This window comes from Numenius arquata, chromosome 7 (assembly GCF_964106895.1).
Source record: "Numenius arquata chromosome 7, bNumArq3.hap1.1, whole genome shotgun sequence".
Taxonomy (NCBI): domain Eukaryota; kingdom Metazoa; phylum Chordata; class Aves; order Charadriiformes; family Scolopacidae; genus Numenius; species Numenius arquata.
In genome coordinates, this window is record NC_133582.1 from 31,984,403 (window position 1) to 32,087,810 (window position 103,408).

Genomic DNA, 103,408 nt, shown 5'->3' on the forward strand with positions numbered 1-103,408 from the left:
ATCCCTGCTCCCCTTTCTGTAAAAACACTGGCAAAACTCATCTATTTTTAATTGTAGCTCTCAGCTTTAACATAAGGGCTGTGATCCTGCTGGAAATGCAGCTTCTAAGGCTCTGTCGTTGGCTGTAGGAGATCACTTCTACACGTGCTGTTGTGTGTCCTGTGAAAAAGACCTTGGGAAGCGTCTCTGCGGGGAGCGGTGATGGTTCCCGTGACTTGTGTCGGGGGTTCTCGGTGAGCGGTGGCCTCTGCGGGGGGCAGCAGCCAGCCTGCCCCTTCCCAGGTGCTGCTTCCAGGGAAACAGCGAGAGCGCGGGACCCTGCTTTGCTGGTGGCGAAGGGTGCTGTGTCCAACAGGCGTTGGATGCGGTATCCCATGGTAACGTACCCGGTGACACAGCCGAGCCAGGGAAACACCAAGGTTCTGCTGTTGCACAAGAAACAGCTGGTGGTGGCTTCTCCATCTTGTCCTGTCTCCCTCCTGAAAGCAAAAGGGTGATGGATTTAAAGGGCGGAACAAAAAGTTGCTTTTATTCCCCCTGACCAAAGGCACCCCTGGGGAGAGCGGCCAGCCCAAGCGCCGTCTGGTGGGACTGCAGAGCAGCCCAGCCACCAGCACGACTGGTGGCTTTGGACACGTCTGAGGCTCTGCATCGGTGCAGCGTTAGGGGACAGCATTAACCCCCAGCGCCTGAATCTTGACGTTTCTGCCTTGGTTCCCTTGCGAGCTGCTGTCCATCCTCCTCCTCCTCCATCCAGCCCTGGCAGAAATGTCCTTCCTGTAGCTGCAGCCAGCAGGTGGCTTTGCAGAAGCTGGACCAGTTTTCCTTGCCTGGCACTGGCTTGTGTGCGATCAGGTTTGGCATCGGCTGGAGCCACTTCGGGAGAAGATCACAGACTGGCAGGGATTGGAAAGGACATCTGGAGATCATCTAGTCCAACGCTCTGTTCAACTAGAGCAGGCTGGACAGGATGGTGTCCAGGCAGGGTTTGCATGTCTCCAGAGACAGACTCCACCACCTCTCTGGGCAGCCTGTTCCAGGGCTCTCGCACCCTCAAGGGAAAGGAGTTGCTCCTCATGTTCAAGTTTGTGTCCGTTGCCTCTTGTCCTGTCACTGGGCACCACTGAAAAATGCCTGGCCTCATCCTCCTGACATCCACCCTTGAAGTATTTATAGGTGTTCATCAGATCCCCCCTCAGCCTTATCTTCTCCAGACTAAAAAGACCCAAGTCCCTCAGCCTTTCCTCAGCAGAGAGATGCTCCAGGCCCCTCAGCATCTTTGTAGTCCTCTGATGGACCCTCTCCAGCTGTTCCCTATCCTTGAACTGGGGAGCCCAGAACTGGACCCAGATGTGGCCTCACCAGGGCAGAGCAGAGGGGGAGGATGACCTCCCTCCACCTGCTGGCCATGTTCTTCTTGATGCCCCCCAGAAGACCATTGGTGGTCTTGGCAACAAGGGCACATTGCTGGCTCATGGTCATCCTGTTGTCCACCAGGACAAGAGGAGTAACTGGAGGCAAAATGAGGCCTGTCCCTGCCCGCTCCCTGCTCCAGCCCTCCCTCAGGATCTCGGAGCATCTCTGCTGCTGCTATGTGGAGTAACAGGGGCATAGCAAACCAGGTGGATGGTGCCAGGTCCTGGGGTGGAAAAGGTGGGTGGACCCTCGGTGTGGTGTTGGATATGTAGAGCAGGAGGTGGTCCTCCAGATCTTCTTGCACGGAACCCATTTGGATCCAGAGTAATGGCTCTGTTATCCAGCAAGGTCCATCCAGCCCTGCTGTCTGGTGTCCAGTGGCGGATGGAAGTGTGTGCCTGGGGGAAGAAGAACAGGACAAGCGATATGACGCTGCCCACGCCTCAGGCAAGTTGTGGCTCAGAGACTTTCCGAGTAAGAGGTGGCATCCTTGGATTTTTCTGCCTTTAACATAACTTCACTTGAGCTCAAACAGGCTTCCAGCACCTGAAATCCTTGGGATGAGGACACCACCTGCTACAAAGTGCCTCTTGTGCGTTTGGAGCTTGTTGCCTGATGACTTTGCTTTATACTTAACTTCTCGTGGTACGAGAGGCAGCGAACAACCATTGCCCGTTCCCCTTCTACCCGCCGCTCTCGATGTGGCTGCTGGCGTGCCTGCATGTCCGTGTCCTTCTGCCCCTCCTCTGGAGCTGTGACTCACACCAGCATCGTCTGGTTTTCCTCTTCCTGGTGGAAAGGCCTCGCTGAAAGGCTTCCCCCTTCACTGCATGTCCCCGGCTCACCGCTCTAAAGGATTCCCCGTCAAGCACGAGCGGCGCGGAAGAGGGTAGGTAGGAAATGGTAATTCCCATTTCCTGACAGTAGGCAAAAGCGCAGCACGCTGTTATATCACTTGGGGGGTGTGGAGGTGTGGAGCTTCCCTATGTGTGTTCTTTAATAACTCCCAAGATCATCCTCTTGTCTTATTTATAGCTCATTGTCTTTGTCCTTGTGTTTGCTTCTGCTTTAAAAAAAAAAAAAAAGAAAAAAAAAAAAAGAAAAAAAAAAAAAGAAAAAAAAAAAGAAGAAAAATCACATTCACTGTTCTTCCGTGGTGGTTTTATCTGACAGTTTCTCAGTTCAGGGTTATGATTTATTTTTTTTTTTAAGTATTTCTATTGAAATATGTGATTTTTAATTCATAAAACCATGTTGGTTGGAGTCAGTCCCTGCAAAATGTGTTTTGGGAGGGTTTGGGGGTCATCTGCTCTTCAGCCTGGATGGGGTGTCCCTTCAGCATCTCCAGGGAAAGGCTGGAAATGTGAGCTGGTCCTTAACGGGTAAGGGAAGAGCGATGGCTTTGCCGGGAAGCAGTCCCACGGAGGATGGCTGAGGAGATCCCCCTCCTTCCCCTGGCTGTGACGCTCGGATCTCTCCGCGTGCCCAGCACCTCCCGGCGCTCCCATACCTGTAAAATAACTTAGGAATACGACCACCTTCCCTTCGCTTGGCCACAACGCAGGAACAGAGCGAGCACAAAGCCCTTAGTGCTTCCCTACCCTCTTCTCTCCCGAACAACGCTGATTTTTATTTTTTGTTTGGTTTTTTTTTTTTTAAGCTGATCCCAGAAGACTTGAAGCAGAACAAATCCATGCCGCGATATTCTCAACTTGCCTGGATGCAAAGCTAAAAACTGCAGCTCGCTGTCATGCGCTGTAGGGACGGAATTGAGTCAACTCATCCTTTCCAAAAAAACCCATGCTTTTTCCCTTTTTTTTTTTATAATTTTTTCTTTTTTTCCTTCTGTTGTGTGGGAGGAGGAGAAAATTAGTTATTCAGCAGAACGAGGACAATTAAAAGCAAATGCAGCTCCCAGCGATGCCATCATCTGTTCTGTTAGCCCTGGGCAACACGGAGACAACCTGCCATCCTTTCACTTGGCCTCTTTATTTTTGTATTTCATTTTTTTTGGCTTGTGCTTGCAGTTCTGCACAATGGCTGGCGTTTTCAAAAGTCACCGAAGGACTGAGATGCAGGCATGTGTCCCCTTCCCTTTTGCCTGAACAATCGCCTAAAATGGGACTCTAAAGGGGAGGAGGGGCTCCAAAGGGCCGTGGGTTTGAGAGGTGGTGGTCTTGCCTTTCTGGGGAGCGTTGCTCTCTAATGGGGACGTGGTATGGAGAATCAGTTTGGTTGGAAGAGACCTTTAAGATCATCGAGTCCAACCATTAACCCAACACTGCCATGTCTACCACTAAACCATATCCCTCAGCACCACATCTACACGTCTTTTCAATATCTCCAGGGATGGTGACTCCACCACTTCCCTGGGCAGCCTCTTCCAATGCCTGACAACCCTTTTGGTGAAGAAATTTCTCCTAAGATCCATCCTCAACCTCCCCTGGGGCAACTCGAGGCCGTTTCCTCTTGTCCTATCGCCAGTTCCTTGGGAGAAAAGACTGACACGCACCCCACCCCCCCTCCCCCGGCTACACCCTCCTTTCAGGGAGCTGTAGAGAGCAAGAAGGTCTCCCCTCAGCTGCTCCTCACAAGACTTGTTGCCCAGACCCCTCACCAGCTCCATTGCCCTTCTCTGGGCACGATCCAGCACCTCAGTGTCTTTCCTGTCGTGAGGGGTCCAAAAGTGGACACAGCCCTCTAGGTGGGGCCTCACCGGTGTCCGTGGGTCCCACCAGGGGATGAACCTGTGGTGCCACTCTCCACCATTGCCGCAGGAGAAGCGTTGCCCAAGGTGGGTCAGGGGGAGGTGGGCCCCTCTCCCATCTGCTCCCCCTTCTCCACAGCTGGGGGTCACAGTGGCCAGCTGGGTAAAGAGTCTCAGGCTCTGCAGAGCAAAGGTGCCAGGGCCTCCATTCACTTCATGAGCTTTCTTTGCTTCTAAAGGGGAGCTAAATCCATCATAAGGTCTTTTAAATGCCACGCAACAGCATGGAGCATGGATATTTAATGCTTTTTTCACTTATTCACATGAAAAGTGGATTCAGAGCAGCTTCCCTGAGAGGCAGGGTAAGCCATGCCAAAGACCGTGGCTCCACCACCGCTCTGGGTGGTTTTCGTTGTTACTCAGCGTTTCTGCCGGCATCCCTCTTTATCGCTTGGAAATCTCGCTCCGCCTGTTGTGGAGCAGGAGGAGCAGAAGGTGGGTGCGAGCGCCTTGGGGCCTCGGGTGAATCAGTTCCTCACGTCTGTCGCGTTCCTCGGCAGCTCCTGGAGCCGGGGGCAAGTGCCTTTGCCAAAGGGGGAGCTTGACTAGAGACCATGCCAGCCCTAAAGGGGAAAAAAAACCAAAACAAAACCAAAAAACCAACCCAAAACATAACACCCCTGTCACTAAAATAATATTGTCAAACGCGCAGTATTTCTATGGCAGAGTATTTTCCATACCGTGGAGGCCTGGTGTTAGCGTATGCCTGCATTCTGTTACATTTTTATCTTTACAGGCTAATGGTTAATAAAACCAGGCTGTATTTGTGTTTCTGCAGTGAAAAATATATTGAATGGTGTCATGCAAAGAGGCTCAGGCCCTGCTGGCCCCAAACAATTTAATGTAGGGGCTAATTCCCACCACAGGAGTCGGGATGTCAGAGGTTGGGCTTCCCTGGGACACAGCAGAGGGAGAGAAGAACGGCTGTCGGAGTCCCCAGGGCTGGGGTTGTTTAACCCATCTTTACTCCTAGAATCATAGAATGGTTTGGGTTGGAAGGGACCTTGAAGAGCATCTCGTTCCATCCCCCTGCCCTTGGCAGGGACACCTCTCACCAGACCAGGTTGATCCAAGCCCCCTCCAACCTGGCCTTGAACCCCTCCAGGGATGGGGCAGCCACAGCTTCTCTGGGCAACCTGGGCCAGGCTCTCACCACCCTCACAGCAAAGAAGTTCTTCCCCACATCTCATCTCAATCTCCCCCCTTTCAGTTTAAAACCATCACCCCTCATCCTATGGCTCCCCTCCCTGATCAAGAGTCCCTCCCCAGCTTTCCTGGAGCCCCTTTAGGGACTGGAAGGGGCTCTAAGGTCACCCCGGAGCCTTCTCTTCTCCAGGCTGAACCCCCCCCATCTCTCTCAGCCTGTCTTCATGGGAGAGGTGCTCTTGGTATTCAAAAAAACAAGGTAGCACATCCAGAACATTCTGCGTAGCAGCGGTTTGTAGATGCCACCAGGCTGATCCTGCCATCCCGTGTGCCAGAGACCACCTTGGGTTTGCTCCCAGATCACGAGCAGAAGCAGTGTCAGGTTCTGGGCTCTTCTGTCCTGCCGGTGGCAGGGTCTCCATCGGCTAGATGTCAGCTGATGTGTTTAACGTGGGCTTTTCTGATAGTGGTAATCTTTCAATCACAAGGTCACTCCGGGCTGAGTCAAATGTCTTACAAAACTCCATTATGCCTGCCTTTTATCTGCCAAACTTATCTCAAAGGAGGAAAGCAGGTTTGTCGGATGTGAGGTTTTTCTTCCAAAAAAACCCATGTTGTTTGGCATTGTGTTACTGTCCTTGATGTGTGAGCTCTGATCAGCTTCCTCTTTATTTCGCTCAGTACGGATGTCAGATGGAGGTAGTCTAAAATTGGGAGTTCTGCCTCTCTTTCCAGTACCAGATTTTAGCGTCTCTGCAATTTCTCTACTGTTTCAAGGAAAGAAACCAGTAAGAGTTCCCGGATTGCATCAAACAACTCTGTCATGAGTTTCAGATGCGAGCTTCTTGGCATCAGCTGTTTTTAAAATGTATTGTTCATAATTCACTGCGGCGATAGGACGAGAGGGAAGGGTTTTAAACTGAAAGAGGGGAGATTGAGATGAGATCTGGGGAAGAAATTCTTTGCTGTGAGGGTGGTGAGAGCCTGGCCCAGGTTGCCCAGAGAAGCTGTGGCTGCCCCATCCCTGGAGGGGTTCAAGGCCAGGTTGGAGGGGGCTTGGATCAACCTGGTCTGGTAGGAGGTGTCCCTGCCCAGGGCAGGGGGGTTGGAACTGGATGATCTTCAAGGTTTCTTGCAACCCAAACCGTTCTGTGATTCTATGATAATGTAACCATGGATCCATGTAAGGTCCTCTCCTGCGTTCGTCTGCCCCGTGGCAGGGTCAGCTCTACCCAAATCCTGCTTGTGAGCGTTTCAAAATCTGCAGATGAATGGAGACTCCACAGCCTCTCCAGGCAGCCTGTTCCTCAGCTCAGTCATCCTCCTAGGGAGAAATTTCTCCTCAGCTTGAACTTAAAGTCCCCCAGAACGAAAGCTTTAGCAAACAACTTCTTTGTATTGCCTCCACAACCCAGAGGATGTGGAGGCAATGGGTTTTTTTCTTCCTCCTACCGGGTTTTTCCCTCTGTGAAGGCTGTGAGCATGTCTCTCCTCGGCCTTTTCTTCTCTACGCTGAAGAGGTCCTTTTGATCTTTCTTTGTAGGTTGTGCTTGCCAGACCGAAGGGGTTCTTACTTCAGTTTCCTGAGCTCTGTCTTCAAATTTGCCACATCCTCCCTGAGACCCTCCACTCAATGAGTGATGTGAGAAGGTCACTGCCCACGTCTGGCATATGCTGTGTGTCCCTCCGAGGAGTCTTACCCACCTCTTCCAGAGGGAAAAAATATCCCGATGGTTCTTTGTTTGAGAATGTTTCTGGCCATTGAGAAGCATTTCGGTTTTGGGTGCCTGAGCTTCCATGGCTGAGCAATTCAGATCTTTCTCCTCCTTTCAGGTTCTGACTGCGAGGTTAGGGGGATCATCCGCACCAAAACAACCCTACGCAAGCAGATATTAGTGCTGCTACATCCGAGAGCGGGGCTGTGCACCCCTGGGATGGGGGTAGAGCACACCCTGAAAAACAGAGATGCACCCTCCCTGCCACGGCTTTCTCCTGGAGCATCCCAAATTCATCGCTCCTTGGGGGATAGATCCTGCGTTAGGATCGCTCTTACACAGCCAGGCAACCCCTGTCTCCCCCAGGAAACCAGCTCATTAACAAACTGAGCTACAACTCCTCAACTCCAACAACTGAAGAGCAAGTTGAGACCAAAGCCTTACCTACTGTTTGGGCAGGATTTTTGTTTTCTTAAAGGAAACAAAGGCTGCCCAGGGAGGTGGTGGAGTCTCCTTCTCTGGAGACATTCAAAACCCACCTGGACATGTTCCTGTGCAACCTGCTCTGGGTGGACCTGCTTTGGCAGGGGGGTTGGACTAGATGATCTCTAGATGATCCCTTCCAACCCCATGTGATTCTGAAAAAGCAACCCAAAGCCAAAGATTTTTGTATTCTGAGCACTCATGCAGATTTTAGAAATAGAGACGTTACGACTTTCTGCAAAAGTTCTCAATTGACGGCTTCCCCTGCCTGACACTGAACGACCTCATCCAACCTAGATGGAAAAAAAAAAAGGGAGGAAAGGTGCCTAACAAGCCTTAAACCGCTGATATTCAATTTATTAAAATTTAATGACGAGATATTAATAATGAATGCAGCCAGGAAGACGGGAGAACTGCAGTATAATGGCCTCGAGATTTCTAGTTAGCCGGATTTCTCTACCGAGCTGGGAAAGAAGAGGGCAGCTTTCAAAAGGATGAAAAGCCTCCTTGGAGGGACAGATGTAAGCAGCACCAGTCTCTGCGGGCCGGCTGGGCTGGGAAAAGAGTATTTTAAGTGTTTCTTTCATTAAAAGCTGAGCTGGGGGTGGGCGGTGCGCATGTCGTGTAAGGAAAAGATGATCAGGAATGCCAGGACCTTGAGCATAAAGTAGGGAATCAGGGTCATTTCCTTGCTGACAGGGGTTTCCTGTGTGAAATCAACTCTTCCTCCCCGCGTCTCCTGTTGCCGGTGGTGGGCACGCAAAAAAACCCCAAAAACGGCCTCCCGCCTCTTCAGCCGGATTTCGGGGGCCAATCTTCCCTCTCCATCAGGGACACAACAAGCCGGGGGCGTGATAAACGTTACGCCCTGAGCATGAACGTCTCTTCTCTCCTGCCCACCTCGCAGTAACGTTGTCCAGGCTTTGGTGGCCGCCATGAGCCAGCATCATCCAAGTAAAGACCCGGAGCGTCTGTGGCTTCCCTCATCACAGAGAGAAGTGGCCCTGGTTAGACACTGCTTGTTTTTGTGAGCCCGTAGCGGTTGCTTCAGGATCACGTGCGTCTTTAAAATTAATTAGTGCTCTATTCGGGTGTCCCCCTAGATGTCGATAATAGGTTCTCTGGTCCTGTGGGACCTCTCCTGTCCCCCAGAGTTTATAAAGATGTTCACTGACAACCATTTGATTAGTTTCTTGAAGGCTCCAGAGTAAATTTTACTTGGCCCTGCTGACTCTGAATTCCTCTCATCTCTCTTAACTATTGTTTAAGCAGTTCTTTTCCTCATCTGGCCTGTATTTCCTGTCTCTGGTTGTTAGTGCGAGACGTGTTAATAAGCATCTGGATGCTATTAACATATTTTGTGAGAACAGAAGTGGGATAAAGAATAGAAATTGAAGGCAGAAGTAAATCTGCGTTCTTTTGTGTCGCATGAGGAACAACCTCCTAGAAGAAGACGACATCTTTGCACCTCTTGCGCTTGCGAAGCTGACCACTAGCACCACCTTTACACCAGGTAGGTGTAAAAACACAGTATGGACAAGGGAGTTGCCACGTGGTTGTAAGAAATGCTTTCCGGGGGGCGCCTAGAGGGTATTAGAAAGAGCGTGGCGTGCCTTCGGTCATCTCAAACGGATGCTGTCCCAATAAGCGTTCCTGTTCCGGCTCCACAAGCAGGGAATAACAAGTTTTATATCCTATAGGGGCAGGATAGAAGAGTGCCGATGGCTTCTCTCCTTGCTCTCCAGGGCTCGGCGAATCCACAGAGCGTATCTGAGGCTCTTTGGAACAGTCAGCAGCAGACGAAGCAACGCGAGGCCTCGCCCCCGCTGCAGTTTATTCAGCCGCCCGCCGTAGGTCGTGTAAGAGGAGGTGCTTTTTAATACGGCACCTACCTCTTGTTAAACCCAGCGCTGAAAAAGTCGCTTTGATTTTGACACACCGCCCGCCGAGCGTGATGTATTTTCTGTCCTGTGGCATTGTCAAGGTGAAGAAACGAATTAGCGAAACGTCGTGGATTTTCAACGACTTTGATCTTGAACTCCGATAGGTGTTGTTGGGAGGGAAGCTCGGTCCTGGGTGAATAGAAGAGGTGGTGCAACAGCTGATCAGCCCTCTGGTAAGTAGCCAAGCCCTGCAAATGCGAGGAGGTGATTTCAGTCCCATTTCTATCTCCGGTTTCTTCCACCCAGTTGCTCAGTTCCCACTAAGGTTTCTTCTGACACCAGAAGACAAGACATGTATTATCCGAAATTCAGGTTCTCTTGGTTTCTGGAAAGTTGGGGAAAGGCTGCCATCTGCTGTAATACAAAGTGGTTGCTGGAAATTAAATGTGACCTAAATCAACTCATAATGGTCATGTTGAATATGTGATGAGCTTAGGATGGAAGCAAGGTAAGACAAGCAAAGATGAACCGCGGGCTGAAAGGCGTATTGATGCATTCCGCACAGATCCCTCTCCTCATAACGGCTAATCCCTACAAAATCATGCCCTGAGAGGAAAAGAACTGGCCGCCTGGTCCCCATCGGCTTTAACCCCAGGGGTTTCCAGTCGAGGGTGGAGATGGGCAGAGGAGGGGGACAGGCAGCCGTGCAGGTAGCACTGTCCAGGCTGGGGGGACACAGGGTGCTGCTTCCTCCTCCGCGGGATCCAGGTGCTCACGCTACTTCTCCAGCCTCTCCGCTGGAGGATTTTAAAACACACAAAGGCGTGTGGTTTTCCTCTCAGCGGTGTGTGAGCGATACCTAAGACAGCCAGGAGTCAGCTCGGCTGCTTCGATTCCTGCGGCTGTACCTTCTAGCGGTGGACCTTGCAATGTAGAGCACAGCAAAGTCTATAAACACCCATAATTCAGGGCCTTTATCTCCGATCTTTAAAATAAAACCTGTACTGAACCCTGTGGTAAAACTAGAATCCAATTCCTACCTCTGGAAGTCCCTAAGATCCCAGCCTCACTTGCTTGGTACCTTCTTTAGATATCACCAACTTGGCCTGCTGTTTCTCTACTTTTTTCCTCACTCCACATCATCACTTGCTTCGAACCTGCACATTTTGGCTCACAAGTGAGCTCAGAAACAAGAGCTCTTAGTTTGCCTGAGTAAAGACAGACTGAGAGGCTGCCAAAGAATTGTCGCAGATAGAGTTAGCATGGAGAAAAGGTAGGAATAAAGGACAGGAGCTGCTGACACCCTGCTTGTTTTGTAAAACAAAATTTTCTGCGTGGCTGTGCGGTGGCAACTCTGGGGGACGCTGTTCCTGGAGTCCCTCAAGAGTCAAACAGCTCTTCTCATGCATGCTCTGGTGAAAAAGACGTGCTGAGGAGCTGTGGGTTTTAAAACATTTGGGTTGCGCATTGTCTGCCTGCTTGTAGGCACGCACCTCTGCCTGATGGTGACCAACACACTGAAATCCAGTAAAGATGTTTCGCTGCTTCTGGGATACCAGGATGGCTGGAAACATTGAGGTCTGGGAAGGAAAATACTTGATTTTTGGCTGTATTTTGTTACAATGGTCAGGAGGTGTAACATCAAATATTGCCAGTCAGCTGAAGATGGTGGGTACCCCAGCCTAAATGGTGGAAGGGGACAGAGAGAGAGGCCAATAAAAGAGAGGGAACTGTTTGTCAGCAGTACAAAGGTGTGGGTCATACTGGTGAAAACACCCAGGATGTGACGTAGACAGGAAAAAGAAATGAGAGAGAGAGAGAGGAACTTCTTCGGGAGCCTCTCAAAGAGCAGCAGGATTAGAGAAAGAGTCTAGAGGCTGCAAAAGTCTTACCTAGACCCAGCAAAGCTGGAGGGCTTGGTAAGGAAGGCATCTTAATCCCTGGGGATGATTTAAGTACATGCTATAGGTGAATTCAGACATGCATGGTCTTTATGCAGTGATTCCTTGTTGCCAAACAGGAGACTCTCCCATTGTGTTTTTCAATAACTTCCCACGTGGCCATTTAATTTAAAAGCAAAGCCCTGAGTCCGTGATGGACGATACCGGAGATGCCGCTCAGAGCAGACTGTTTCCCATTACACTTCCCTGAAATCATCCCACCAGAATCCCTCCTTTTGTGGTGTTGGAGTGGCCATGGCTGCATTCAAAGGGAGCACTGCATGTAACAAAGCTGGCCTGGAAAGCTGGCGTTAAAAAAAACAAGCCAGAGCCCCTGATGACTCAGGTATTAATGTCCTCCACTTCATCAGAATAAGCTGCTATCTGATAAAATGCGCTCACTCCAGATACAGAAGCGAGAGCTTTTAATTTAACGCAGCCTCTTGACTGGAGACTTGACAGTACCAAGAAGAAACTGGGTTAAACGCAGACACGTCTTTGCAACACGTCTAACGTGCCAAGGAATGACTTGGAGCCAGGAGGAGCTGCGCTACTACTCCAGACATGGAGGAATAAATGCCGTATCATTTAGGAGCAAGGGGAGAGATGTGGCATCCCTGGCCTTATGTTGTGACAGTGACTTGATGGAGTCTATTAAGAAACTGTCCTAGACAGAGCTGCTCACCTCTGCTATCCTGATCCAGCAGCTTCTCCTTCCTGCAGACCCCTTCTTCTCACGCTTCGTGCACTCAGACAGGCGGGAATGGCCCAGCTCGTTCTCACCTCTGAAGGGAGCTGTGGGTCTTGTCCTCTGGGGTCAGGCCAGGCACACATCCCGCCTCGTATCGTGCCTCGAGCAAGGGCACAGCATGGCAGGCGGTGGCCCATGAGCACGGAGGTGGGCCAGTCATCTGTCTCCTCTACATGGGTGGGATCCTGAGCTCCCATAGTTAGCCTTTGGTTGACACGATATAAATGATCTTCAGAGTTGTGGGATGTGTTCATTTGAAAAGTCACTAATGTTGTCCTATAAAACCGCCATCATCCCGTTTGGCATCTTTCTAAGCTCCTGTCTTGGAAGGTTTCTTGCAGCATCGAGCACTACGCTCCACTTACTTACACTCACACAAGGCACGGAAATGTTTTCCCTGCTCTGGGCATGAAAAATTCAGTCTTCATATCCCTTCACATCACTGAAGACAAGAGGAGCAGAAACTCTCCGTCTGATTTCTCTGCAGCGCTCGTCATTTTACATATTTCTTTTATATCCCTTGCTTCCTCCGTGGAGAGCTTTTCCTCGATGTTTGCTTGTTCCTATCATTGTTTAATGCTGCTCTTTTAGAGACAAGATTGCCCACTACACTCAGGGCTCCTGGGGGACCTGCCCCTCTAATTACATTTCATCGTTATTTTCTGTCGTATTCCTTATGGATCCCAATACCTTTTTCATATTTTTTTTTTTACTTGCAGTACAAGGTGAGCAAAGGTTTTCTGTGGAAGTTTCTGAAAGCCAGCAGTACTAGCACCCTGCAAGCAGGGGCCTTCTAAAACCTTACAGCATCCCAAGGAAAGAGCCCAGATATTACTAGAGACAGCCCAGCTTTTACAATAGTTGGCCACTAATTCTGCCACCGAGCAGAAATATGCATTTCCTTACTTTTTATTGTCTCTTGCACTCTCTCGTATCTGGGAAAACGTCGAGTTACTTTGTTCTTTTCACTGTTTATTTTCCGCATCACAAAACTGGCTGTTTCCCTGCTTCTTTTCCAGGAAGACTCTGCAGAAGACTCCTGATCCAGAGCAAGTGTAGGAAAAAAAACCCTGTCATATTTCTGTTGTGGGTTTTGTTGTTTTTTTTTTCCCCAAGAATGCCAATTTAACTCGTGTATCTGAAAAAGCAGCAGTAGAAAAAAATTCCTGGCTAAAAGGACTTGGGGGTGGGAGTTGTTTACCTGGGAGACTCTTTGTAAGACCAGGTCCCGCATGCAGGGGAACAAGGATGTTGGTTGTTTGCTGTCACCAGGGCACGGTAACACCCTGGCAGGGCTGAGTCACGCTCTCCTGCAAAGCTGACATGGCCCTTGGCCATCGGTAGGGAGCAGAGATAACAGAAGACTTACTGTAAAAGCACACTTAACTTTACAGACATGAGCTGTACTCGGAGAGGTGGACGGACAACACGTCAAGCGAACTATGGTTGACTGGCTCACCGTTTCCTCGCCAAACCCTGCTGGTAAAGCAATGGCCCTTCTTATCTGCAGAGAACCATCAGCACGTTCAGGCTGCAAACAGCAGAGTTGACAAGACCAGCCACACTGCTGCGTTGCCCTGGGGAAGTCTGTGATGGTTTAAACCAGCTTTTCTTCTGCCAAGTCACAAGAAATCACCCACAGTCCCGGTGGGGAGGAGGTATCTCAGGCTGGACCGGCATCATCACCACCACCATGATGCTCAGCCAGAAGGTGACAGTCAGAAAAGCCAGCAGCAGGAGGTAACTGCGTGTCTGTCACCCTTTCCTGCTGGGCCACAAATACTACGCAGCATTAGTTTATTTTTCCCAAGGGGAACAGAGAGCTTTGCTGCTAATACAAAATGCAGCAGAGCGGTCACAACATTTAACTCGGAGATAACATCAATGAAGCATCAGGTAGAAAATCAAACAATTAAAGTAGAAAATCAAACAATCTGTTACTTTTCCTGCGTAAGCAGATAACAAGACTGTCTTCGTTGCAGCTGAAAAATATTAAAGGTCGTGGGAGGGTGCATGGCTAAAAGGTCACTTTGTGGGTATGGCTTTCCCCTGTGTCTCCGGCACAATTAATCATTGTGGATTTGAACGTGCCTCTCTGGCGAAAGAGAAACACAGACCTGAGGTTTTTCAGCCAGATCGGTACTTCCTGGGCAAATGTCAACGGAGGGGTAAGTCTGGCTCTACATAAAGGTCATTTCATGCTAAACGAGTGATGCCAAATTTCTTTTTAAAGCTGTTCTGAGCAATTGATTGAGATTAACCTGGCAGGACATCTCCCTGATTCGGGTGAAGATGCTTCAGGATCAGAGATCTGAACCTCAAAGGAAGGGCTTTCGTCTCAAAAACAGCCGCTTGCAGTTAATAACCACCCACAGCTGCTCCTCTGCTGGGGCTTCCCTTTCTTTTTGCTTTTCCCCTCCCTTCCCATCCCCTCCTGTCTGTCTCTCTGCCTGTGGAAAACGGTCAGTACTCCCAGCTCCCTTTCCAGAATGTCAGACGACTGAAAGCAAATGATAAAAATGATTTGGGCGAACCCCAAACTTTCCATCTGGCTTGGAGCCATGCGGACACCCCCAGCCCACCGGCAGCAATGCTGGGGCAGGGAGGCAGGAATGGATCTACAGACAACAATCGGTTTTAGGTTATGCTCGTGATCTCTATTGCAACTGTGTCACGTTTTAAGGATCAGAAGACAGACAAACTCCAACTAATGTGATCCCCAAGGCAAAAAACCCAACAAACCCCAAACACCACTTTTTCCCCAGGAGGAGCGTGTCAAATGCGTGCCTGCAGTCTGAATACGGCTGAGGCTGTTAGGGACGGAGAGATTTCTGCCAGGTAGCAGAAAAGACACTGTGAAGATATTGTGAGTGACATTTGCAGGTTGCTGGAGGGATATTCCCATTGGCTTCCTAACAAGGATTTAATATTTAACACGGGGGTTCTTTTGCTGCTTTTGCTGTTCCAGCTTCCAATAAAGCCTGTTGGAGCTGTGCTGAGCTGATGCTATTAATTCCAGCACCTCAGAAAGCCAAGGATGGCCTTCTGAAGCACGAGAAGGGACGTCTTTATTTTCTAAAGCATGTCTAGGAAAGCTGTAATGGGTGAAAAGAGAGGGCAGCAGTGACAGTGATGACCACTGACACTGAAGCCAACAGTTATGAAGCAATAGTAATATTACACCAGTATTTCTTTCCGGTAGTGCCGCACTTTCTGCTCTTTAAGCTCATGGTATAAACCAGTCGCCTCTTGCAGGGTAAGACAAGAGGTCAGATTTTGTTGCAATTTCACAGGCAAAGCAGCAAAGGGTGCTATTTCAGCCTAATTCAGTGTCTCCCAGATCGTCGTGCACACGTGCGTGGCCGCCAGCCGGCCAGGCCCAGCAGCCAGGTCTTCAGCCCCCCGCAGGAGCACATTAAGCTGTGCTTTCAAGAAGCTTTGCAATGACAAACTTCGGTGCCGGGTGAGTTGTGAGCCACGAAGACGTTGCAAAAACTGCCAGGAATATTCTGATGCAAAAAAGCTTGGGATCCACAGCAGCAGGTTTCTCTCTCCCGGGTCCTTGCGGCTTCAGGGCGTTAAGGTGAATCGACCACAGCAACAACAAGAAAAACACCCCAACCTCCATCCGGGCATGAAATGAGCACTTGCAAACAAGGCTGGCATGTTTTGCTTATTGGGAAACAGCCGGACTCATCCTGTAAATAAAAGGGAGTCGCAGGCGCTTCCCCTGCACTCAGTTAATGGTGATGTTGGGGTTCTAATTGACAAGCGGCTGAATATGAGCCGGCAGTGTGCCCAGGTGGCCAAGAAAGCCAACGGCATCCTGGCTTGTATTAGAAATAGCGTGACCAGCAGAAGTCGGGAGGTGATTGTCCCCCTGTACTCAGCACTGGTGAGGCCACACCTCGAGTATTGTGTCCAGTTTTGGGCACCTCAATACAAGAGAGATATCGAGGTGCTGGAGCGGGTGCAGAGGAGGGCAACGAAGCTGGTGAAGGGCCTGGAAAACAAATCCTATGAAGAGCGGTTGAAGGAGCTGGGACTGTTTAGTTTGAGGAAGAGAAGGCTGAGGGGAGACCTCATCACTCTCTACAACTACTTGAAAGGACACTGTAGAGAGGTTGGTGCTGGTCTCTTCTCACAGGTAATTAATGACAGAACGAGAGGGAATGGCCTCAAGCTCCAACAGGGTAGGTTTAGACTGAACATTAGGAAAGAATTTTTCACAGAAAGAGTGGTCGGGCATTGGAATAGGCTGCCCAGGGAGGTGGTTGAGTCACCACCCCTGGATGTGTTTAAGAGATGTTTAGATGTGGTGTTGGGGGATATGATATAGGGAAGAACTTTGTAGTGTAGGGTAGATGGTTGGACTCGATGATCCCAAGGGTCTCTTCCAACCTGGATGATTCTATGATTCTATGTTGCACAAACAGGCCCACAAGACATGCAGGCTGAGGTTGTGATTATCCCCGGGAAGGGTCCTGGATGGATCCCCACTACGGTCACCCGCTTCCATGGGGACTTCATGGAGGAGTTTGTTTGGCTTTGTAGCATCGGGCCTTGCAGATAGGGAAGTGAGAGGGAAATAATTGCAAGGCAGGTATCTTAAGATCTTCCATGGTATTTACTCAGTATTTCACAATCCGAAACTGGGGGGCCCAGATGTGTGGTGGCCTAAGAAAGTGAAATTAAGCAGTGAAAGCGGGAAAACTGCACCCACGATTTTCCATTGGCCTCTGAGGGTAAACACTAATGAAATCCTCCCACCTCCTTCCCTCAGGTGTTCCTTTCCAAGTGCCCTCATGTCTGCAGAGCTAACAGATGACTTGAGCTCCACAGATCACTGTGACCCAGGAGGTTCCATGCCTGGGTCCAAAAGCCACGGCTCAGCCCAGCTCTCCAGTCCGTGCTCCTGCGAGGTGGGAGGGTAGTCTTATTGGAACTGGCAGCCCAGGCGTGTGATATAAAGCAAATAATGTCCTTAATGCAGGGTTGTGTGGGGAACACAATTGTGTCTCCACAACTCCCTTGCATTTTCTTCCTGCTATTTATTTATCTTACGTGCGTACGTATCTATTTCTGTCTTCTGCATCTACAACTCATTCCTTCCCTTGCAAAAAGCCCAGCCTGCTACACCAGTGACTGGCACAGGGTCGTTATGGGTGTCAGCTGCTTTCTGTTTCCATTAGTACGTTAGTGACAAGAGAAAAGCTCCAGACAAGAGCCTGCTACCCAGCAAAGGAGCAGCCTGAGTCAAAGGGTGAACACAAGTCAGGTCAGACGCATCTCTCATGGAAGCCATCAAAAAGTCACTCTGACTCCCAGGCACCTGAACCTGGTGACGGCCATTTGGGATTTAAGTCCAGAGTCTGCAGAACAAATTTGTACCCAACAAACATCCGTCAACACCAGTTAGAAAGCCAACCCCATCCTGGGCTGCATCCCCAGCAGTGTGGCCAGCAGGGTGAGGGGGGGGCATTCTGCCCCTCTGCTCCTCTCTGGGGAGAACCCCCTGCAGTGCTGCCTCCAGCTCTGGGGCCACCAACATCAGAAGGACACGGAGCTGTTGGAGAGGGGCCAGAGGAGGCCATGGAGATGCTGGGAGGGCTGGAGCACCTCTGCTGTGAGGACAGGCTGAGAGAGATGGGGGGGTTCAGCCTGGAGAAGAGAAGGCTCTGGGGAGACCTTAGAGCCCCTTCCAGTCCCTAAAGGGGCTCCAGGAAAGCTGGGGAGGGACTCTTGATCAGGAAAGGGAGCCATAGGATGAGGGGGGGTGGTTTTAAACTGAAAGAGGGGAGACTTAGATGAGATCAGGGGAAGAACTTCTTTGCTGTGAGGGTGGTGAGAACCTGGCCCAGGTTGCCCAGAGAAGCTGTGGCTGCCCCATCCCTGGAGGGGTTCAAGGCCAGGTTGAAGGGGGCTTTGAGCAACCTGGTCTGGTGGGAGGTGTTCCTGCCCAGGGCAGGGGGTGGGACAGGATGATGACCTTTATTGTCCCTTCCAACTCAAACCATTCTGTGATTCTACCAAGGGGCAAAAAAACATCTTCAGCCGCGCTGGGGTGACACCAGTCTGCCTTGTGTCAGCCCAGGGGCAGATACAGAAATGAGCTGGCAAGCCACAAGCCAGGGTGTGAGCCCCTGGACTTCCACACACGTGCATAGATGTGGCCCTGTAGCCAGCCACGTGCTCACGTGCCTCTGCTCATTATCAAAAATGGAATTACTGCTATTAATTAATCAGAGCATCCCCGTGTTTTGATATCTTTTGTTGACTGCTGCAGGACCACAGCTAAGGATTTATGTGTGTTTAACGGCACCATTGGGCATTGGGCCATTATTGCTTAATTGGAACCTGACGTGTCCCTGTATTTCAGCGTCTTTCATGACCTGATGAAGAATTACAGCCTAAAATATTTACGAATAACAAGTTGCCAGCCAGGGGATTGCTAGGTATGATGACTGATTAAAGTCTCTGAGCGTGACCGTGGCCACCTGGCACGATTTCCCCACCCCAGCGCAGCAGCCATGACTGAAACCCATGCAGGAGCAGCCGCAGTGGCAGAGCCCGGCTTCTGCGGCTCAGCTCTCTGCTGGCTTGGAAGGGAAGCCTTGAGGCCTCCGTGACACTGAGGAGACCCTGTCCTGCTTGCTGGGACACTGCTGGCTTGCGTTTGTGGGACCCCTTGCACCCCAGGATGGCGGTGCCTTGGCCATGAGGAACTCGTGGGGACTCTCACAGCCCAGGATGTTGGTGCTGTAGCAGTGGGGCACTTTTAGGGCCTCTCAAATGGTGGCACCTCAGCCTTAGGGCACTTGTGGGGACCCTCAAATGGTGGTGCTGTAGCCTTGAGCTGCTTGGGGGGACTCTCAAATGGCAGCAGCACCTTGGCCATGGGGCACTCCTGGGGCCTCTCACACCCTGGGATGGCGGTGCTGTAGCTGCAGGGCACTTGTGAGACCTCTCGCATGGCGGCACCTCAGCCTTAGGGCACTTGTGGGGACCCTCAAATAGTGGTGCTGTAGCCTTGAGCTGCTTGGGGGACCCCTCAAATGGCAGCACCTTGTCCATGAGGACTGTTAAGTGGCGGCGCCCTGGCCATGGGGCACTCAAGGGGCCTCTCATACCCTGGGATGGCGGTGCTGTAGCTACAGGGCACTTGTAGGGTCTATCAAATGGTGGCACCTCAGTTATGGAGTACCCGTGGGGACCCCTCAAATGGCAGCACCTTGTCCATGGGGCCTCTCACACCCTGGGATGACGGTGCTGTAGCAGCGGGGCAGTTGTGGGGACCCTCAAATGGCAGCAGCTCAGCCCTGGGGCCTCTCAAATGGTGGTGCTGTAGCTGTGGGACGCTTGTGGGGACTCTCAAATGGCAGCACCTTGTCCACGGAGCCTCTCAAATGGCGGTGCTGTAGCTGCGGGACACTTGTAGGACCTCTCAAATAGTGACACCTCAGCCATGGGGCACTTGGGGGGGACCCTCAAATGGCAGCACTTTATCCATGGGGGTCTCGTGGGGCCTCTCAAATGGCGGTGCTGCTGTGGGGCGCTTGTGGGGCCTCTCAAATGGCGGCGCCTCGGCCGTGAGGCACGGCGGAGCCTCTCGCCCCGCAGGACGGCGACGGGCACTGCGCGTCACCCGCCCCCGCCCGTTCCCCGTGTGGGGCCGGCGGCATCCCCTCACCCTCGCGGCCTCGCCTAGGGAACGGAACCGCAACCCCCAGCGCGGCTGGGCCGGGGCAGCCCCTTCCGCCGGCGGCAGCTCCTCCCCCGGGCGGCGGGGAGAGGCGGTGCCTCGGCCCCTCCCGCCGCCGCCGCCGCCGCCGCCGCCGCTGCTGCCGCTGCCCGGGCCGCTTCCTGCGCCGGGGAGGCGGGGGGAGCGACGTGTCGCCGCGGAGGCGCCGGCGCCGCGCTAGGCCGCGCCGCCCGCCTGCCCGGCGCCGCAGGTAAGGCAGCGGGGCGCTCCCCGGCCGGCCCTCGCTAGGCCGCCGGCGCAGGTGCCTCCCCGCCTCCGCCTGCGGCCCGGGGGGGAGCTCTGCCGGAGAGCGGCCGGGAAAGTTGAATTCCCTTCCCCCCCGCCCCGTGCCCTTTGTCTTTGCGGGCCCGGGGCCTCCGCGGGGCCGGGGGCGGCCTGGGGAAAGGAGGGTGTGAAGGAAGGGGCGCCCGCTTCTAGGCTGGGTGTGTGTGTGGGGGGTGCAGCCTGCCTGGTTCTCCCTTTTCTCTGCAAATTTACGTTTTGTATTTCCATGGTAACCCCCTCGGTGGGAAACGGGCGGTGTCTGAAGTCGGTGCCCGTCCCCTGGCAGGGGGGCATTGAGCGTGTGGAAGTGTCAGCCTGGGAAGTGCCCGGCTTTCCTGGGCCGGCCGGAGCACAGCCCGTCGCGGCCCTCTCTCATGCGGGGGTCTCTCCTGCAGGTCACCGACGAGCTCCCAGACCGGGCGGTTTTCCGTAGGATGCGAGTAGGAGAGATATGACGACGGCCTCCCCGAGATACTCCCGGCGTGTTCTCGCTAAGGTACAGCCGGCTTCTTGCGTGGCAAAGCCGTGCTTGGCCAGCTCAACCTCTATAAACGCGGGGAAGTAACATTTGGAGCAAGTATTTGGGTTTTCTCTCTGTAACGCTGGCACTGGACACCTGTGTTAATGGCAAGCGGGATGGACTGGGATGTGCAGAGCTAAAGGATTTGTTGGTTCCAAAAACCATTTAGGATTGCAGTGGTTACTGGGTTTAGAGATGATTCTAAAATCTAGGATATGCATAGACAAACATCATTTCTTACCTTTCCTTACTGTAATTTTTCAAGTGTGGTATGTTCTGTTGAGAGAAATATCCATACGTGTTTGTAAAATATCAACTTCTTGCACTCTCAACAGAAGAATTAACTTTCTCTCTTTGACTGTCCAGTTTTGGCCTTACTATTATTGATTCTCTTTTCCTTCTCAGTTTTTTTTATGTTTTCTAAATATGTAGGATTTCTGTTACAGAACATCGAGTGATCCCAAATGTGTAAAGTACATCAAAATATTTATTAGAATATAGATTTGCCTGTATGCTTTTTTGAGAGTTTTAAAGCGCAGGTGGTATATTGACTTTCCCATCTTACCTATACCCTACCTGAGCAAGAAGTTGCCCTGTGGACTTCTGCGCAGCTGTGGCCCTGTGCAACCCTGTGCTGCGAAGAAGTGCTTTTATTGGAAAACCTGACTGCAGTATGTTAACTGTTGTCGTGACTGTAGGAATTGCTGTTTTAACCTGAGAGCCGGTGTGACTCTTTCCCAAACTGTAGTGTGGACATCAGCTGTGGTTCCCTTGAAATCCTCTGGCCGTAGGATGGTGATGCTGTTGGGTAGGAAAACAATGCCTAAAATGAACTAATGGACAGGAGATCTACAGCTGTCAGAGCAAAAGCTGTTGTGCATCATGTGGGTAGTCTCACTGGTGAGGTCTGAAGGTGCTTGGAGAAGCAGCTCTACCTCTCCCATCCCATGAGCCAGCAACGTGCCCGTGTGGCCAAGAAGGCTAGTGGTCTCCTGGGGTAGCATGGCCAGCAGGTGGAGGGAGGTCATCCTCCCCCTCTGCTCTGCCCTGGTGAGGCCACATCTGGAGCACTGATGTGCTCCCCAGTTCAAGAAGGACAGGGAACTACTGGAGAGAGTCCAGTGGAGGCTACAAAGATGATGAGGGACTGCAGCATCTCTCTGCTGAGGAAAGGCTGAGAGACCTGGGGCTGTTCAGGCTGGAGAAGAAAGGGGACCTCATCAATGCCAAGCAATATCTAAAGGGTGGGTGTCAAGACGATGGGGTCAGGCTCTTCTCAGTGGTGCCCTGTGACAGGACAAGGGGCAACGGGCACAAACTGGAACACAGGAAATTCCATCTGAACATGAGGAAAAACTTTACTGTGAGGATGGCAGAGCCCTGGAACAGACTGCCCAGAGAGGGTGTGGAGTCTCCATCTCTGGAGACATTCAAACCCCGCCTGGATGTGTTCCTGTGCAACCGGCTCTAGTTGGACCTCCTCTGGCAGGGGTGTTGGACTGGATGATCTCCAGAAGTCACTTCCATTCCCTGCAATTCTGTGATCCCGTTTGCCAGTAATAGGATCTGGCCTGGGTGTCCCTGGGTCTTCAGTAATGTCTTTCTCTGTAGTAAGAGCCTGGTGCAGGCGTGAAGGAATTTTGCCGTCCTCTTGACAGCACAAACTTCATGGGAGGAGAAGGGGATGTGCAAGTCCGAGGTTGGACAGGAACGTTGTTTGCCTGCAAAGCGTCAGGAGCCACTAGAGAGAGTGTAGCAAGCAGACCGCAGACTTGCTCTTTGGCAGTTGGAGTGGGAAGAAGTTGGGAAATGGAATCATGTAGGTATCGTTTCTTGTCTTGGGGCAGCAACTTGTCATCGAAGCCACTTCTGCTTTCCTTTTTCAGACTTTTGGGGAAATGAGGAGCTGCGAGTTTCTCAAGAAGAGTGAAGGGCCACTAATATCTTATCCTTCCAGTTGGGAGGCTCAGTTTTCTTTTGGGTTTTGTTTCTTCTTTTATTATTTGTTTTTTCCTTGTCTTATTTTATGAACGTAGCTTAAAGAGAGAAAAGGTGAGTGTTAATGCATGTTGTACATATATATTTCTGGGGCCTCATATGATTAAGTCCAAAGAAATAGTTACCAGCACATCTTAAGATTTGTCTTCCCTATATTTTTAACATTTTACACCCACTTCACCTCTGTGCTAGGCTTTAAAAAAAAGATCTGAGTATTCTTCTCAAAAGGTAGTGGGCTGGCGTCCCGTGTCAAGGCCGCTCTGCGGTGTGCTCTGCCTGCTTTGGGGTAATCCCTGGTCTCAGCTTTCAAAAACTATCAAATCTTTTTTATTTAGCTCTTTCATAGCTACTTGCAGTCGTTCAAGGCTTTGGTAAGGCTTCAGAAAGACATGATTCTCATGGGGGGGGGGGGAAAATAAATCACATTTTTTGAAAATTACCTTCAGATTAAGAAATTGAGCCTAACCCATACTGAAAATACCAAGTGGAGACCCCACGCAGGGAAACTTGCTGTTGACGCAAATTGCTGTCAGCTTCTGTCAAACTCCTTTTGTGAAGTCGGGACCTGAGCATTACGAGTTTTGCTCTGGCCGGTGTGGTTCTTCTGCCTTTCCTCAAAATGCCACTGCTCCGTGATCTCTGCCTTTGGCGTGCTTCTGGCTGGAATGCCCGCCGGGGCTTCTTGATCGCTGTTCAGCTGCGTGTACTTCTGTGAAGCTATAGGAGATGCTCGTATTTCACCATTTTCCAAGGGAAAATGCACACTGTAATGCCGACACCTGAAAAAAAAAAAAGCGCAAAGAGATTTTACTCTCATCTTGTGTGACAGTGTGGGCAACTCACCACGAGGCCTTATCTTTTCTGATACGTATTTTTACTGCTTTGTTAATTGTTTCTGAATGATTCTATCGCCCCTAGCATGGAAGAACTTAACGCATAATGAGCTAAATGGCTGTAGGAAGGTGTGTTCCTCCAGCACGGAAGCTGCCTTCTCATTTCAAATTAGTGTTCAGTTAGATTTCCGGATGAGAGGAAGTGCATTTAGTACATCGGGTACATCACAGATGTTTCATTTAATTGTTTTATTCAGTACCTGAATAAAAGTGAAATACTACTTTTAAGGTAGTCTGCCTATAGGGAGATAAATTCCGTTCCAATTTTTGATAAATTGTTTGTATTTGTTTATTATTCTAAAGAGCTTGTGCACACATGCATTCAAATGGCGATACGGTGTTCAGTGATGGGGCTTTTTGGGTTATCTTCTTCAGAGGATCTTGTACTTAAAGAAGTGAGGTTCAACTAAAGCGTTTGTTGGGGTTTTTTTTCTTTAAATCTACTGTTCAGGTGACCTCAGCTGAGGAGGACAAAAGAAATGAGTACAAAATATAATAATATGGAAATCGGATGCTGTTTTACCCTGGCCTTGTAGATGACCCGTAGTGCTTTGCAGTGGGAATGTAGCTGTCCTGTTCTTTCTTTGTAGTCTGATTACTTTCCTTGCCCGTTTTCCGTGCGAGGAGAACATTTTGAGCTGGGACTATGGAAGAGACGATATAAGGGGAGGGTGGTGACATTATTCTTTAAGCTGTTCAAACGCTCTTGCTTTTCCATGCTCGCCATTATGCAGTTTGCTGAGAAAGTGGCACAGTCTGGCCCAGCTCAGCACCGTTCAAGGAATTACAGAATGTGCTGGATTGTAACAGCATGGACTGATGAGAAATGCAGGTTGCTTTCATCCCAGCAAGGCTAATGGGGTAGGTCATCGCTCATGTGAACTTTGCAGAGGAGGTGTACCATCAGTGTGGGAACACAAGGTTTGGGATACTACTATAAGATGTGCAGAATACACCGAAATTACGTGTGTTCATGGATCATACAGTCATAGAACGGTTAGAGTTGGAAAGGACCTTAAAGGCCATCCAGTTCCAAACCACTGCCCTGGGCAGGGACACCTCCCACCAGACCAGGTTGCTCAAAGCCCCCTCCGACCTGGCCTTGAACCCCTCCAGGGATGGGGCAGCCACAGCTTCTCTGGGCAACCTGGGCCAGTGCCTCACCACCCTCACAGCAAGGAATTTCTTCCCAATATCTCATCTCAATCTCCCCTCTTTCAGTGTCAAACCCTTCCCCCTCATCCTATGGCTCCCTTTCCTGATCAAGAGTCCCTCCCCAGCTTTCCTGGAGCCCCTTTAGGGACTGGAAGGGGCTCTAAGGTCTCCCCAGAGCCTTCTCTTCTCCAGGCTGAACCCCCCCATCTCTCTCAGCCTGTCCTCACAGCAGAGGTGCTCCAGCCCTCCCAGCATCTCCATGGCCTCCTCTGGACCTGTTCCAACAGGTCCACCTCCTTCTTATGCTGGGGACTCCAAAGCTGGACACAGTACTCCAGGTGGGGTCTCCCCAGAGCGGAGAAGAGGGGCAGAATCCCCCCCCTCGCCCTGCTGGCCACGCTGCTGGGGATGCAGCCCAGGGTGGGGTTGGCTTTCTGGGCTGCCAGGGCACGTTGCTGGCTCGTGTTGAGCTTCTCATCCGCCAACACCCCCAAGTCTTTCTCCTCAGGGCTGCTTTCATTCCATTCTATGCCTGGCCTAGATTTGTGCTTGGAATACAAATATACCTGTATTTATTAGGCTTTCAGAAAGACCAGCCTGGCACAGGCTTCTCTCCAAGTTGTGTAAGGAGGTTTGGTGTTGGTGTGTGCATCAAATGTAGACGGCTTGCCACAGGGACAGGTCACAGCTGTCTCCTGACTCATCATCCCCCTGATGATCATCTCCTTCCTACTCTAAAACCCCGGGGTGGAAATAGGTGTTCAGAAGGAGCTTGAGTTAGCAAAAGAGCTTCCGCAGCCTTAACCTCATTCTCTGAAACTGCTTAAAAATTTCTCCTGAAAGCTGACCTTGGCTCCCCCGCTGAAAGAGGGGTGTCTGTCTTGGGTCACAGGGGCAAGAGTGGAAATTTCGGCCCGAGGAATAAACTGGTTGAAAGAAATTGTAAGTTTGCGTTGGAATCCAGGCTGGTTCACATTGTCTTAAAAAGGTGGTGTGTACTTTGCTCATACCATGGTTTCCTTGTTACAGGGTTAAATCCTGCTGACTTAGCAAAAAGAACTGTGTAATAGTAGAGTGAGAAACATAAACTTTTGAGTACAGAGTAAATATATTAGACAATAACAGGAGCGTTGGTGGCTGTTGAGGTCCTGGAAAGAATCTTTTGTGTGTTTGTCTCTTCGAGTTATGTTTCAGGTATCCTTTTCCTTAGTAAGTATATCTGGTGTTTATCACTTCTAGAAATGGTGAAATATTTTGCTTTATTGTGACTTGTGGGTGACTTCTGATGGTTTTCTATTCCGGAGGGTCTCGGGTAACCAGAGCAGGACTTTAAAATGTTTTGATTTCACTCTTGCTGCCAGACAAAGCCAATACTTAAAGGACAACTTGCCCAGTGTTGTGTGGTCAGTGGGAGCCCTGGGTGCTTAGTGTCTCTTCTCAGACATTGCTATTTTTGGAGCCAGAATCGAGTTTGGAGAGCAGATTCTATGAATTGTATGAAGGACTAGTGTTAAAAAGCTCCATGTTCCTTCTAGTACCAGCTAATTTATCAAAAATACCAATTTAAGTTGAAGGTCTTACTTGTGGGTTGTAGATTTATTTTCATTTTCGGGGGGGAGCACAGAGAAAGGGAGAGGTATGGGTTTCTTCAGTGCATAAATTGAAACTTACTTCAGGCACCTTGCAGGGATTGTGCTGGCTTCATAAATTCCAATTTTAATTTTTAATACAAATTACAGCTTTCCAAACCAATGTGTGCGCATGTGACAATTCCCAATAAAAACAATTAACTTGCGCAAAGCTGTTACCTTAAGTAGGAAAGGGAAAATTGGTTGATAACGCTAATGGAAAACTGCTCCAAAAATGAGGAAATACGAAGTTAATATCCATGAATAGGTAAGGTTTATTTTGCGCCTTCTCTGATACCGTGTTTATAGAGAGGTATTAGTGGATGTTTCAGTAGCAAAGACTTACAGTCTGGAAAACAAAGCATGCGAATAACACCTAGAATATGGAAGGGCAGTTTCTGAAGAACTTTGTGCACGTCGTAATACTCACAAAAACAAGCACGTGCTGGAGAGTTACAACCGTCCTGTGCAATTACTTCTGAGTCACGCGCTTTGTTGTGCTGCTCTTCTAACTGCTGAAACCTCGGCTGTGAAACTCTCTAAGAGTCACAGCGTCATAGTCATAGTCTTAGTCTTCAAATTCGTGTGATTAATACGTTCCTAACTACACACTACTCGCTTGTGCTTTGCTGACTGTGCAGTCGCCTCTGTCATCACAGTGGTTTTATTCCACGTTGTACAACTGTGTCACACCGTAGTTGCTGAGTGTGTTACTGAACAAGAATGTTTTTAAAGAGGAAGCTGTAAGATTGCTGAATGTGAAATATTAATCTTCATGTGTTCAGGCTGTAAGGATACTGTAAATTCAAATCATAAAAGCTATTTTCATTGTTGCGGTGGTTGGTTATTTTTTTTTCACTTTTTTTTTTTTAATATTTAACTTCAGTGATACTAAGTCACTACAGTGACAGTGTAATTTAATGTCAATTTTTAAACTAAGGAAATTAATAGAGTGTGTACAAAATAGATTTAATATATTGAAAGCGTGTTGCAAATACAGCCATAATCCTGTAAATATTTCCATCATTACTCTTGTATCTAACCCCTAAAGTGTGGTTTTTTTTTTTTATTGAGTTAGTTTAACACACATTGCTAGGCAAAATGTGAGTAAATTATGGTGATTAACTCTGCTCTCTGCAGTAATCTAACCCAGTTTTAATTGTATATAATTTAAATTGATGTCATTAAGTTACACGGTTGCATATTCTTGTTGCTGCACATATACTTTTTTAAGTAGGAGGCTCGGGGGACTCACCGTTTCATAATTCATTCTGCCCAGTTAACTCCATTTACCTGCGTTTCACTTGCACTTAAAGCTGAACGAGTTAAAATATCCTGCAGCAGTTTTGTTGTATGTTAACATTGAGTGTCATTTTTTTGGGTACGTTTAAATGGGCAAATTTATATATTGTTGCATATTTAAAAATGCTGATTCAGAGTGCTGGTTACAGATCCATTGAGCTCTAAAAGGTTTAGTAGCATGGCACAAGGAATGGCTCTTCTGTCGGTGAATGGAAGAAATTATTTTTCTGTTGTCTGCAAGGTCAGTGTACGCAGAATGGCTCAGGTGCAGGGCAGGGGTTTTGTCTTCATATAGACTCCTCACATATTCCTTTGTAATTTGAATGTAATTCGGGTAATTCTGTACAGTTTTCTCTCTGAAGCCATACCTACTTGGCTAATTTAAGGACTGCAGTTTGAGGTTTTGGGCAGCCCAGACGGTTTTATTCCTGTTCATCGAGGTTAATTATCCATAACGTCCTGACTTATGAGGCTACTAGAATAGCTGTTAACTATGAATAATTTAGTACAGCATCATATTGCGTGCCACTTAAGAAAGCCTTTGCCTGTGAATCCTTATATCTTGTTGAAATCCGGTCAGTAGTATGAAGGTTACTGCTTGCATTGATATTTTGTTTTACACTTTCCATTCTATTTCAAGATTTGTCAGTGTACAAAGGCAATGTGGAAATTTTATGGTGATAAGTAATAAAAATACCTGTGCCAAGAGTAGGTATAGTTTGTTTTTGAAAAGCTGAGGGATTGAGGCAGTCTTCAGTGTTAAATTGTCTTTTAAATTTATTTTAAACCTTGGGCTGGCATAGTGCAGTTAGCATTTTCTCCACTGAGATTTATGTAGTTGAGAGAATTCACATCTTAGAATATACTTTTAGGCAATATTTCATTACGGAGAAAGGAGAGAGGCTTAACGAAAGACTTGCCAGAGAGAGTACAAGATTTCAGTGCTTTCTACAAATTGCCTTGTTTGCTCATACATCTGGCTAGAGCAGACTGCGTCTCATATTACGGAGGCTTTTTTTCAGGAGAAAAACTGCAAATACTGAACTTTGAAGCGGTTCCAAGTGTAGATAAATTTACTGTATGCCTTTAGGAGACTTGATCATTATAACTTAGCGCTGGATGTGTTTTCTAAGAATGCTAAAATGATAGTGTTTTGTCATTATCATAAATTAGATTTTTCACAAAAACACCCCAAAGCATTAGGGAAGAGCTTCACGAAGAAAGAAGTTGCTTTGGAAATGTCAAGGGAAGAATGCAAGAATATGGACATGCAACAGAAGTAATAGAGAAGAAGTTTTCTTTGGGGCTTTTTGGGGAGAGAGACTAATGCTTTGTGATATTTCAGGAAGGTCTGTCAGATGTCTGGAAAGGTGTTTTTTTTTTTCCCTTTCTGACTACTTCCAGGTTTCCAATAGCGCTCCCGTTCTTTATCTTGACTCGTAAGCTTTTCTAGGATAAGAAGGAAGGGAATCCGCTCCCAGGGAAACCTGGGAGACAGATTTTTCAGTCCTTGTGCCGTGTTTTCAGAAAGGGTTCTGCCGGTCTGCTTTCACCCCGTCTAAAAGTCACTTTTAAAAATTCCAGCGGAAGCACATTCTCCTCCTCATCTGGCTGCAGTGTCAGATAGAAAGGGAGAGAGGGGCCAGTGAACATCAGGAACGGTACCCAACGGGCAGAGTTTTGGCTGGAATGCATGTTTGTTGGTCATTACGAGCCTGTTCGTTGGGATGCTCTATGTATATCTGTTTATATCTATATGTATATTGAAGCTGTACGTATCTTAACTTGTCTTCAGAACTGTTTTGTAGGATGCTCCTAACCTCATTTAGAAAGAAGAACTTTTTGGTTTTTTCTTTTCCAAATGAGATTTGCTGTAATATATGTGATGCTGTTAGAAGTTGACGCGGTGACGTACAGTCATCCCTTGGTGCCTGCTTCAGTGATTGAAGATAAAAAAGGCCTTTTATCTTTTTGTGTTCCTTCACAGGGCAGTAAGTAATTTAGGTGTCCCTTAAGGGTTGGTAGTTAAACGCTAAGATCTTGCTAGATGTGGTTTTTTTTTCTCCTTAAAGGCGAGGATTCAGATCGGTCCCTTTGAACGGGCACTCTTTGAGCTGTACATTATGGGGTTGTTTTAATAAACTCTCAAATCTCTTAATAGTTCTGCAGTTTACTACTGACTCAGCTGATACTTTGATGGAAATGCAGCTTTGTTTACAGATGGAAAGAACTCATTATATTGCTCAGCGCCGGTGTAAAATTTTTAAGGTCGTTTATTTTCAAGTTGTTGGGAGCTTAAAATTCAACTGAAAATTAGTGGAGCTTCCCTTAGTCCAGAGCTTTTTGATCTGTGTTTTAATTGTCTTCTCTCTGCAAATGCTTTTTTACATTGAAATAAAGTATAATTTACTTTACTAGACAGCCATGAAAAGTTGAATTCCCAATTTTCCTGATTCAAGTGATACAAGGTGTCTGTGTCGCGTGCACAGTATGTGCTCGTACTTTTCTGATATACATGGCGTGCTCGTAATCTTCAGGTTCTGATTCATCTGAATTGTGAGAATGATTTCAGCTACTGTAAATAATTAATGATCTGTTGTAGCTGTGGGTAGCTGTTGCTGGGCTTGGCTGAATCAGGAGCACAGGCTGCAGACCTCCTCCTCTGGAGAAAACTGGGCTGTGGTCCTACCCTTAAGGCAGTGCGAGAAAGTGAGGGCACAGAATACCCCATCTCAGCCCTTACCTTTTTCACGTAGAGGTGTGGGAGGAAGCAGGCTATGAAGTTACCTTCTGCCTTTTATTTTTGTGTTTAAAATAAGCTTTTTGCTGTTGCTGTTGAAATGTGTCAGTTGAAGTGTCGCAGTTAACAAAATATTACGTAGCTGATGGAGTGTCATTGTTTTGATGCAATCTGTAACCAGAAGTTTATTAAAGCCTTGGTATTTATTTTTTTCTTATTTAGCTTTTAGCAAGTGGTGATTTTATGCAATGGCATCAAGCCACAGTTCTTCACCAGTGCCTCAGTCCAACAGCAGCGATGCTTTCTTTAAAAAGGAAATGGATGCCACAAAACGTTTCCGCCCTGTGCAGTCGCTGCCTGACGTGTGTCCCAAGGAACCTACAGGTAACGTCGGTGGCAAGGAGAGTGAAAATGCAGTTAAATTTGCTAATCCATTTACAATTGTTCAGTCAAATTTTCTCGTATGTTGGGTGGAGTGTACTAAGCCATGGTCTTATTTCAAAGTATGCTGTAGTTCTGCTTTATGCCACCCAGTGTCCCTTTGGAGCAATGGGAGAGCCTGCCTTTGTAAAGCTTGTTTTCAGATGTCCACATTATAGATGGGATCTTGCTTTGTGTGATTCCACTTCAGAGCTGTGATCCACACTACAGGCAGGCAAGAAGAGGGTATATTCTGTCAGAGCCCCTAAAAGAGTCGTCCAGTGCACTTAGAGCTATCGTAAACCCGAGTTTTGGGGTTGTAGCTGCTGTAGTGTACTAAAGCTTAGTTATAAAAAGGAGTTGGTGGGGTGGGACCTTAAGCATTATGAAATATAATGCTAATGAATTTCAGCTGTCGTTCTGATTGAGTTCAGATTATTAAAAATGTGTTTGTGCCTGGAAGTTTTTTCCCTTCAGCAGAAGCTAATGTTGTTGAGCTAAATATATTTAATGAGCATGAGTACACCACTGTGATGAAAACTTGTGTTGGTTAATCTGATAGAAGAAATGCAAGTTAAAGTGTTGTAGAAGGAGAATATCATGTGTCTTTTGCATGGATGATTCTGATCCACTGTGTAGTTGTGAAAAAGTGGTTTGCTTAAGAAACGCATTTGCAAACACACAACTTTCAGTTTCTCATCTTAACGAACTATCTTGTCTTTTGTGCTGCAGGTGATCCCAATAATTTATGTGACAGCCCATCTCTAGTTGTGGATCAGCACAGATGGACTATTTATCATTCCAAAGTCAATCTCCCAGCAGCACTAAATGATCCTAGGTTAGCAAAAAGGGAATCTGATTTCTTTACAAAAACATGGGGAGTGGACTTTGTGGACACTGAAGTCACGCCTTCATTCTACCTCCCACAGATCACCAAGGAACATTTTACATTATACCAACAGGAAATCACTCCGGTAAGAACCCCAAATTAGGTGCATGTTGTCCGGAAAGAGATTTGAGATCCTTCTTCTAATTGGAAATTGACCTTGCTAGTAGTCCATCATACAGTTAGCTGATAATTAATTTGCTCTTCAGCGCTTGTTGACTCTTCATTAGGCATTTCTTGGTTTATAATCTCAGTATTTGTAGTGTGGAAAACGCCTTCTAAATTCTCTCTGTATTTTTTTTCATTTGTGTTTCTGAATACTGAGCTCTGCACCAGGGCTTACAGTTCATATTTATTCTTTCTGATTATTAATCTTTTTTTCTGTAAGGATTATTTAACGATTGGGCTCTGCAGCACAATTTTCAGACCTTTGGATCAAATATAAAACATGACAATGCGCTGCAAGGATTGGAGATGTTTTTTAAGAGTCTCTAATTTAAACATACGTGAAGTTCTTAAAACTATAAATAGATCTATTATCTTGATGATTTCTTTTGTAACAGGAAAGTTTAAGCTACATCTAAGGACACCAGGACCAGTAGGAGACTTCTACAAACTCTTAAAATACAGGTGTCAGTAAGTATGTAGTTTGTTTTGGTTTTTTTTTTTTTTAACCTGAAAGAACATGTAGAAGTCTCCCGCTGTTTTCTGCTTCCTTGGTTTGTAGCTTTCTTATTTTTCTGCTGGTACAGAAGCGGCTGCAGGAAGTGTTACTTGTGTAAATCATAGTTAAAGTATGTGAAAGTGGATTGTCTGTAGCTGAACTATTGCCATCGGTTCACACATGCAACATTTAAAATGTTTAAGAGTTCATCTGTTAAAATAAGCATGTAATGCAGTGACTGCTAAATGAAAGGAGATTTTGGGAAGAGGGAACTGACCCATGATGTAGATTCTAGCAGAGATCCAGCTGACATTAGTGTTCTTCAGAAATGTAATTTCTGACCACTATGGTCTCTGGTAGTGTTTACACCTGTAGATAAAACTTGAAGGTCAACATGATGAAACAAGATACATGGTTTCAGCAAGGTACTAATTAGTAAGATGGGGAAGCAATTCCTATTAATTTAGCAATGAAAAAGCATTCATTGTGTATCAGTGTGATTTCTGGATTAGACAGCAAATAAATTTTTGAATGTGTAATTGCAATTGATCTATGGCTCTGTCTTAACATGTAGAGAAGTTATTTCACCACTTCAGTAACTTTTGTTTTCATTTTCTCTTGAGATGTAAAGATACAGAAAAAACCAACATATCAACTATAGGTTGCAATTTTTGGTACCTTTCACCTGGACAAACATCATCTGAACTTTTAAGAGGAAAAAAAAAACAACTTTTGTGAATTTTCTGAATTATTTGGTGTAATGCAGTTATGTTTCACTAAAAATGTTCTGAGTGTTCTGTTTCTTTCTTTTTTAAGCCTCAGAATAATTCTTTCACACATTTTGTCTTTTACAGAGAGAGAAGGTTCATGAAAGATGCAAGAATATTTGTACTCCTAAAGATACCTTCAAGAGGACACTATTACATACCCACGGTACAGTCAAAGCCTTCCATTAGTCATTAAAAAGTAACTTCTTTTGTATCAGTATGTTATGGCATTCGGTATCAAATGCTATAACCTACTGATCATCTCCTTTACTTGCTCAAGGGCTTCATGTGGTATAGTAGCTCATGATGATTTCTTTGTAACAATAATTGAAAAGCCATAGATGGCTGACTAGAAGTATTCATGACCACTGCTGATATTTTCTAGCTTAAAGTGCTTGTGATACCTGCTCTTAAGCTTTTCCTTGGCATGTTTGCATTCGTGGCAGGTCATTTTGTCCCTGGCAGTGTTTTCTTTAACTTCCTTTTATTTAAGATATGTTGAGACTGTTGCATCAAATCTGTAGCAGCTGTTGACTTTGCAATGAAGAATGATAGTGCTGGGCCATTCCTGTCTCTCTGCCGTGAGGATCATGGAATGTCTGAAGTGGGAAGTGACATCTCAAGACGGTCTAGTCCAGACCACCTGATCAAGCAGGGTCAACTACGGGAGGGCAGTGTCCAGTTGGGTTTTGAATTTATCCACGGATGGAGATTATAGAATCGTGGAATCATAGAATGGTTTTGGGTTGGAAGGGACCTTAAAGATCACCCAGTTCCAACCCCCTGCCATGGGCAGGGACACCTCCCACCAGACCAGGTTGCTCAAAGCCCCCTCCGACCTGGCCTTGAACCCCTCCAGGGATGGGGCAGCCACAGCTTCTCTGGGCAACCTGGGCCAGGCTCTCACCACCCTCACACAAAAGAATTTCTTCCACAGATCTCATCTAAATCTCCCCTCTTTCAGTTTAAAACCCTTCCCCCTCGTCCTATTGCTCGCCTCCCTGATCAAGAGTCCCTCCCCAGCTTTCCTGGAGCCCCTTTAGGGACTGGAAGGGGCTCTAAGGTCTCCCCAGAGCCTTCTCTTCTCCAGGTTGAGCAACCCCATCTCTCTCAGCCTGTCCTCACAGCAGAGGGGCTGCAGCCCTCCCAGCATCTCCGTGGCTTCCTCTGGCCCCACTCCCAACAGGTCCATGTCCTTCTGATGTCCCTAGAGCTGGAGGCAGCACTGCAGGGGGGTCTCCCCAGAGCGGAGCAGAGGAGCAGAATTCCCCCCCTGCTCTGCTGGCCACGCTGCTGGGGATGCAGCTCAGGATGGGGTTTTTGGGCTGCAAGCACTCATTGCCGGCTGAATGTGCACTTGGGCACAACCTCTCTGGGCAACCTGTTTCAGTGTTTGATCACCCTCACAATAAAAATATTTCCTTATGTTCAGGTGGAATTTTTCAGGTATCATTTTCTGCCCATTGTCTCATCCTGTCACTGGGTACCACCGAGAGGAGTCTCCTCTGTCTTCTTTACAGCCTCTCATCAGGTGTTTAAAAACGTTAATAAGATTCCCTCCGAGCTTTTCCAGGCTAAACAGTCTCGGCCTCTCCTCCTATGAAAAATGCCCTGGTCTCTTGATCATGTTTGGCCCTTCACTGGACTCACTCCAGTATGTCTAGGTCTGTTTTGTACTGGGGAGCTCAGAACTGGGCACACCGCTCCAGATGTCTCACAGTGCTGGGTGGAGAGGGAAGATCTCTTTCCCTCGACCTGCTGGCAGTGCTCTGCCTCATGCAACCCAGGATGTTTTGCTGGAAGAGTGCGGTGCTGGCTCGTGGTCGGTTTGTCCCCAGGTCCCTCTCTGCGGGAGAGCTTTCTAGCTGCTGCTCCCAGGTGTATAATGGTGCCTGGGGTTATTCCTCTCCAGGTGCAGGACAATAGGATGACCAGGAGCCAGCAATGTGCCCTTGTGGCCAAGGCCAGTGGTCCCCCGGGGGACATCAAGAAGAGTGTGGCCAGCAGGTGGAGGGAGGTCATCCTCCCCCTCTGCTCTGCCCTGGTGAGGCCACATCTGGAGCACTGTGTCCAGTTCTGGGCTCCCCAGTTCAAGAAGGACAGGGAACGGCTGGAGAGGGTACAACAAAGGGCTACGAGGATGATGAGGGGACTAGAATATCTCTCTGATGAAGAAAGGGAGAGGCATTTGAGTATTTTTAGTCTGGAGAAGAGAAGGCCAAGGAGGGATCTCATCAGTGTTTAGAAATACTTCCAAGGGTGGGTGTCAAGAGAATGGGGCCAGTGTTTTTTCAGTGGTGCCCAGTGACAGGGCAAGAGGTAACGGGCACAAACTTGAACATAGGAAGTTCCATCTAAACATGAGGAGGAACTCCTTTCCTGTGAGGGTGGCAGAGCCCTGGAACAGGCTGCCCAGAGTGGAGTCTCTTCTCTGGAGATATTCAAGACCCTCCTGGACACCATCCTGTCCAGCCTGCTCTAGTTGGACCTGCTCTGGCAGGGGGTTGGACTAGATGATCTTCAGAGGTCCCTTCCAACTCCTATCATTCTGTGATTCTGTGACTTTGCCTTTTCCCGTGTTGAACTTCATGAAGTTCCACTCTGGGCAGTTCTCCGTTTAGTATTTCTCTGATTCCTGTTAGCAAAGACCACCTGGCAGACTTTTTGGTGTCCGCAGCTGTAGCAGTGCTGAATGCACGGTTTGATGGGAATAGTTCAGCCAGTTTGAAACTGGACAAAGGAAGGCAAGAGGCAAAATGAAAAAGAGAAGACAGGGAAGAGAAATACTCATAACCTGGAGAGAGCTTTTAATATTTCATTTATTTTAATTCTTGAAAATGTTAGTGTAAAAGGGTTCGTTTGCCATTCACTGTTTGCTCAGGCTTGTCTATATCAGTATCTACAGGTTACACAGCAAGAACCATTCAGTAGTTCACTCCTTCTGATTGAGTTATTTCAATCAACTTTCTTCCTCCTTGTCTGTGCAAAAGGAAGCCCTTCTGTAGGGTTTCTCTGTGATTGGTGTTATTTTGAATAGCTGTTCCTGAATGAGTCTGTTTGTGGTGCCTACAGCAAAATCAAAGTTCCTTCTGCAGGATTAGCTTAATCCATTTTGAAAGAGTCTTCTGTTTTTAAAAACAGAAAATTAGTGTGTCACCAAAGTAACTGGGAGCTTCTTGGGTAGATGGGTAGTTCCGAATAGAAGCATGAACTCAACTGAAACTCTTTATTTTCTATAATTTCTTTTGTTAGCATTGCCTCTCTTCCTCTAACTCCAGCCAACAAGACCTGGCCTTTCTCTTCCATGAGAGTTTGTCTGTCCAAAAACTGAGGACAGCAGGATGATTCCTAGGTTGTCGTTTGAATTTCAATACAAATAAAGTAAGAAACAAATCAAGTAAGAGCCAAAGAAGTGAGAGAAATGTGAGAAAAAGTGCTTATGTAGCACTTACCAAATTTTTCAGTAATGAGTAGACTGTCCATCAGAGGTGGGGGCTTGCTGCTTTTAAATTCCTCACCTTTTTTGGCCACTAATGTGCTCCCTTTTCATAATGCACACTAATTAATGAGTAGGGGAGGAAAAGGGGATTTTGGCTGAACCTCAGAAGTCTGAATTTGCCTTTTCTTTAAGTTCTGCTGGGGTACAATGATGCACCTCCTTTCCCAGCTCAGCTCTCTCACCCTCTGCAGTTGTCAGGTCACTTTACGTCAAGGGAAGGGCTGCTTCTCTGCTATTTGCTCAGCGTCCTTGGGACTCTGTCCCAAGCCCTGGGCCATCCTTCTTGCCAGCTTTTGTGCATCCATCCTCCAAGTGCCGTGCAGAACTGATTATATGGGCAGCTTCTGTCTGGAGCACTAAAATTGGGGGTGATGCTACAGGGACCTTTTCCTGGCCCTTGCCAGTTGATTGAACAGTGCATTAAGGAACGTGAAGCGCTAAGTAGATTGCTCTGTAGGACTAACATTTTCACTGTCAAAGTAGCCAAGTGCAAGCACCTTTGAATACTCTTGAGACCTAAACTACAAAGGACAACAGAATGTTTCAAAGAATCAGAATATTTCAGGTTGGAAAGGACTTAAGAAGGTCTTTCCTGCAACTGCCATCTCAAAGCCAGTTCAGGCTTCGAGGTCAGGCCAAGCTGTTCAGGGCTTTATTGGGGCAGGCCTTGAAAACCTTCAAGGATGGAGAGTACCTGCTCTCTGAGCAGCCTACTCCAATGCTTGATTGTCCTTATGGTGAAAAAGGTTTCCCTCGTGTTCAGTCAGAACGTTTCATTTCCATTCATAACCACTTTTCCCTATTCCCCTGCCCTGTCCACGCCCTGGGAGGAACCTGGCATTGTTGTCTTGAGAACTTCCTCATAGGGTTTAATAGTGTTCAAGGTAATTGTTTTCCACTGTTTCCTCATGAATGACTACTTGTATTTTGTTTAATTTTTAGATAAATCCAGGACAGATCTGGAACAAGTACCTAAGGTATGGTTCCTGTGCACTCTGAGCCTTTATAAGGATTTTTCACATGTAGTCTTGAATGTACAAATGTACTCTGTTCTTTGTAGAATTTTTTTCCAGGCTGACTACTTGAGCTGATTCTCAAGAGGATCTGCAGTTCTCAGAATTAAAAAAGACTAAGAACAACCTGCTTTGTTTTCGTCGTCGTTGTTGTTGTTGTTGTTGTTGTTGTTTTCCCATGGTCTTGATTTTTCTCTTATTTAAAGTAGAATATAAATGCTGTTATTTTTTTCATCTTTAATAGTTAAAACCTCAGAGCTGGGCAAAATTAGCCATTCTATGTTCTAGGAGGAAAGGGAAACTGAAGAGTGTGATAGAAGCTTAAATATTGCATAGTATACAACTTGGCATTAGGTTTAACTCCTGGAATCCTTGAGCAAAGCCCTCTTGCATATATGCTTGCGGTGTATATGATGTGGGTTTTTCGTGACAGGTTGACAAAAGACACAACTCCGAATTCCGTTTGTCTGAATAATTTTTTTCTAGGTACATTAAGAAGTCAGAGTGTTAATATGGGTCAGCGGCTCTGTGCCAGTTGCGTAGGCTGTTGAATAGCTGTCACTGCAATATATAAAGTCCAGGAAACCGGAATGTCTGAGTGTGGTGTGATGCTGTAGTCTATGGTGAACCTTTTGAAATTACACTTCATAAATAGAGAGAAAAGGGTACTACTGTCTGCCTAGAAACTCAAGATTTGTACTAGTTTTGTCAAGTAAAAAAAACGTTATCAGAGAGAATTTTAGATTAATGTTTCTCTGAGCTGTGTGGTTAACATGACATGTTACTGACTCTCAGTGAGCAGCGTGTTTGCTGTGTTGTGCTAAAGGAGAGCAGCTCGAGGCTCTGTTCCCTCCCAGGCAACACGTGCTCCACCCCGAGAGCTGCCTTCTTCCTCACTCCAGTAGAAGCCGTGGCCCCAGAAATGAGCACATCAGTAGCAGGATGTCTCTGCTGTTGAAGAACATTTGCTCTCATCCTTTAGAGGACCCACCTGCAGTTTAATGCTGCCTACGTTTTCACGCTCAGGATGTTTAGATTATCTTGGGTGCTTGATAACCTATGTAATTTTAGAGCTGCATGTTCCACTTTTAGGAAGAAAAGGCTTTGTCAGATCACACGAGCTTTTAAGGTGTAAAGTAAACTGGTTGTAAGGTCTGGAATAAATTTGTTCGCCTGGATAAATGAGAATTTGGTTTTTGAAAATCAACAAATAAGGTCTGTGTTAGCTTCATGAGACGGAAGGTGTGTTTAGCTGGGGAGGAAAACGTAGAGGCGAGGGAGATGCATTTATTTATTTTGTTTTTCTGTTTCAGATTTTTATGAAACCAGATTTTGCCTTGGAAGATTCCTTAACATTTAATGCCGTTTTACCATGGTCTCATTTTAGTACTGCTGGTGGAAAAGGAAATCGTGACGCAGCTTCCTCCAAGTTACTTCAAGAAAAGGTACTTTGATATAAGATGTCACTATCCATTGTAGCTGTTACTTACTACAAAGGAACTCTGTGGCTGTTGTTCTGTGCTGTTTGTTGAGACATCACTGTCCTGGGCTTTGTTATTTCTCATTTTACATCAGGCTGCAGATTGTCGGTAAACAATGCAGGAAACATCTTACTGCAAGAGAACTGTTTTTTCCCTGCTAAATAAATCTATCTATCAAATCCAGAAAAAAGAATCTGTATATGACATAATAACAGGCTCTTCTTGACCGCTAAAACTTAGCGAAGCGGGTATATATATCGAGAACTTCAGAGATGTGGAGCTGTTTGTTAGGGAGGAAGAGAACTCCGTGAGAAGGAAAAGTTAGTGGTTGTACACTAAGACTGTTGCTTTCTCACATCTCGGGAAAGCTCCAGATTTAAGGCACTGTGGTTTCTGTGCTAAAAGAAATACTAAATCGTAAGGTTTTTTATGTCAAGAGCTTCCTCTTACCTTTTGTTATTTGCATATTGGATAAATCCCCAGTATTAAATACATGCAGGGTGAAAATAACTATAAGAAGGAAACATTCTCCAGCTGATTTTCTTTCCATCTCTGGAAGGCCTTTTGAAATTCAGCATGAAGTTTGAGTGCTTGGTACCTCTTAGAAACCAGGTCATCTGAGTATTAGCATTCAGATGAGCATCCTAATGCCTCGGTCCTTTGAGTTTGCATATTCAGCATAAGCCAGAATACGGAGCTTTTCCAGCTCAAATAATCAGGCCAACCCAGTGGTTTTGTAGCTCTTGGACAGAGAGAATTTGAATTTCAGGTTCTAAACGTGTAGGCATACTCTGTCTCTGGGAATCCCCATTGAAATATGCTTAATAGGAACTCCCAACTGGTTGGCAAAAAAACAACTGTGGTCAGAGATATTCTGAGGATTTTTCTACAAAGCAGGTGCTGCAGCCTTTGAAATGAGCAGAGCCACTCCAAAGCCGTGTCATCAAGTGTAGTCAGGCTGCATCTTTAGCAGCTTCAGTGACCCAAAGTGTATCACGTATTTGCATGTAGATACTGTTCTTACTTGTGAACCAGTAGCCAGAGCTCTCTCCTTGTTAATGGCCATATTTTGACAGTGCCAGTCTGCAACCACCTGATACAAAAGTTTGGGTATTTTAAAATTATTTGCTTTTCTAATTTGTAGTTTTCAAGCAGGAGAGGCATCATCATCAGTCAAAGGAATTATGAGCTCATTTAAAAACACGATCAAACCACAAGGGGTAGTTGTTTGGTTGCTAATCTGATAAAGGGTTTTATTTTTTATTAGCAAAATTTCCTCGTGATATACAGTAAGATAAATACCCTGGAAGTGTATTTGCATGGTAATAAACTTGCCAAGTCATAACAACACTGTTTGTTTTGCCTTCTTCCTCCTCTTTCTAGCTGAGCCATTATCTGGACATTGTAGAAGTCAATATTGCGCATCAGATTTCTCTGCGCTCAGAAGCATTTTTTCATGCAATGACCTCTCAGCATGAGTTGCAGGACTACCTCAGGAAAACCTCCCAGGCTGTAAAATTACTTAGAGAGAAAATCGCCAAAATTGATAAAGTAATGTGTGAAGGATCCCTTCGAGTTTTAAGACTGTCGCTCACCAGAAATAACTGTATAAAAGCGTACAATAAACTGAAGTTAATGGCTACAGTGCACCAAACACAGCCCACAGTGCAGTTGCTGCTATCCACTTCTGAGTTTGTTGGAGCTTTGGACTTAATAGCAACCACGCAGGAGGTGTTACAGCAAGAGCTTCAAGGCATTCACAGTTTCCGGTAGGTAACCGTCTAGGAAGTTAATAAAATGCAAGAAGAGCTAGAATGTGTCGAGCACATAATGTTGGCTGGAGGGGTTTGTTTTACCTTTGTTGGTTGATTCTTAGGGGACATAGTACGCAAGGTGCAAAATGTGTGGCGTAAGCGGTGTGACTAATGCGGGTGCCAGAGAGAGAGATTTTTTTTTTTAGGGGGAGAGGTGAACTTTTAACATCTAGATGCTCTGTACTCCATTCTTGTCTACAGGTGGTTTAGGAGTGCAAAGATGAGAGCCAAGCAGTGGCTGGACTTTCACCTTGCAGGGCTTGTAGCCCACAGCTGAGAGATGGTTCCCAAGTGGTGGTCTGCAATCCCCAGAAATACAGTTCTTGCTACACAACTCTGCTCTGGGCCACTGTCTTTAGCGCCTGAGCTAGCCACGTGGCTTTACAGCAGTATACACAGGCCCTGTGTTAAGTTAGAGCAACCTCCAGCCTCTGCTTGGGCTGGAAGAAGGTTGGCAAGGAAAAGCCAGCACAAAGCTATCAAACCGTGACTCAAAATGTGATCTGAGGTTGGCAAGTGGTCAGATGGGACATGTTCGGCCACGTCTGCTCTTGTGGAGAGCTGTATTTACAGTGGCCATCCAATGAAGAAATCCAGTTCTGTGTGCTGCTGAAGCTGGGAAGGGCATCAAGAGGGGGAAGATGCTGCCCAAAGTGCTCCTCAACCACAAAACGTGGTTTTTTTTCACCCAGGGTTGGTACAGGGAAGGGAATTAGTGAGTCCGAGGTCCCATGCTGGCTTGCTTCTGTTAGCACTGGGATGCTTAGAGCTCTGCTTGGGAGATGCCGCTGCACTGGGCAAGGTCCTCTGATTCTACTACAGTAGAATCCTTTGACCTGCTGTAAAAGAAGAGATCATAATGGTTGTGTACAGGATGAAAGCGTCCTGTGCAAAGCTGCCCCCGTGGTACGATGCTGGCAGAAGCAGCCTGTGTTAAATCAGCTCTGAGACTTGCAGCAGCCAGTTGAGGAGCCATGCAATTCATTTTTATAAGTTGGTGCTGGGGGTTTTTTTGTGTGTTTTGTTCAGAGATTATGTAGTTCCCGCAACCTGGTGGTTCCCAGCTTGGATAACAAAAACAGGGTTGTCGCTCCATAACTGTACTATGAATGTTTAGAACTTTCTATGGTTACTACTCTTGTCCCTCTGTTCAGCTGAGCAGCTCTTCTAACGCCGCTTCTGGCTGGTTCAGTATGAGACTCAAATTTCATGTAGGAAAGATCTCAGAAAAAGTCTTTTTTAAAAAAAAATATATTTAAAAAATACATATTTTTTTAAAAGAGCTAATAAACTATGGGGAGGGAAGTTGTTAGAAGCTGTTAGTCTTTTGATTATAGCTGAGATGGTCCATCTTCAGATGCCTCAGTGCGGTTCCGTCCCTCTTCACTGTTCCTGCTCTCAACCACTTGATCACGATGCACAGCCCTTGACTGAGTCACCTTTGTTGTTACGTTGATGATACCGAGTGTAATTCTACAGCCCTCTGACAACATCAACCAGAACTAGTTGTGTCTCGCAATCAAGTAATGTCTGTGCTACGTCAGCAGAGAGCACAGTTCTGGTGTGTCTGTCATTAGTCTACATCATGTCCCAAGAATGTGCCGTTATTTTAAAACTACATTCAAATGCAGAACCTACTTCCAGGGCAATATTCGTCTTGTCTGTAAAAAGTGGTTTCTGTCAAAAATGCTCAGTTGGTTGGTTTGGTAGAGTTCAAAAATAGCGATGGGAGTGGGAAATGTCCCCTCTGCTTTGGATATTAAAGGTTCGGAAAGATGGAGAGCTGTTTTTAAAAATAGATAAAATAAAATAAAATAAATCTAAATTGATGTCATACACAAATACTTCAGCTTTTTCCAAGAAATACCAAATGGATGTTCTTGCTTTGTTCTGAGCAAGAATGCCACAATTGTCAAGTGAGTTAAATACCTGATTTATTTTAAGAAGAGATTAACTTCTAAATCAGTATCTCATTTTTCTAGATCAGTATCTCTTTTTTTTTTCCCCCTAAATAATTTGCATCTTATTTTTAAAAAAAAAAAAACCTTGTTGGTTTTAGCATTGTGCGTGGCAGCTTGTAGAATTTGCTTTTGAACAGCTTTAAATTGAGTCACATCGCAGAATCATTCGATGTAAAGCAGCAAGAAAACTATTCAGATCATCCATATGCAAAAATGTTTCCCCTCTTGTCATGCAGAAAAAAACCTGTAATTTGATTCTAGTTATAGCAAAAAATGAAAGCACCTGTGCTGTGAAGTAATAAATTGGTGTCTTTAACCTAGGTTAATATCCGCAGTGATTATATGCATCAGCCATAACTGTATGATTATTGCTTGCTACTGCTATAGGATCAAATTAAAGTTACAGAGCTCTTCAACCTCTTCAAGTTCATCTTTTTAATTTTACAAAAAAAAAAAAACAAAACCCAAAACGTCTTAACTCAATTAGAAACTGGCAGTACAGATTTGTACTTTGTTTTCACAGTCCTTTTTGGGGTGATGGAGACGTGGTGATTTTTTTTGCACAGGTATGCAGGCAAAGCACAGCTGCCTGGTAAAATAATCTGTGTATTTTCAAAGATTTTTTTTTTTTTTTTTTTTTTTTTACCCTGCACTCATAATTTTACAGTTCAAGAACTGTAGTATTCAGTCCTTGAGAGGACCTGTTGTGTGACTGGTACCTCTTAAGAGATCATTGCCAAGGCATTTTGCTGGAGGACGAGTTAATGTTTGCCTTATTCCCGAGTGTTTCAGGGCAGAGTGAATTTTTTGTCATCATTAGGGGCTGGAACCTCACTGGCGATGTGCTGGGAACTTGCGGTGGACATTCCCATAGCCGAGATGTGAGAGAGCAGGTCACACTGTGTTTCGGTGTAGTTAAGCACAGTTAAAGAAATAATTTGCCAAAGAGTGCTTTGTGCTTCCCTAAGTAAGAGCCTTTGTGTTGTGGGCATTAGTCCTGCAGTAAGTTTTGCAACTTGTCATTACATTGCAAATAATAACCTTTTTGAAAAAAAAGAAAAAGCAGCCTGATTTTTACAGATACTTGGTGCTTTCAGCTGGAAAGCCTGGAGTGTTTGGCATCTCTGAAATTCCCACTTTTAATTTTTACCCTGCTGAAAGTTCCTTGAGCTGCACAACTTTTCAAGACCGGTTGACAGGTCTGATGGGAGAAATTCCCTGCAAAATACAGTTTAGAATCTGCAATACATGGGAAAAAAAATATTTTTAATTTAGAGTAGCATAAAAATGTCAAATTTGGAAGCTCCTCTGTGTTCTCAGAAAGCCATTCTGTCATCTAAAGCTATTACTGTATCTCAGTTGTGTGAATGAAATCTGTGACTACGTTAAAAGCTCAAACGTTTGAAGTGGAAGAACTTGTGGACTAATGAGCTGAGGAACTGGACGAGCAAAAGAAGTATTCCTTCTTTTTAACGCCTAGATACTGACAAGCACTGAGTATTCTTGGTTCTGGTTCACTTCATTGGGAAGAGAGGTACTTGGCACCTTCCTGAAAAAAAAGCCCTACATCCCATTTTTACCCTCCATCAATATTCAAGTCCATATGTTTTGCTGCAAGGTGACGGTGCCTCTGAAAAATGCATGGTTTCAGCTGCTCTAAGAAGTGAAAGATCTGAGGCCCCCCCCCCCCATTAAGCCAGCGTTGATTGCATGGAAATTACCGACTGGGTGGTTATTTTCTTCAACTGTGAATTAACGATTCGTTTTCAGGTTGATTATTTAGCTCATGTCTCAATGGCTGTTTTTCTTAGGCATCTTGGCTCGCAGCTTTGTGAACTGGAAAAGCTGATAGATAAAATGATGATTGCAGAGTTTTCAACTTATGCTCGCAATGATTTAAATAGACCCCTAGAAGATGATTGCCAAATTCTAGAAGAGGTATGTCTGTTATTGAAATAAACTGTCTGATGAATATGTTTGCATCTTTAACATACTTAATTAGCACCAACTAATTCACTCAGGTCCCTAGTAGCAACATTATGATTTTATACTATTTCTCTTCTCATCTAACCCCTCCCCTCTTTTTTGGTGCTTGATAAAATTAAATAATTGTAACTAAACCCATGGAACTTCAGTCCTACTTTACTTTTTCAAAATAATCAGTTTTCTCTGATTAAATGTATACTGAGTTCACTTCATGAAACTCAACACGTAATTGGGAAAGAACATGGACTGTCATATCTACTTGACTGTAAAAATTCGATTTTACAGTGAAAGCTGGTAGTTGCGTGTTCTCATTCTGTCTCCCTATGCATTTATGGGTGCTTATATCAAGCATATAGTTGCCCTGAATACATACTTCACTTGCAGTATATATTCCTCATTCCTTTGAAGATTGTCAACTTCTGAAGATTAAGGTGTTGTGATTTGCCTTTCTAGCCAGGAAAAGATTTTTCTGGATTTTCCCTTCAGTAATTGCTGGCCCCTATTAATTGTTTAGTCTTGTTACATTCAGGGGCTTCATAAAATATGGTAAATGGCAATAGCGCTTAAATATTCCCGTTTCTGCCCTGTAGTTTCTTCCCACCTCCTGTGCTGTGATGTGATAGATTCTCACTTGTGCTTGTGCAATTGTGTTTAGTGTCATTCTTGCTCAGGGTAAGGAAATTCATTAGTCTTTAGAAATAGTCGTGTTTTTAAGCCCAATTGGATGAGCACAACTGAGGAACAGGCACAAAAGGGGCTGGGAGGAAGGGGCTCCCGTCAGCTGGCATTGCTGCGGGGAATTTTGGATAGTTCAAGTGTGGCATTAGTCTCAAGGTGCTGGACTGATCTAAATCCTCCTCACCATCTGTTTGATACCTGAACTTTCTTACCGCTCTGTAATTTCTTAAAATTGTTTCTTGTCCTCACCTTGATATTTTTAGTGAGTTTTTTTATTTTCTTTTCTTTTTTTCTTTGATAGGAGAGACTCGTATCACTAGTATTTGGACTTTTAAAACAAAGAAAGCTAAATTTTTATGAAATATATGGGGATGAAATGATTATTACTGCAAAGAACATCATTAAACAGGTAAGCCAAACACTTCTAACGTATCTGACAAGGTTGCCTCAACCCCTTACAAATTATTTTTTAAGTGGTTAGGAAGACCTCTGAAGTTTTTTTTGGCGGCTGATGGTGTCTCACTTAGAGTAGCTGAGCTTGCAGACACTAAGGACTTCCTGAAGGGCAGAGGTCTCTGCAGAAGAGATCTTCTGGAAGGAGTAGGGAGTAGTCCAGCAGATCACAGCTTTCTCTGTATAAATACCATTGTTCTGAATCCCCTGATTTTAGCTTAGTTTTTCTTTGGTGGTTTTTTTTTTTTTTTTTCTTTCTCTTAACGCATGGCTTTCTGGAATAGTGTAGTTGTGTCATAACACAACCAAAGAAACCCCACAAAACCAAAACCACACCAAAAAGCACCCCCGCCCCAACCCTCCAGAAAAAACAAAACAAACAAAAAAAAAAGAAAAACACACCCCAAAGCTCTTGATGTAAATACATAAAAGAGAATCAAAAAACTTGCCAGTTGAAACAATGGGATTCCCAACAAATGCTACAGAAACACACTGCTTGCCTGACTGCTAGCACAGACCTACCGTAGGCACTTGACAAAAGGTTGGGAAGCATCCTTGCATTTTTTGAAGACAGCAAGGTGAAGCACTGAAGAAGCTAGAAGTGGTGCTTGCCTGTAAAAGTTTTTTAAAAAATGAATCCTTGTCCACATTGCTGTCATTGTTTGCCATTTAGAGTAGGGTATCTGTCTTCTCAAACCAAAAATCTTTGTAGATAAAACCGGCTAAAACTAACAAATGAACAAAGTTTGGATGACTTCTTTGGAGAAAAAGGCATGGAATAGTTTGGACAGTAACACGATGGCTTTGGGTTGCAAACAAAAGCTTGAGAATGGACTTTGAGTGTATGTTTGGTACTTTTCATTTTACTCATCTTGTTTGTTTGCATGCTTATGCATATGCATAAGGCACACAGAGGACAGGGAGGTGATTTGAGGCAGCCAGCGTGGCTTCTCCAAGGGCAAGCCGTGCGTGACCAACCTAGTGGCCTTCTGTGGTGGAGCGACTACATCAGTGGACAAGGGAAGAGCTATGGATGTTGTCTCTCTGGACCTCTCTAAGGCATGTGACATGGTCCCCCACAATATCCTGCTCTCTGAATTGGAGAGATAGGGATTTGATGTGTGGACTTCTTGGTGGATGAGGAATTGGTTGGATGATCGCATGCAGAGGGTGGTGATCAGCGGCTCTATGTCCAGATGGAGATTGATAATAAGTGGTGTCCCTTAGGGGTCCGTACTGGGACCAGTACTGTTCAATGTCTTCATCAATGACGTAGACAGTGGGATCGAATGCACTCTCTGCAAGTTTGTGGATGACGCCAAGCCGAGTGGTGCAGCTGACATGCCTGAGAGATGGGATGCCATCCAGAGGGACCTGGACAGGCTCAAGAAGTGGGCTTGTGTGAACCTCATGAGGTTCAGCAGGGCCAAGTGCAGGGTCCTACAGCTGCCTCGGGGCAATCTCCGGTATCAATCCAGGCTGGGGGATGAAGGGATGGAGAGCAGCCCTGAGGAGAAGGACTTAGGGCTACTGGTGGATGAGAAGCTGGACGTGAGCTGGCAATGTGGGCTTGCAGCATAGAAAGCCCCCCAGCATCCTGGGCTGCATCCCCAACAGCATGGCCAGCAGGGCGAGAGGGGGGGGGGGGAATTCTGCCCCTCTGCTCTGCTCCGGGGAGACACCCCCACCCCTAGTGCTGCCTCCAGCTCTGGGGCCACCAACATCAGAAGGACACGGACCTGTTGGAGCAGGGCCAGAGGAGGCCACGGAGATGCTGGGAGGGCTGGAGCCCCTCTGCTGTGAGAACAGGCTGAGAGAGTTGGGGGTGTTCAGCCTGGAGAAGAGAAGGCTCGGGGGAGGCCTTATTGCAGCGTTTCAGTACTTAAAGGGGGCTGATAAGAAAGACGGGGACACAGTTTTTAGCAGGGCCTTTTGCAACAGGACAAGGGGTAACGGTTTTAAACTAAAAGAGGGTAGATTTGGACTAGATATAAGGAAGAAGTTTTTTGCAATGACGGTGGTGAAACACTGGCCCAGGTTGCCCAGGGAGGTGATAGATGCCCCATCCCTGGAGGTGTTCAAGGCCAGGTTGGACTGGGCTCTGAGCAACCTGATCTAGTTGAAGATGTCCCTGCTCATTTGCGGGGGCTGGACTAGATAACCTTTAAAGGTCCCTTCCAACCCAAACTATTCTTTGACTCTTTGATATGTGAGAATATTGTGCAAGGGGTGTTTTTCTCCCCTTAAAGATCAATGATTATTTCAAGAGTTGCGTTCTGATGTATTATGAGCTACCTCTGATTTGTATCTCAAAGGCTGAGAGACAGTCAGGTGGTGGGTTTGCCAGCAGATGAAGACACTCTCCTGTCCTCATAGCATAGGGCATTATTCAGAGCTGTGGTGAACCAAGTTGGGAACCCAGCTTTTCAAAGTTTGCAGGAGGAGGATTATCTTCATCATTATTATTATTAAGATTTTATTTTAAGCCAGATTGGCACCCCCAATCCACTTCTCGTTGCAACCCTGCAGTTCTGCTGAGCTGGTTGTGCTCGGTGGGGAGAGAGAACACAGGCCCATGTTGCTAGTAAATCTCATGGCAGAATTAGAAGATAGACAGTGATAGCAACTGCACAACTACTTCTTGGAAGGACTTGCTACCCACCTGGAGTACTGTGTCCAGCTTTGGAGTCCCCAGCATAAGAAGGAGGTGGACCTGTTGGAAAAGGTCCAGAGGAGGCCACAAAGATGATCAGAGGGCTGGAGCCCCTCTGCTGTGAGGACAGGCTGAGAGAGTTTTGGGGGTTCAGCCTGGAGAAGAGAAGGCTCCGGGGAGACCTTAGAGCCCCTTCCAGTCCCGAAAGGGGCTCCAGGAAAGCTGGGGAGGGACTCTTGATCAGGGAGGGGAGCCAGAGGACGAGGGGGAAGGGTCTTAAACTGAAAGAGGGGAGATTGAGATGAGATGTGGGGAAGAACTTCTTTTGTGTGAGGGTGGTGAGAGCCTGGCCCAGGTTGCCCAGAGAAGCTGTGGCTGCCCCATCCCTGGAGGGGTTCAAGGCCAGGTCGGAGGGGGCTTTGATCAACCTGGTCTGGTGGGAGGTGTCCCTGCCCATGGCAGGGGGTTGGAACTGGATGGTCTTTAAAGTCCCTTCCAACTCAAACCATTCTGTGCTTCTATGATTCTCTATATCCTGGTGTGTCAAAGGTTTGAGTCTCCAAACTTCACCTTTGAGGAAAGGCCACAGCGCAGCAATAAAGTGGTGGAGAAATCTAGAGCCAGGGGCAGATGGTGCCCTGGAGGTGAAGATGACAGACAGACAGCAAACACCATGTCTGCCAGGAGAGCAGAGCTTCCGCGCTTCTCTGGTGCTCTTCCTTCCAGAGTAGGTTAGTTCCCAAGTCCTGTATTTAAAGCCGAAAAGGAAGTCAAACAACGTTTTTCCAAAGCTGGTCGCTTTGGAAAGGGGAAGAATACGGCTGCTATTCTCAAGTACCTGACCCGAGCAATGTTTTTGAAGTGGTGCTTCACATCCATACTCAGAAAAACCCCTCCCTTGGAGATGGAGCCAGTGTGCCCTCCAGAGCTTAGTGTGCACAGTTGGGAATGTTTTGATCCCCTGTATTTTGCAAATAGATATTTGGAGGGGTTGGTTTTGGGGGTTTCTTTTGGGCTTTTTTGTTTGTTTGTTTTTATAGGAACAAGTTGTAAAATGATACAAATATGTCTTTCATTTATTACTTTACTTTTCCTTATTTAACTTGAGGATTATTGTGTATGTTATGAAACTCAGCAGCAGTTAGAAAGAAGCTAAGATCTTTTTTTGTTTTGTTTTTTTTTCCCTTTAAATTTGACAGTGTGTGGTTAATACGGTATCGCAGATAGAAGAAATAGATACAGAAGTGGTTGTTAAGTAAGTATACAGCCAGATTTATGGCTTTTTTGGTGATGGGTGGGGATTGGAGATGGATGCTTTATAGCATAGATAAATTTACCATTCTAATTTGTGCTTAAATTTCCCTGTAATTAAGGATTACCCTTGTCATTCACTTTAAGCCTCTGCTTCTGTCCTCCTCTGTGAGAATATTGTATATTGCCCTTCCCATTCAGCTTCTAATGTTACCTTAAACTTACCTTTAAAATAAATACTAAAATTCTGTGAATCTCACTGCATGAAGCATGAACTATGGATATATATCCCTTAACTACTTGAAGGCACTCCCTGTTGTCATAATCTGGGATTTTGGATTAAAATGTATCAGTAGTTTCAGTACCTCCTGCATGAACGACAACAGGAACTATCCAGAGAGGAAACCAGACAGTTTCAGACCCAAGAAATGGGTTGGCAGGAGCCTCCTGAAGCCCAGCAAATGCAACTGCCGTGTCCTGTGTCTTGGAAGGAGCAACCCCTTGGAAGAGGAGAGGCAGGAGCTGGCTGGCTTCAGAGCAGCTTTGCAGAGTAGGATCTGGGGGTCCTGGTGGAGAACTGGTTGGCCATGGACCAGCAGCGTGTCCTTGCAGCTGCAACCTGGGCCCTGTTAGCACAGCCAGCAGGATCGAGGAGCAAGAAAGGTGTTGAGATCCAGCAGAGGCCACTGGGTTGGTTGGGGGCCAAAACATGGAGTGTAAGAGGAACAGCTAAGGGAGCTGGGTCCCCCTCCAACCCAGGGGAGAATTGCCCACAGCTGCCCTATGGGGAGTGTGTTATAGTGGAGCTGTAGACACAGCCAGGCTCCTCTCAGAGGTGTGCAGGGGAAGGACGAGGGGCAATGGGCACAAGATTCATAGATTCATAGATTGGTCCAGGCCAGAAGGGACCTCCAAAGGTCATCTAGTCCGACCTCCCCGCAGTCAGCAGGGACACCCCCAACTAGACCAGGTTGCCCAGGGCCTCGTCGAGCTTCACCTTGAATATCTCAAGGGAAGGGGCCTCAACCACCTCCCTGGGCAACCTGTTCCAGTGTTCCACCACCCTCATGGTAAAGAACTTTTTCCTAATATCTGATCTAAATCTCCCCTTCTCCAACTTAAAACCATTGCCCCTCGTCCTGTCACTGCAGGCCTTTGTAAACAGACCTTCCCCAGCCTTCCTGTAGGCCCCCCTCAGGTACTGGAAGGCCACTATGAGGTCTCCCTGGAGCCTCCTTTTCTCCAAGCTGAACAACCCCAGCTCCCTCAGTCTGTCCTCATAGGAGAGGTGCTCCAGCCCCCTGGAGATGATGGGATGGTGAGGTGGAAGGGGAAAAGTGCTAGTTGAATCTTAGGAGAAATGTGTTCCCTATGAGGATGGTCAAAGACTGGAAGAGCGGCCCAGAGAGGCTGTTGGGTCTCTGTCCTGGGACATCGTCAAGCCTTGTCTGGGCAGGGCCCAGAGCCACCTGATCTAGATGGACCTGCATTGAGCAGGGGGTGGACAAGGCACCTCCAGAGGCCCGTGCCAGCTTCTCTTGTTCTGTAGCTCTGTGATTGATGTGGCTTAGGAAAGGGTTACTCCAAGGTTATAAAAGCAGACCAGCTGCTAAAGCAAAGTGAGTGGCAGAATCTGCAAGGGATTCATACCCCAACTGGGAAAAGAATGGGCACAGGGTGATTTTTAAACATCGGATGTTTGGTCGCCATTCTCCAATGTTTATTATTCTGCAGTTGGGTCCTAACTGTATTACGGAGTTTAACTTTTGTCCCGTCAATGACTTTTCTGCCCTTTGCCACAAACAGCTGACTTGCGCTTCAATAGCAGAAGTGGTCTCATTGCAATGCAACAAAATGGGCTCAATAACATGGCTTTTGTAACACTTGCAAGTATTTTCTTTTTTTCTTTTTTTTTTTTGTAATTTTTTTCCCCACGTGATTTCTGAAAATGTTATTAACCCCACTCCCTTATTGGTAACACATACTTATCCCTGGGGAAAAAAGAGCATTATGCCCTGGAAAAAACTAAATGGTAAAAGTGAGGCTTTTTTAGTATGATCTTTTTTTGTATTCCTCCTTCCCCATTCCACTTGCATACATTGTGTTGATCGCGACTGTTGTTCGGGTGATGTCTGTTCTGCCAGATAAAAGTCTACACGGTTTTCCTTACATTTAGTATTCCATTTAAAGCATGTTGGCTTCTTCTTTGTGTGCTAGTAAGCGTCACGGCCAGTAAACATTTGCTGTTTACTGAATGCTGCTCTTTTTTTTAGGCTCGCGGACCAGATGAGGATGATGAATTTTCCTCAGTGGTTTGATTTACTGAAGAATATTTTTTCCAAGTTTACCATCTTCCTCAAGAGAATAAAGGTAAGACATTCGTTTAGCGAGAGCTTCACGTAATTCAGACATGAAATGGAACAAAGTTGCTTTCCATTTGAAGTCTTAAGGTGTTGGTTTTGCTTAGAGAGTTCAAACTTTTGATTGAAAGAAGGATGCGTGAATATCGGCATCCAGGGCAAAACTGATTATTGCTAACAAAGAGAGCAGTGGGAAGGAGATAATACCTCTCGTTGCGTGATTACATCCATTTCAGGCTGCTAGGGATTAAGACAGAACGTCCGTATGTGTTAGATTGCTCCAAATGAGGTTTCTTTCACCATTCGCAGAAACATCTGATATCGGCTGTCATCAAAGACGGATAGATCTGCCTCCGAATGCTAATTACACAATAGAAAATAAAGCCAGGATTTAGTTCAATTTTGTGGCTAAAAGAAAATCTTTTCCTGGCACAAGCTTGTGGCACAGTGTTTTGGGTTTTGGTTGTTTGGTTGGGTTTTTTTTGTAATAAACGTTATATTTGATTCTAGGCAACGTTAAATACTATCCGTAGCGTGGTTTTCTTGGTTCTAGACAAGAACCAAAAAACCAGGGACCTGGAGGACACCTTACAGAAGAGCTCCGCTAAAGACAGCGTGGTGGACACAGAGGTGGCTTACCTGACTCACGAAGGCATGTTCATAAGCGACGCCTTCGGTGACGGGGACCTCCCGCCCGTAGCGGCTGACACTACCTCCCAGAGAAACCCTTCCCCGAGCAGCGAGCCCTGTAGCAGCGATTCGGTGTCCGAACCGGAGTGCGCCACCGACTCGTCATCCAGCAAAGAGCAAACCTCCTCTTCCGTTACTCCTGGGGGAGTAGAGATGATGTGAGTAAACCCTGCAATGCATCCGTAACGAGGTGTTAGCTGCAGGTGGTTGTTTCTGGTGATATGGTACAAAAATTGCTCTGGAGGAGTGTGTTTTTCTAGGTGAGTGGAGTGGAGTGGCTCTCCACTGTCACCTCTAGAGACTGCCATCAGACCGCGCTGGCCCCAGCTCGCCTTTGTGTGCTTTGTTTGCCTTGCTTTCCCCTCCGCATGGAGCGGTGCAGGTACTAATCATGTCACTCCTTACAGAAAAGGGCTCCTTCTCCATCTCTTCTGCTGGAAAGGGGAGATGCGGGTCTAGCCTACATGAAAGACAGATCATTCGTCATGACTTTAGCAATAGAGTCATGGAACGGTTTGGGTGGGAAGGGACCTTAAAGACCATCCATTCTCACCCCCTGCCCTGGGCAGGGACACCTCCCACCAGACCAGGTTGATCAAAGTCCCCTTCAACCTGGCCTTGAACCCCTCCAGGGATGGGGCAGCCACAGCTTCTCTGGGCAACCTGGGCCAGGCTCTCACCACCCTCACAGCAAAGAAGTTCTTCCCCAGATCTCAGCTCAGTCTCCCCTCTTTCAGTTTAAGACCCTTCCCCCTCGTCCTATGGCTCCCCTCCCTGATCAATAGTCCCTCCCCAGCTTTCCTGGAGCCCCCTTTAGGTACTGGACAAGAAGCATCTGTTCTCTCTTCATGTGCCCTATGGCTATGTTTTCTGTTTGTTTGTTTGTTTTTGTTTTTTTTTTTTAAAGCTGGCTTCATGGAATATACCTTGATAAATTCTAGCGAGAAATCTGCTGTTCATTGTTAACTCTTAGACTTGGATGGTTAAATAAATCCATCTCGGTGCTTTGGTAACATAGGCAGCTCTACCCTGTGGTGCTCTGGACTCCGCAGCTGGAACCTTTTTGGCATCCTTTTATGCATACACCTTATTTATGGCTGAAATTCAGAGCTACCTTTTTTAAAGAACCAGGCATAGCGTGTGTGGGACTCGGGCATGAGCAGTTTCAAAAGCCAGCGTGTCTGGATGCAGGGTTCTACAAAGCAAAATTGAAATGCCACTTGTTACTCTGCTGAAAGATGGAAGATGGCAAGTGGCCGGCTCGCTCTAGGTGGTACTCAAGTATCTGTACTTGTGTGGACTATACTGGGACTTTTGATAGAGACCTTCCCCCTCGAATCACAGTGCTGCCAGCACTGTGAAAAAGATAGGTTTAAAAATAAATATGCTGTGCATAAACCAAATTCTGTATCTCCAAACATCCATCGTACACTGGAAGAGAAATGCAAAGTGAAGAGGAGCCCAGGGTTACAGCGAGGAGCAGGGAAGGAGAAGGGGGTTAGATCTGAACTGGTCTGGACCACTTTGCCAAGTTTGCTAAAAATACCCCACCCGGTGAGATCTCTTGAGCAATAACGTTGTTCCTGAGGCTGGTTGCATAGCTTTGTTCTAAAGTGAGCTTGCTTCATCCCTCTTCTGGTTTTCTTTGCACTTCTGCTCTGTGTTTGGAGCCGGTTAATAAAATTACACGGCTACAACAGCGTTAGCCTAGTTGCCGCTGTGGATTTTCTCTCTCCTCTCATAGTGTCATCCCTTGAGCAGCCACACCGGACCAAAACATTGTTATCTTAATTAATTACGTGAACGGTAGAGCTGTGCTACGGGCCAGCCTCAAAATAGGAGACAAATCACAAAAGGGTTTTTAAAAAGTGCCAACTTAGCTTGTTAGACTTCAGGCTCCTAATAGAATGACTGCCTGTAGGTGAAGGTGGTGGGGAGGGCAGAACTATCTGTTTTAGTCCTTACACTTGCATTGAAAGAAAAAAATACTGTGTTTTACCTGTAATACACTTGTGATGCTCGAGTGTTACAGGAACTAGGTAAATTTTAGCTCGGTAAATGTTAATAACGTTTATTGTATCAGTAATAGCTATATCATGTTTTCTCTTCGACCATTAGTAGTGATTAGAATGTGGATTTAAAACAAAATATAAGGATGTGCAGTTGTGCATTTCCTCATTATAAGGACTGACAACGTTGACAGCAGCTCAGAAGACCCCATCTGTACAAAGTGACTTTGGTGGTTAACTGACCATCTGCATTTGACAGTTGCTGCAAGGCTCTTTCCTCCTTCAACCTGTGAGCAGAAATACTGGGTGGTTGGTTTGGTTTTTTTTTTAAAATTGATGCTCAACCAACTGGTTCTGTTATTTGTAGGATCAGTGATGACATGAAGCTGACTGACCTGGAACTGGGCAGGCTGGCAAACAATATTCAAGAATTACTTTATAACGCCTCTGATATCTGCCACGATCGTTCAGTCAAGTTCCTCATGGCAAGAGCAAAGGTAAGGAGCTTGGGTCAGACTGCTGGTGGGGTCTCGTCCTTAATGAGAATTTCCTCTCAAGTTACTGGTTTAATGAGAGAAAGTTTGGAAACGGCATTCTCATTTGAAATAAAGTAACTGTTCCTGCTGCCACAGGCACTTGATGTGAATGGCCAGAGCACGCAAGCATTAATGTATCATGTCAGTGCAAGGCAATATGGTTGTGATTGTTTTTTCCTTTTGAATATTATGACTTGCTGTATTTGAAGCTCCATGCAGAAGATGCTTATCTATGACAACGTAGCTGCTTGCACTGCAATCTACCTTCTCTGCCCCATGTAGGGTTAAATAATGTGCTGCTTAAAATACTAGTAGCCTTTAGACATGCTGACTAGTTGTTTCTTTACATCTCTGAATTTTTGTGTGGTGTGTCTCCTTACAGTGGTTTTCTTTGCATGTATAGGATGGCTTCCTAGAGAAGCTGAATTCCAACGAATTTGTTGCTCTTTCTCGCTTGATGGAAGGCTTTATCTTAGATACTGAGCAGATCTGCGGCAGGAAAAGTATGTCCTTGCGAGGAGCACTTCAGAGTCAAGCCAATAGATTTGTGAACAGGTTCCACGAGGAGAGGAAGACAAAACTAAGGTATGTTCGGGTAGAAGATCTTCGTATTCTTACATGAATAATTTTATCATTCATATGCCAGGCAAACACAATCTTTTCTTGCCTAGAACACTAGTAAGCCAGTTGTACTTAAGAGCGGAGGGTGAAAAAACTGTATTAAAACCCAATTATTTTCAATTGGCTTAGACTTTTACCATTTTCGTAACTTAACTTCTTCAAGCCGGATTGTTCTACAGTTACCTAAATAAGGACAGTAATAGGAATTCTAAATTAATTCTAAATGGGAATTACTCAGGACTGACATTGAAGAGCAGGATTGCTCTGTCTTGGGTTAAATAACTTCAGGATAATTCACTCCCAGATGCTTAAAAGAACCAAACACCCCCCCCAAAAAAAAACCCAAACAAACAAAAAACAACAACAAAACCCCAACCCAAAAACCTCCAACAAAAAACAACAGCTAAAAAAAAAACCAAACCAAAACACTTGCGGAACAGCCTTCCCAGTAAAATACATGGAGTCTTTTTGCTCTTATCCATCAAAAGCTCATAAATTTCCAGTATTTACACGTTACTTCAGTGTGTAGTGTACTCACAGTGTGGCAGTGATCTCATAAGGATCTCTATTGCCTAGTGTAGTCTTTTGTCCTCTATGACAGCTTGAATGAGCAAATTGTGACATCTCTAGGCTGACACGGTGGTTTTCTGGTTTGCTATTGCCAATTGTTGGGCACCTCTTTCTAATGAAGATGAAGGAAATAATATTTTGGGCCACTGTTTTGATTCCACAGCAAGGGCGGGCAAGAGAGGTGTCAAGACGAGGTATTTCATTTTCTCGGCCTCCTCTCTTTTGTGTTTATAACTAGCCTGCTCTTGGACAATGAGCGCTGGAAACAAGCTGAAGTTCCTGCTGAGTTTCAGGATCTTGTTGATTCGGTGTCAGATGGCAGAATTTCTCTCCCTGAAAAAAAACCAGCAGGTGCGTATCTTGCAGCCCTACCGTTAACTGAATTTATTATCAGCAAATGCTACTATTTAGTGTTGATGGACGTATTCTGATGTCACGCTTGTTCCGTGTTTGCTCACTGTCTTCTGGGGGATAAGAAGGAAGTTGATACCTTTTTTTTCTTTTGACTTACTGGTGTTGAAAGGTCTTGTAATGACCTTCAAAGATTATTTATTTATTTATTGAAAACCCATTTAAGTGTTAGCACAGGGAGGGAGCTACTTGTTTTATTATTGCATTAAGTATTCCCAGCGTAGATGCTTACGGACTTTGCACAAATTCAGTCTTTCCCCAGAACACACCACTGAAGTGTTGCAAGGGACCGAGGAGCTTGTGTGTGCATTTAACAAAACCTGCTCCTTCCCACTACTTCATCTGCCAGTTGTTCAGATGAAACGCAGCACGCTATGTGGAAGTGAAAACTCATGTACGTTCAATTATTTACCTTGCCACAGAGACCTCATTTGACCTCAGCCAAGTCCCTTTTTTCTCCTCCTGCCCTATTTCCCCCTGTGTGAAATGGGAATGTTCTTACCTTGTGAGGATCCTCGTCCGAGGTTGCAGTGACGAATGTCACTGCCAGAACAGGAGGAAATCGTACATAGAGGGAAAAGGAAATGGCAATGGATGAGAAGGAAGAAAATACAGTAATGTCATGGTAGAGTAAAGCCCAACCCCTTAAAAAGAAATATAGTGGAGACAGAGGGTGTATTAGGCAATAATCGCTCCAGTTATGGAATGCGACACCGAAATATGCTCATCAACCACTGCCCTTAAAATAAGTTCTTGCAGAGCTTCCTTCAAGAAGACAGGAAACTGGTGGCATGAAATTTAGCCATGCATGAAAAACTGCATCAGTGAGAGCTTCTACTATGAAGCCTGAGGAAGAAGTGGTTTGAAGCTAAAATATTAATATACACAGCAAATTATTTGAGAATGTATAGTAGAAAGCCTAGTGGCTTTCTCTGCTTTTCTTCTATTTGTAACCCGTTGTATTTGAAGTTTCTAAGTCCGTGATGACTGTGGGACTTCGGGGAATTTTTGATCAAAAATCCCAGTAGATAATGAAGTAGCTTTATGGGTTGTAATAATTACCATGGGTCACCAACTGTATAATAAACGTTGTAAAAGAGAGCAGTGCTCCAAAGATTGATTGTGGTTTTTTCTCAAGCCTTAGCAAGTGAATGCTACACTTCTAGAAAAAAAAAAAAAAAATAGCACTTTTTGTGCTTGTTTAAGTTGAACTCATCCCTTTTCCTTTCTTGCTAAAATGTGTAGCTACTGAAGAAAGAAAGCCAACGGAATTCCTTATTGTTGAAGGACAAAAATATGCAACAGTTGGGTAAGGTGCACTCTTTTCTATTAGCAGTGGGTTAGTTGGCAAGTGCTTTTGCGTAGAACTGCGATGAATACTAACAGCTTTAGGAATCTTATTTAAATACAGAAACCCCTCTCGTTCCACGGATCAGTTTCTCTTTAGCTCCCAAACAGTTCTAAAACATTGCAAGCTCTTCTGTGCATTGAAAAGCTGTTTCTTCTCTGTAGACATTCAGAAAATTTATGGTTTCATTTGAAGGCGTTTTTTTCCAATTATTTCATGAAAACACATTGTCGTGAAAATACAGGTTTGTCTTCATAGCATGCTGCTGTTATTTTTTGCAGTATAGGTTATCTCTGGCAAAATACGCGAGTCCACTTCTGAATGAGTGCTTATCTTATTCAGAATAAGAAATAAGATGGGGACCATCTCAGAAGCTGCATATGCTATTTCTTGGTACCCTGATTGCTTTGGATTGAAAAGTAGTTTCTTAAAGCTGTTATATCAAAGACATGTTAAAAATATATAACACTCATGTACTTCTTTCACTTAAAAGCATGCTGCGTTGCCAAAGACCGTGAGGCTTAAGCATTAAATATACATGAGTGTGTTTTTTTGGGGAGGGAGTAAAACCTGGAGATCTCACTCCCCAGAGTCCTAACATCAATTTACCCCAAAGTGAAAAGTTCTGATTTCCATAATGTCTTTGACCAGCTGTCACTTCCTGAGTTGCTTCATGATGATGCATCATTATTCAGTTAGAAACAAAAGCTGATGTCTCAGAACTTCTGTGCAGCCAACTGATATCGCTGCAGAAGAGCGTTTCAGGTCGCGGAGGAGCATTTGAACGTGCTTCAAAGGATAAAGTTTACTTAATAGACAATGTGTTTGATAATCCATCTCTGCTCATTTGAAACTTGTTATATTTAGCTCTGTGAAGCAGTTCTCAGCTTCATGTTGGTGCAAATTCTTGTTTCAGTTCTACACGCTTCTACATACAGTTTCATTGTATTTAATCAAATAAAATGCATTCACAAAAAGAGCCTAGATGTTCCTCAAAAATTCTCAAGGTGTTTATTTCCAGTAGATCGTTCATTGTCTTTCTGTACCCTGCTGCCGAAGGGAAGAGAGAGATTTAACTTTTTGAAGTTGAATCAAACTAACGTTTGATTTTTGCCTAGGTTTTCCTGCCTTCTGTGTATTTGAATTTAAAGGACTGTACCTGCTCTTTGTGGAGCCTTCTTAATTCCATCCAGTAGCTCCCAAATCCTCCAGTGCCTGCTGAATTCAGGGGAAATTGCAGGTGTTGAGCATCTTTGAATATTTGGTGCTGTTTCTACACAACTGCCTTCCCTGTTTGTGATTCCTTAGCATTCATTACATCCTTTCAGTGGTGGTTGTTGTCTACATTCTGTGAATTTTTATACTTGCTCAAAGTTGGCCAGAATTGTACAGTGGTATAGGAAAGGAGTTTGGGGGTTTTTTGTCCCCTGCCAACACTTACATGGAGACTTGTAGTACCACAGCAGTTTTATTAGAGATTAAAAAGTTGTACCAATGAACCTTAGAGATTTTCTCTCACGTATGTTAAGTACTTTTTCCACATGCCACCCTGTGGAATGGGTATTCTTTATAACCATCTTTATGTATATCCTCTTCTATGTTTTACTTCTACTTCAGATCAGTTAGTGGGTTTATTTAATGCTATAATCTCTAGCATTAGGTAGCTTTCTATCAATGTGACTGGCCTGTGTTCGATTTTTTTTCAGCATCTTCTGTGCACTGAGATGACATCTTTGGCTGTTTCCTCTCTTGTAGGACAGTATTGCTGTTAATAAGAATAATCCTGGAGTACTGCCAGTGTGTGGATAACATTCCTTCCATCGCCACTGACATGCTCACCCGCCTCTCTGATTTACTGAAGGTATGACTCCAAGCGTCTTACTGTCTGTGATGCTTCACGTGCTTTTATGTTTTCATATAAATGATACAAATTGTCTAGAAATGATTGTGTTTGTTACTGTGCTGTAAGGTGGCCTTTTAAGCTAAGGGCATTAAAAATGCAATTTGTTGTGCGAATTAACTTTGGGAGGGATGGCTTTCCTCTTGTTCACCTGGAAGATTGGAAATCCCGTCCAGTAGCGTTCGCCAGAGCTGCCTGTCCTTCAGGCTGGGGGTAGGATTAACGCTGCTAAAGAAAAAGCAATTTGATCCCAGATGCCACAGGGATAAATCTGTATTCAGGAAGGAAACGAGTCCCTTGGTTTTTACAAGTCAGCAGAGGTATAGTCAACAGAAGCAGGAAAAATAGTGTGGGATGAAGCTTCTGTTGTAAAATGTGAAGATGATGAAAGACTAGGACATTTTTCTCATTTACTTCTCACTAGAGAGGAGGAAAGCTGGTAAAGCACAGGTACTGCAAGGTCATACAAGTAACATATGAATGCACCTTAAAACTGTTATATATATACACATATCTATCTAGATTGATAGATAGGCTCCAAAGCCTACCAGTTAATTTATTTCAAGGTTTTCACTGATGTCTCTGCCCACAAAGGTTATGTCAGGTATTAGAGTTGTGAACATAAGCATAGTTGATAAAAGGCAAACAAATTCTTCTCTCCAAAAGTATATTTTACATAAGATGGGGGACAGGGGAGGGGAAACACACCCTAGGAGATGGACCTTTAAGTAATCTTCCTGTTGGTAGCTCTTAACCTGAATAACCAGCTGCAGGAACACTCTTCCCATGAGTCCTTCGGATTCATCCACAACCCTTCCCCTTTCCGAGTACTCTCCAAAGCCAATCCCTCAGCCTGGGACCGAGCACGAGTTTGCCTCTCATTCTCCAGCTGCTGCTTCGCTCGAGTCTTGCATCTTCTCGCAGGCCAGCAGAGTAGCAGCAGGTGCCTCAAACTCAGCCAGATTTGCATTTCTGTCTTCTCTCTCCCTACCGTATCTTGTTCTAGCTCTATGTCATTTGTGGTTTATTCCTCGACATCCAAACACGGTGCGTGGTTTGATTGTTGTATTGAGGTGCCATCATTTGGAGAGATGACCAGAGCAGCTAGCAAAAACAAAAGCTCATTTATTACACTTTGAACACAGGAAGAGCCACTCGGGGTGTCCTTGCAAGTCACTAGGCTTTTCCTTTGACAGCTGCCAGAGCTAGCAGATTCTGAAGGTAGTGAGAGTAGGTCTTAATTGCGATGGAAGCTGACAGTGTTCCCAGGTAATGAAATCCCAGGCCATTTTGGAGTCTGCAAGCAGAGTGAAATACCATCAGTGTGTGAACAAAAACACCATCATAATTACTGGAGTTGTTTAGCAGGTGCAGACAAGAGAAGGCTGGTGGCCCTGGGGCTGGAACGCAGAAATGCTTTCCTCCAAGCAGTCACAAGGAGGGAGTATTGCTCTTTTGATGTTTCAGGCACGCTACTTCTTCCCTGTTTTGTCTGCAACAGGCCATCCAGTAAGTTCCACCAAAGGCCGGGGGAGAGTATGAGTTACCCATCATCCTTTCTAGAGCTTGTTTTCCATGGCCTGCCGTGCAGTCAATGAGTTGGCATTAACCCAAGCTAAATACCTGGGAGAAGCTTAGGCCGTGTAGGATATATCTGTCTCTGGCTCCATGGATCTACTTCTAAAGGCCACTGGGAGGCATAAGAAAAAGCCTTGCTTTTCAGGAGGAGATGAAGTGACTGTCAGACAGTTTCAGACTCTGAGTTCTGTCTGAGAGCAGTCTCGGTTATGTCTCTCTCGGGCCAGGGGCCACGTGTAGCTCGGGTTTGGTTGTGGCTGGGTCACTGTTCTATCCCTGGATACCCAACTGGGACTGGTTCTCTTTAACATCTTTGTCGGAGACCTGGACGGTGGGATTGAGTGCACCCTCAGCGAGTTTGCTGACAACACCGAGCTGTGAGGGGTGGTCGACACGCTGGAGGGAAGGGATGTATCCAGAGGGACTTGGATGGGCTGGAGAGGTGGGACCATGTGAACCTCATGCAGTTCAACTAGGCCAAGTGCAAGGTCCTGCACGTGGATCACAGCAATCCCAGGCACAAATACAGGTTGGGTGGAGATTGGATTGAGAGCAGCCCTGAGGAGAAGGACTTGGGGGTGTTGGTGGGTGAGAAGCTCAACATGAGCCAGCAATGTGCCGTGGCAGCCGGAAAGCCAACCCCACCCTGGGCTGCATCCCCAGCAGCGTGGCCAGCAGGGCGTGGGGGGGGGATTCTGCCCCTCTGCTCCGCTCTGGGGAGACCCCCCTGCAGTGCTGCCACCAACATCAGAAGGACATGAGCCTGTTGGTACAGGTCCAGAGGAGGCCACGGAGATGCTGGGAGGGCTGCAGCCCCTCTGCTGTGAGGACCGGCTGAGAGAGTTGATGGGGTTCAGCCTGGAGAAGAGAAGGCTCCGGGGAGACCTTAGAGCCCCTTCCAGTCCCTACAGGGGCTCCAGGAAAACTGGGGAGGGACTCTTGATCAGGGAGGGGAGCCATAGGACGAGGGGGAATGGTTTTAAACCGAAAGAGGGGAGATTGAGATGAGATCTTGGGAAGAACTTCTTTTGTGTGAGGGTGGTGAGAGCCTGGCCCAGGTTGCCTAGAGAAGCTGTGGCTGCCCCATCCCTGGAGGGGTTCAAGGCCAGGTTGGATGGAGCTTTGAGCAGCCTGGTCCGGTGTGAGGTGTCTGTAGGTTTTGCCTCCCTATTTCCACCCCACTGTCAACAGGACAGTTCTGTTCAAACATCAGCCCTGGGACTTCTGCTTCCCATTCAGACCAGGAGTCGGGGATAGCAGCGATGGCTCTTCTGTCTCTACTGCATCACCCCAACTAGAATGGAGTATCTGGTGTCTCAAGCTGGGTGGTGGAGCAGAATCCCAAAATAAGACAGAACATGCTAACAGGAACTGTTGTACTGTCCGGAGACCTTGCTGGCCTGTGTGCATTTAATGATAACTTCTTGTCTCCTGGAACTAAGTTAGGAAGAGCAAGGCATGAGTCGTGCACTGTACCTGGAATTCTTACAGAATTGGGTTTTGACATGGCTTCTATGCATCATTTCTTCATCTCTGCATTCCATAGTGTTACAAACCCAGATCCAGCCGCCTTGGCAGCAGTGAGTTTCAGTGCTTCCGAGTTTTCTTTAACATCAGCAGTGGGGAAGGTGTAGAACCAGAGCAGAAACTTGTTCTTTTGCTATTTTCCATTCTGACGTTAACACTTGTCTACTGGACTTCACAAAACTGGTGACATCCTTCCCCTTCACTCCACCCAATGCCCTGGTTTGAGAAATACATTTCGATACATTTATTATTATTTTTTATTATTATTATAAAGCTGTTCTTGCGTATGGCTTTCAAAGTAGGGCTGACCACAGCTGGCCCTCAGCAAGGCTGACTCGCTGCGGAGTCTCGCCCAAAAGCCTCACCCAAAGGTCTCATAGAGGAGCAGAAATGAGTCCCTGGATTGAAATCACTGAGCAGCTAACTGTGGTTTTAATAAGAGTATTTCTGCTTCCCTCTGCTGAAACGCTGCCTTGAGTTATTTTGGGCAGGTAACTACTGAGAGTAGTGAAAAAGTTATTTTGTCTTACTAGTGAAGTCGTGGCCGCCTCTGGGGCAAGGAGTATGTGAAATTCTGGTACTGGCCCTCATTTATGTTGTAATAATCTGTTTAATCCTGCAGAATTCTATTGGTGGTATTTCTAAACTGTGGTTATGGCCAGTTCTTAGAGTCAGCATAAATCTTCACTCTTTCTTTCTCACAGTATTTCAACTCTAGAAGCTGCCAACTAGTGCTTGGAGCTGGTGCGTTACAAGTTGTTGGTTTGAAAACGATCACTACAAAAAACCTAGGTATGGATTTCTGTATTGAAAACGTCAAAGCTTATTGTCCTGCCTGTTTAAAAAAAAAACAAAACAAAACAAAACAAAAAAAAAAAACACAGAACAACAAAATCCTAAACGTTTATGATAAGCTGTTGTTGCTTTGTGGTGCCATGCGTGGAACACAGAGGGTGATAAGCCCTTGCCGGTGAGGGGGTAAAACATGTAGAAAAGCCGGTCTAGTTAAGGGGTGCACTTAAAATCCATCAAATCCCTTTGCTGGCTACTGGATGACTTTAAATATAAAGCTGCACTGAAGGAAACATAAGAACAAACAAGTTCAGCATATTTGGCCAGCAAGTTTTCCATGAAAATGTTTTGACTGGGGGAAGGTGTAGTTGCTTTTTCAGCAGCGCCTTTGGCGTGCTCAGGAGCTGCTTGATGTTTGGGTCTCGAGACTGGAGGGAGGGAGGGAGAGTGAGGAACCCCCGTCTCCTGGGCGTTTCTCTGGGCTGTTCTGTCCTGTCCTGTCTGCCCCGTGGTACTGTATCCTGTAACGCCATGTCCCCATACAGCTCCCGTGGATTGTAACTGCTTGTCAGTGACATGCAAAGCGATTTCTGTGGGTGGCTCTGAGTTGACTAGTTAGTTTTTATGTGGTTGAACCATGTCCCGGTGTGGTCAGGTAACTTGGGGCTCTCTCTGTGCTGAATCCAAGCTATGACTCGAGCTTTAGAGTTTCTTATTTTCAGTGTGAAGCTGTTGAAGTGTGCAGTGTTGCCAGCCCCAAGTTACCCTTTAGCTGCTCTGAAACGCTGGGGAAAAAGAACTAGGTACCCAGTTCCACCCTACAGAAAAGTCTTGACACGCTCCTCAAGATCCCCACTTTTAAATTTATCTCCTGAAATTCAGAGCCTTTGGTTGATGAATGTTTGAACTCACAGCTCCCATGGTTCAGGGTGTCCCGATTACCAGTCTGCCTTTCTCTTTTAAAAAAGGGAATGGCTTGAGGAGGGGGGGGTTGAGAGCCTTCCTCCCCAGGGGTCGTGGGCCGTCACATTGGAGCAGCCACAAGTTAGCAGAGAAAAGCTGGGCTGTGTCCTTGCTCCAGAAGGGCTTGGCCAGCATGGTGACCACACCAGCACCGCCGCACGGTCCTCCTGCCAGCTCAGGCCCTCTTGGACCCAGGAGAAAGCTGGGTTTTGGGAATCCTGCCGGCAGAGCAGGCTCTGGGCAGCACTGGCAGGGCAGGGTGTCTACCTACGCCTCCTGCCGAAGAAATATTGGTGCCTGCAGAACGCGGCTGCCGAGGTGAGGGAGCCGATGAGTCAGATCTTTTGAGATCTCGCCGAGGTCTGCGTGTACTCAGGGCTCAAAATGTCAAGTAGACACTTAAAGCCTGTTGTAAAATTACTCCCTTGCCCCATATCTTGCGGGAGCTGGGTGTGTACAGCCAGGTTCTGGGTTGGCGTCTTCACTGGGTGGGGTTTCCCAGTGGGAACAAATGCTTACCTCCTTTTATTAAAAAAAAAAACAAAAAAACAAAACAACAAACCAACCAAACAACAAACCCCAAAAAGCCAACCATGTTAAATTGTGGCAGATCTGCTATTTATATGAAAGGAGATACAAAAAGACTCTTCCTGTGTAATAATTATTTTTCTTTTCCTCTCTCTCTCTTCTGGATTTACAGCCCTTTCTTCACGTTGCCTACAGCTAATCGTACACTACATTCCTATTATCAGGGCTCATTTTGAAGCTCGACTGCAGCCGAAGCAGTTTAGCATGCTCAGGCATTTTGACCACATTACAAAGGTAATTCTTTTGGCATTTCCTCATTAAACACGGAAGTTCTGCTTTTCAGCTGTGCTCTGAAGAATACGAATGCCATTAGATAGTAAATAAAACCTGCTTTTTTTTTTTTTCTGTTACAGGATTATCATGACCACATAGCTGAAATTTCAGCGAAGCTCGTTGCCATAATGGATAGCTTATTTGACAAACTGTTATCCAAGGTAATGATTTATGGAAATAATTATACACTCTCTAAATTGCAGTTGGAGATCTCCTTGTGTACAATCCAGATGTTTCAAATGGAGCCTTAAACTTTCCTAATCGGGACTTGTTTGAACTCCTTTAAACTGTATAAACACAAAGCAAGCCGTGTTGTGCTTGCGAATGTGTTTTGTCTTAACGTTTGCCCCCCTGGGTGTCATTTGCCTTCACCCCCACCCCAAAAAAAATGGTTGGTTTACTCCTTCAGCAGTATCAGGAATGCTTTGGCTGGCGCGGATGCTCTGGGGTTTAGAAACTGGAGTGCTCTCCCACCCCCAGCAGCTTTATCCACCCACAAGCTCATGTCTGCAGTCAGGCTGAGCCAGTTCCCGTCTCTGGCTCTTCCCGACGCTGCCTTTTTGGAAGTGGGGAGCGTGTAATTTCCTGCAGCTGAGGAAACAGCACCAAAACTGCCGAGGAGGAAGAGGTTTTGGAGGGGAAGGACCAGCCCATCTCTTGGGCCGCAGGCCTGGGGAGTAGAAGGCTGCACTTAGCAGTTCCTGCTGTGGAGCAGCATTAATAGCTGTCCCATGAAGCGCTCTTAATATTTTTGGGGGGGGGTGTTTGAGGATTCATCGCTGGAACAGGTTGGTCCTGGGCTGGATGTACTCACTTTGACTCACCTCAAGGTGAAATGCAGTGACAGAGACTGCCCCAAGAGGGGACCTCCTGTGCCCACAGATCCCACAGATAAATACACAAGCTTTTAAAGCGTAGTGTTTCGCTTTGGATCTTACAGTTTTTTTGTTTGTTGGTTGTTTTTTTTTAACCAAAAAAAAAAAAAAAAAGCAGCTGTTCCATGAGAGAAATGAATTAATTCTTTAGTGAGAGGTTTGATTGATGGGCCTGGGCCACCCTTTTCCTTGTAGTAGCTCATGAGAAGCACAGCATCTCCCTGGTGGGGGACAGGCTGGAGACGGCGGTGAAGCAGCTGGAACGGGCAACCTTCCTGTGTTCCTTGCTGTTTCTGTAATTTTATTGTTTATTTTATGTTGTGCTTTTTCTTTTCATCTGTTTCTTTGGGCTGTCAAATAGCTTTATGTAAGCTTGGGGGTGGGGGGGGAGCCAAAGCATTTAAATTCATAGAATGGAATCATAGAATGGTTCGGGTTGGAGGGGACCTTAAAGATCATCGAGTTCCAACCCCCCTGCCCTGGGCAGGGACAAAATTAGGATTCCCTACCCCCTGTTTGTGTTTATACTTTTAAAAACATATTTATGCCCTTTTCTAAAGATCCAAATAGCAGTCTGCTGCTTTTTTGGGCTCTTTTCCCCCACATAAAAATACCTGTTGTGTGAAGCAACGTGGCTTTTTGCTCACATTACCTCTCATCTCTTGAAAATGAAAGGCAAATGCAGTTTAGATTAGTGATACTAAACCAGTTAGCCCACAACAAACCAGTAACGCAGTTGATGTTCTTGATGGTAAGTTAGTAAGTGTGCATCCTGTACTGCCCTTCCATCTTTACTGCCCGTTCTCCCCTTGGGAGCTGACACAAGCTGTAAATTGAGAATATCCCTGTCCTTTAGAGCTCTTAAAGACTTGAGGGAGAGTGCTTGGCTCAGGGGAACGCAACCCACAGAGGAGAGGAGAAAAGGAGAGCAGGTGGTGATTTGCCTCTGAATATTCCTACCATGCCCCATCATTTTAGCTCATCTCGTTCCTGAAGTCATGAAATCTTGGCACTGAAGGCTGCGAAGAACATAAAAACCAGGAAATGCACAAATGGGCATGTCAGTGCGACCGTGTCAGTGTGTTCTTTGTGTTCTGGGGTTTTGTCAGAGTCCAAATGTTTTCCATCCCTCCTGGAGAAAGCGCTCACCTGCTTTAAAGGGCGTAAATCTGGCTGAGTCAGCAAACGAGATTCACAGCAGGGCTTTAAAAACAAACATTGCGGTCTGGAACCTGCTTTGTAGGAGACAAACAGTTTGGTCCGGTAGGTGGCCCGTTGGGCTGGCCCTTGAGTGATGTGGGCAAGTGACTTTTGGGTTTCTGGGCTCTGCTTCCTTTGGGGGAGGTCAGTGGAAGAGGAGCTGTGCTCCCGCAAAGCAGCAGCTGTGGGGCTGGGCACCCGGGTGGGCATCCCACAGCGGCACGGACGGTGCCCAGGGGTGTTTAACAGCTATAATTAACCAGTGAAAAAGGCATAGGTTTGTCAAAAGGGTGATGGGAAAAACTCCGGCGCGGGTTCCTAGCTTCTCTCAGAGCTTGCCGTCTTTGTCACTGTTTGGACAGAAGAGCAGTAGATTTTTTTTGTCCCATCCCTCGTGGTGTTACACGCTGTTGACCTCAGCTGGAGATCCAGAGGGCCAGGAGCTTGCAGGGTTGGAAGTGGTGTCTCTTTCTGGTGCTGTTGCGTTGTCCCCCATCAAGGCCGAAGGGTTTCATTTGTCTGTAAGTCACGCAGGAGCCATTGCTCCAGCTTGCCCAGCTCCCTTCGGCTTTCCAGCGTTCTGGTAACTGGGAAATCGTTTCTTGCCTCACTCTCCTGGCTTGAGGCACAGTCCTGTCCACTGTGGGTTTGTCCCACGCAGGGAGCAGGGCTTCTGGAGCAGTAAATGCTGGGTTGTTTTTTTTTCCTGCTACTTCTCCCATCAAAATTAGGTCATTGGTTTGGCTTTTCCATAAAGACTTTCTCAAAACTCCCCATTTCTGTTTTTTTCCCCTCTCCCACTCAGGCAAGCTTTGTTCTCTTTCCCAATCCGGGCCGGCCTGAGAGAGAGCATCTTGCTCCCCCCTAATTTGTAAATAATTTAATTATGATTCAGCTCTTCCAGTGAATTGTGTGAGGCCCCGGGGGTAAGCAGCACCCTACCAAAGGTGACCTGCCAGCGTGTAACCCCGGCCAGTGCCTCTCCACCAGCAGCTGAAGAGCCGCCTTCACTGTTCCTGGGACAATTTTTCAAAGCACTTCTGAAATCACACTGGGATATTCCCTATCCAGGGCGGGGACGGAAGAATTTCGTTCCCCCTGGACGTAGAAAATCTCTTGCCATCTGGTGGTTTCCAGTGTCTCGTCTCTTGGATTTCAGTCACTGGGAGAAAGGAAGTTTTCAATTTTGCGGAAATACTTTGGAAAACAATCTTTTTGTGGGTTTGGTTTTTTTTTTTTTTTAGGGCTGGTTTGTTTGGGTGTTTGTTTTAATGGCAAATATTGAGTTTTCAGGAGCTTCCATTTCTTTTTTTTTCAGGTTTCTTGAAAACCATTTCTTGTTTTTTTTTCAGGAACTTGGATGTACATGATCTTAAAAAAAAAAAAAAAAAAAAAAAAGGACTTGTTCCCCAGGGGTCAGTACTGGGTCTGGTCTTATTCAACATATTCATCAGCAGCCTGGGTGAGGGGACAGTGTGTACCCTCGGCACGTTCGCTGATGACACAAAACTGGGAGGGGTGGCTGACACACCAGAGGGCTGTGCCACCATCCAGCGAGACCTGGACAGGCTGGAGAGCTGGGTGGAGAGAAACCTAATGAAGTTCCACAAGGGCAGGTGTAGGGTCCTGCAGCTGGGGAGGAATGACCCCACACACCGGTACGGTTTGGGGGTGACCTGCTGGAGAGGAGCAGCTCTGCAGAGATGGACCTGGGAGTCCTGGTGGACAAGTTGCCCAGGAGTCAGCAATGCACCCATGTGGCCATTAAGCCCAACGGTCTCCTGGGGCGTGTTAAAAAGAGCGTGGCCAGCAGGTGGAGGGAGGTCATCCTCCCCCTCTGCTCTGCCCTGGTGAGGCCACATCTGGAGCACTGCGTCCAGTTCTGTGCTCCTCAGTTCAAGGAGACGGGAACTACTGGAGAGAGTCCAGCGGAGGTTACAAAGATGATGAGGGACTAGAACATCTCTCTGATGAGGAAAAGCTGAGGAACCTGGGGCTGTTCAGCCTGGAGAAGAGCAGACTGAGAGGGAATCTCAATGCTGACCAATATCTAAGGGGTGGGTGGCAAGAGGATGGGGCCAGACTCTTCTCAGTGGTGCCCGGTGCAATGGGAACAAGCTGGAACACAGGAAATTCCATCTGTACGTGAGGAGGAACTTCTTTCCTGTGAGGGTGGCAGAGCCCTGGAACAGGCTGCCCAGAGAGGCTGTGGAGCCTCATTCTCTGGAGACATTCCAAACCCACCTGGACATGTTCCTGTGCAACCTGCTCTGGCAGGGGTTGGACTGGATGATCTCCAGAGGTCCTTTCCAACCCCATATCATTCTGTGGTTCTGTGAAATGGAAACCAACACAAAGTAACGAGCAAAGAGAAGGGATTCAAACTAACACAGAGGAATAGCTGAAGTTGGGAAACCCTCCCATTTCATACCACTCTGAAGGTTGCTCTTTGCTTGCAAAGCAAGGAGTGCTAAAAGGTTGTGTGATGTGAGTCCTTGGCTCCATCGGATCAGACCCAGCGACCGTTTCCATTTGTGATTTGCTAAATGAACCTTGATTCCCGATGTCGTTAGCAGTGCAGGGCTTCAGAAGGCTGTCGGAAACTCTCCTGTCTAAACTGTTTTAAAAGCGGTAGAAAGGAGTAACGGGTTGTGGTTTTTATTTGCAGTATGAAGTGAAGGCGCCCGTTCCCTCGGCGTGCTTCAGGAATATCTGCAAGCAAATGGCAAAGATGCACGAAGCTATATATGATCTCCTTCCCGAGGAGCAAACGCAGGTGGGTCTTCTTTGGGAGATTCATGTGATGCCGCTCTTGGAATCGATAACAAGAGAGACTTTCTGCTTTGTCTTGGTGGGGGGGAAGTTCTTTTCTGAGCCTTTGCGAAACCCACAGATGTGAAAGGTGTTGGCCGCAGTCACGCTCAGACAGCGTGGTCTGAACCGAAGCGGTTGGATGTGCAGGGAGAAGGATTAGACACGGGGAAAAGAACTGAGAGATTCCAGTTCCGGAATTTTTGAGCTGCGTTTTAATGTCCTGGAGAGGCAAGTCTTCAGTTCGGGAATTGGTGCTCAAATTCTACACCAACGGCAGCACTTCGGGGCTCGAGCGCGGCCCTTTGAGGGGAATTCTGCTGCGACGCTGCTCAAAGTCTGTGGCTTCTGAAGGTCCCTAGCTGCGTCGTGCAGCCAAACTGCGCCGCCTGTGCTTTTTCAGTACTTTTGCTGCAGTTGCTGCTGCCGCGGAGTTGTAAATGGAAGGACAGGCAGGACTGACGCCGTCACTGGACACACCGAGCTGCAGTGTTTCTCTTTTGCACTTAATTAACCAGTCCCTTCACGCTGTTTTTCACGCTTTCTCTTGGGGGGGGGGGGGGGGGGGGGAAGGACTTTTAAGTGGTTATAGTACAGGAAAGAGGTTGTTTTTTGTTTTTTTTTAATCTTCTATCCTAAATACAAGTCGCTGGGTGCTTCAGACAACAGGGAAGGAAAATTCGTGCTCCAAAGAATGTGTCCTCTAAGTGGAACCCGTAACAGATAGGAGAGGGTGTGCCCCGGCCTGGGTGTTATCATCTGTTGTGTGTGGCCAGAAAGATCAGGAGGCGGAAAGATTGGCAGAAGGGGAAAAAAAAAAAAAAAATCACAGGAATTGCAAAAACAATCCCAAAGGGTCGTGATTGATGGCGTTGGCGTATTGACTGATGGTGTGTTTCCTCTCTGCAGGCAGTGACGCGAGCGCAGGGACTGTCCCTTACTCTCCTTCTCTGCTTTCTTCCAGATGTTGTTTTTAAGAATTAACGCAAGCTACAAACTTCACCTGAAGAGGCAGCTGGCCCACCTCAACGTGGTCAACGATGGAGGACCTCTCAATGGGTACGTTGGGACACTTTGGGGTTGGTTGGTTGTTTTTTACCGCTTAATTTTAAGGAAGCGGGGTTTGTCTCCTGCACACGAGTCGTGATTGTGGAACGCAGCCACGCTCTGTGGTTGGGAATGTCCCGTTTTGGAGCTTTCTTGCAGGAAAGGCTGTGACTTGTGCCTTCCCGTCCTAACTAGGAGTGCCATCAGCTTGCTAACAGGTGGCATCTCCTGGGCTTCCTTGGTTCCTGGATGGCTTCTTCTCCTCTTGTGTAACAGCAGCAGCCACAGTTTGATTCGCAAAGAAATTGCATGATGGGTGAAGCGGTTTGGAACTGTGCATGATGACTTATGGCGCTAGCAAAGGAAAAATAGGGAAAAAAAAAAAAAAAGTGGTATTTCATGCGTGTAACAGGCAGCTTCTCCACAGAAATTGTTTGATTTGAAAGGGAGATGATGCTGACGGAGCTTTTCCCCTTTCCTGCTCCAGCCCAACCCTCCGTCACCAAAACAGGTCGGTGGTACCTCTCCTGAGTGTCCCACACCTCCCGGGAAAGCCTCCAGCCTCAATCCTGCTTTAAGTTGGATTTTTTTCCCCCGAAACGTTGGGGTTTATAATTGTTCTTCGTCACCCAGGGATGTTCATTTGCAGCGTGGTACAGGTGCCATTTAGTCGGCCTTCCTGCAGGCAAGGGGGAATTGTCGTGGGTTGAAGAAGCCAGAGAAGGAAGTTTATAAAAAATTATGGAACGAAGAGTTTTTTCTTCCTGTCCAATTTATTCTTACGTTTCCTGCTTCAGCTCTTTTGAGAGAGTAGAAGGATGAATGAAGCTCGTTTGAGATGGTTTTCTGTACTCATCCCATTGCCTTTGGTGTTTGGGAAGGTATTTGTGAGCCCACGAACTCGCTGGAACGAGAGCACCCGGAGCGCGTTGGGGCAAGTTTCACCACTGGGGTTTCTTGCCCAGCGCCCTTATTTTTTTTGCCCCTTATTCTTGCCCCTGCCCTTATTTTTTTTCTGTAACGCTAGCAAAAAAATCCAGGTGTGGGGTTCCTGGTTAATTTTTTTACACTGAAAATACAACTTTTCTGCCTCCGTCTTGCTCCTTTCCAACTGGAACCACCAAGATTTTGTTTCTGTTATGACAACGTTTGAGGGATTTTTAACTCCGTGTAAATGTTACAAACGATGTTGCCATTTGCTTGCTTTTCCATTAACCTTCTAGAACACAAAAGCTAATTAATAATAATTGCAACCATTCGTATTTTAAGTTGCGATGGGAGCAGGGGTGTAAGTCGGGATGAGCCTTAGGATTACAGCGAGGGAATGGAAGTTCTAGGTGCCCGATTTATTTTTATTTTTGAACTCGTCATTTGATTTCTGTAGACCTGGCTTTATGCCTGGCGGTACCGGTGTGTACTCCGTGCGTACGCCGTCACTCCCGTGAAACCTGTCACCTCCAGAGCACAGAACTTCCAACCCGCGTTTCAAACACCTAACGGCAGGCGCAGCATCTGACCCTGCGCTGTTGGAATCGTGTGTCCAGAGCCTGGGTTTTTTTTCCTGCATCTCCTGGGTGGGTGGGGGGGGGATGCAATCCCTCGTGGTGGGAGGGGAGCTCGCTCATTTTCTCCCGTGTTTCCCTGCAGGCTGGTGACTTCAGACGTAGCATTTTACACTGGAAACCTTCAAGCTCTGAAAGGCCTTAACACCTTAGACCTAAACATGGCTGAGATTTGGGAGCAGAAGAGGTGATGACGGTCCAGGGGGAGCGGCCGCTTGGCTCTGACAACAGACCGACTTTCTTCTCGGCAGCGCCGCTGCCGCTGCCAGGTGAATATTTAAGCCCAGAGTCCAAGAAAGGGCACCATTGACAGTTGGGGGAAAGGAGAGGCAGAGGGAGCCGTGAGGAAGCCCCATCGTTCCCGTGTCCTTTGGCAAGAAAAACAAGCGATCAGCTGTCTGTGCAATGGGGGGGGGGGAGAGGAATGTTTGGGGGTTTTTTTGGTTGGGGTTTTTTGTTTTGTTTTGTTTTTTTTCATTCTCTCTGGAAACAGACTCAGGTTTCTTTGGACCAAATCCAAAAGAACACACATAGCTGTAACACAGCTGTAGTTGTCTAGAATGCTCTGTATATCTTTATATTAAAAAGATGGCTTTGCATTTCTTCTAGTGCAATGAAATTCACACGGTGTCCCACCTTATTTAATGACAGTACAATCCCAGAAGCTTGCGGTCGGAACTCTGTAGAAAAAAAAAAATGTGTTTCTTTCTCTCTCTATGAAACAGATGCTGTTCTAAAATTTTATTTTTTTACAGAACTTTATATAAATAAATGTCTTTTGATTGCTTGCATATAGGATTCAGCTTTGTTAGGGAGCAGTCCTGTTTCAGGGGATTTCTCGCAGCGGAAATTAGGATTTTTTTTTTTTTTTTTTTTTTTTTCTAATAAACTGTGGGTTGACTGAAGCCATGACCAGCGGGATGGAGCTGAGGAAGCATCCCCATTAGCGGCGATGAGGTGACAGCGGGCTGCTGGTGGCATCAGAAGGCAGGAGAAAGGCAGGTGTGGGGTTGGCTTCCCCCAGCAGGGTAAGGGACGAGGACAAAAACCAAGACGAGAGGAAGCCACAGAAAACACAGGGCAGGAAGCATTTTAAAAGGTTTTTAGGCTCCTTCTAAAAGGTTGCACCATTAAGGAAGGTGCAACTGAAATTAATTAATCAAAGAGGGTTTGTGGTTTTTTTTTTAATACTACATTTTAAGATGCCTGTGTCTTTCGCCATCCCTGGGGTTTCCTTCAACCGGCCACACTGAGCTGGGAGCGTCACACGCGTCCAAATAAAGCTCTGAAATCACAGTTGTTTTTAAAGACCAACTTCTTTAATGATACATCCCAGTGTTATACTAAGCTTATAAAATAAAGTCATCTGCATGTAAATACAAGAGAAACATTAAGAAATCAATAGTGATGGGGACAGGGGTTTCCATTCCTGTACAAATTTAGAAATGACTCGAGAGAAGATAAATTAACATACATGGCTGGGACAATATGGACATGGGTGTAGTCAACATGATCCATTTATTGGGGGGAAAAAAAAACAAAAACACCAAAAAAGAGGGCAGATCAAGGATTAAGATATTACCAGGAGATCCAGTCTTAAATGGGATGTGAAAAAGCAAACACCACACGTGGATACTGAGGCATTTTTCTCAAGTATTAGATTCTTTGGGTGAGTTTGGAAGAGCAGCGGTTCCTGTTCCCGCAAGACAGAGCTGGAGGTACCGCCGCCTCAGCGTGCGGGTGGGGTGGGACGGGACATCCCGCTGCAGGGATGGGAGGGGGATGCAGAGGGCTGGAGCCTGGGGGAGTTGTGAGCCTGTGGAATACGGGGGGGGTTTAACAGCCCCTTGCGCAGCGGTGAAACTTTTGGGTTTTCAACGGTGCCTGCCACTGATACTTCATAAAAAGCCACCGGAGTAGCCGATGGCGGTGTCCCTCCTGTGCTGCTTCACAGCTCGATTTCTGCAGTTACAAGCAATTCCAAACTACTGGATGCGAGAGGTGTGAGCTCTCCACGTCTTAGCAAAGGAGATCTGTCCATCTTGCCTCAAGACAGACAGTATTGCACTTCAAGGTTGTATTAACTGAGTTACGGAATCTCTTTAAGGACTGAAGCATTACTTACGCACATCCATTGCGTTATGTGTGTCTGCTTAAAAAGATAAGCGAGAGAAATTAATTTTAAATTAATACTGCAGGGTACTGTGAAGATGACGAAGCATAGGCCCTCTGTGTACTTAGAATTCTAACGCTTAAAAGGTTCTTCCTCCGTCTCGAGGCTGTCTCTGGCGCCAACTCAGTGGTCCAGGATGCGCAGGTTTCCAGACACGATTTTGTTCTCTAGTAGCGCTCCAGCCGGGATGTCGATTCTGTCCCCATGATTGGCGATGATGATAACCGTTCCCTGGATTTACAGAAAAGAAAAAAAGAAGCGTTTAGAAACCCTAGACCTGGCCTGAGCGAGAGCAGCGGGGACTTGCTTGAGGACCAGTCAGTAACACAACCCCAGTCTGGAAGCATTTAGTTGTTTTGCTTCTGCAGAGACTTTGTTTCCACCCCTCACTCCCGGAAAAGTTTTAAACAAGCAATATTGGAAACACCATCAGAACCAGCCTACCAGGCACCGGAGACTCTGCTGGGAACGGCCAGGCCCTAGGGAAGCATTTGAGAGGGAAAGCAACTTGCTCGGCTTCAGCAGATTAGATGAGAGCTGGGGAAGAACTTCTTTGCTGTGAGGGTGGTGAGAGCCTGGCCCAGGTTGCCCAGAGAAGCTGTGGCTGCCCCATCCCTGGAGGGGTTCAAGGCCAGGTTGGAGGGGTCTTTGATCAACCTGGTCTGGTGGGAGGTGTCCCTGCCCAGGGCAGGGGGTGGAACTGGATGGTCTTTAAGGTCCCCTCTGACCCAAACCATTCTGTGATTCTATGAACATTTACTAATAAACTGGGAAGTCCGAATTGATGAGAAGGGAACTGTGGCTGCAAGGCCAGCCCGGGAGGTGAGGGGGTGCCCTGAGTGCCTCGGAGAGCGGAAGGACAAAGATGTACACAGTGTTTTGAACACGGAATCATGGAGTACGTGGTGCTTCCAGATTTGAAGATGAACATCAGCCTTCAGTGGGACTACACGGAGAAGCAGCTCTAGCAGTAACACCTTGCCCTCCCCCTTAAGGGTCAGTCTCTGCCTCTGCGAGCCTTGGGCCAGTGAAGGCACCGCCTTAGGCGGGACCGATGACCAAGGAGCAGCCCAATGACACACTCACCTTTAATGAAACATTCTTCCCAAATGTAACATCACCGGAAACCGTGAGATGATCCAGCTCCAGCATATCTGGAATACTTTCAAACCTCCGCAGGTAATCTTGAACCTGGCGGAGAGAGGAAAGGAGAGAGAGAGAGAGTTTAAAAAGCTATTTGTGGCTTGTAGTTGGTATTCTAACAGCCCAAGGGTTCTTTACAAAGAGCAAAAGGGAACGCCCAGAGAGGCAGAGGGAGCTAAACCTCACTTTTAACTGATTTATTGAATCAAAACTCGGTCCATAGCAAAGAGATAAAAAAAACCGAAGCGCGATTACAGGAGTTTACCTTTGTGAAAGAACTTCCCAGTTTGACAAGAGGCACTGTTGGAAATTCCCGCTTCTCGCTCATGGTTAGAGACCCAGCATTAAGGCTGTACAAATTCGACATCACCAGCAAGAGGTCTGACGTGGTCTTAACAGGCAGAAAACGGCTACGAGGTACGTTTATCCCCAGAGAGTTCTCAAAACTCTTAATGGCGGCACCAACGGCCGTCTCCAGCTGGATAACGTTCAAGCCTCCGTCCAGCGTCTGGAAGAGAAAACTGGCGTAAACACAAACCAGCAGGAAACACCACTGGGAACCAGAGAGGAGCCTCCAGTCCCAGCTCTGCCTTTACCAACAGAGCAGCTCCTTGTGGAAGGCAGCGCTCCCTGTTCAGTTGTCCGGAAACGAACCAGTTCTTTTGAGTCCATTTCCTCTAAAACCTTTCCAGCCAATTTACCTTTGGGTTAACGATGATCTCCATGTCAATAGCGTTTTTCTCTTGCAGCCTTTTGATCGCGGACAGGGCGATCCACAGATTGTTGGTGTTGAATATTTTGAATTTGGACACGGACTTGAATTCATCCACGTGCGCTTTCGGGACCTGAGCGATCTCCACCAGCCTCAGCTTGTTCTCGTACTGCGTGAGCGTGCCGCCCTGCCCGGGGCAGAGAAGAAGTTTTAAGTCCCGTTCACGAGACCGCAGAGAAACCTCTCCCTCTCCCCAAACAGACGCACCAGTTTGTTGGCATTTAAAGTTGAACCTCAGCGAAAACACGTTACTACTGGGTTACTAATTACAGAGTTCGTTTACAGTACAGCCACAACCATCGAACAATGATGTTTCAGCACTCAGAGACAGTTAATTCTTGTCATTAAAGTTGCTGAGAATCTTTCACGAGCACTGCTGTTGTCAAAAGTCACCTTCAGCAGCTCTTTGCTAAATGACAGAGCAAAATCTAAATTAAATCTAGCAGCTCTGCGTTCACGGCACCTGCTGGAGAAACGAGCGGTACTTCAGTAGCCTGGACTCTATTCTTACAGAGCATTTCTGTGGTTTTCTAGGGCTAAGTGAGAGCTTTCTTAATATCTAATGAATCCAGAGAAAAGCACGTTTCCTCCCCATCCTCATATTTAAAAGCATAGAGGCAAAGTCCAGGCAAGTGACAAATTACTGCAGGTGAGAAGTATTTGACATGTGCCACAACCATCTGACAAGTTGTCAGACCTGGACTTTGTACCCAAAAAAAAAAAAAAAACCCACAAAAAAAAAGAAAGGAGCAGGAACAGGCTGGCAGCCACACCAGGCCCAGTTGTGCAACACACGCCTTGACGCTACTGTCCCCAAACTTCTCTCCCACCCCGGTGACAGTTTGGGGAAGGGAGGGAGGCTGTGACTCACACCCTGGGTTCAGTAACAGGGCAAGCCCCGGCTGTCCTCATCTGCTGCCGCCCAGAACCTAGAGCCAATTTGTTCCGTGAATTCGAACTTCATAAACTTGCTGATTTTGTGTGTCTCAAATTAGATGGCAGCTGATGTGTTAAACGGTGCCTGAAGTAGCTGCAAGAAGATTTAACGCATGCCTGGATTCACGCACAGGGAAGAGAGGCTGAGATTTTCACCAACAACACGCCAGGCATTCAGACAGATGCGCCCAACCGTCTCCCGTTACCTTCACATCCGCCCTGGTTTTGTTGGTGACTTCCATGACAAATTCACAGCGTTTGCCGTTGGGTGGGTTCATAAGGTGGTTAAGAATGTAAAGGTCCACAGTGGCACCCAAGTTATCTATATTGGATACAAAAATATATTCCTTCCCCTCTGCGATGAGGTTGTCCAGCAGACCAGAGTTATAGAAACTGGCGTAGATGTCTCCATGGCCCGGGGGGTACCAGCACTCCGTGTTCTCTCCTGAGTAAGAAACATCCTTGGCTATGGGCAGCAGAGTTTCCTTGTTAATTCTGGGATACCTGGGAAGACAATGGGTTTCGTTAAGGTCTCACCGATGTTGGACTAGCGTAAAGCAAAACACAAAGCAACAGTAAAGGTGCAACCACATGGGCTTTTTCATCCAGCTTTTGAAGCTCTGCTTTCTAGAGCAGTGTAGTGAATTGAAAGACCCATCCAAAAATGCTGAGCTCTCCGTGAGAATCACAGAATCACAGAATGGAAGGCTGGAAGAGACCTTAAAGACCATCAAGTTTCACCCCCTGCCCTGGGCAGGGACACCTCCCACCAGACCAGGTTGCTCCAAGCCCCCTCCAACCTGGCCTTGAACCCCTCCAGGGATGGGGCAGCCACAGCTTCTCTGGGCAACCTGGGCCAGGCTCTCACCACCCTCACAGCAAAGAAGTTCTTCCCCAGATCTCAGCTCAATCTCCCCTCTTTCAGCATCAAACCCTTCCCCCTCGTCCTATGGCTCCCCTTCCTGATCAAGAGTCCCTCCCCAGCTTTCCTGGAGCCTCTTTAGGGACTGGAAGGGGCTCCCTGGAGCCTCCTCTTCTCCAGGCTGAACACCCCCAACTCTCTCAAGTGACAGATGGCAGTCCCTCATTCAAGGACTAAAAGGCACAGTTCTCAGACTGTGCTGTAAAACAGCTTTCCTCAGGCAGGTTCAGAGCACGCCAAGCACGGCTCTGACATCATCAGCCACGTCAAAGTTCGTTCCTTACCAAGAACATTCTCCTTCCCTCCGGAGCCCAAGCAAATTCTGGAATCAAGCAGCTGGCATCCAGCACACCATTATTCAGACACTTCTTAGAAACCGTCCTCCCTCTCCCCCCTCCCTAATGTTAATTAGCTGTTAATTAAGCCTTTGGCTCTGCTTAACACCCTGATGTTTTAGTCTTTCAAAGAGACCCAAAGGAAGAGACTGAACGTGCGCATAGAAGACACTGTTGCCACCTCAGCACCTCAAACTGTTTGGAACATGGAGAAACGCAGGCGAGTTTTTCCCTTCACCCCAAGCAGAGAGTTGGTTTGGGTTTTTTTTTTTTTTGATACCTGCTTTGATTAAAAGTATATATCTTCACACGGCTGTGACTGTATTTCTGCAGGATTTTCTTAGTGTCGTCATCGGTGTTGAAGGAATTCATGAGAACCAGAGGAACATCGGTGTTGTAGGATTTGTTTAAATGCTGAGATGGGAAAGAAACAGTAAATTCAGCATGCGTTATTAGCTTTAACTTCTGACACCTAAGATTTGGGGAGAAAGAAATTGGATAAAACAGACTGGAAATAATAAATGCATGAGGTGAAAGATGCGCTTATGCTGACAGGAAGAATAATAAATCAGGTAAAGGAAAGCAAATCCTTCTAAGTAGTAAAGATAAGGCCCACATTAATTATTGTAGAATTAATCTTTGTTTTCAAATCTGCATCAAGATTTGAAATTTGAAAAGCACGACACCACAAAGTGATTATTTTAAATTTAGGCTACTGTTGATTCCAAAAGGCATGTTTTTCCTCAAATTATTCAAGCCTGTCAGGGTGAAGCTTCAAAACCTTCTCTGCAGAGGAAGCACTTTGGAGCCTCCTGGGCAGGCTGTGAGATGGACAACAGTATCAAGGGTACAGAGTGGATGAAGTGTCACCATGAGAACGACTTGGGAATCTATAGAATGGAGCTGAAATACACAGGAGCATTTCCATGCACACAGCACATCAAAGGGAAAAAACCAGAAAACGTGCCAGCCTTCCACTGAAAATAAAGAGTGTGCAAAAAAATTGATACTTGGTTGAGTTTTAAGCTTTGTGAATCAGATTGCCCTCGTCCGCTGGGGAGCGTTTGGGATCGTTAACCTCCGGTGTTGGGAGACTCTCACAATGACTCTTTGGAGAAAGCACCCACAACGCCCCGGGATGAGGACGGCATTAGTTGGGTATAAGTTTAAAGTCTGCTCTAGAGCTGTCTGACATGCACAGGAGAGTCACCCCGAACAAACACCACTGAGGCAAAAATTGTCAGAGCTCCAGAAACTATGGAACAGGCACACCCGATTTCCTCCTCTAATGACCTTCTCCAATCATCTGCTGCAAGAGGAATGTTCTGCCTTAAAAACATAAGCTGAAATGTCCTCTCTCAGCACCAGCAGCTGTTATTCTCTGTTACTTTTCTTTCCTCAGAGGAAAATGCCAGTGATCGTGTCCAGCATGAAGAGTTTTAACTCAACAAGGAATTCGGAGCTGCTGTGAAGAGTTTTGTTCAAAAAAAAAAAGCTTGAAAAAGCTAAACTTCAAACTTGCACCTGGAGGAGAGAGAGCCAAGCCAGCAGTTAGTCAGGCCAGGCCAGCTCCACGATTTGATTGCTCGAGTTCCTGGACACGATCACCACGGTCTGAAAGACACTTGGGCTAACAGCTGTGGAGCAGACGGAGCTCCATCGCCCATCACTTCCATGCCCTTCCCTTCCACTAGCCCTCATCTCCCTTGTTCTTTTGGGAAGCCTCCCCAGGGATCTCTCTTACAAGGTCATACAGGAGAAGCTCAGTGTGTCTCGGTTCCTCCAATGCAGAAAGAAAAGCCCCGTGAAAAGTTACCTCAATCTGCTGAACTGTCAGATCCAAGAAGGTGTTCTCATTCCGCACCCCAATAAGGCTTTTGGGGCCTTTACAGCCCATGCTTGTGCCCAAGCCACCATTGAGCTTCACCACCACCAGCTTGTTCAAGACAGAAGCGATGTTATCGGGCAGCCCCCGGGCCTTTATCTTCTCATAGGGCTGGATCTGTGAAAACAAACGAAGCAAGCAATCAGATGTTTGGAAGGAAATGGCTTTCTTCTAAAAACCTTCACAACTTAAAAAACTTCACAATGGGCACAAGTTGGAACATAGGAGGTTCCACTCGAATATGAGGAAGAATTTCTTCACGGTGAGGGTGACAGAGCCCTGGAACAGGCTGCCCAGGGAGGGTGTGGAGTCCCCTTCTTTGGAGATTTTCAAGACCCGCCTGGATGCAGTCCTGAGTAGCATTCTCTAAGCAATCCTGCTTCAGCAGGGGAGTTGGACTAGATAATCTACATGGTCCCTTCCAACTCTAAAAATTCAGTGAAATTCAGTGAAAATTTGGCAATAATACCCCCATTTATTTATATCATTTCTCAGACTTAAGAATATTTGCAAAACGAGTCTACAATAATTTGATTTCTTACGATACAAATAACCCGGCTTGTTACTACAACCACCTCTTTTCTCGAGGAGTTCTATAGACTGTGTGGTGCCGGTCACAATCAGCTTCCTCCAGCTGAAGAGCTGTCTCTGCCTGCTCCTCCAGGTAGGAGGAACTGACTGGAGGATGAAGAGAGGTGAGGAAGAAGCCAGCCCAGTTATGCCACCTCCCACAGCCCTCCTTATGTCCTGCAGGAGAGCGGGTCACCATGTGCGCCATCCAGCAGATTTTTGGGGGTTTTTTTGATACTTTGCTCCAAGGTTGTCAGAGGCAACATTCTTGGCAAAAGGCTGGTTCTTTGACTCAGTCTCAAACAATTTCCAACTACTAGTCTGATAGAATAATTCATCTCTCTCGATAGCAGGCCACAAAGTGGAAGAGAGATCCTAGTTCTTATCCTGCTATTTGCAGGAAGGGTTCATCCAGCTCGCATTGCGCCTTGCAGAAACTCTTCTGCCTTGCTGGCAGCTGTACCCTGCGGGTTTAAATCCAGAGCATGGGCTACGTTCTCTGGAGAAGAGAAGGTTCTGGGGAGCCCTTAGAGCCCCTTCCAGTCCCTAAAGAGGCTCCAAGAAAGCTGGGGAGGGACTCTTGATCAGGGAGGGGAGCCACAGGACGAGGAGGAAGTGTTTTAAACTGAAAGAGGGGAGATTGAGATGAGATATGGGGAAGAAACTCTTTGCTGTGAGGGTGGTGAGAGCCTGGCCCAGGTTGCCCAGAGAAGCTGTGGCTGCCCCATCCCTGGAGGGGTTCAAGGCCAGGTTGGAGGGGGCTTGGAGCAACCTGGTCTGGTGGGAGGTGTCCCTGCCCAGGGCAGGGGGGTTGGAAGCAGATGATCTTTAAGGTCCCTTCCAACCCGAACCATCTTATGATTTGGGGCTAGGGATGGAGAGCAAGATCGGGCTGGTCATGACAGAGTGCCTGGCATTAGGCATCGCTCCTCTCCTAATCCAATGCACCTAAATCACAGAAACAAAGGCAATGATAAGTATCTTGCCAAAACTGTTTAGAGCAAAATCAATACAATTGTCCTTTCGGCTGCCTTTCTCAAGACTTTCTTGAGAAGAAAAGCCCTGGTGTTTCAGTGCTGTGTGCATTCTAGCAGCAAGAAAAGGATTCCAGTTCTGATAAGGGGTGTGTAAGATCCCCAGCTGATTTCCAGAAACAAATACATACAGAGTAGTTTTCAGAACGGTGTTTGCTCTGGGCAAGTCAGGCTGGGGTTCAAATGGAAATTTGCATTGTACCGGAACAAGAGTCACATTTCTCATTCAGATGTGGGGGTTAGAGCGGAGAGTTTGCACAATTCCAGCAGGCCACAGGCAGCAGAGCGGAGCAGTTCCCTCACATTAAGGAAATTCTGCCTTACGCAGGATCTGGAACGCTTACGGTATATATTTAAAGACAAGATCGCTCCACAAGTTACTGCATAATGATTAACTAAACTCTCAAACAGTGGAAATTGGCCCAGGAGGAGCATCGCAATGCAACTGCTTTAATTCATTCCGGTTAGAAAAATTTCCCCATGCTTAAGATGTATACTCCAAAAAAGTGATGAATTTAACTTGAAAGCCCCGCTTTCTCACAAAAATATTTTTAACTAATACGAAGACGTTAAATATAAGAATAGCACCAGGTTGATTCCTTGCTTGAAACACTCTAGCTGTTGAACATTAAAAATATATGTCAATGTTGTGACTTAATTTGTGGTTCGGTGGGCAGTGTTATGGGGGAACACGACAGATTTCAAGAGTTTTGTGATACATACCCGTCATAGCAACTAAAATTATGAGGTTTGACAAGCAAGCCCGGCAATTACTTTTTTTAATGCCATTTTTCAAAGCTGCAAAAACGCCAGGAACTTTGCTGCTTGTTTCTAGCAGGTGCTAGGGTTGCAGGTACCCCCAGACTATGCTGATCCCAGGAGAAGAGGTAACACCCAGCCCTCCTCGTGACTCTGTACTAAGATTTAACCAACGCGTTAAAGCTAGAAGTGTTTCCATCTGTGTGCTCTTAACCAAGTTCTTGCATTCCTCCCCACCAAGTAAGTTCACCCTAAACTCTCCTTCTCCAGGTTACAAAAGCAGTAGAAGTTCCCTGCGTCAAAAACCCCAAGCCAGCATTCGCAGGTAAAGAGCTCCAGGAGTAACGCACAGACTATCCTAAGCGTGAAGTTATCGTCGCATTCAAGATAAATACAATTTCACTTGTAAGAATGAATGAAAAGGAAAACCTTTTGCGTTTTAAGCTACCACTTTCTGGCTAAGTCACAGCTGCAGACATGGTGGTTAAACAGTTTTCCTTTCCCTATTTTAGCAGGCCGGAAGGTAACTGTGGAGTTATCACGGCTCAGGCAGCAAGCAGTGACACAAGTGCTGCTGCGGGCATCTGCTGATAGTAAGCTCTCCTTTGAGAAAGAAATGAACTGATTAAGCAAAGCAGGTGATGTTGGCGTGGTGCTTCTCATCTCTCCTGCAGAGAACGCACACCGTGGAAACAACGAGCACACAGATTTGTCAGTAAAATCTCCGTGTATCAATAAAGGATAAGAGAGTGGAAATTTTGCCAGTCAAGGCTTTAACTTGAACACTAACCTTCAGACAAGCAGAACTTTTGATCCCTGGAAATTTAGCTATGTCACCACAATTTGATTCATGCACCCAAGAGAGAGTTTTCACACAAGGTTTCAGGGGGGTCCCAGCAGTTTGACAGACAGTGTCTCCGTTTCCACTTTGTGTCGTAAGGTTATGAAATAAAACACAACACTAAACACAGTAATGCAGGACTCGAGTGACCCACCTACAAAAGTGCACTAAATCAAAACAATTGCTGGGGATTTCTGCTACCCGGAACTAAGAATTAAAAACAGGCTCCTTCCTTGTTAACCAGCTGGTTAAAAACAGCTCTCCAATATCCCTTCATTAGAAAAGCTGACAGCTTTAAATGTGTGGCTTCACTGATAACTTCGCAACTTGTTATGAATAATTTATGCAAATTGCTATTACAGACCAGATACCTTTCAATAATGTATCTTCGTTGGACCACTTTGTGCTAGGTGCAACACGGTAAAGTCTCCCCATTCCAGCTTTCCCCTGCGAGGGTGTGACAGCGTTTGTTTTAGGCAGAAAGGTTCTTTATCTGGTAGTATCAAGAAATTAAACAACTGTTCTAATCACAAACACATCTTCACAATTAGTCACACGGTGCTTAGAGATAAGGGGATGGCGCCATGTATGACTCCAAGAAACACAGACAGGGTACAAAATACTGTGAGCAGAAGGGAAATACTCATCCATTTTTGCCTTGCTGTTTTCTCTCTGTGCCCTCGCCCGGATCTGTGGGTTACAATCTCTGACCAACTGCAGCCTTTTCCCACTCTCCCTTTTCGACCCCAAACCCCGGTGCAGCCTCCAGATGATGAATTCTTCTCAACTGCATCATCCAAAGAAGACAGAAGGTGGAAATAAGTAAGGAAAGAGACAGCCGAGGTTGGTAAGAGAGGTGGCGGTGGAAGATAAGGTGAGAGCTAGAAATGAATGGAGTCCCAGGGCAGAGGGGGAAAAGACCCTAAACCAGACCTGAAATAACAGGAAATAAATCAGTTTTCCAATATGCAACTCCACTACCAGGCTCAGGCAAGAGACTTCACAGAAGATCACAGCGATGCCCGGTAACACAAGTGTAAAACCAGTACCTCTTAGTCAAACATTCCTCTCTGCATTTTAAATTTAACAGCAGCATTTTGGAGGCATCTCCACAGTCCTACTTTGGCAAAGGTTTAAAAGATGCGTAACTCAGCAAGAGCAGCCAAATGTGGCTCCAGAGCAGTTCAAGTCCAACTGAGCCCCGGGATAAAAGCCCCATCAGGGCGCAGCCCAAAAATACCTGGATCCAGCCCTACATGCAGGTCTGCCCTCACCACGAGTTCCTCCAGCAGCACCTGCCCTTAGGTCTCTCTGAGGTAAGGCTTTTAACAGATAATTATTATTTTTTTTTGGAGTTTATGCCTGTAAAGTTGGGAGCTCAGCATCCCAAGAGATCTACAAAATAAGTTTCTTTGGCTGTTTAGGCAGCAATCTGTTGTTGCGCATCTTTTAATGCGGAGGATTCATTCATAAAGCCTACACAACCCACAAAAAATATTTTAGAAATGTTTAACTATACTCAGACTTTTGGTAAATAAACAGCAACATCTGCACTTGTTATGTTACATGGCGAAGATGTGAAACACCTTGAAACAAACCAGTAGCTGTTGATTTTCTTGGTTTTGAAGTGGCACGTTCTCAGTATCACAGATACACAACACACTGGCCTTGATGTTTCCTGCTGCCCAAAGAGGTGAAGAGGGAACAGAAATGGGTCCAATCTCGGAATGGTTGTGCTGTTTCTACAGGGCTTGTGCTCTCCTTCTGCCACACCAGGAGTGGTGGGAGGTGGACGACTGGAAAAGGCAGGTCAACAACAGCAGCTTAATAAGGAAGATGAGCCATGAGGTGAGAAACAGGACTCGGCCACCTGCGAGGTCTGAAGGAAATATCTCTCTCCCTGCTCAGCACAGGAAGGACATGGACCTGTTGGAGCAAGTCCAGAGGAGGCCATGGAGATGCTGGGAGGGCTGGAGCACCTCTGCTGTGAGGACAGGCTGAGAGAGTTGGGGGGGGTTCAGCCTGGAGAAGAGAAGGCTCCGGGGAGACCTTAGAGCCCCTTCCAGTCCCTAAAGGGGCTCCAGAAAAGCTGGGGAGGGACTCTTGATCAGGGAGGGGAGCCGTAGGATGAGGGGGAAGGGTTTTAAACTGAAAGAGGGGAGATTGAGATGAGATATTGGGAAGAAACTCTTTGCTGTGAGGGTGGTGAGAGCCTGGCCCAGGTTGCCTAGAGAAGCTGTGGCTGCCCCATCCCTGGAGGGGTTCAAGGCCAGGTTGGAGGGGTCTTTGATCAACCTGGTCTGGTGGGAGGTGTCCCTGCCCATGGCAGGGGGTTGGAACTGGATGATCTTTAGTGTCCCTTCCAACCCAAACCATTCTATGATTAGCAATGGCAGGAGTCTACATTTCTCTAGGCACTCTCAAATACTGTTCTTCCTCCGCCACAAGTGGAGTTTAATCTCTACGGCCCTGAGCTGTGTTCACAACACCCAAAGGTTACTAAGCTACTAATACTTGTCGCTTGCATCTATCCTGGTTTGCAACATAATTCTGCCGCACGCATAAACAACTGCTGAAAGAACACCAGGGTGAGGTGGTTACTAAGTTGGGGCAGCCGTAGCAACCTGGATAAACATCATGTCAAAGCCATTTTCTAAATACTCACATCTACCCATCTCAAAAGGGACCATTTCAGATGGCTCGCACAAGCACTTTATGTTACAGAGGAACACTACAGCCCTTCATCGGGAAACTTATGACTGGCAACAGTTATTCTCTCTTAAGACAGAGAAAGCTTTCAAGTCTGCAGAGTTGTTTTATTTATAAAACTTAGCTGAGTAGCTCATTTCTTCCAGGAAGTAAGATGCAGAGAACTAGGAGACTAATATTTAGGGGAAAAAAACCCCAAAACACAACCAACCAAGCAAAACAACTGAACATATATGTACAGGGCTTATCATAGATGCATATGCTGTGTTCGCACACACACACAAACCTGCTCTTTGAACTAGAGAAGCTCTCTGGAAAATACGAAGAGATGACAGTAAATAAGGCCTACAGAGTCAGCTGCTTCAGGTATGAGGAAGTGGGAAACAGATTATACATACAAAATCTTTCCTTAGTTGGACAAAAAGGCCAGATTATGAAGTCTGAGCAAAGGGAAGCTTGCATTGTAATCCTCACAACAAGCAAATAAAAACTTTATCACTCACGTAACCGTGCCTCAAGGGATTGCCAATCAGCTCCAGCTGACCTGAAAACATCACTAAACACTGGAGGCTGATGGACCTTGTCACCAATAAACCCAAAGTTCCTGCATGGCAATGCCCTCCGTAAAACAGACGCAACTGACCTAAGCAAAACACCACACAAAGACAGCAGCAACAACAGCTCTAGCAATTAGTTATCAGCAAGCAGTTTTGCAACCAAAAAGGGGCACACGCTAGACTGGTCTTGTATCTGCGGTGCCTGAGCATCCCCAGACGTCTCTGCTCATGCGACACAGCACATCAGCGCGACTGAAACAACACCTGCCGAAGGGAGGGCAGCAGCACCGCCTGCACCTATCAGAAAGTCATCTGTTAGAACAGCATCCACTGCACTTTCATACAATCACAGAACAGTTTGGGTTGGAAGGGACCTTGAAGAGCATCTCATTCCACCCTCCTGCCCTGGGCAGGGACACCTCCCACCAGACCAGGTTGCTCCAAGCCCCCTCCAACCTGGCCTTGAACCCCTCCAGGGATGGGGCAGCCACAGCTTCTCTGGGCAACCTGGGCCAGGGTCTCACCACCCTCACACAAAAGAAGTTCTTCCCAAGATCTCAGCTCAATCTCCCCTCTTTCAGTGTCAAACCCTTCTCCCTCCTCCTATGGCTCCCCTCCCTCATTAAGAGTCCCTCCCCAGCTTTCCTGGAGCCCCTTTAGGGACTGGAAGGGGCTCTAAGGTCTCCCTGGAGCCTTCTCTTCTCCAGGCTGAACCCCCCCAGCCTGTCCTCACAGCAGAGGGCCTCCAGCCCTCCCAGCATCTCCATGGCCTCCTCTGGCCCCTCTCCAACAGGTCCATGTCCTTCTGATACTGGGGGCTTCTTTCTGTGTGAAGTCTTCAGCGCTCCGTAACAGGACCATGTGGCAAACAAGCCAACTTCATCTGTTGCCACACATCACTGCCTCGTGCAGTCCAGAGCAGGACGGCTGCCATGCACCCTCATTGCCATGAGCCTTTTACTGAGGCTATTAGGAATTAAGCAGGTGCAAGGGAGAGAATCTGAAGGTCATGGAGGGCAGTAACGCCTGGATCAAAGCCACAGCTTCAAGCTGAGCTGTAGCGACAGGTTCGCACGTCAGATCTGCTCATCTACTCATTGTCCAGAGGACAGGACAAGTCAAAGGAACCTTTAGCAGAATGGGACTTTCTTCATTTGAGATTTATTGCTAAGTGGAAGCTGTGGGAGGATGGAGAGAGGAAGGATGCAAAGAATTGCACTATTCCATTTCTAGCTGGAAACTACACCATTTTCACCAGTCACGCCAAGCTCTCACAAAGGGAATTTAGACCTTACAACAGCTACGGCCATGTTAGAGAAGAGTGAAAGAGGCACATTCTATAAGCTTGAGGTAAAATGATTTTCATGCAGAAGAACTCAAAGTCCTTTGCATCTCATGCACTCCTTTCCTTCCTTTGACCCTTCTTTTCCATTAAAAAGGAGACTACATACAAGAAAATCCTTTAGCAATCTTCTAGATACTACGCACGGATCTTTGCTACGAGCAGGTTTGCAGAATGTTAATATGCAAAAATCAAACAGAACTGGAGCTTTTTGATCTAGTGCAATCCCTCTCTTATTCCAAATGCATATCCGTTCAGGAATACCATCTGTTCCTAGTTAGTGCATTCTATCCACAGCTCGTTTATTCTGCTGTATTTTCAAAAGGAAACATGCAGAATAAATGAGAGAGGCAGGACACGGATATAGCATTTCAGGGTTGCAGGATGCATCTGAACAAACTATAGAAGGTAAAAGATCCTGAAGGTTACCAGCATGGATTTATCAGAAAGGCAGGGACAGCTGATACAGCACAAGGGCTCATGAACGCAGGAACTGATGGCAGATATCCCATTCCAAGTGCACGCTGAGAAGAATTAACACACATGCACACATTCTCTCAGTTCTTATCTAAAGAGACTTTTGCCCAAACTACCAAGCAGTTGTTTGTTTCCCCCCCCCCCCCACTCTGTAACTACGCTGATCCTTACGATACCCCTACCCACAGACCCTGACCTCCCAAAGTAACTGAAATTAGTGACTCAGGGGCAAGGTAGCGACACGCTGTCGATATAGGATTGCTCCCAACAGACCCCACACAGCGCTGCCATTTCACAGAGTACACAGGCAGGAACTTCTTTCCAAAGTTCCTAGAACTTTTCAGGAAGAAAAGTGTGCAAAAAAAGCAGAATCTTGCTGTGTTTAGCCAGCAACAGGGATTGTGTTCGGGCTGGGCAGACACTCTTAAGCACAACCATTCTTCTCATTAACAAAGAGATGGTAAACATCAATTTTAATGTACTGAAGATACAGCAGAAAGCTTAACAAACGATTCCCTACTAACAGGGTCTACAGCAGTTTAGACTTGGTGCTGGGCACAGTTAGGATGTAGTCACATTTCTCTCCCTTGCTCCCTGCTATCACTTCCCCGCCACTTTAAGGTCAACACCCCTCCCAAATGGACTTAAAATATTTAGGTTTGAGCTTTAGCTGGTGGGATGCGAGTCACACCCACAATGTTCAGAAGCTGTCTGAAAAACCAAAAAAAAAAAAAAAAAAAAAAATGATTTCACCTTTCAAGTCTCACTACGTTCTTCTTACATCACTCGTAACATAGCTCTCCAAAAAGATGAATGTCTGCCGCTCAGTTCAGGGCCAGACTGCCTCAAAATGGTTTCCTTTTGCTAGAGTGCCAACTACTCTTTCATATCTTCGCTATCATGCCTGAAACTCGCTGATGCAGAAAGCTCCAAGTAAAATCCTGATGAAGTTAAGGGTTCCATCCAGGCCCTCCATCAAGGATTTAAGTTCATCGGATGTTGCCTCAGCTATGACACAAAATTTATAACTCAGCCTTGCTCAACATTTCAGTTTCTTTTGGCACAGGCATTGGAAATGACAACTTGGCAGTGAAGCCCTGGATTTTGAAGGGTCTTTTAATTCAGAGAATAACAAATGTCAAGAACTCAAATTCAAGCAGGATCCTCACAGCATCAGGACTGCTGGAAGCCAGTGCTACCGTCTAGCAGTTCCAGTCATGAGTAGACACTAATATGCAGAACTACCTCATCACCTATGAGCATAAGAAGTGCTCCACAGTAATTAAAAAAAAAAAAAAAAAAAAAAAAATCAATCCTTGCTCTAAGGGTTTGGAACAGCAGACTTGACATTAAGTGCTGATGGGGAAATACTTCAGGAACAAAACCGGGCAGGAATGACATGGCTTACAGATGCATGACTACAGCGTTACTCATTCGAGATGTCTCAAAACTGTGGTTTGGGATTCTTTTAAGATGACACATCGAGCTTCTTTTGGTTTTGCAGACAATGTGACAGAAGTGATTTTCAGAACAGTTTGCATGAGGCAACGTCGGGAGTTTAACTAACAGATTTCAGAAGCATACTCCTACTGCAAGGGGGTTTGGAAGAGTTTGCCAAAGACAGACTAAATGAGCATCAGGGCTGTCATCATGCGTAGACTGGAAAGGGATACACCCCTATTAGTCAATATGTACTCACAGAACAACAAGGAAATATTTACTCAGCACCAACGGACAGTTTTAGAAACAGCACCAAGTGAACCCTTACAACCAGTTTCCAGAGTTGAAGATTAGGAAGACATTTGGCTTGCGAGTAAAAGCACGACATTCTTTCTTTTCCTTCATGATATAGTTCATTGAAACGACAACTTGAGCTGCAGACAAGAATCCAACCACTGGGGAAACAAAACCTCTAACAGACAAGCTCCTTTCACACTCACATTGCTTCGGATGCTCTCTCTACATCCTAGACGAGGTTTTGCGTTGCTGTTCTGAGGTTAATTTGATGACTGCAGTTCCCTCAAAGGCCTCCCAGCAGGACTCTGTGATTGCTTCCAACTCAAACAAACAGATCGCTGCAACCTACATCAACAGGATTAAATTACACTTGCCATGTCCACATTCTTTACCTCATCTCCTTGTTAACCAGCACTCTAAGTGTACTTTCTTCTCTGGAGACTCTAACGGTAATGGGTCCTAACTATGTCAGCGCTCACTGTAAGCTTTTGGACACAGGGAAGCAAAGCATCTGGAAGGAAAAAACAAGTCAAAGGTTTGCCAATATCATGTGAAATGGGTTCAGTCTTCTGTTACCATTGTCTTGGGCTTACAATTTGCTTGCCCATCAGTATGAGTTGTTACGCTGAAAACAAGGAGGTCAGGAATGAAATCTCCCATTGCAGAGAAAAACGCAGAACTATTACAAGACAATCACGCCGGTTTCAATTCACTGACAGGAGCCTTTACTTGTCAGTAGATGCTTCAGGAAAGAGTAAAAAAACTACACTCAAAGAACAAGTACAGTGGGTAACATATTAGATGACCCATGGAAGTCTGATCACAAACTCTGCTCCTGCACAGCACAGTCCCATGGCATTGAGCAAAAGCCTGAAACACCTTTCCCACCTCACCTGGAACTCAGAAGTACCTTACGTAAAATAGAAAATTAGAAGACAAATTAAATGCAATTAACTATTCATGAACTTTTAAAAGATGTTAAAAAAAGAGAAGCCACAACCAACTTCGGCACATTGAGTGCTTTTGGTTTCTTAATATATATAAATATATATACACAGGTGTGTATGTCTGTATCTATATATACACATGCACATACATACCTAAACACATACATTGAGCTCTACTAGGTATGGCTGAAACTTACACATGCCAGAATTCTCAGTGCTTTGGACTGATCAAGCAGCAAACCAATTCTCCAAAACAATCACAGGCAAATAAACCCACCCTGGGGAGAGCAGGTAGTTGCGTTCTAGGCCATGATACTTGTAGTGCAAGATTCTCAAAACCAGCTGAGCACCCCACCACCACCTCCTAGAACAAAAGCGTCTGGACAGGTGATTATAAATCACTTCTAAGATTACCAGCCATTACCAACCAACTTTCCAAACGGGTCTGGTGTGTACCATTCTCTGTGCCGTTCTAACAAGACCAGGAGGAGCGAACACCAAGTTTTTATAGCTACGAAAAGAAAAAACTCAACTAGAGCTGAACAAAAGCACTCAGAAAATCTGCATATATTCACAGGTGGATACCTGTCCTGAAGCACCCAGTACTGTGGTCTTTATTCTGAAGCTCTCCTAAAATTATCACTCTTTACCCCTTTCTGTTGTCTGTTCTTACCTATACTAGTTACACTGATAATTCTGGAATTCTAGTCTTGAATAAAACAATTTTTATCTATTAATTCCACAACTCATACTCCCCCAGCAAAGAATAATTTGGGAGAAGTTATGCTGCAGGTCTCCTGAAAAACGTTTCATGTAAGACACCTTTCACTTTCCACAGTATGTTCCCTACACGACTGACACATTAAAAAGGTGGTGGGGGCAGGTTAATACAAGCAGAGTTTGAGGTTGGCAGAAAAATGGAACTCTTGTGGTCAGCAAAAAAAGAAAAAAATGCTTAAGGCAAGTAAGTTTGCTCTCAGTTTCTGAGAGCTCTCACCCCACCTCCTGTCAGATCAGGAAGTCTCCAATTCATATTATCCAAGGAATCCTAAAGCAGGAGATATTTCTTATGAAGTGAAGGCAGGATGGAAGGACATTTGTTTGCTGGTATTTCCCCCTAGCTTTCTTCCATGACATTTATAAAGTATGATTATTTGATTTGGAGTTCATGCTAGGAAGCAAAATTTCCTCTAACATCATGCATGCATCTCACCCGAGCCAAAACAACACAATTTTGCAGGAATTTTACCGGTCCGGGTTTGGTTTTTTGCCTTTTAAGTCAAAAGTTGCTACACAGCTAAGGGACACAGATGAGAATGAGCCAGTGGAGGCCATAACAAATAAGAGAGATACTCTTTCTAATCTTGTTCTGCTTTCAGCCCTCTGTGACCTTAAGTTAGATCTTTGTCTAACTTCTTTTTTTTAAGCAACTTGCCTTGCCTGGGAATCTCCCATCAGTCTATTTCAGTGTCTCATCATAACCCTCCTATTTGACACTTGCTCCCAATGTCCTACCTGGTAATTTCAGTCCCTTACAGAACTCGAAAGTTTTTTTCTGCTGAAGGTGTCCAAAACTTTAAAAATAGACAATAGCTCACCCACACCACAAAGCAGCCCATTCACTGGCATCAAATTGCTGTCATTTAATCCCAGGCCTTATCTTGACACAGAGAAGAGTTTACTCCTTTCATTGTTGCAACTACCTTTTTACATATTTAAAAGACTTATGACTCCCCAGTCTCACCCCCTCTAGGCTAAAAGCAACCCCCTTTTCTTCAGCCATCCTTGTAAGTCACGGTACCCTAGAACTGCAATTTTTCACTTCTTTAGTCAAGGCGGATTTTTCTCCCCAAAGCAACGCTTCATTCAGTGTTACAGGACAGAAGAGAGACACACATCACATGTTTTTGAAGTTAAAAGAAAACACTCAACCTTGGAAAAACCCTAGACTTCCTCTAAAACGGCGTCATTCTTCAACGCTTTAGAGAGCGGCACTGCATCTGTTCTGGAAGTAACTGGACAGCCTGCCTTTCAGTTGGAAACAGAGCCTTGATTGAATCGCCACAGAGAGGCTAAGAGAAACCACAAATGTGTGAGGACAGAGAAGTCCCGCACCGGGAAAAGCAAGAATTCGTAGCACAACTACACCGTTAGTTATGCAAGAGTCAAAAGACAGCCTAGGGCCACAGATGAATCAATAAAATTTGGTTAGGTTTAATAGGAAGTGTTTATTTCAGTACTAAACAGCACTGAAAAAAATATTTAGTGCTTTTTCAGCAGCAGCTCAAGTGGCAGGTTATAAGTTATAACAACATAGCTGACATTAGAAAATTACACTCAAAAAACCCCCACAGTCAACTACTTGTTTCAGATTCCTCGCTTTTACTGAGCTGCTGTAGATTACAGAAGTTGTTAAGTGAGCTATATAACCCAGCCCACTTGCCATATGTCCCTTTCAAATTATTCAGCATACTGGATTGCTGGAAACGGTCTCATCCGAGAGGCACAACCTTCTTTCACTGGCAGGAGGGAAAGGGGAACAACAAGGGTCCTACCAGCTTCCCCTCTACCACAGGTTACTATTTACTCCAGAGAAGGTACCAAACAATAAGACAGCGCCTGTCCCATTTTGTTCCCCTGCTCAAAGAGCAGCTAACACAATAACACCAAAGAACTTGACACATACGTTAAGCAGGATCTGATGTTCGGGAACACGTACAACATATGTCAATAAGTAACTATTTTTCAGTTCGAATCCAAAGCATTGTCCTAGGTGATTTTACAGAACCACAGCAGTTGTATCCATTCTACGGGCCACGACATCATTTGCTACCAGTAGCAATTACCAGTTTTATGCTCCTTACAGACTGCCACTTCATTGCAACTTACAGAATCTTCCGGAGGTCTCTGAATCTTCCCCCAGTCCACAGATGGTCCCTTTTCTTGTAGGAATCTATGAAATAGCTTCTTAAATCCTTCCAGGTCCTTTTTAGTGTGCTACAAAGAGAAATGCATTAGTTAATGTGGTATTTAATGCATACCTATTCAATCACAGAAGCGTTCCTACAAACTTGAAGTACAATCTATTCACAAGAGTAATTTTATCAGCACTGAAGTAGAGACATGCTAAAATTTAAGTAAAAGGTACCAAAAGCTCATTTCAACTAAAATTAAAGGTACAAAACCAACTTGGATACCTAAAAGACAAGTCTTTAATCAAAACTACAACCATTAGAATTTGGCCCAATCTTTAGGATTACAGCTCCCTCCCTTTCTGTAATCCATTAAAGATTACATAGAACATTTAATAACTAAAGATGATTAAACACTTAATAATAACTCTGTCACCCAGTTTATACGGAACTGAAAGACTCCTACTGACATTGTATCCACGCTACTCTTCCACATAGGATTAGAGCACGTCCTAAAAACAAGGATCATGGTATTCTGTGATTTGTCTCCCTTTATAATTTGCTTTGATTTCCTGCATCTAATTTCTCATGCTTTGAACGGCATCCACATCACGCTCCTTACCTCTAGCTCATTTGAAGATGCAGTCGCAAGTATCTTATCAAGTTCTACTTTCATGGAATACTCCAGCTCTTGCCGAATGACTTCCTGAAACTGTGAAGTGCCAGCTTGAGACATTGCTTTGCTGAAATCTTAAATAAAAATAAAAACACGAGTTAGAAGAAAAAGAAGAAAAATAGCTTATTTAGACTACAAATTGCCTTCAATTTTCTTTTAAAAATTAATAAACTCATATAATCTAGTCTCATTTTATTACCGTGCTAGCGCCCCAGGAATCTCAAGTTTTTGTTCTTAGTAACTTGGAGAAGAGAACTTAAATTGGGGCCACAGAACAACCACCCTTCTCTTAAAATTCAAAAAAAGTCTCAAAAGGCCAATGGTCCATCTCAAGAGATGCCTGGAAATCCACAGTACACTTTTTTGCCAGACAGCCAAAGAATTCACATCCTACTGCATCAACATACTTTAGCGAGTAAAAGTGTGAAACGGCTTTTCACTAAAAAAGTTCTTTTATCTAGAACATTGTGACTGAGGTTATCCTTCTGTTCACACAAGCAAATAAAAGCATATGCTTTAATTATTTATACAGTGCACTTTCACACGATCTTCATTTTGTTCCAGTAAATATCCGCTTACTTTATCTTGTGAGTATTTTCACACTACAGCATGCATTTCAGTTACTAAGCAACCTAGAAAATTAGTCTGTCTGTCACTTCAGCATTTGTTTTGCTTTCGAAAGTGATAAGCTCCATAAAAGTGAAAAAGAATAAATACACAAATGTTCTATATAGTAAAGTCCACATCACAGAAAGAATTGGGAGATAACATGACTTTATTTTCCATCGGATCACATTTGAAGCAAATATGTTCTCAAAAGACATTCTGAGTATGTTCTCTAAAGACCTCAGTTAATTTAATTTCTGCCAAATCCCTTGAGGAGTCACTTCTCTGTAACACAGAGAGTGATATATTGCCAAATATAGCTGGATTTTAGAAACACCCTGAATACTAGTGCAAAAAGGGACGGCAGGAAACTTTGCAAGCGATCAGAGCGATACTGCCAAAAAATTTGTTAGAAGATGGACCTGTGTTTAAAGTTTACTTATTTACAACAAACGTTAAAAGGCTACTCTATTGAGAATGTCTAAGAAAGCCAGAGGCGGTTCATTTTAATAGTTTTTTTGTTTCATTTTATTCTTTTTAAGCAAAGTATTCCACAGCCTCAGACTCAGTGACAGTATCTAATCCTTGCTTTGAAGCCCACAGAAGCCATTTTCCTGACTGCACTGTTTTGCAGGTAGGGGAGAAAGAAAAAAAAAAAAAAAAAAAGACAGACAAGTGCTGCAGTGCACATACTGTGTGTCGTGCAACACAGGGGAAACACCAGCTCAAGATGAACAGTGCCATGAACAATAGGTTCTTTTTTGTTTGTTTGTTTTTAAATCAAATGCTTCATTTAGTAGTAAAAACAGGTAAAAGCTGAAAGCCTGTTAGGCATTATCTTTCCAGGTCAAACACGTAAAAACACAGTTCTTCATGAGAAGCGTTTCCTCCTACAGAAAAAACAGGAGCTCTATACCAGCTTAATACTTTCATACTGAAAGGGCTACAAGGGCTGTCTCTTCATTCCCACATTTTGGGTTGATGCGTACTGAAACCCTGCGTAAACTTCCAGGGAAACAACTGCCAGGGGATACTTTCAGATGTTTGTAATCCTCCCTCTGCAACATGTTGTAATACGTGACTTCGGTTATGGCAACAACAGTGGCCATTTCTCACAGTTCATCAGCCTGTAAAACACATGAACCTCCCGATATGACGCAACGCATCTCAGAAGAAACTCTGCAAATTTCAAGCATTCAACAGAGCCCGTCACCGGTGCTGTTAAACACATTTAGGCCAGATAAGGCAGAGCCAGCCAACAACTTTCCCAAGCTGCTGTGTAAGTAAGAAAACCTTGTTCGCTCGTATTAGCCAAAAGACTTGTATCTTACCAGACAAAAGCATTTAGAGATTAAGTAACATCACAAGCAAATCAAAAGAAAAAGCCATCATAGAAGTCAATGCATGGTAATGTCCTAGTTCGCCGTGTTTTTTTTATAATACTACAAATTCTCCACGACTTCATGAGCAAGCGCTAAATGCATTTGATCACCAGTGTCCTCGCAGAGAAGCAAAGCAAACTTGGGTGGTTTTTTTTTTTCCCCAAACACCACACGCCAGGCTTGCAGATCAGGCAGCGAGACAGCCCATTTCCCACCCAAACCCAGACCTCCAGAGCTACCAGTGCCGATGGCTGCACCCTTCGCTGGCAACAGAGAATATTTCGGCTTTACATTGATCATTTAACAACTTGCTCTCATCCAGATTCAGCATGCCAGGGCACGGTTGCTTGGGAAGAGTATTATTAGTGCTATTAGTACTATTATTATTATTATTGTTATTATTATTATTTTGGGGAAAGAGAGAGGAAGGACGTGGCTGAAGTCCATAAAAATATGCATTTGCCTGGTGCAGGAAAAGTATCTACTTTGCATACGTAAGAATTTGAATGCTGTAACTAAGCAGCAAAGAGAAATAGCAATTCCGAGCTTTTCTGCTTTTAACGTGCTGCTGCAAGGCAGGGGCTTTTAAGCATTTATCTGAAGAGATGCCCACCAGGATTTGGAGTGGATGGGGATCTCCAGCACTCTCTAAAGGCTCTCCAAAGACCGCAATGGCAGCATCGGCACAGCCCCTCCAAACATAAATTAACTCAGCACCAGTTGCTCCTGTGTTGCTGCCACTCGGTTTTGGGGAAGAAGCTGGTATTTACGCTCTCCAGCCTACCACTAGCAGAAAGACAACTGCAGTCCTTTAACATGGGCTACTGTTAAATTTAACAGCCCAGGTGAAGGTTTATTTCCCTTTTCACCCCGGCAGCAACCGGGATGAAGAAAGGCCGGTGCAACTGCATATCTGAAAGCAGTTATTTCCTACAGGCAAGTCAAATTTCCTAAGGCTGTAATGAAAAGTTGTTGCTGCGCCTCTAAAAATCAGATGGGAGGCAGGGGTGTTGGGATAATTGCGGGAAGAGATTTCTAAAGGTACACGCGGCCATAAACTCCCAAATAATTTTTAGAAAGAAATGCCTCTTCCAAGCTATTTCATAACCAGTGCCTCAGATTTCAGCTTAAGCCCACTTTTATGGGATCAGTATGCTTGAACACTCATTTGAAAGAAGAAAAGGGTGGGATAAGGTGGAAGATAAGGGTAGGATAAGTGGAAGAGTCCTGGGGGACGGGCCCACACAGGAAATTAGCATAGAGCATGACTAAATAGTTAAGGCTTCAGAAAATACTGGGCTTTGCAAAAATGACCACACAGGGTTATCTTATTTTAACGTCTTCAGTAGAAAGTGCTTCTCCAGTTAACAGAGAAAGGACAGCTCTTTAATCAAGTTTATGGCAGTGTCTGACACGTGGAGAGGTTCACTCAAGCCCTCCTGCCCCCACTGTTATTTCTAGCACGCTTTTGTGCTCAGCTCTCACTGCTAACCTGCCCCCTGCCCTCGCAGCACGAGCTACAGCATATGGGCAGGTTTATGATACGTTAACTTTATAACTGACACGCGAAAGAACAAAATACGACAAATCAGATCAAGCTAATAAAAAGGAGGTCTTCCTACACCACCAGAAACAAAATAAGGGACTGGTGTCCTCAGGAAAACTGCACAGGAACAGAACAGATGTGACTCCTTACTGAGGGGTTTGCATGGATTTCCTTTCTGCCATCCCTCCCTCTTATTCTACATTAAAAGTAGAGAGTGCATTAAGATTGATTAGTTTTGTTCATGAATTCACTCAGAAGAGAACCTCACTGCCTTAGTAGTCAGTATATGAGGACCCAGCACAGGAGGGAGTTGTGGGACAAGCCAAGCTAGAAGTCCCCTCTCTTACGAAAAAACTGGGAACCTTTTGGGCTGAGGGTTATGAATTGTAATTACTTTTGCAACCCAAGAAAGACTTATAGCCGAAAATTATTTAGGTCTCCTTGGAGCCAGACTGCTTGTATAAAACCCAAGAAGGGTGGGCCAGTAAGTTAAAACACGCAGCTGAACTTTAAGTGCTCTATCCTTGAACTCTGTGCTGAGGATAGAGAGCGAATGCCTTAACTTCCACCAACTCTGCTGAAAGTTCAAGGCAATTTTTATCCCTGACAAGGATAAAAATCTCTTTAAATACCCACAGTACGATGCACAACACTAATAAATATGACTTCATTTGATTTTTAGAACTCAACATACCCAACTCAGCCTTTACAAACGTTTTTGTTTTCCTACTACTTGAGGCAAAATTTGTCAACCTACGTTGGACTGAAGCATAGGCGAAGTGAAACCTATACGCTCGATCTCTCTCTCTCCTTAACGGGTGAGCGCGTCAGCCTGAGCTAACTCAGAAGTTTTTTAACCTAGGAAGCCATCCTTGCCAGCTGTGTGCACTAAGAGTTTAGGTATTACGCTCAGACACAGCTGGATTTCTCAGTCTAGCAGCTGATCTTCACGCTAAAAATATCACTTGACATTGGCAACATGCTTTAGTACTACTGGCCTGATAAAAGAGCACTCAAATGGTGGATACTTTTTTTTAAAAAAGAAAAGCTTTTAGGATTGTCAAATCCTTGGTAATATTTTAAAAACCGGTTATGATCTCTACATGGGTTTCTCCACCTTTCAGTTTCATAAAAAGACATCACTTGGCTGCAAGATGGCTACCTTCAGCAGTAAGCTGAGATAAGCCAATCCTGTTTAAAAAAAGAACAATTCAGAAGGTATTTTCATAATGTATTTCACAACAAGAAGGGGCTGATCTCGGTAACTTTCAGAGCGGCCGGTTGAGCAGCATGGCCGTAACACTTTCTCTCCCACTACCCCTCCAGCTCCCCGCATTTTGCCCGGGCTCCACAGGACATTTGCAGACAGTTGATGTGTTCACACAGCAAGTGGTGCACAGTCCTGGGTGAGCGACAGCAATTTCCCAAAGCCCACGAAGGCCCTCGCTTTCCTGCAACGTCCGAGTCCATATAGCAAAAGACCTACTCGTGTTCTTTCTACAGGCACTGTTTTTGAGAGGCCTGCATGGATTTATAGCGAGGAAACCTACAGGCACAGATTTCGCTACAAAAAAGCACACACGCCCCATTAGGAATATCGCAAAGGAGGGAAAGAAAACTGCCACAGCAATGCACCAAAGTAATTTTTCTTCTCGAAATGACCTCTTGTGGGCTGGTTCCCTGTTTCGCAACGAAGGGATCTGAAACTCAGACCACGTACACACACACACACACACACGCTCACACATGCGGAGAGTAAAGGAGAGCGCCGGAGCCTATCGGGATCAGAAAATACCAAAATACACTCAAGCCTGTGGAAAATAAAAGTGTAGACGCTCAACCTCGGGGCTCCTTCTCCCCCAACATTAACAGACCTTTCAGTGAAGGGGAGGGGGGGGAGATTTGCGCTTGCAAGATCCCCCCCGCGTACTCCAGATCCTGCCTGTGCATCAGCCGTGGGCAGGAGCCCTGCCGCTACAACCGCCCGGTGCCACCGGGCACGGGAGAGCCGCGCATCCACCCAGGTAAGAGCAAGACCGGCAGAGGCCCCGCTGCCAAATAACAGAGGAAGCCTTAAGGCTGCTGGAAAGAAAGGGGAAAAAAAAAAAAACCCAAACAAACAAGCAAAAAAAAAAAAAAGGCAGAGATCTACGCATATACAGCTGAAGAGTCAATAAAAAAATAACAAAAAATTACAAAACGCGTCAGCTTACCTTTCGCGAAAGACATTTTCGCTCTTTAGTAAAATAAAATACTTTGCTCTTATAAATACAGAGTTATTTTGGCTGGTTTTACCCCTGGGCTGGGGAGGGAGGGCAGGCTGCCGCCGAGCGGCGGGGAGAGATGGAGGGGGAAAGAGAAATAGAGAGAGAGACGGCGGCTCCGGCCCCGCTGGGCGCAGCCCGCCCGCCGCGCTGGCCCCTCCACCGAGCAGTCAGTCCCTCCCGGGCCGGCGGGCGGGAGGCAAAAACCCCGAGGAATTTAAATTTCATCAATGGAAAAGAGGCGGACCCGCCGCGCCCCGGGTTTCGCCACCCCCGACCCTCCCTCCCTCCCCTCCCCGACCCTCCCTTCCCCGCCGGGCTCGGCCGCCCGCCCGCCTCCTCCCCGGGGGGCTCTCCCTACACGGCTCCTCCCCGCTCCCGGACGGGACAGGCCGGGACGGGATGGGCCGCCGGCGCCGCTAGGCCTGAGGGCGGTCCGGGGCTCTCCCTCAGGCGGCGGGAGGGCCGTGAGGGGCCATGGGGGACACCGAGAAGTCCCTGAGGGGCCGTGAGCGACCGTGAGCTGCCCTGAGGAGCCATGAGCGGCCTTCATGGCCGCTCATGGCTCCTCAGGGCAGCTCACGGTCGCTCACGGCCCCTCGCGGGCTTCTCAGGGTCCTTCATGGACCGTGAAGGACCTGAGGAGCCATGAGGGTCCGTGAGAGCCCTCCCCGCCGCCGCCGCCATCCCCACAGGCCACCACGGATGGAGTTGGGGGGGCGGGGGGGGGGTGGGCTGTGATCCCGCCGTACCCACCTCGTCGCTGCCGGCACCGCGGGGGGTGGGGGGGGGGTTGCTGTGAGGAGAAGGGGGGGGGGGAGGGGGAGGGCGGGAAGGGGAGGGGCGACAACGCTGAGCCCCGCGTGCCCCCGCCCACCACGTTCCCCCCCACCCCTCCCTCCCCTCAGTTTTTCCCGGCGGGCTCCTCGCGGCGGCAGTGGCGGAAATGGGCGGGGCCAGCGCTGAGCCCCGCCCCCTGTGCCGCGCCGCGCCGCAGGTGGCGGGAAAGGGCGGCGGGGGCGGGATGGGATGGGATGGGATGGGTTTGGATGACGGTGCTCCACGGAGAGACCCAGCACCCCTGCCCTGGGCAGGGACACCTCCCATCGGACCAGGTTGCTCCAAGCCCCCTCCAACCTGGCCTTGAACCCCTCCAGGGATGGGGCAGCCACAGCTTCTCTGGGCAACCTGTGCGTAGTGTTGGGTTAAGTAGAAACGGCAACAACAGGAGGTCAAAATGGCCGGAAATTAAAATAAATAAATAAATAAATAAATAAAGATACGTTTTTGATCCCACCCTGCCTGATGTCACTGTCTCACCCGGGGGGGGGGG

General features: G+C 46.3%; 2 protein-coding genes across 4 annotated transcripts; one reads left to right on the forward strand and one right to left on the reverse strand.

Moving 5' to 3' along the window:
• Positions 1-30,611: 30,611 nt before the first annotated feature.
• VPS54 (VPS54 subunit of GARP complex) lies at positions 30,612-74,340 on the forward strand. 2 transcript variants are annotated; one of them, XM_074150795.1, is made up of 22 exons: positions 30,612-30,747; positions 31,516-31,757; positions 33,188-33,266; positions 37,542-37,576; positions 38,926-39,057; positions 40,477-40,862; positions 44,680-44,806; positions 45,834-45,941; positions 49,838-49,893; positions 52,163-52,259; positions 52,760-53,097; positions 55,316-55,445; positions 55,888-56,069; positions 56,914-57,026; positions 58,332-58,395; positions 60,190-60,295; positions 64,144-64,231; positions 65,895-66,016; positions 66,136-66,216; positions 70,799-70,906; positions 71,906-72,000; positions 73,636-74,340. In XM_074150795.1, the coding sequence occupies exons 1-22, from the start codon at positions 30,612-30,614 to the stop codon at positions 73,739-73,741; spliced, it is 2,931 nt and encodes a 976-aa protein (XP_074006896.1). In that variant the 3' UTR covers positions 73,742-74,340. The 2 variants fall into 2 exon arrangements, with proteins under 2 accessions (XP_074006896.1, XP_074006897.1); XM_074150796.1 differs by having other exon boundaries at positions 31,552-31,757.
• A 515-nt stretch (positions 74,341-74,855) lies between these two features.
• On the reverse strand, positions 74,856-102,892 carry UGP2 (UDP-glucose pyrophosphorylase 2). Of its 2 annotated transcripts, none has more exons than XM_074150798.1 (10): positions 102,832-102,892; positions 96,224-96,351; positions 95,579-95,686; positions 81,648-81,833; positions 80,112-80,245; positions 78,781-79,078; positions 77,568-77,765; positions 77,132-77,374; positions 76,810-76,914; positions 74,856-75,954 (listed from the first exon to the last, which is right to left on the reverse strand). In XM_074150798.1, the coding sequence occupies exons 2-10, from the start codon at positions 96,335-96,337 to the stop codon at positions 75,847-75,849; spliced, it is 1,494 nt and encodes a 497-aa protein (XP_074006899.1). In that variant the 5' UTR covers positions 96,338-96,351; positions 102,832-102,892; the 3' UTR covers positions 74,856-75,846. The 2 variants fall into 2 exon arrangements, with proteins under 2 accessions (XP_074006899.1, XP_074006898.1); XM_074150797.1 differs by lacking the exon at positions 102,832-102,892 and adding an exon at positions 102,025-102,370.
• Positions 102,893-103,408: the final 516 nt, after the last annotated feature.

Coding starts and splice junctions, on each gene's coding strand:
- VPS54 (XM_074150795.1), top strand. CDS start 30,612: ATGGCATCAAGCCACAGTTCTTCACCAGTGCCTCAGTCCAACAGCAGC. Junction 60,296..64,143: donor GCCTCTCTGATTTACTGAAG/GTATGACTCCAA, acceptor TCTTTCTCACAG/TATTTCAACTCTAGAAGCTG. Junction 66,017..66,135: donor ATTTTGACCACATTACAAAG/GTAATTCTTTTG, acceptor TTTCTGTTACAG/GATTATCATGACCACATAGC.
- UGP2 (XM_074150797.1), bottom strand. Junction 80,246..81,647: donor TGACAGTTCAGCAGATTGAG/GTAACTTTTCAC, acceptor TTCCCATCTCAG/CATTTAAACAAATCCTACAA. Junction 75,955..76,809: donor GGAAGAATGTTTCATTAAAG/GTGAGTGTGTCA, acceptor CTGTAAATCCAG/GGAACGGTTATCATCATCGC.